This window comes from Schistocerca nitens, chromosome 2 (genome assembly GCF_023898315.1).
Source record: "Schistocerca nitens isolate TAMUIC-IGC-003100 chromosome 2, iqSchNite1.1, whole genome shotgun sequence".
Taxonomy (NCBI): Eukaryota; Metazoa; Arthropoda; class Insecta; order Orthoptera; family Acrididae; genus Schistocerca; species Schistocerca nitens.
In genome coordinates, this window is record NC_064615.1 from 793,426,013 (window position 1) to 793,570,191 (window position 144,179).

Here is a 144,179-nt window from a genome sequence, read left to right on the forward strand (position 1 = left end):
ACTTGTTAGAAATCTCAACGTGTGGACATCATCTAACTGTAAGTAGTGTTAGTGTTAGATAACAACGAAGAAGACGTGGCGAGGTCTTATTGTAGACAATAGATTCCATTTGTTCTAGTGGAAACGAGCTTTCCTTGTGTCTTTCTCTCTTTTAACTTCAGACTGTGTCCTGTTCTGTTTATGGCGGAGATAATATAAACCGTTTGGTAACTATTTGCAGTGCTAGTTTTCCAACCCTGTGGTCGGATGTGAAAGAACGAGACGTATTCGGAAAATAAGGTCCGATCTGTCGCGAAATGGAAACCACTGTGTAAATCAAAAATGTTTTATTTGCAACAGTTAGCTACAACTTCCAGCTACTTACCTACATAGTCGCCGATCCAACTGAGACGGTTGTAGTAGCGTTGTGCCAACCATACCCTCGTTATAGAAGACAGCCACCAGTGCTTTTCGCCATTTCTCTACGCTGGCCTACAGCTGATTGTCTGTGCCAAAATATTATCTTCAAAGCCAGCGGTTCATGTGAGCAGAGGTGAAACTCAGAGTGAGCAAATCACGCGCTGCATTGTGGGTAATCAAAATTTCCAATTTAATACGCTGCAGGAGCATCTTCATTGCCCTTGCAGAATGCGGCTGAGAATTGTCTTGAAGAAGAAAACGCATGACAGTTATGTGATGTGGGCTGCATGACATGAGGTGAAATTTCTCTCCAGGCCCTCATACTTGGCGGGAGACACTATTTTCTGGGCATTTTTATGTGTTCACTGTGCGCTCAAAACTGAAAAGAGCGACGTGATGCAATTGACGGGCGTCCTGTCCAACACATCTGTGCAAAGCTTCATCAGATTTTCACAGTGGTTTCCATTTTACGACCGATCGGACCTTACTTTCCGAATACGCCTCGTAGGTGAATTACTACTGGGCGTTAGTTACTAGTATAGAGGATGTGATTATTTTAACCTTGTCTCGCGCGTCGAAGCGAGACGGGCGACCCTTAGTTAGCATCGTAGTATATGTGTAGCAGTGCATAGGTATAACCCGGTCCGGCAACAAATGTTCCGGAGGAAGTCTGTGAGGGCAATACGTCGCAGTGCGTAGACTCTAGCCGCGCAAGCTCCGACGATGGACAAGAAAAAAATAAATTTAACATGCTACTTTCTAAAATTTAAGTACGTGCATTGTCTTAAAAACAATGCTGCACTTCTTACTCAGGTAAACTCTCCAAAATCTTAGACCAATTAAAATAACAATCGAAGTGATACAGATGTTTATCCAGCTGCGGAACCTGCGAGGATTCTGCCTTTGGCTCCCGGAGGAAGCCAGTAGCATGCTTAGTGTTGTCTTCGCCGAGCGGTAATCCTGTCTCACGAGGGAGACCAGCTGTTTCCACAGGCGCAGTTAATCAGGCGGCCGGCGTCTCGTAGAAACACTCGATCTGCCGGTGCCCCGCCCCGGCTGGGACTGAGAATAGAGGCAGCTCTGTGCTCGGCCCACGGCGCGCGCCGACTACGAGGCGTTAACTGCCCGCCACGGCGCACATGCGGGGACAAAAACCCTCACACCTCCACCTAACTAGCGTTAAAGTGGGCTGCGTGCTGTCTCTCCAATCTCTGCCGACGAGATTAACGGGGCCTACGTTGCCCTGGCTCAGAGTTTCTTTCCAAACCAAAGACTACAGTATATTCAGTAAACCAGACTGGATCCTGTGTCCTTAGGCGCGCCAGACTTGACTCTTCAGTTCTACGAGAGTATATACAATAAGCGCAGATTCCAAGTGAAATGAGAAATAGATGCCACGCGTACGGTATGTTTAGTGTATATGCAAGGTGATGTCTACTTTTTCTTTTTTAGGGTCCCGTATCTCAACATACATATGGAAAACACTGACAAGAAAAAGAGCCAGGACGATAGGACGTCTGTGAAGACATCAGGGAATAACTTGCATGGCACTAGAGGGAGCTGTAGAGGATAAAAACTAAAGACAAAGACAGAGGTTGGAATACGTCCAGCAAGTAGTTGAGGACATAGGTTGCAATTGCCACTCTGAGATCAAAAAAGCAGCCACAGGAGAGGAATTCGTGCCGTGGCGGGCTCCATCAAATTGTTGTCACTCTGTCCGCCTGTCCATGTGTTAAGACACCTTTTCTCAGGAAAGGCTATAGGTATCAAGTTGAAATTTATGTCAGGTTCTAAGTGCTACAGTCTCTCGGCGATGTAAAAATTTAAGCTTCTAAGTTAAAAGATATGTCAATGTATATCACACATTTTGATGCTCGAACACTTATTCATCAAAGCACATAGAGCAACTATCTTCGTACATGTCGGGCCTGATGATTTAGCGGTAAAGCACCTGCCTGGAAGCCGAGAGGTCTTGGGATCGAATCTCGGTCGGACCAGGGACTTCTTAATCTTCTGTTTAACCTAGCGTTCATCTTTCAACAATATGAGGGTTCACCAGAAACAACACGTGGTTCAGTTTCCATTTTTAATTGCAGGCGTCCAATAGAAAAGCCTGCAGCATGCCACAGAGCCACACAAAATTATTGTTAGCTGCATACATCACTAAGTATGAGCAGGACCCTCAGAGCGCGAGTTCTATTCGCAGTTGTCGGTTTAGTTGGGTGTTTGCTATCATGCAGTTAAACTTACAATACTGCTGAAATATGACAACTAAAATTGCTTGAAGCAGGAGCAATATCTCGGTCTATCGGACTTCAAATGGTTCAAATGGCTCTGAGCACAATGGGACTTAACATCTGAGGTCATCAATCCCTAGAACGTAATAAGAACTACTTAAACCTAACTAAGGACATCACACACATCCCTGCCCGAGACAGGATTCGAACCTGCAATCGTAGCGGTCACGCGTTTCCAGACTAAAGCGCCTAGAACCGCTCGGTCACATCGGTCGACTTTCGAGCTTCTCTGACATAGCCGATGCTGTTCAGATTGTACTTAATATGAAAAATTCGAAGTCTCAAGTTGTATCCAACGCCACTCCAAGCCAGCACTCTTCACGTTGGTCCACAGTGCTGCTCAACAATGCGTCTTTGTCCGCTTCACTAGCTCTGGAGTCACCGCAGCATGTTGCAAACCGGAGGGGTACAAGTTCGATTCCCAGTCGCGTCGGAGACTTTGTCCGGTCAGGGGCTGCGTGTTGTGTTGTCATTATATTCTATCGTCGATGCTGAAACGAAAGTCGCCTCACACTGACGTATCGTCTTTCCACTATTGATATGGCTGCCTGGGCACGGACCGAAAGCCAATAAACTGAAATAAAATAAACGAATAAGTAAAAACCATGCATCCTTGACGGACTGCGGTCAACATGCATGTGGCAAAGTCCACAGCACAGCAGTAGCTCGACTTGTTCCATGGCTTCACTAAATCGTAGTTTTCTACCTTTTATTGTGAATCGGCGATCGTTCATAATCATGTCTTCCACTTCTTCCACGATTTCATCGATTGGTGATGCACTGGGGCTTCCAGAGAGCTCTTCGTCTTCAGCTTCACGGTCTTCCTCGAAGCGCTTGACCACTCGTAAGCCCTTGTTTTAAGCATCTACATTCACATCATTCTCCGCAAGCCACCTAACGTTGCCTAACGGAGGGTACTTCTGGTACCACTAACTGACTCCCGCTTCCCTGTTCCACTCGTGGGAAGAAAGCAGAGTCACTAAATGCAGTATTTGTTATTTCTAAAACTTTGCTGCACTTAATTTGTTCTCATAGAAAAATTTAATAAAATTCTCTGCTCAATTCGTATATCAAATGAGTGCTACCGACACACATGTAACCTTTTTGACAGCTGACAACAGACTAGACATCCGATATTGTTAACACGGAACACATAATTTTCAGGCATGTTTACCAACACGACAACGAAGAATTGCGCGAATCGGAGTAATACAACACGTGAAATTACAAAATCCACATTACATTTTGACCTCATCTGCAATATTCACAGGAGTTGTGGAGTGGGGCCCAATTAATGAAGGTTCGACTGAATTCTAGAAAATAAACACAGGTAGGTTTCAGAGACTAGATTATTTTCACATTATGAGTACCCCATCTATCGTCTAACTGGTAAGGCTCTGACGCCATTAGTGAACAGTAACGGTGGCTTATAGCGTTGCTACCGCCGTGTTCCCTGGCGTTGGTATCTTTCGCCATTCGTGCTGCGTCACACCGAGTTCCTCGCTCTCTCGAGGAGGCCTTCGTTCGTTTTATGTTTTTCTTTTTCCAGAGGCCAGCCGGCGCCGTGTAAACAGTGATGATAAGTGGTTATCTCAGGGCGTCCGGGAAAACAGGTGTGACGACATGCAACGGCTGGAGGCACCACTTTGGTCGGTTGGCCAGGCACCGCATTCCAGTCGTCCAGACCACTGACGGCGTGTTACGTTACATGTGTTTATCTCTCCTCCTGTACAATTCGTCTCATTTTAGTTGGTTATAGGCAGTGTTTTGTAGCTAGATTTTAAAATAAAACTGCGCTGCATAGTTTTTCCTAATTCAACAACGATGCCTGAGCATATCATGAATCATGCTGGAAGGACTGTATTATGGATCCTTAGGTCCAAACCGACCTTACGCCGTTTTCAGAAAGGGGAATATCCTACGAAATTTTGTTGCGGCAGCTGTCAGTGTTGTGGATTGGCAAGAGGGCCAACCCACTAATGTAAGAGGAAACCGAAAGGCACGCGTTTTAGCTCACGCAGGCTGGCGTGAGGTCTGGAACAGGACAAGGAAGTTAGACTAGAAAAAAAGGATGTAGCTGGTGGAATACTTAACTTTAATCCATTAATGTTGAACGTAGCTCTTGTCTGTACATTCTTTACAATATCAATAACAACTGATAATGGCGCCTTGCTAGGTCGTAGCAAATGACGTAGCTGAAGGCTATGCTAACTATCGTCTCGGCAAATGAGAACGTATTTTGTCAGTGAACCATCGCTAGCAAAGTCGGCTGTACAACTGGGGCGAGTCCTAGGAAGTCTCTCTAGACCTGCCGTGTGGCAGCGCTCGGTCTGCAATCTCTGATAGTGGCGACACTCGGGTCCGACGTATACTAATGGACCGCGGCCGATTTAAAGGCTACCACCTAGCAAGTGTGGTGTCTGGCGGTGACACCACATTCCTCCCTCGCAAATCGGCGCACGGTGGTGTTATAAGGCTTCCGCTCGCCGTGGGGAGGACCCCATATTGACGTATGCGACGAAGTGGGGAGCCTAACAACAGGCGAGGCTGTGCCACCCGCACCCTGCCATTCGGTCCGAGGGGAGCTAGGAAACGCCTGAAAACTGGCTCCAGGGTGCACGCCAACATGCGGTGTATGCGGCCGCAGAGAGACAGGAGGGGCCGAAGGGTCGACCTCCATCAGGCCGGGGCACCCGACGTGCGAAGACGACATATGGTCCGGAGCGGGCAAGAGTTCCATGTCGGAGGACAACTGGTCACGGGAAGCGATCGGCGGCGCGTGACCCAGGGATGCGCCCGGTGGTTGCACCGAAGCGTCCACTGCGGGCGTCGCCGGCGGGAGAACAGGCGGCGGCGGCGGCGCGTCGCCATGGGGCAAAATGGAAGGCAGCGTCGGTAACACCTGGGACTGAGGCGAGCCAGTAGATGGGTCTCCAGGGCGCGGACCGGACGGCACCGTCGCTGAAAGCAGACGGGGAGCGGCAGAATCCGTGCGACGACAGAGGCGCAGCTGATTGAGATGCCGACGCACCTCACCAGAGGCCCCCAAAACCAGATACATAGCGCGGCCGAGGCAGCGAAGAATGCGCCCTTCGAGCCAACGCCGTGAACATCGATAGTTACGATAGTAGACAACATCGCCCGGAGCAAAAGCAGGTGTCTGCCGCTGCACAGGAACCTGATGCGGCGGATGTAGCAAAGACATCAAGGTTCGATGAGGACGACTATGGAGCAACTCAGCCGGCGAGCGACCATCTCGGGGATGAGAGCGATACGAGGACAAAAAGAGCAATAACGCGTCCTCCCGAGAATGCGACTCTTTTAACTTCAACATCTGTGACTTGAAAGTCCGGACCAATAGTTTAGCGGCACCGTTTGACTGAGGCGAAAACGGCGCGGATGTCAGATGTTGAATACCATTGGCCTTGCAGAATGACTGAAATTCTGCGGACATGAATTGTGGGCCATTGCTGGAAACAATAGTCTGTGGCAGACCTTCAATGCAAAAGATAGCAGATAACGCTTGGATGGTGGCAGATGACGTCGTGGAATACATCCGGACAACAAAAGGAAAATTACTGAATGAATCTACCACAACCAACCATCGAGCATTCCAGAATGGACCAGCAAAATCGATGTGTAAGCGTTGCCAAGGGGAAGTGGCTTTTGGCCATGCAAAGAATTTCCGCAGTGGTGCGGATTGTTGTTCGGCACACGCCATGCAAGAAGAGCACATATTCGTAATCGCAGCATCGATTCCGAACCAAGTACAGTGCTGACGAGCAAGTTGTTTCGTTCTCACTATACCCCAATGTCCTTGGTGGAGAAGCCGTAAGACAGAGGACTATAACGAGCGTGGGACCACGACCCTGGACTGATCATTATCAGAACGCAACAGCAAAACACCACGTCATACAAAAAGTCTCTCCTTGTGAGCAAAAAATCGGCGAAGGCAAGTCTTGTATGGCACGGAGGTGCTCGGGACTAGGATGTATGCCTTTGGCCTTGAGTACATGTCCCAGGTAGGGTAAGTCACGAGCAAAAAACACAGATTTGTCCTTCCGCAAGCGAAGACCATTTTGTCGCAATACCTGAAATAATGTTCTGAGATTGGCTAAATGTTCTTCTTCCGTCTGTCCGGAGATCACAATATCGTCCAGATAGTTTGCTACAGTAGGGACCGACGCACAAACAGTTTGTAGATATTGCTGAAACAATGCAGGGGCGGATGCACACCCGAATGGCAGTCATTTGAATCGATACAAACCAAGTTGCATGTTAACCACCAAGACGCGCTGGGATTCTTCGTCCACCAGTATTTGCAAGTACGCATCTGCTAGGTCCAACTTCGAAAAATATTTACCTGGGCACAGTTTGTCAAAAAGATCTTACGGGCGGGGTAAAGGAAAAGTTGCAATCACTAGTTGTGGATTCACTGTTGCCTTGAAGTCCACACAAAGTCTCAATTTTCCGGAAGGTTTGAGCAAAATTACTAAGGGTGATGCCCAGAGAGAAGCCTGCATACGTTCAATTACACCTTGTGATTGCAAATCGTGTAATGTTTGTGCGACCTCATCACGCAATGCGTGGGGAACATTGCGCGCTCTGAAAAATTTCGGTTGCGCGTTTACTTTCAGTTCCAAATGTGCTGTATAGTTCTTAGCGCAACCAAGGCCCGGCGCAAAAATGTCTGCAAACTCTTCACATAGACGAGAAACACTGTCTGAAGGCACATTCTGGTTCACTGATAGGACCTGATTTACTATAGACAAGTTAAACAACTGAAATAAATCTAAATCAAACAAGTTCACTGCAGAAGAAGAACAAAGGACGTACAGTGACACAAGTTTTGTTTGTCCTTTGTATGTTGCAAGAAGGCTGCACTGTCCTAACACAGGGATATGCTGTCCGGAATAGCTACTGAGCTTAACATTTGCGGCACGCAACAGAGGTGTGCCCAGCTGTTTGTACGTGTCGCGATTGATCAGTGAAACTGCAGCTCCTGTATCGAGCTGGAATGGTATCACTTTGCCGTTAATGTCCAATTCTACAAAAAGTTTATTGTCCTGCTGACGACAAGAGCGACTGTCTCGTGTAATGTGAACTGACTCTGGCACATAATCACATGCGACTTGACGGGATTTCCGGCGATGTCGACGCACACTATTTGTGGGACGAACACAGTCACTGGTAGAGAGAGTGGCACTGAGCGGAGCGGAATGAACTACATGAATTTCCATAGGCGTTTGTTCACGAGCCTGAGTATTCTTGGTGCGAGTCCAATTCCGGCGTGAAGCAAAGGGCCTGGAACGGTTGTGAGTGTCTGATCTGAGCTTTTTCTGGCAAATACTCTGAATGTGTCCTTTTTTATTACAGAAAAAGCAAATAGCTTGGCGTGAAGGGCAATTCTCACGCGAATGTCTAGTAGCACACCACGGGCATGATTTTAGCACTGCATTTGCTTGCCTGCGCGGCACACGTGGCTGAGAGCCAGGTGGCAGCCGCGCGGCCAGGCGCGAGGGCTGTTTACTGCTCCGTGCAGCTCGCCCGGCGGGCCGGTTAACGTGACACACGGCTGGTGAAGTTTCAAATGATTCCTGAGCAAAGTCAAGTGTGTCCTGACGATCCAATATGTCTATCACTTGTTGAAGGGAGGGATTGACTAGTTTCAAAATCTGCTCCCTTATACGAACATCAGAAACGTTCTGTGCAATTGCATCATGTACCATAGTATCTGAATAAGGGAGTCCACATTGACACTCAAAAGCACAATCCCTAGTAAGGCCTTGCAAGGTTGCAACCCACTCCTCATTAGTTTGACCGGCCATACGTTTTGTACGAAAGAAGGTATACCTTTTTGCAACTACATTGACTGATTCTTTGAAATATGCATCTAATGCAGACAAAATTTCGTCGTAGGACAGAGTTGCTACGTCGCGTCGGGAAAATAATTTGACTATCACACGGTACGTATTCATGCCTATGGAGGAAAGGAGAAAAGGCTACCGCTCATTACCTTGAATTCTGTAGGCGGTGAGATGGAATCCAAATTGGCGTGACCACTCCGTCCAGCTTTCCAGTGCAGCATCAAAAGGTCGAAAAGTTGGTGCAACTGCGTTTTGTGGCTGCGGTGGCGGTGGAGCGGCGGCTGCCGCATCGTTTTGCATTGCACATTGACCCTGGACGAGCTGTCCAAGGGCATCCAGTAAGGCCTGCGTCTGCTGATTCTGTAAGCGATAAAATTCGGACAGTACATCTGGAGATTGTGGCGAAGCCATTACACACGTAAATCAGGGCAATATCAATAAGAACGCGGAAAACCTCGTCGCCAAAATGTTGTGGATTGGCAAGAGGGCCAAGCCACTAATGTAAGAGGAAGCCGAAAGGCACGCGTTTTAGCTCACGCAGGCTAGCGTGAGGTCTGGAACAGGACAAGGAAGTTAGACTAGAAAAAAAGGATGTAGCTGGTGGAATACTTAACTTTAATCCATTAATGTTGAACGTAGCTCTTGTCTGTACATTCTTTACAATATCAATAGCAACTGATAATGGCGCCTTACTAGGTCGTAACAAATGACGTAGCTGAAGGCTATGCTAAACTATCGTCTCGGCAAATGAGAACGTATTTTGTCAGTGATCCATCGCTAGCAAAGTCGGCTGTACAACTGGGGCGAGTCCTAGGAAGTCTCTCTAGACCTGCCGTGTGGCGGCGCTCGGTCTGCAATCTCTGATAGTGGCGACACGCGGGTCCGACGTATACTAACGGACCGCGGCCGATTTAAAGGCTACCACCTAGCAAGTGTGGTGTCTGGTGGTGACACCACAGTCAGAAGGAAGCGTAAACACACGGTCGACATGGTATTTTACTGTGACATGGTATTCTGGTGACACATGTCTATTTGTTACTGCTTACTGCTTACGAATCCGTGTGTGAACTGCTCGATTGAAATGCATTGGAAGTATACTGCTTGTATTGTACGTTATTTTTGTTCACGACCGTTTCTCGTACTCTCGCATTTAATGGTGGCTGCCGAGATTTTCGATGACCTCTGCTAAAATGTACTGTTTGTAATAACTGTTAATGACGTTTGAAAGCATGTGTGTAACCATTGCCGCAATTTTATCATTTGCAAGGAATGCAAAGCTTAGGCCTACTCATCTACATCTACATCCATACTCTGCAAGCCACTATAAAATGCATGGCATTCTGTGGCAAGAAGTAACATCATTCAAATCAAAATTACACAATCATTCAGTGACAAGATGTAATAAAGTTGAATACCAATCCGCCAAAACCTGCTAACATGGAGTTCTCCACTATATGCGAGAAAGTACGGAAAACGAATGCAAACAAAAGTAAAGTGGAATAAAATGAATATACGTACAATACATTTAAATCGAGCAGTTCACACACAGGTTTGTAAGCAATAACAGTTACAGGTAAGTTCGGAGAACATAATGCAAGGAAAATGGCTCTGAGCACTATGGGACTCAAAATCTGTGCTCATAAGTCCCCTAGAACTTAGAACTACTTAAACCTAACTAACCTAAGGACACACACATCCATGCCCGAGGCAGGATTCGAACCTGCGACCGTAGCAGTCGCGCGGTTCCTGACTGAGCACCTAGAACCGCTAGACCACCGCGGCCGGCTAATGCAAGGAAAGCAGCTTCTGTTTTTTATAAAACAAAATCAAATATGCAATCATTTAGCTCACCCGATATTAAAGATGAGAGCAGACAGCAATCAGAATACTAGCAAAATGTGTATAATGCTATTCAAAGATTGCATTACACATGAGAAGTCGTAATCAGACACACAACGTGATGAAAGCACCTTCTATTAACTACTAAACGAAAACAAACGTGGAAGGCTAGAAATCAGCCAATAAGAAGGCGATATGATGGACTGATAAACCTGTAGCGCTACAAGTGGCCTGACACCTACCGTAAGTCCCTGTAGGAGTTTCACCCCCGTCTCACAACTGACCAATCTAATGCACATCTGTTGTTTAAAGCTGTTAGCTCAAGCTGCCACCGTAGTTACTGTGCTGACGTCGCTTATACGCCAGGTGTAAAACCAGTCTCGGAATTTTTTGGGCAATGAAGTTTGCAACAGTCGATAAAATGCAGCAGCCGCATGAAATATTAGTGTGCCCATACCAGTTCCGAGGTGTCAGTGATTTGCAGTAGTGAACGGAGAGAATTTTGGCCTAAGTCTGTGTCAAAATACGACGTGTGCCACGTATTTGTCAGACCACGGATAGCATGGTGACCCTCGCCGTATTTCCACGCAGCCTTAGGTCGAAACGGTTCTTATTCTCTTCTGACACCGAGAGACATTGAAGAGCCAAAGAAACTAGTACACCTGTCTAATTTCATGTAGAGTCTCCGAGAGCACGCAGAAGTGCCGCAACACGATGTGGAATGGACTCGACTAACGTCTGAAGTAATGCTGAAGGGAATTGACCCATGAATCCTGCAGGACGGTCCATAAATCCGTAAGAGTACGAGGGGGTGAAGATCTCTTCTGAACAGCACGTCGCAAGGTATCCCAGGGATATGCTCAATAAAGTTTATGTCCGGAGAATTGGTTGCCCAGCGAAAGTGTTTAGCCGGCCGGAATGGCCGAGCGGTTCTACGCGCTACAGTCTGGAACCGCGCGGCCAGTACGGTCGCAGGTCCGAATCCTGCCTCGGGCGTGGATGTGTGTGATGTCCTTAGGTTAGTTAGGTTTAAGTAGTTCTAAGTTCTAGGTGACTGATGACCTCTGATGTTAATTCCCATAGTGCTCAGAGCCATTTGAACCATTTGAAAGTGTTTAAACATAGAAGAGTGTTCCTGGAACCACTCTGTAGGTCTGTGCGGGGTGTCGCATTTTCCTGCTGGAATTGACCAAGTCCGTTGGTATGCGCATTCACACGAATGGACTCAGGTGATCGGACAGGATGCTTATGTACGTGTCACCTGTCATCTGTCGTTCTAGATGTTTCAGGGGTCCCATATCACTCCAACTGCACACGCCCCGCACCATTACAAAGCCTCTACCAGGTTGAAAAGTCCCCTGATTACATGTAGGGTCCATGGATTCATGACGTTGTCTCCATACTCATACACGTCGATCTGCTCGATAGAGTTTGAAACGAGACTCGTCCGATCAGGCAATATGTTTCTAGTCATCCAAAGTCCTACGTCGGTGTTGATGGGCACAGGCGAGGCGTAAAGCTTTGTGTGATGCAGTCATCAATGGTGCAAGGGGAGGGGGAGGGGTGTCTTCGGCTCCGAAAGACCATATCGATGACGTTTCGTTGAATGGTTCGCACGCTGATACTTGTTGATGCAGCAATTTGCGGAAAGGTTGCACTTCTGTTACGTTGAACGATACTGTTCAGTTGTCGTTGGTGCCGTTCTTGTAGTATCTTTTTCCGTTCGCAGCGATGTCGGAGATTTGATGTTTTGCCGGATTCCTAATGTTCACGTTACACTCGTAAAATAGTCGTACGGGAAAATCCCCACTTCATTGCTACCTCGGAGATGCCGTGTCCCATGGCTCGTGCGCCGACTATAACACTACCTTCAAATCCACTTAAAACTTGATAACCTGCCATTGTAGCAGCAGCAACCGATCTAAGAACTGCGCCAGACACTTGTTGTCCTATGTGGGCGTTGCCTACCGCAGCGCCATATCTCTGTATTTGAAAACGCATGCCTGGACCAGTTTCTTGGGAGCTTCAGTTCAAATGGTTCTAAGGCCTATGGGAGTTAACACCGGAGATCATCAGTCCCATAGACTTAGAAACTACTTAAACCTCACACATCCATGCCCGAGTCAGGATTTGAACCTGTGACCGTAGCAGGGCGCGGTTCCGGACTGAAGGGCCTAGAACCGCTCGGCCACAGCGGCCGGCGGCGCTTCAGTATATTTCACAGGAGTATTAGAATGCAATGGAATTCGTGAGCTCTATATGGGACGACTCTTCCTGGAACGTGAGCTCTGACCGTTATGCTAAGCCTTTGTCTTGTACCGCTTATCACTGCATTTGAGTGAGCCTTTCTGAGACGTTCTCGCGCTGATGAAACATACCCGTAAGGAAAGGTGTATCTCTTATTTACACTTATAATATCCCATATTTACGGACTGCATTCAGAAAATCAGGTGTCTGCTTCATGAATAAATTATGTCCCCACTCCTTGAATGGTCCGCATAATCTCGACGGGTGATTGCATCCAGCAGAATTTATGGACAACGCTAATATGTTTGTGTGCTGGTCAGACAGCAAGGCCATCGGTGAGAGTGATTTCTATGTACGTGTGTGCCGCCGCCCAGCCAGTGAGGCAGGGTGCTTGACCCGGAGCGTTTGATCGCCCGGAACAGACGGAAGCCCGCCGGGGCACGGACCACACGCGAGCCGGCGTGCCGGGCCCGCTGCCGGGGTCGCGAGATAAGCGCGCCGGGCCCGGCTGGTCCTGGCCGCGCCTCGTGTTAACGCCGACAACCGGCCGCGCCCGTCTTCTGTGGCCGGCGGCCGCAGCTCGCGTTACCACGGCACGCCGTAGCGCTCCGTACTCAGGCAGGTACAGCGCCGCGTCAGCCTGCTGTGTTCGCTACAGCAGTGTCTCGCGGCTGAGTGCAAGGCAGTAGACTGCAGAGGCACACGCAGTCTGAAATTATCAGAAAAGGCCGGGAACGATTTCTCGTGAAGCTACGATTTCGTTTCCAGAACGTATTGGTCTAACCATACCTGCATTTACAGCTCAGCAAGCCACCCCGGTGTGCCTCTTACCACTAGCTTTTCCCATTTCCCCTGATTATCGGTAAAATCCCGAAAGAGAATTTCTCTCATTTTCTCGTTGCCATCATTCTGCAAGAAGTACGTGAGAGGAAATATGCTCTAATAGGTCTACGTTGGCCGCAATTTCATTAGAAAACCTCACCGTGATCTACGACGGCTCTCCTGTAGTGCTTTCAACGATTCCATGGTGAACAGTACTGCTATTCGCAGAGATTTCTGTATCTCTGCTATTAATCCATTCTGGTTTTCTTGTGCCAGTAAATGCCGATATTAATCGCAATCTTCTACTTTGTTCTCCATCGTTGTACGTGGGGCGTTCAATAAGTAATGCAACACATTTTTTTCTCGGCCACCTGCATTTTGGAAAAACGCGGAATCTGTAGACATCGTAGAATATTCCTTTTTCAGCCCCTATAGTTTCACGAAGTTCCGATAGGTAGTGTCACTATATGTACCCTTCAAAATGGCGTCTGTAACAGAGGTGCGTTCCAAACAGAGAATTGCCATTCAGTCTCTTTTGACGTAAGACCAGAACACCAAAGATATTCGTAGGCACTTAAAAAATGTCTACGGAGACCTGAGAGTGAACAAAAGCACGGTGAGCCGTTGGGCGAGGCGTCTGTCACCATCGTCCCGCAAATGTGTCCGATATCCCGCGTGCCACCAGGCCGCAAACTGCTGTGAATCCTGCGATTTTGGAACTTGCGGTCACTCTCATTCGAGGTGACCACAGTCACCCACCTCGCAGCTCAACTGGACGTCTCTGTTGGTAGTGCTGACACATTCTTCCACCAGCTGGGGCACTCAAACGTGTCTGTCCGCTGGGTTCCTCGCTGCCTAATAGAACATAAAGAGCACCGCAGGACCATCTGTGCGGAATTGTTCGCGCCTTTGTCGAATTGTCGAAAATCATTACAGGCGATGAAACATGTGTTCTTCACTTCCAACCGGAAACAAAATGGCAATCCATGCGAGAGGTGCCATACCAGTACTCCTCCAAAGAAAACGTTCAGAGCCGGTAAAGTCATGGCGACGCTCTTCTGGGCTATTCTGTTTTGTGTCCTCCCTCATGGTGCAACGATCAAATCAGGAAATCGAAGAAACGACTTCAGTGCGTTCGTCGCCATAAAAATGCAAAAGAACTTCTCCTTTGATGACTGAGTGTTGTGTGACGTCCTTAGGTTAGTTAGGTTTAACTAGTTCTAAGTTCTAGGGGACTGATGACCATAGATGTTAAGTCCCATAGTGCTCAGAGCCATTTGAACCATTTGTACTTCTCCTTCTCCATGACAACATAAGGCACCATACATGTCTGCGCACCCAAGAGGAGCTCCCAAAACAACCCGGATCCCGCACCTCTCGGCTTCCATCTGTTTCGGCCAATGAAGGATGCACTTCACTGGAAGCAGTACATGCATGATGGAGACATTATTGATGCAGGAAGATGATGGCTCTGACGTCAAACAGTAAAGTGGTACCATGGGGGCATAGAGGCTCTCCCAGTAAGGCAGGATGATTTCGTCGCACTGAACGGAGATTATGTTGAGAAATAGGGTTTTGTAGCCAAAAGAGTGGGGAACAATGTGGTGTACTGGAATCCTGAATAAAAACAAACACGCTTTCAGAAAAAAAGTGTTGCATTACTGATTTGTGTGCTGTCCTAAAGAATCGACTGCACACCACCAGCGCAGCGCCGCGAAACGGATTGAGAAACCGTTGACCCGCGCGCCAATGGGAAGAGCGGGCAGCACCACACCTCCAGGAAGACAGAGTTCAGAGCTGGCTGCCAACGCTGATTTAACCAGCCGCCCATCGCTTATCGAGCCCAGTTCGGTCGCAGACTTCGACAGCATCAGTAGTGAGAAATTGAAAGACTAAATTTCCTTTACTATAAGTCTATAGTCACACCAAGGACATATAGCAAAGGAAATTTCTTCTATATTCTGTTTACCGTTCTGTTCGCGACCATGTGGCAACTTGTGATAATAGGAAGACGATTCTTAACTTGCTTCTGCGAGTACTGGTAGTGTGTAAAAGTTTTTGCATGTAGGGGGCACAGGAAGCATATCAAGCCACCTCATAACGAGAAGGTAAGTTGCGTTTCTATCCTTCTATTAAGTGTTGGATTCCTGCTACCGGCCACCGCGACTTCTCTCCTGCTTTGTTTCTAGCGGTGCTGACTCCCACAGTAGCCGACACAACAGACTGAACGACCCCGCAAAAAAGAGCAGACAAATGACTGTCAGAAACACATCTAGATGCTTGGGCAGTTTAAAACTTGGCAGAATGCACTATCATTACATAACGGAGATATCGGAAATTTACATACGATGTGACGAAGCTCACGTTGCTATTCCACCATCACTTCCTGTCTGCGTCGCGATGATAATGTTCACAACTAATCGACGGGGTCGACGACGAGATGAGGAAAGGTGGATTTCTAGCATAATGACCTAGAAAACGCCCTGTCCGTACCGAAGTTTAGTCGTTTTCTCGTTTCCTGGGCGATATAGTGAGCGAGCATGTCCACGGTAAAATCGGGCTTCGTATCGGAGCATAAAGCCATCGGCTAGCTGTAAGTGGCGTTTGAAGTATATGACGGATTGACGAGGTGTGAGTGAAGCCAATAAATTACATTTGTTTCTGCGGAAACTCAATATTTGTTTCCGTATGTTTTTGGATAGAGTCCGCCTTTAGCAAAAAACAGAGTTTTGTTTTTTAACCCGAACATGTTGCAGCATCTTCAGTGGTCTTTAATTTTTATCTGTTAAAGATAAAGAGTGTTCTTTGCTGTTTGTACAAATGCAGCTGTTAGTTTTTAAATCGTAATTACAGATATTTGAAAAACACCTAAATTATGAATTCATACTTTTTTACCACATGGTGTAGTTTTTCTGATGTGTATCTAAAAACACAACACATCAGAAACATTTTTGGGTTAAAAACAAAACTGTGTTTTGCTAAAGGAGGACCCTATCCAAAAACATACGTATTGTTAAAGCAAACACGGAGAAAAAAAAGAGCGTCAACCCCAAGGTCAGTATTAATTGTTTCTGTGTGATTATTTTTCCCGTTTCACTTGGAAGTGTTTCCTATTTTTGGAGCACAGTTGCTGCAACCTGGCTCTAGGCTTTATAGTGACTGTTTCTGGGAACTTTTCTGAATTAAATTTCTAGAGCAGATTTTTTTCCGGTACAGGAGTAGTGACAACTTTAACTCTGCCTCGCTGGTAAGAGTAACTAGGCGACCTTTAATAAGATTTATGTAATAGCGGGCCAGTACAAATGAATGATCCGCGTCCGGCATTAACGTTCCCAAGTACATCTGCTGAGCAATAAGGCGAATAAAATGTTTCGATCATCACACATCGCTGAGAGTGCATAGGCGCGTAATCCACGGCTGAGCGTCACAGATATGCCGAGAACATTGAGCTGGGAGTCGCTTGAAAATAGAGGCCAATAATCGCACAGATGTCTACTTCATGGGATTCAAGAACCATCACCGAGCGAGGTGGCGCAGTGGTTAGCACACTGGACTCGCGTTCGGGAGGACGACGGTTCAATCCCGTCTCCAGCCATCCTGATTTAGGTTTTCCGTGATTTCCCTAAATCGTTTCAGGCAAATACCGGGATGGTTCCTTCGAAAGGGCACGGCCGATTTCCTTCCCAATCCTTCCCTAACCCGAGCTTGCGCTCCGTCTCTAATGACCTCGTTGTCGACGGGACCTTAAACACTAACCACCACCACCACCATCAAGAACCATCATTGATGGATCAGGGAATATACAACATCCTGGTACGTATCACTCCCGTGGGAACTGTGATGGCAAGATAGCAGCGCACACATACGCATTTAAGCAAGCTTGCTTTCCGCTCTCCATACGTGACTGGAATAGTAAGAAACCCTAATAAGCGGGAGATGGGAAGTAAATTTTGGGTGTCCAAATCACAGTGATTTACAGATGTAGATTCTGGCCGCGGGACCGGTTCTTGCGATTACGACACGGTAGCTCGGGTAAGAGAGTTAGAGAATATTTTACAACTCTTTCCTGTGGACAGCATATTAATGAACATATTCTCGGCCAGTGACGATCGCCTCGTAATCTACCTTCGTAAAAATCTTCCAGAATGCACTGATGAGAAAAACCATTATGACCGACTGCTTAACAGCGTTTTAATATACCTCGGCATTGCAGTACACCATTGATTCTGCGTGTGATGGATTCGACAAATCCTTAGCAGATTTCCAGAGTTATGTAGCACCAAGCGTCTACGCACGGCTCACACGGTTTCCATAAATTGTGGGAGTGGTGCTGGTGCCCATAGCGTCCCTGATAAGTTTCATCGGGTTCAGATCAGGCGAAATTTGTGGCGAGGCATCAATGTGAGTTCCCTGTGATGCTTCTCAAACCACTGCAGCAATATTCTGGCATGTGACATTGACTGATATCCTGCAGGAAAATGTCATCGCCATCAGGGAAGACTAGAAGCATGAAGTAGTGGAGATGGTCCGCAATGAAGTTCACCTAGTCCAAAGATGTCATGGTGACTTCGGTGACTACAACACGTACACGTACCGTAGAAGGCCAAGTGAACGCCCCCGCCCCCCCCCCCCCCATAACAAAATATGCCCCCACCAGCCAGTGTCCGTGGTACCCTGTATTTTTCGAGTTGTTGTTCGCCTTGGTGACAGCATACATTTGGAGGTACGACCACCGAACTGGTGTAACAAGAAACGTGACTGAATCGAAACGTTCCAGTGATCGACGGTCCAATTGCAATGACCCCTTGCCTACTGCTATCGTAGTTGACCATGTTGTTTCATCACGATGAGAACACGTACGGGGCGTCTGCTACAAAGCCCCGTGTTCAACTATTTGCACTGAACAGCGTGCTCCGAAAGATTTGTTCGTACACCAGCAATGCACTCTGTCTCCAGACCTAGCACAGATCGCCGTCTATCTTGTTTTACAGAATGAGCAAGCCTCCGACCCCCAAGTTCTGTGATGAGGCATGGATGTCCAACATCTTCTGACCTACTCATTGTTTCACCGGCCTTCAGCCACTTTCCACAGATGCTCACGACAGCAGCATTCGGACAGCCGACCTGTTTCGCCCTTCCCACGTTGCTCGGTCCCAGGCGCCGGTTCATAACAACTACCTTATGGCAGTGGAATTTCCCATTTGTGGCCCGATTCGTCGCTGAAATGACTACCCACCGGTCTCTTCCCCGCTAAATGTTTCCCGCGTCACTTGTCCGCAACGCCATCGGCTGATGTATTCTGGATGGGCAGTGGTCGTAATTTAGAAATAAATCAAAAACAGTATTTGTAATGGTTACAAGTTTAGATCAGAATGTGAATATCTTCAGTCCATGCATACGACGATGGTTAGCGGTGGCGGTGAACGGAGCAGGTGTTTGACTCCACGAACATCAACTGCTCAACTTTCGCCAGTTGACGTTCGTCGGGTAACAAAATCTGCCGCACTTGCAGCCACCGCCCACCATCACGGTATAAACGGTCTAAAGACGGCCACATTCTGACCAAAACCGGTAACCATTGCAAATAAGAAATTTTATTGCGGTCAAGACTGTTGTCAAACCATTATAAAGTATTTCAGCCAGACTGAAGTGATAAGTCATGGGATAGCGATATGCACACACAGAGGTGGTACCAGTATCGCGTACAGAAGGTAAAAAAGGGCACTGCATTGGTGGAGGTGTGATTTGTACTCAGGTGATTCATGTGAAAAGGGTTCCAACGTGATTATGGCCGCACGACGGGAATTAAAGACTCTGATCGGGGATGGTAGTCGGAGCTAGAGGCATGGGACTTTGCATTTCGGAAGTCATTGGGAAAAACCAAGATCCACAGTGTCAGGAGTGTGCCGAGAATACCAGATCTGAGGCATTATCCCTCCCATGGCCGACGCAGTGAGCGACGGCCTTTACTTAACGACTGAGAGCAGCAGCCTTTGCGTAGGGATTGCAGTGCTAACAGGTAAGCAGCACTGAGTTAAATAAGCGCAGAAGTGAACATGGGTTGTACGGCGAACGTATTCGTTATGACTGTGCGGCGGAATTTGGCGTCCATGGGCTATGGCAGCAGACGACCGACGGGGTGCCTTTGCTAACAGCACGACATCGCCTGCAGCGCCTCTGCTGGGCTCGTGACCATGTCGGTTTTACCCTAGCCTAGTAGAAAACCGTGGCCTAGTCATATGAGTCCAGATTTCAGCCGTATTGGTGAGAGCTGAAGATAGAGTTCGAGTATGGCGCAGACCACACGAATCCATGTACCCAAATTGTCAACAAGACGGTGTGCAAGCTGGTGGTGGCTCGATAATGGTGTGGGCTGTGTTTACGTGGCATGAACTTGGTCCTTTGGTCCACTTGAACCGATCATTGACTGGAAAAGATTATATTCGACTACTTGGAGGCTGTTTGCAGCTATTTACGACATCCGTGTTCCCAAACAACTATGGAATTTATGTCGATGACAGTGCGCCTTGTCACTGGGCCACAATTGTTCGCGACTTGTTTGAAGAATATTCTGGACAGTTCGAGCGATGATCTGTGCCAGCCATATCTACCGATATGAATCCCATCGCCGATCTGTTCCAGCCATATCTACCGATATGAATCCCATCGAACATTTGTGGGACATAATAGAGAGGTAGTTCGTGCAAAAACTCCACCACCGGCAGCCCTTTCGCAGTTATGAATGGCTATAGTGGCAACATGGCTCAATATTTCTGCAGGGGACTTCCAACAACGACGAGTCCATGGCACATCGCCGGCCAGAGTGGCCGAGCGGTTCTAGGCGCTTCAGTCGGGAACCGCGCGACCGCTACGGTCGCAGGTTCGAATCTTGCCTCCGGCATGGATGTGTGTGATGTCCTTAGGTTAGTTAGGTATAAGTAGTTCTAAGTTCTAAGGGACTGATGACTTCAGAAGTTGAGTCCCATAGTGCTCAGAGACATTTGAACCATGTCACATCGAGATGCTGCACTACTCCGGGCAAAATGAGATCTGACACAATTTAATACCGGTACAATGGTATTTCATAAATACCAGATGAAGTGTTTAATGACAAGTTAACTAAAGCAGATAAAGCAGACGGTGTTTCCACGAACTGGCGAGTGGCGTCGGTCGCGTTGCAGTCGCCAGTAACTGATGTCGGATTGGATGCAGTAAGGACGCGTCGGCGGACATCGCAGGTACCAGGTGAGAAGCCATCCCCCGTGAGTTACTGCCGCGGCCGCTGCACGGCGCTGCACCTTGTCTGGCAGTGCGGCCATTGTCTGTCCTCCCCTGCAAACACCATTCAACTATTAATTGCCGTCCATAAACAACGCCGGGAGCGGGCAGGCCGGCCGGCGCAGATTGCGCGCGCTTTAAACGCGGCCCGCGGAATGCTAATGCTGTGAGGGGGAGGGGAGGGGGGTTGTGGTTGGCAAGTGATGGACACAAGCCTGTCTGGTTGGATTACCGCTAACAGCCCCCCCCCCCCCCCCCCCCCGTCGCTCACACTGCTCCGTTCACTGTGTCGCGTTTCGTTCTGAACACGGCTCTGTCACGTAACGCTTCCATTTCCGTCTCGCGCAGTTGTTGCAGGGTTCTATCGTGCATATGTAAAGTAAATCGCATGCAAGACGCAAGTGTGACCAATTCTAAAATTCTAGAAGAGAATAGAAGCATTTGAGATGTGGTGCGACAGAAGAAGTCTAGGTGGACTGATAAGGTAAGGAATGAACATGTTCTCCAGAGAATAGGCGAAAAAAGGAATGTACGGAAAAAGAGGGACAAAATGGCAGAACACCTGTTAAGACACAGAGATTGAGGTGTATCTAGCAAATAATTGAGGACATAGGCTGCAAGTGCTTGGCACAGAGGAGGAATTTATGTGGGGGCCTCTTCAAACTAGACTGATTACTCAACAAAAAAATTCTCGTTTATCGCCCTGACGCAAATATGACGCGTTGCTGACGGAAATGGACAGATATTAAGATGACACAAGGAGTTCGAAACAATTCATACTGTGTAAAAAATGTTTATCTGCGACTGAACATTAGCCTACAGTGCCCATTTACATAGAATCTGTCAGGGTGTTAGATAAAGAGATTATTTAAATGTCATCATCTACATAAATACTCCGAAAGTCACCATACAATGGATGTAGGGAGGTACATCGTTACAAATATTATCAGTTATCTTTCCTATTTCATTCGTATGCCGAGCGAGGGGAGAATGACGGTCCCTTGCCTCCATTCGGGCCCTAATTTCTCTCATCTTTTTCTCATGATGCCTTCGCGATTAAAAACAGTTACTACTTTAAAACAAATGGAATTCAAAGAACTAATACATTCAGTGCTACCCATCAACCGCGTATCCATTTATCCTAATATGCAGCAAATAGGCATTAACCTACTGAGTAGTGCCATTACTTTGTAACTGTATATCCAAAAACAGAATATTCATCATCACCATCACAAATTAGACACTTTTCCTCGTACATCATGCTACTTTGTCCATTTGCTCGATGTGTATCAGTACTTCGGCAAATGTTGAGGCCATTGTTGTCTGTGGCATTCTGTTTTGTCATTCACGGCGGATTTTTTGTTGTTATCGAATTGTGTCATATATGGCGCTTTCTAGAGATATATCCATGAACTCGATCTATTTCGTTTCAGTCTCCTGAATTCTGCCTTCTCCGTGGGTTTTCTAATTCAAATTTCGCGCATCTACAAAAGGTGAAATGTGGCCTGTAGTAAATTACACTGATCTGGGGATTGATATGCATATGGTCTTGCACTGGACGCCAAAATGTAGTAACTTAAATTAAAAAGTGATAAATACGTTGAAACAATTACATTTATTATTATTATTATTATTATCATTCACAAATACAAATACAGTCTCATGGCTGATATGACTGGTCATAGACACGACTAAGTAATTATGCAAGTAAGTGGGGGGAGGGGAGAGATGAGGATTAATTACTTCATTTCACCACTTGACGGTGTCGATGTTATTTGCAAGTGTGTGCGGCCGGCCGCGGTGGTCTCGCGGTTCTAGGCGCGCAGTCCGGAACCGTGGGACTGCTACGGTCGCAGGTTCGAATCCTGCCTCGGGCGTGGATGTGTGTGATGTCCTTAGGTTAGTTAGGTTTAAGTAGTTCTAAGTTCTAGGGGACTGATAACCACAGCAGTTGAGTCCCATAGTGCTCAGAGCCATTTGAACCATTTGAACCAAGTGTGTGCGGATGAGGTGATGCTGGTGCAACGTGTTGATCTCCTTTGGTGTCGTGCGGCTGCTGGGTGACAGCTGTCTTCGTCTTTCGTATCCCGTGGTTCTCAGACGGCGCTTTCTGCAGCTTAACTCCTTCCTTCACCCGCTGTTCGACAGCCAGCCAGTTAGAGGTCTGCGTTATTGCCTGTGCGCGCGGCGTTTATTCCTGCAGTGATCAGCTCGCCGGGACTGCATTCTGCCGAATGACATCCGTCTACAATTGCGACTCAGGCAGTCTATACTGGTCAACACACAACACTGCACCTGTATTTACATGTTCTTGTTAGCAAAAGCCAATATGTCATAGTATGATGTCAGGGTGATATCCGGATACATTACGCTATATTCATTGGTTTCAAGATTGTTCGCGAAACCCCTGCAAATTACATTGCAGAAACTGTCAGTGTGTTTGTCTGTTTTATGAAAGAGGATGCTCAGAATGTTAGTTTAATCCTGCTAGTAGATGTGAATCTATGTCAGAGTTGCAGCTACTGTTTGTGAGTCGTCGGCGATCGTTTTTCCGACGTGACAGATTTCTCTGTGAACCGACGCTCTATTGTCTGTGTAATACCTTTTCATCTACAGCATTATGTTAGGTTGACTAAGTAACAAGATAGTCTCTAAAACAAACAATTCAGATACAGCTGTGCCAATAAAACCGGTTTTTGAAACATTGAATACTTTCCGCTCCACCTATACCTGTTGCCCCTATGTTTTCTTTTTAATACACTCCATACTGCACCTTACTCGAACGATCTGCAGACACATAATGTATCTAGTGCAACGGATAGGTCAAACGTCGAACAGAGTGAAATTTGCATCAAAGTGAAAGGCTTACAGCTCATTGTACAGGTCGACGAGCCACGTCGAAAGATCAGTCCTCAAACTGGAATCATTCTACCATAGTGAGCAGGTCGTCTAAAAGCAACTGGGAAGTGTTTTGCGTTCGCTTCGGTTTAGTGTGCACAACAGCCAATAATTTTACGGTATCTGTCATCCGCCCATTATTTCTTTCGTTCTAGAGAGAGAGGGTTCCCCTGAAGGAGCCAAGATTTTGATGAGATATTATTTAAAAAAAATTGTGTTTTGCCAGACTTATGGCTCACGGTTTTCTATAATTTTTTCTCCTCCTTTCTCTACAACTGGTAAGTCTCTGTGAAAAACGAATAATTTCTCCAGCTGAGAGAACTAGTGTACGAAACGTAACGCCTCTCAATGCCTCGTTCACTACTATTGTAGGCACCTTCTCTGGGACCCGCAGACGTTCTCCCTCTAAATCATTCCACACCTCTACTGCGCCACGGCAAACAGTCTTCTTTAATAATGCAAATAATCTCGTTTATTTGTGTCAAAATAGTAATTTGTGGAAGTTGTGGTGTCACCGCTAGACACCACACTTGCTAGGTGGTAGCTTAAATCGGCCGCGGTCCATTAGTACATGTCGGACCCGCGTGTCGCCACTGTCAGGATCGCAGACCGAGCGCCACCACAAGGCAGGTCTCGAGAGACGTACTAGCACTCGCCCCAGTTGTACGACGACGTTGCTAGCGACTACACTGACGAAGCCTTTCTCTCATTTGCCGAGAGACAGTTAGAATAGCCTTCAGCTAAGTTAATGGCTACGACCTAGCAAGGCGCCATTTGTACCATTGCATGTATCTCAAGATAGTCTCACTTGTATCATCAAGAATGCTGTATACCAAAGGACGATATAAAAGTTAAGTGTTCTAGTAGCTACGTTCTTTTCTTTATCACATTCATTACGAATCCTGTTCCAGACTTCGCGGCAGTCGGCGTGTGTGTACGTGTGCCCTTTCGGCTACCCGTCTCTGTGGACTGGCTGCCTTGTCAGTCCACTACAGAAGTGATGACAAACTTCGTATGATGACAAAGTATGAAAAAAGTTTCTGCTTTGTTACACAATAGGTGTGCCATGCCTAAGGGAATGCCGTGCTGACGTGTAATGGCTGTTTGTATCGAGACTCCTTTTAAATGTCTCCATCGAAATCCGTCTATACACTATATAGATGGCAGGAGCTCAGGACACTGTCACTGGTGCCATTTAGCATTCGGATAGAATGAATTGTCTGATACCTTGACTAGACACGGCCGGAAACTTACATGGTCTTCACTTTTGATAATTATAACGGAACCAGTAGTATCTAGGAATATTTTTGGCGTTTGTGGAGCACATACTCATAGCTGCATGCTAATACATGCACATGCGGATTACAGGTGCATCTGCTTACTTCAAACTATTGACAGATGTTAGTACAAAGTGATTAGAAACGTTAAGGGTGTACCTCGGTCACCTCCACCAAATGCTCTACCCGTGAAACTCAGTCAACGAGACTCCCCTCAACCTCTGGAGACAATATATGTTTTGGAGGGAGACAATGTAAGTACTGGTTAAAAATACCTCCTAAGCTAGTCAGAATTCAAACACAACGTTCTAGTTTTGGGGATCTGTGGATAGAGGCTGAAATGTACCTACATATATTTATTTTCAAAGAAGTTTCCGTCTACATATTTTACGATATCATATCATAGTGCTCCAGAATTCCGGCATCCTCTCATCATCACTGCTTCACTACTGAACAACGAGATACAATAATGGATATGGACAGGCGAACACCTACGCCTTAAGTAGATTCTATCATGAATACAAAACTGTAAAAGGAATTTGTTACGGAGAAGCATCGACTTCTGTCTGAAGAAGTGAATGGTGCATAGTATGATGCAGTGCCACAGTAGGTTGGTTGATTCACAGCCACAGAAACGTAGCGTATTACCGTGCTAGAACGACTCAATAAGCTGAAAATGTAGATGTCTGAGTTGCGTTCATCGTCGATGCTGTTAAACACTCATTCCGTGAACACGAGCCATTACTAGGTGAGTCAAACAGAAAAACAAGTGGAAGAAGCATCATCGTAGTAGAAAGATTATTACGGTTTGAGTGATGTGCACTGCGGCGTAAGGAGAAACTGAAGAAGGAAATGTGACCAAGTTCCGCACATTGAACTATTTTATCATGTGCGCCTCAAACAATGTCTGTCCTGTCAAAATAAGGCAGGGTACTGTGAATAAATACTCATGAACATTCTATCGCTACTGTTCAAAAATATGGCTCAGAGCACTATGGGACTTAACATCTGAGGTCATCAGTCCCCTAGAACTTAGAACTACTTAAACCTAACTAACCTAAGGACATGACACACCTCCAAGCGCGAGGCAGGATTCGAACCTGCGACCGTAGCGGTCGCGCGGTTGCAGACTGGAGCGCCTAGAACCGCTCGGTCACACCGGCTGGCTATCGCTACTGTAGTGACAAAAAATCGCTTCAGTCGCAGATGGTGTAAACAGTACCTCCACCGACTACGAAGGTTTGAGTCACCACATTGCGAGTGTTGCACGTACGACAAGACTAACTATACCTACGTGGGTTGTCCTCTGCGTTCACAAAAAACATGTGCTACTGCATGTAGTGAAGTGTGGACAACAGTTACTTACTAGGTAATACACAAACATTATACTTCTCAGCCAGTAGGCAAATAATAATTATAACGGTTAAAATATTGTGCTCTAGAACTTACATTCTTAACCGTACGAATTATGTATGTGTGTGTGTGTGTGTGTGTGTGTGTGTGTGTGTGTGTGTGTGTGCGTGCGTGCGTGCGAGTGCGCGCGCATTTGTGAGCAGATGTAGTATTTACATTAGAAATTAAATACCGCATGAAAAAACTTCAACACCTGAAAAGATAGCAAATAACAAAATTATATTTATTGTGTGTATACGGTACAGCAGAAAGAATATATTCACAGACGCCAGGTAGCAGTACTAACAGTGGAGGGAATATAACCGTGTTGGGGGGACGCGGAAAGCAGTGCAGTCGTTATAGTAATGCAGAAACGGAGCGATTTATCAGACGTCCAAAAGGGCATGATCATTGGCTGCCGAGCAGAGGGTGGAAGCAATTCCGAAACGGCTAAGCTTGTGAACTGTTTCCGTAACACCACGGTTAAAATATATCTTGGGCGGCAAAACAGAGCTGTCCAAAATCGGCGCCGAGGCAACTGTGGTGCGCCACAGGCCATATAACGGCGCGGGGAGGGGGGGGGGGGGGGGACGACGGCTGCAGAAATTTGTACGGGCGAAGAATAGACGTGCAGTTGTTGAGCAACTGACCACCCAGGTGAACCGAAGGGACACCAACAATGTCTCCTCAAAGACCGTTCAGCAACGTTGCTGCGTCTGGGCCTTGGCAGCAGGCGCCTGGTTAGTGCGCCCATACTGACAACTGTCCATCGGCGACTGAAAATTACACGCCAGTACCACAACTTGATGTTCACTGACAGGTGACAGGTGGCCTTTTTAGAAGAATCTCGTTTTATACTCCATCGGACAGATGGCGGTTGGCGTGTATGCTGTGAAACATCTGGAAGCAAATGGCCGAAGCCGGAGGAGGAAGCGTTATGGTCTGGGAATTACGTTTTTGTGGCGTTCCCTGGGTGGTCTCGTCCTTCTGGAAGGCACACTGGATCAACACTGGTATGCAACTATCCTTGGGGCCACATTTTTTCCCCTCTTTACTATGGCAACTACCAACAGGGCAATGGAGCGCGTCAAACAGCTTGCAGTGTGCCTGTGTGGTTCGAACAGCACCAGGATGTGTTTACTGTACTACCCTAGCCACCAGACTCCCCGGATTTAAAGACGATCGAGAATCAGTGGGACAACCTCGATCAGGCTGTTCGCCCCATGGATATTCAACCGAGAAATCTAGTGCAGGTGGCCACAGGACTGGAGTCAGCATGGCTCCACATCCCTCTCGGTACCTCCCAGAGCCTCACTGATTCCCTCCCTGCACTTCTCGCAGCGGTGCGCGCTCTTTGTTGGGTTTTTTTGAAAGGTGGTCTCATTAATGTGACTGAACAGTGAATTTATTAAACTTGATCAATGACAATGCCTGGTGATTGGTGGCGTATCAGTCTCTCAGCAAACCATAACCAGATGTTTTCAATTGGTAAGACACCTGCAGGATATACAGGCGAGGGCATCAGACGAACACTCTTCGTAGCAAAGTGGCTCTGGACAGCACAGCTAACATGTCGTCTTACATCCCGGAGACCTCGAAGATAAAGCACAACCACCTACCTTAGAACGTCAGAAATGTATCGGCTGCTACCGAAATTACTGGCTCTGCGAACGAGAGTTGATCGTGTTGATTACCCAACTTCACCTGATACCGTCGAGCCGTTTGCTGTAACCATAATATGAAATGCAATCGTTCAAAATGGCTCTGAGCACTATGGGACTTAACTGCTGAGGTCAGCAGTCCCCTAGAACTTAGAACTAGTTAAACCTAACTAACCTAAGGACGACACACATATCCATGCCCGAGGCAGGATTCGAACCTGCGACCGTAGCGGTGGCGCGGTTCCAGACTGTAGCGCCTAGAACCGCTCGACCACTCTGGCCGGCGAAATGCAATCGTGATGCGGTACGCAGAACCGGGACGTATCCCAAAAGAGGACGTGGTGTCATTCCTGTATCCAGTGTTGTCATTGGACGCACTGCTGTCGGCACATCTCTCTCTGCTGCCACGTCAAGGGAGGCCGTAGTAGCGGTCATCGTGCTAACAGGCAGTGGTGCTGCAGACGGCGTTGAACTGTCCATTGCTTGACTCAACGTACGTGTCATGGCTGTACGACCAACCGAGTGCAGAAGATGTCAGTCCTCTCAGGTGCTAGTCGCGTGGGACCGTTGAGATCCAACATGGCGTTGAATACGGCTCTCCTGACTCATCGACAGACATTGGAGCCCTAGCAACACGAGCAGCAATACTGTAGAATCATAAACAGTACTCTCGACAGATTGAGATATGCAGCCATCGGAAACCAACACGTGCTGTATATATTTCTGCTTCTTATGTGAGGTACCACACGAGCTTCTCAGAAACAACCAACGTTCAGATCTGATTGAGATACCCGGTGTGTAGTCTTTCTTTACAAATAAAACGTAGATTATGTTCCTCCTGCCCGCTTTGTGTGGTTGAGCAGAAATGATAATCACTTTCATGTCCAAACACGTAGTACTCTTCGTGTCTAAAATGAGGGTTATGGCATCCTGCCTTCATGACGCAAATTTAGTGCTGGCATTGTACGTTGTTTAGATCTGCATTTCTTAAAGGCTGGCTGAATGGATGATATCCGACGGGAAGTAAAAGAAATTAAGAAATTTTTACACGGTGATTATAATTAAACTTTCGCTTCGTGAAGTAGTGTAGACGAAAAACTGTGTACTGTAGGGATACCAAAATTTAACGGAATGATGTTCAAACCGTGTGCTGCAGGACTTGCGCTTTGTTACTAGTGTTAGTGTCATGACCTGTCGTTAGGCGCCGGTACTGGTACGGCGTCGTTAGAGAGCCTATATAGGGAGAGAGTGGCCAACCGGACGATACGGCGGCCATTTTTCTGCCAAACTGCGGGCGGGACTTTTGAATGGCCAGTAGTGGAGTACACACTCACCGAATCAAAAGCACAAGACAATATGGCGAAATCATTCGTTAAATGCCTTTGTTTATAAGAATAATGTGTTATAATAATTTTCACACAGCCAATTTACAGGTCTGTTTTCAAATTTAACTATGTATATTGCAAGTTGTTTTATATGTAGTAAAAAGCAGAAACGACTTACTTCGCATAGATAAGAGTACTTGGTTGGTTTCCACAAGGCTCCTGTTTGATTTATGTCAGCCCTGTTGACTGCGACTGCCCACTGCTTTCGTCTTTCTTCATTGCGTGGAAATGCTAACATGCGAAATCCACCTTCGCCTGTATTGGAACAACCTAGCATTGTTTAGGAACGTCTGCAAATGGTTCAAATGGCTCTGAGCACTATGGGACTCAACTTCTGAGGTCATTAGTCCCCTAGAACTTAGTAGTTAAACCTAACTAACCTAAGGACATCACACACATCCATGCCCGAGACAGGATTCGAACCTGCGACCGTAGCGGTCTCGCGATTCCAGACTGCAGCGTCTAGAACCGCACGGCCACTTTCGGCCGGCGAACGTCTGCAGAACGAATTATAGATGTCAAAAACAATACCACACAATTACTAACGTGTTTACTTCAAACATATAGGCCTACCGACTTCATCACAAAACGCTTCATTATTTCAACTCGTATTTAAGATCGCAAACGCTAATTACGTACTAAAAACGATATACAACTAAATCGAACACCTATGCACAACGCATAACAAGTCTCTCAATAATTCAAGTACCATTTAATCGTTTCCAATAGTCCTCTGAACTTCAATTCAACTCAAAAGCACGGCGAACATAGGAAGCGCGAGAGACGTTTGGCAGAAAAATGGCGCCAAAGCTAATCAACCAATCACGGGCAACTTCACCTATGGCCACTCTCTCTGTATACAGGCTCTCTAGGCGTCGTAGGGTTGAAACAGAAGTATCAGTTCCAGTCAACATGGGTTTGGACAAGGTAAGCAGGGCTTTACTCGTAAAGCAGGTTTATCAAAACAACAGGAATAGTGCTGTTGCTCTTTGCAAGTATCCTCTTTCCGCACCAGGGTGAAGAGCATGATTTGAAAGTTCTAACTAACTGACGATTTGGAAATTATTCCTGGGAGAAGCCGACGGCCAGTTGCGCCAGAAATTACTGAGAATGCTGAACGCAGTGCACGAGGTGTCTCACGACAGCTGAACATTCCATGGAATGTTGGAGCAGTAGAGCAACATTCAGTGCCGTTAGAGACTGTTGTGAATGCAAGAGGATCGTCATATTGAGTGACGTTTGTAACCTGCAACGTAAACATGGTACTCAATTAACAAATGCTACGCTCTCTAGTGGAAATTAAAATGCGTTTCTTTCAGTTGTTTATTGGTTATTTCTCCTCCGCATGTCCTTAAAAATGTTTCCAGAAAGATTCATTGTCCTGTGATAACTCGTTTTTCATGGGATCTCTCTCAAGCAGCGAAAGTTTAATTAAAACCACACTGTACATCACATGAATTTGTTGAAGTCGTTCGCGTAGAAAATCTGCTGCACGGGAGTGAAATGCGACGCGCTCTAGACAGTGTATAGCCATCGCCGCGAGGAGACCGTAAACTGTTGTCACACCCGGCTCTGAGAGGCGTCCCGCGTTGGCAGATACGCGTCAGCCCGCCTCTGCCTTATTGATTCGGGATCTCACGAATATGTCGGCGCCGATCGCTGGGCATAAACCCGTATGAGGGATCGACCGCGTGACGGCGTACAGCTCGGGACAGGACGGGACACATATTGCTTCTGCTGCATCCGAGCGACGCGGCGGAGGAACTGCGTCGCAGCGTGCTGCCTGCCGCTAAGTCACGTCCCCCACAAACCACTGTGTGGCGCGTGCCTGACGTTGTCGCAAGCTCTTCCATCTTCTCTGAGTCTCGAGAGGTGTTCAGCAGCGGTAGTACACACCCTGCTGTTACCGTTTATTTGTTTCATCACTGTGCTTCTTATCGCCAACGTCTCACAACCACATAACACTACACACAGTTTCAGAGAAGACTTCCTTGGACATGTTATCACATTTTCATTTCCAGAAAAAACTTTTCTTGCTATTGCCTGCAAGACCTCTATAAACTCTTTACTTTTGTTGTCTTCGGATAACTCATAAACGCAAAACTCTAAAATCTGCATTGTCGTCTCATTTCCTTGTGTAATGGCACATCACCAAATTTAACTAAATATCCTTTTCCTTCGATATGCTTAAGGTGCTGAGACAATTACAATGACATCAGCAAACCTCAAAATTTTTATTTCTTTTCGCAGATGCACATAAATATAGACCTATATCGTTGACGTCAGTCTGTTATAGAATTATGACGGTTTTGTAAAACGAAAATCTGCTCCATAAAAATCAACATGAATTCCGCACGGGTCTCGTGAAACTCTGCTCGCCCTCTTCTTCCATGGGATCCACAGCGCTGTTGACATCGGCCCTCAGGTTGATGCACTCTTACTTGAAATTTGACACTGTCTCGTGCTGTCATTCAGTGAAAAACATTCGAGCTTCCCAAGTATCTGACCAGATTTGCGACTAGATTCAAGACTCCCCTGCTGGCAGAACTCAACGCGTCGCTCTTAACGGAACAAAATCTACAAATGTAAAGATAATTTCGGGGGGTATCCCAAGTACCGTTAGTGTTTACAACGTATATAAATGATCTAGTAGAATGCGTTGGAAGCTCTTTAAAATTGTTCGTAGATAATGGGGTTGTCGGTAGTAAAGTAGCAACAGCAGAAGACTGTAACGATTTACAGAAGGACCTACAGAGAACTGATTAAAGGAACAGGGATTGGCAGTTGACCCTGAACTCAAAAAAACGCAACATATTGCTCTACACAGGAAAGAAATCCACTACTGTACAAAGTACACCATTGCTGGTCCTCTTTTTTTTATTTTTTTTTTTTTATTTTGTTCGTCAGTCTTCTGACTGGTTTGATGCGGCCCGCCACGAATTCCTCTCCTGAGCCAACCCCCTCAATTATTAGCTAGATTTATTCCAATCTCTGTCTTCCTCTATAGTTTTTGCCCTCTACAGTTCCCTCTAGTACCATGGAAGTCATTCCATGTCTTTACAGATGTCCTGTCATCCTGTCCCTTCTCCTTATCAGTGTTTTCCAGACATTTCTTTCCTCTCCGATTCTGCGCAGAACCTCCTCATTCCTTGTCTTCTCAGTCCTCCTAATTTTCAACATTCGTCTGTAGCACCACGTCTCAAATTCGATTGTCTTCTGTTCCGTTTTTCCCACAGTCCATGATAGACTACCCTACAATGCTGTACTCCAGACGCACGTTCTCAGAAATTTCTTCCTCAAATTAAGGCCTATGTTTGATACCAGTACACTTCTCTTGGTCAAGAATGCCCTTTTTGCCACTGCTAGTCTGCTTTTGATGTCCTCCTTGCTCCGTCAGTCATTGGTTATTTTACTGTCTAGATAGCTGAATTCCTTCATCTACTTCGTAACCATCAATCCAATGTTGTTTCTCGCTCTTCTCATTTCCTCTATGAAGTATTGGCCGAAGTGCCAACACCGTGTTGCTAGAGGGGGCCGAAATGCACGCGTTTAATTACACGCAGACTGGCGTGAGGTCTGGAACAGGACAATGTCTTGAGAATTGCAAATAAAGTACGTAGATGATGTAATACTTAACTTTAATCCATAATTGGTGTACATTGCTCTTGACTGTACATGCTTAAATATAATAATATCAATTCAATACGGCGCCTTGCTAGGTCGTAGCAAATGACGTAGCTGAAGGCTATGCTAACTATCGTCTCGGCAAATGAGAGCGTGATTGTCAGTGAACCATTCCTATGAACGTCGGCTGTACAACTGGGGCGAGTGCTAGTAAGTCTCACTAGACCTGCCGTGTGGCGGCGCTCGGTCTGCGATCACTGACAGTGGCGACACGCGGGTCCGGCGTATACTAATGGACCGCGACCGATTTAAAGGCTACCACCTAGCAAGTGTGGTGTCTGGCGGTGACACCACACTCTACTTCTCATTACTTTCGTCTTTCTTCGATTTACTCTGTATCCATAATCTGTACTCATTAGATTATTCATTTTGTTCAGCAGATCATGTAATTCTTCTTCACTTTCACTCAGGATACCAATGTCATCGGCGAATAGTGTCATTGATATCATTTCACATTGAATTTTAATTCCACTCCTGAATCTTTCTTTTATTTCTACCATTGCTTCTTCGATGTACAGATTGAACAGTAGGGGGAGCACTTTGTTCTTGGTCGTCCACTCTTATTATTCTCTCTTGGCTCTTGTACATATTGTATGTTACCCGTCTCTCCCTATAATTTAACCGTATTTTTCTCATAATTTCGAACATCTTCCACCATTTTACATTGTCGAAGGCTTTTTCCAGGTCGACAGATCCTATCCTGAAAACTGTAACTGTCGTAAAATGTCTGGGAATCTCTCCGGTGAGACCTTAAGTGGAATGACCATATAACAAAATAGTAGCAAAAGCAGATGCAAGACTGAGATTCTCAGGAAGAATCTTAAGGAAATGTAATTCATCCAATAAGAAAGTGCCTTCAAGGCACTTGTTCGATCAATTCTTAAATATTGTTAATTAATCTGGGAATCTTACCAGAAAGGTCTGATAGAAGACATAGAAAAGATCCAACGGAGAGCGGCGCGTTTTTTCATGGGTTCGTTTACGCGATAGTGTTACAGAAATGCTCAATAACTCCAGTGGCAGACGCTGCTTCAAGAGAGGAGACCTGCATCAGGGAGAGGTTTACTACTGAAATCTCCAGAGAGTACTTTCCGGGAAGAGGCGGACAACATATTACTTCCTCTCACATACGTCTCGCGAACCACAACGAGAAAATTCCAGAAATTACAGTTAATAAAGAGGCTTACCGACAATCATTCGTCCCACGTGCCATTCGAGAATGAAACACAGAAGGCGGAATGAGTTATTCGTACCACAATTACCATCCACGCACACTGTCAGGTGGCTTGCGTAGTGTTGATGTAGATTGATATAGACGATGACTTTAATTAACTCTCTTTCCAAACTTCTCCCCAGTTCCCGTTACTGCTTCCTTAGTGTACAGAGTGAATAACCTGTATGATGAACAACAATCCTGTCTCACTTCCCTTTATGCCAATGCTTCCCTTTTATGTTCTTCGAATCTTACAGCTGCGACCTGGTTTCTGTAGAAGTTCTACACAACCTTTCGCTTCATGCATTTTATCCCCGAGAATTTCCGACCTCCAAAGAGGATATTCCAAGTGTACCGAATAAAACAAATTTGGAGTACAAGACAGCACTCTTGCACCCGAGAGGGATTGGGTTCATATATCCGACGACTTCCCTTATTCAACAGTCTGGATCATTTGAGATAAATTATTACTCGGATAAATCCATTTCTCGTTTCTTCCCCATCATCGTATCAACAACCTTATAGCGAAGGCCATAGACAAATATTAACTAAATAAATTGGAGAGCAAGGTTAAATTTTTTCGGCCTGGCAATGAAATACCGTGACTCTTTAGATTAGAAATGCACACTTTTTGACGTTGTTTTGTCTTAGGTCAATGCATTTTCTGTCCAACGTTTTTCCACTGAGTAGACTCCATCCCTGAAGCGCGACACCGAAAGATCCGCAAAAGATTCCCATCTACTTCTGCCACGACTTCTTTATTCGATTGAAGATTTGTTCCAAACATACGTTTCTTTAACTGCAGGAATATCAGAAACTAAACTAGTGAATACTGTGGACGTTCCACACATTCGGACTTCTAGTCGGTTTCGTTTACCAGTGCCAAAGGCATTGTCCTTATGATCGATGACTTTCTTTCTCAAACAAGGCCTCTTTTCACGTATTGTTTCATTCAGTTGGTCCAGAGATGTTCCGTAGTACCCGTTACTTATATGTTTATCCTATGCTAAATAATTTTAGGAACGACTTAGGAAACGTATACAGTCCCAACCATACTTCCTGGCATACGAAACAAACTGCACCATTCTTGCAAGCATTGCTTCTCTAGCAATTTTCTTTTCGGAGAGAATTCGTCTACTCACGTTACATCCCTCAGTAACAAACAGGTGCACTCCCCGTAACACTGATTTTCTTGTTTGTTTTCGATCAGCATTCATTTTTGCCCGCACAATACATTCTGTTACGTAATTCTTCATGTTAAACATCTATATATTTTTTCAGTAAACTTTTTCACGCGCCTTAAATCGTCTACCACACTGTACGAATGTGTGCAATTTTTTGTTGTTTTATCAGTGACTACAGTTTAAGGTCGCTCGCCACATGTGTATACTTCAAGGATTTCAGTTCTGGAGCCAGTCTAAGCGTTGAAAAGATAGGATCAGACTGCCTACAAGCCTTAACCAAAGTTGAATGAATATTTTTAAACCATCGAAAAGAAGGAGTATAGTGGCGGCAGTTTATCCATTTGAAAATATGCATAACAAGACGACCAGTGTAAACAAATATATATGCAGATAAACTTGACAGTTGACTCACGTTTAAGAATTAGAAATAAAATTTCATTGGTTTAAGTGCCACCTCTTTTGTAGGCAGAGATCTTTTCAGGTCATGAAATTCGCGTATACCCCTTACTGAGCGACGACAACGAAGATCTCACCCTCGATGTAACAACATGAAGAAAGAACGTAAAAGAAGTGCACTAGTAAAAAAAACGGGTATTTTCCGCTGTAGCTTTCCTGTTACGGTACTTATGTAAAAGAGCCATATGCGAAGTCACTGCAGTTGTCGTCAGTTGCAAGGTCATTTGATTATCGTGAGATGTTTGCGACGGATGGGGAATCCAGGATACTGATTTGATGATCCAGGGCTGCGAATATGCTAATTTTCGGAAAGTCAATAGTTTTCTCAAATTGTGAGAAATTGAGTATATCCACAGCTGGAAGTAGACAAAAAATAGGCAGGCGGTAACGTCAACTTGGCAGGCTCAATCAAAATGCGACAAAATGTCCCTACGCGAAAAAAAGCCTACTATTCACGACTCATTGACTGATACGTTGCTGTTAGATGGGTACATCTAGGTTGTGAGTCTCCGAGGAAATTTTCATGCTCTTGCCGTCTCATTCATTCAGTCCCCTAGTTGTCGAAGTAGAAGATGGTCACCAGAACGTCCCTGCGACCGGTAGCAAAATGCGATACCCTCTTGCGACAAGACGTCAGTCTCACGATTAGATTAATACTTGTTCCATAGATCATGAATACGACCTTCGTAATGTGTGTAACATGTCAGGTTAATAAAAGATGTCTGTATAAGTTATTACATTACACAAAATATTGCATGACAGTAATGTTTAATTTATATCTAAAAATTCAGCCAATGGGTAGAAGGAGTTGTCATCTAGAAATTCTTTTAATTTATTTTTAAATGTTGGTTGACTATCTGTCAGGCTTTTGATGCTGTTTGGTAGGTGACCAAAGACTTTTGTGGCACCATAATTTACCCCTTTCTGTGCCAAAGTCAGATTTAATCCTGCATAGTGAAGATCATCCTTTCTCCTGGTGTTATAGCTATGCACACTGCTATTACTTTTGAACTGGGTTGGATTATTAACAACAAATTACATAAGTGAATATATATACTGTGAGGTTACTGTGAGGATCCCTAGATCCTTAAATAGATGTCTGCAGGATGACTGTGGGTGGGCTCCAGCAGTTATTCTGATTAAACGTTTTTGAGCAATGAATACTTTTCTACTCAACGATGATTTACCCCAGAATATGATGCCATACGAAAGCAGTGAATGAAAGTAGGCATAGTAAGCTAATTTACTGAGATTCTTATCACTAAAATTTGCAATAACCCTAATAGCATACGTAGCTGAACTCAGCCGTTTCAGCAGACCATCAGTGTGTTGCTTCCAGTTTAACCTCTCATCAATGGACACACCTAAAAATTTTGAAAATTCTACCTTAGCTACAGACTTCTGTTCAAAGTCTATATTTATTACTGGAGTTGTGCCATTTACTGTACGGAACTGTATATACTGTGTTTTATCAAAATTTAAAGAGAGTCCGTTTGCTGAGAACCACTTAATAATTTTGTGAAAAACATCATTTACAATTACATCACTTAGTTCTTGGTTTTTGGATGTTATTACTATACTTGTATCATCAGCAAAAAGAACTAACTTTGCATCTTTACCAATGTGGAATGGTAAGTCATCAAGAACAGTAAAGGACCTAAGACCGAACCCTGTGGGACCCTGTACTTGATAGCCCTCCAGTTTGAGGAATCAGCTGTTGTTTTAACATTACATGAACCACTTATTTCAACTTTCTGCATTCTTCCAGTTAAGTATGAATTAAACAATTTGTGCACTGCCCCCCTGAAACCATAATGATTTAGCTTATCTAAAAGAATTCCATGAATTACACAATCAAAGGCCTTTGAGAGATCACAAAAAATACCAATGGGTGATGTCCGGTTATTCAGAGCATTTAATATTTGATCAGTGAAAGCGTATATAGCATTTTCTGTTGAAAAGCCTTTCTGAAAACCAAACTGACATTTTGTTAGTACTTTATTTTTACAAATATGGGAGGCTACTCTTGAACACATTACTTTCTCAAAAATTTTTGATAGAGCTGTCAGAAGAGAGATTGGGCGATAGTTGTTGACATCCGACGTATCCCCCTTTTTATGCATTCGTTTTACAATGGCATATTTCAGTCTATCGGGGAAAACACCCTGCTCCAAAGAGCTATTACATACGTGGCTGAGAATCCTACTTATCTGTGGGGAACAAGCTTTAAGTACCTTGCTGGCAATGCCATCAATTCCGTAAGAGCTTTTACTTTTCAGTGAGTTTATTATTTTACTGATTTCAGAGGGAGAGGTTGGTGGAAATACAGTTGTTTCAAACTGCACAGGTATGGCCTCTTCTATTAGTAGCCTTGCCTCTTCTAGTGAAGATCTAGATCCTATTTTCTCCACAACATTTAAAAAATGATTATTGAAAATATTTTCAATTTCTGATTGTTTGTTAGTACACTTGTCATTCAGTTTTATGGCACTAAAGTCTTTGTGCTCTTGGTTGCCCTGTTTCCCTTTCAATAATATTCCAAATTGCTTTAATTTTATTATCAGAGTTACTGATCTCAGACGTGATACACAAGCTTCTGGACTTTTTAATAACTTTGCTTAGTACCGCACAATAGTTTTTATAATATTGAACAATTTCGGGGTCAGTAGTCCCTCTTGCTGTTAGATACAGTTCTCTTTTACGGTTGCAAGATATTCTTATTCCTTTAGTTAGCCAAAGTTTTTTATATGTTTTCTTGGAATTATGCTTAACTATTTTCTTGGGAAAACAATTTTCAAATACCCTTAAAAATGTATCGTGAAATAAGTTATATTTCAAGTTTGCATCGGGTTCCTTATACACTTCATCCCAGTCTAGCTGCTGTAGGCTTTCCCTAAAGTTTGCAATATTTATATTGTTAATTGAACGCACTGCTTTGAAATTCTGATTTGACATATTGCATGGAGCTATGTCATGTACTGTAACTAGCTGTGCACCATGATCTGAAAGACCATTCTCGACAGGATAAGCATTTAAGTCCTTAAACTTATCTTGGTCTATAAAAAAGTTATCTATCAATGTCCTGCTGTTCTTTGTTACCCGAGTAGGAAAATCAATGACAGAGCTCAAACTGAAAGAACTGAGTAATACTACAAGGTCATTCTTCCTATTACACTCTTTCAGGGAATCAACATTGAAATCCCCACAAATGATAATTTGCTTCCCCCTGTCTGACAGATAGCACAACAAAGCATCCAAGTTTTCTAGAAATAGCTGGAAATTCCCTGAGGGGGACCTATACACTGTTACAATTATGAAAGTGCCATCATTTAGTTTTAGATCAGTGGCACATGCTTCCATATGTTGCTCTACACAAAATTTTTTAGTTTCTAAATTTTTTACACTGTGGAAGCTTTTGACATATATGGCAACTCCTCCTCTTATCATATTATCTCTACTTACATGTGCAGCTAATTTGTACCCATTGATGCTAACCTTTTGCATATCAGTGACAATGTGATGCTCAGACAGGCATAGTACATCTATTACATTCTCAGTTTCTACATATATCTTCTAAACAAAGCAGAAGCTCATCAATTTTATTCTTCAATCCCCCAATATTTTGATGAAATATACTGACATTATTTTTCACTTTACTTTTGTGAGTATCTTGAACTTTTTTAACATTTTTAGTACTTACTTGGCTGAGTTTCCCACTGGACACTGATCTTACACTAAAAAAGAGTTTCCACCATGAGATGTAGTTCCTCCCCCCCCTTTAAATTTCCTGCTATCAGCCCGGCCAGTTTACCCCTCCCTTTCTTGTTGAGGTGTAGGCCATGTCTAGCATATTCCCACCTACAGAGTGAATCAACAGGAACCACACCAATGTGTGACCCTGACCAGATCCAAGTAGCCGTTCCAACTCCAAATTAACTCTCCTGACAGAAGAGCTCAAATGAGGTCGGTCGTGGCGCTCCAGAACCGACACAAACCCAACACTGGTATGATTCGATATTGATGCAATCTTTGCCAGGTCACACTCTATGCCGTACCCCGGATCTCTGTCAATACTGTTGCCCGGCCCACCCACAATAACCACGGTATCTTCCTTAGTAAAACCTCTACATAGTGAACCTAAATCCTCTGTAACCTGCCCCAGTCCAGCACTAGGTTTGAAAAAACTTGTGACCTGGTATTCTGACCCTAATTCATCCTGCAGAAGTTGGCTCACACCCCTAGCATGCGAACTACCTAGCAACAAGACTTTCTTTCTCTTTGCAGACTTCCCTACATTCTTATTCAATTTGCTGCTGAAAGCTTGTTGAGCCCTGTCTACATCTACTTCTGTGAGAGGCTCATCAGTTTCTGACTGAGGCAACAGGTCAAACCTATTTTGTACATTAATAACAAAGCTGTCAGAAGAATTTCTTGGCCTGTTCCTTATGCCTGTTGCCACTTCCCACCCCTGTTTATCCTTCTCCCCCCTTAACCTGCCCAGTTCTCGCCTAGCCTCATCTAACTCAGCCTGAAGGGCAGCAATTTTCCCCTCCTGTTCCACAATCTTTGTATCTCTACTGCATAGCCTACAGAACCACTGATGAGTCTCGCTCATTTTCCCAATTCCCACGCCACTACAATCGCCCCAATGAAAAAAGTTACTACATCCATCACACCAGACCACGGAGCTAACGATTCTACGGCACGTCAGGCACTTTACACTCATGGTACAAACAGATTTTATTGACAGAAAGACAATTAAGTTACCGGAAAACAATGAAAATACGTGTGCGAAAAATTAGGCCTACTCGCGACAGTGTAAACAGAGGTTCAGAAGTTTATTATTGGAAATTACTTACGAGATGACGATACTCTACAGATATAAAGTGGCAGCAAACGTATTTAGCACACTAAACTATCAGTAAATGCATTTAAAATTGCGGTATGAAGTTTAATCTGAAAGCTCAAAAGTTCGGCCTGGCCGCGATATGTAAACAAAACGAACTTTACGTGATTACTGTGAAAATACGCGAGTAAGACAAAAACCTTTAATGGTACGCTTGAAGAGCACTGTAATTAACGTAATAAATTAGTTTAAAGTGTTAAAAACAGTTTATTACTACTTAAATTACTTATCTTGTACGAGGGCTGTGACTCAGACGTCCGTATAGCAGGCGCATGGCTACCAACATTATTTGCCAACGTCTTAAGAGCCAGAGAGAAAAAACGACCCGAAAGTTCGTTCTCGCCTGCTGTGACAGCGTCCGTCGAGATCTGTAAGTCGCACTTAAGACGTGAGGGATCTGAAGCAACAATAGGCCTATTAGCCGAAATAATTGTAGGGATATAGTCCACCTGGATAGCAGAACACAAATTCTTCTCGAATACTTCACCCAAACACACTTTCAGCGCATTAGCGTGCATTTTGTGTTACTGTACATAAAAAATGTGATAATTATCGGTTTACTTTCGGTAATGCTGGAATATTATGACTAAAATTTTCTACTGTTCCCATTCAGTCTATTTTGTTATTTTAATTGCTTTTTTATTAAATTTTTAGGTAGACATGTCGTTTGGTCAACTGAAACAAAATGTTGTTTTCGAAGTTTGGAGGAATAAATGAAAATCAGCCTCAGATACCTGTATTCCGCGAAAAATGTAGGGCAACTAATTACGAACTCCGCAAATGTCATTTTCTCCGTGCAGCTGTTGTTCACTACTAACAAAAGAAATATAAATGTCACGTACAAACAACATGCGAATCTGCTAAGCGCTAACTTCATAAAACAGTGTTTATGTTCGCATTACCGGTATGGCTGCGGTGCATGTTCGATTGTTTGCCTCCTGTGTCGGACTCGTTGTCGTATCTCTCTTCTCTCTCTCTCTCTCTCTCTCTCTCTCTCTCGCTCGCTCTCCCTCCCTCCCTCCTTCTTCCTCTCCCTCTCCTGTTTTGTAACAATGTGTGTGTGTGTGTGTGTGCGCGCGCGCGCGCGCGCCTGCGCGCATCCGTGCGGGCGCGCCCCCGTGCTTTTTCCCCTCTCTTTTATCAGTCACGTCATTTCAGATAACAATCTACCCAAGCTAAACTGTTTATTCTAAGAGAAAAAAAAAGTAATCAAATTAAGGAATGAATTTCGCTTGAAAGAATTCAAGAAAGGTTTGTGTATTGCTAACCAAGTGACCTCCATCCCTACAGGGGGCAGACGCACGTTTCACTATGGCCCTCGTGTAACTCGCCAAATAATGTACGCAATCTAAAATGGTGGCTCTTCTAGAGATCGTATCATACGACGTCCACTGTCTCCCAGCCCCCGAATCATCTGGCATGCACATTTCAGAGGGCCGTCCCTCCATGTTTTTAAAGTCGTTTTCCTCTTTTGGTGGCGCGATAGTTGGCTATTCCGCAGCCTTCCCGGTAAATACGGAGTTTGAATTGATTAATGAGCAGATACAGCGAACTGTCACTTTAAATTACATTTACGTATGCCCTTCCTGGCTACGAGCGGCGAAACTCATCACGAAACAGCGCGCATTCGTGTTGGACGACCTTCCTCACTCCAAACCGCTAATGGCATAAATGAATGTTATTTAAAATGACCCGGCTGCTGCTTGTATATCATTAATCACTTCATTTACTGCAGTCATGCATTTTCGTGTAACCCCCACTGTGGATAAATTATAATACTGAGTTTATGTTAATTTGCTCTCTACAGTTCTTTTTGCACCATGAAGAAATTAAACAGTCATTTGCATCTTTATTAGTAGTAAATGATGGTGAATAACTACTCAGTTTGGCAGAGATAAGGTAACGTTACGTTATACGTGATGGAGGAACGACTTTCTCACAATATGAGGGGGTTCTGTGGTGAATACACTGGACTCGCATTGAAGGTATCCAGTTAATCTTAGCCAAGAGGAAAATTATACCTTGTATCGTCTCGTTTTCACTTGTAACTCTGCTCACACTTTGACGAACTACTGATATAACTAAAATGAAATGATTGTTAATTGTACATCTAAAATGTCCTTGAAGAAAAGTGTATTTTAATAGCAGTACACTGGAAAAAAAGACTTACTCTCGATGGAGATTCTTGATAGATATTATCTTTTTTTTTCTTATGGCGGAAATTACAAAAACATTTCACAATACAACAACCGAGTTCATCCAGTCAGTGGTCATCATTAGATTGTCAATAGATAAAACGAGGAGACACAGAATCACTGTAGAGTCTGTAAAATCTGCCAAGTAAGTATCTACGTAGCGATAAAACAAGGGAAAAAATCTAAAAGCACATGCTGGAAGTCGTGACGTAACGTTATAATTTTATTCCTGTTCTATAATTTACCTGGCCAGATTTTACAGTTTTGCAGTTATTATTTGTTTCCTCTTTTTATATATATTGAAAGTCTGATGACCACTGGTTGGTCAAAACAGTTTACTGCACTGAGAGGTGTTTTGTGTTTGTTGTCATAAGAAAGTAAACTAGCAGTACATGCCCGCCTATATCAGCAGATGCTTTACTGTTGGTTGAAGGCGGATTGGTAAGGAGATAGCAGACAGCTGGTTCGATGCAGGCACTATCTTTGTCTTGCTAGGCTCTAGTGTAGCAACTACAGACAGAATGTTACTTTGGCAATTCTCCTCGTTCGCATTATGCAAAAGGAAATTTATAATTTAATGTCCGGCCGGAATCGGCGCCATTAGACACGTAAAACAAGTATATCTGGTTACAGGTCAAGAGATCCGAATTAAGAAAACCAAGGAAAGGGTAGGCGGATGGATTTGAAGCCCACTGGTTCCGAATAAGAATCGTGTGTCATCCAGTGCGCGCATATAGCTCATTTCATTCGAATGGACTGAACCTTATGGTCAGCTGAGTCAGTATAAAAGACGGTTTCGGTGTTCGATTTTCTCACTGAGTAGACCTTTGCGAAACAGCCCCAAAATCGATGACTATAATTAAAACGTCAGTGATACAAAGTGGCTGGTGTGGATAAGGGCTAACAAATAACTGATCTTATATGATGAGTGTTAGGAAACACTACATAGGAAACTTCTGAAGACTTCCGAGATTACTTATTTGCTAGTGAGGTTACTAATGTAATGTAATGTTACTAATGCAATCTAACATAACTTTATTTTTAGCGTAATACCTCCCTGTCAATGTGAGAAGTTTAAGTCTTATCGGCACTCATCTGTAAGCTGCAACCCGAATCCATACTACACAAGAAAGACCAATTACCATCCGCTTTCACAATCATCCAAGATTCTAGCATTTTCATCATGAATAGTATCATACCGAAGTCATTCAGACTCAAGCACTTGTCTCACGCACACACATCAAAACTGAAATTGATAAGATGAATCCTTTTTCATGTAAAACAGCTCCCCGAGATATACGTTCAGTATTTCCACCATCAACTAAAATTTACGTTTATGTTACTGGGAAATTTAAGTTCCTAATCAAATCCACGAAGGGTTTAAGACTTTAAGGATGGGAACCGTCATATGACGGACCAATGAGAGCACACCCTCAGTACTTTTTCAGCCATTCAGTATTATCAACGCAGAGTTTTGAAAATTCACCCAGCTAGTCAAACATTCAGTTTATTCCTTCTTTTATTTCTTTTTGAATGACGTATTCTCAGTGAAGTAGCACACAAACACACATTTATTGAAATGATAATTTCATTTCATTTTTCTGTTAATTTTTCTTCTGTTCTGGACTGTCGACTGTTAACAAAATAAAATAATAAAATTATACCTACAACAGATCGTAAGTAACGTAAAGCCACATATAAGAAATAAAACAATCTCAATAATAACGCAGAAAAAAATAGCAACTCAACTTCTCATCAATACAATTGTTGAGCAGAGCTGAATATTATTTTACAAAATGGAGTAGTAGTAACATGATACGTAAAATTAAGCCAATATTTCATGAGAAAAGCAATAATATGCAATAAGACATGATTGTTTTATTTATCCGAGTCCAAAGAACACTAAAACACTATATAATAAAAACTACGTCTAATGTCAATTAAAATACTTTATGAGCCCAAAGTTCAGCAGTCAGACAGCCACGGTTTTTTGCTTCAAACAAGTCTTCCATGTCACAGGTTTCACTCAGGTTACTGCGGAGGAGTCTTGCACCTTGTCACACTTGTTCTCGGCTGTTGAGGGTTCTCCAGGTCTCGTGTTGGAGATGTCAGCCTGGTGGTAGCTTCCCTTTTGCTGTCCATAATCCTTAAGCAGACTTAGTTCTCCATAGCTCAGTTCGACAGGCTTCTGCTGAACTCGGAATTGGTGCAGTTGCAAGTAGGAAGCTTCTTCTGGATTACAGTCGTGATGGATAGGTGTGAGCTCCGAACATTGGATGCCTTGAATCTGTTTCTTGCTTCTTTTTTTTCATTCTCTGCTGCCATCTCTCTTCTTATATCTGAAGGTGATACTCCCATGAGTTGAAAGACTTATTGACTGGGGTTGGTCTTCCCTTTGACTATGCCGCCTGTCTCACGAAGAGCCACATAAACTTGCTTAGCTCGTGCAGAGTACCTCCAGACTGGTGCGTCGTACTCCACAGCAGAAAAAGACAGAGTAAGTGCGGATGTGTGGAGGATTCTGGGCTGCGCTCCCCATGTAGAATTTGTCAGCTTGCGGGTAAGTTTGTTCCTGGTGCATAAATTAAGACATAACAATGAGAAATTCATACTTCTAGCTTGTCCAGGTCGGCCCAAAGTCCGGATCCAAAAGAAAGAGAATAAATGTCCCTTGTTTTCGTCATGCTTCCAAGGGGACCACATAGCAGTCGGAACTTTGTAATTTTTTGTAGCTGTGGTACGAGAAGTTCAGAACTCAAATATAAATCCCCGAAACCAGTTCGATGCAGCTCTCAAATATCCTCGAGAAAATCGATTTTGAAATTGTTTCAAGCGTCTAAATTCCATAGATGACGGCCTATTCTGTCGCCGGGCCACATGGCTGTGTGAAAGAATGCTTGCCTGTAATGTAGGCGGCACAGGATCGATTCCCAACCGATGCAAATGTTTTAACAGTGATACATGTTCTACGACCATTCCCGTAGAACATAAAATATGTTAAGATGGAAAAAATTGGTAAGGTTCGAGACTGATAATACCTGGTTCGATTGGCCGGCCGGAGTGGCTGTGCGGTTCTAGGCGCTACAGTCTGGGACCGAACGACCGCTACGGTCGCAGGTTCGAATCCTGCCTCGGGCGTGGATGTGTGTGATGTCCTTAGGTTAGTTAGGTTTAATTAGTTCTAAGTTCTAGGCGACTGATGACCTCAGAAGTTAAGTCGCATAATGCTCAGAGCCATTTGAACCATTTGAACCTGGTTCGATTATCGTCTCCATCATAATTTTGTTCATGTTTTTCGTTCAGATGTACGAGGCGTATTCCAAAACTAAACTCGGTTTGGTTATAAAAGAAATAAGCTCATGAGGTAGGTTTTATTGACAGTAACATTTTACTACGTATCTACTTTACTTTTCCACATAATCGCCGTTTACATCTATACACTTTCTGTAACGCTGCACCAGCTTCTTAACCCCTGGGCATAGAAGTCTGGCGCCTGGGCATTGAACCAGCTGGTAGTGACACATTTGGGTTCACTGTAATTTTGAAATCGTTGCCCACCTAGTCACTTTTTCCCATGCAAAAAGAGGAAACAGTCTCTTGGTGCAAGATCAAAACTGTATGGAAGGTGATCGATTTCGGGAGCGGTGTGAGGGCATGCTTTTTTGTGAAGGAGGATTATGCCAGACGACAGCTTCCCGCGGTGTTTATTTTGAATCGCACACCTCAGTTTGGTCAGCGTTTCTCAGTACGTCTACGTCAGCTGCAACTGTTGACCCACGGTCCATGAAATCAATCACACGGACACACTTTTCGTCCCAAAAAGAGGTAGCCATCATTTTCCGGTTCGAGAACCGAGACTGCTTAATCTTTTTTGGTTTAGGTGAACTTGAACGGCGCTACTGCATTGACTGTTGTTTCTATTCTGCGCTGTTGTTCGTTATCCACGTCTCATTGCCTATAACACCGTGGGAAAACAAATCATCTCCATATTGTCTATTGCGTTTTATTTGCACTATTTGTTCTTTGTGCTGATCAGAAGAATTTTTGGAACCCACCTCGCACACAGTTTGTGATATCCAAGCTGTTTAGTAACAGTCCTGTAAATTCAGGATCGAGCAACATTTTGAAATTCATTAGCCAGACAACTAATACTCACTGGCCGATCACTTCGAAATTTTTGGTTCACTTGATCAATGGTCCGAATACTGGGCTTGCCACTTCGCTGTTCATCGTGAACATTTGATCGGCCATGTCGAAATACTGCACACCATTTTCTAACTTGTTTGTCACTCATTATTTTAGTTCCATTCACTAGGCATGACTCACTATGGATCTCAGCAGCTGAAAATCCTTTTTCCAGCAAAAATCTAATCACACCGTTCACATCACAACTGGCGGGATCTACAATTGTCTTGGCTCTTGCGATCTGCTCTCACCGACTGGCAAACGACTACTGAATCAAGCCATCATTGCAGTAGTTTCCCAAAGAGTCGGTAGACAGCGCTGCTTGCGTGAAACTTCGTTCAGGCCTAACATTAATGGCCATCGGACCTTAGCTTTGGAATACGCCTCTTAATACCTACGTCAGTTAAATAAGAAATTAATGAGATATATACCAATTCATAAATAGTTAATTGTCTTTTTAATGAAAATTCCCATGTTCTTATTACTAATTACATATCACACACAAAATATAAATTGTTAATAACTAATCTCTTATTAAAGATTGTTAACAGAGATTGTTCGAATAAAAAAATACAAATAATTTTTTTTTCATCTTTATGTATTTTATGCTTCCTGGAAACGCTCGTAGAACATGCACCATTGTTTAAAAATTTCCTCCAGCCAGGTGCAGTACCTGCACTTCCTACGTACGTTGCAGGCGAGCATTCTAAAAGATAGCCATTTTTATATGATTTTTTTCAGCAGCAGGTATTATAAATTTTTACATTGACTTCAAACACAACATTTAAATAAGATGTATAAATGATGAGAACTTGTCTCTTTCCCCCCACCAACAAAACCGGCCGTGAATTAATGAATTACAGACGCTAGTAAAATGTGAAAGTTATTTTCTCGAGAATTTTTAGAGTTACATAGAAATGCTTTGGGGGACTCGTATTTGAATTCTGAACCACGTACCATAAATATAAAAGAATTCATAACTCCATTTGCCTTGCAGGCTACTTGTTGTTCCTCCCAACTCAGTAATTCAGCACAGTGTCTTGAATTGAATGACTAATCCCTTTTCTAAGGGTGTCGTGCGTGCGTTCGCCCACACATCGTGCGCGTCATTACGTACCACGCGAGGCCACACAGTACGGCTGTTGCCTGCGTTATACGTTTAGTACTTCATTCCTCTGCCGTAAACGTTTTACTGCATCGAAGGTTTCTTAGTTAGGTGGCGTTCCTCCCAACTTTCTAATTCAGCACATTTCTTGGATTGTACGACCAATCCTTTTTCTAAGGGTGTAATTTGCCGAACGAATCATCCTTCGCCACTTTGAACGTCCTGATTCCTGTGCGCTGATAGAATGGGTATTCCGAGGCTGCCTACATTCACCGACCTCGACGCAAGCTTCTCGACCGTTCGGTGCGGTGAGACCAGTGCTATTTTCCCTCCAGGTCAGCTGAGGCATTCTGTTTGGACAGCTCTTGGCAGACGAAGAAAGGGCTTCCAACGGCCGGCACTCCGGCGCCGATGCACCTGAGGCGCCACTCCGTCGTTACGAGTGCCACGCTATGACAAACTCGATCTCTATCCGCACAGTCCGTTACACGGCCGTTTCAAAGCGACTCGAGGAAGCAAGTAATGTATTGTTTGTGGGTTCTCGGGAGGCCTCTTTTCCCTTGCCAGAGTTGAAGAACAATTACTTAGCCGAGGGGAGAAGCCTTTGTACCGGTGGACGGGAATGAGGATGTGCAAGTGAGCGGAGGACAGACCGCTCGCCAAATTCCTACCGTAAATAAGCGGGACGGCCAGCGGACAGTGTTTATAGCGCGGAAGACGCTCCGGCGAGCGGCCAAACTGCGTCTCTAGCAGGCGGCCTCTCACGTGCGCCGTCAAGGACGCGTTAATTGATGACTTGGCCGCTGCTTTTGCTTCAGGTACCTGCGTTCAGTAATGGAAACGCCGTATTTTGAGAGTTACAACATGATCCAAGTAGGAGTATTCTTTTTATTATCCGTGAAACTGGCCAGTTTCAACCGTTTGTCACTTTCAGGCACAGTTCACAGTATCAAAGATGAAGTCCGCAGCTCGTGGTCGTGCGGTAGCGTTCTCGCTTCCCGCGCCCGGGTTCCCGGGTTCGATTCCCGGCGGGGTCAGGGATTTTCTCTGCCTCGTGATGACTGGGTGTTGTGTGATGTCCTTAGGTTAGGTTTAAGTAGTTCTAAGTTCTAGGGGACTGATGACCATATATGTTAAGTCCCATAGTTCTCAGAGCCATTTGAACCATTTTTAGCCATCAAAGATGAACAATTGCTCACAGTTCTTAAAGTATGCGATTTAGAGCCCATGTTTACGTGACATTTTCTTGTCTTGATGCATACTGCCTTCTCCCAAAGCATGGAAATTAAAGAGCTTGCAGTGAAAGAGGTCCACTGTCATAAGTATCAGAACTCAAAATGGTTCAAATGGCTCTGAGCACTATGGGACTTAACTTCTGAGGTCATCAGCCCCCTAGAACTTAGAACTACTTAAACCTAACTAACCTAAGGACATCACACACATCCATGCCCGGCCGGCCGGAGTGGCCGTGCGGTTCTAGGTGCTACAGTCTGCAGCCGAGCGACCGCTACGGTCGCAGGATCGAATCCTGCCTCGGGCATGGATGTGTGTGATGTCCTTAGGTTAGTTAGGTTTAATTAGTTCTAAGTTCTAGGCGACTGATGACCTCAGAAGTTAAGTCGCATAGTGCTCAGAGCCATTTGAACCATCCATGCCCGAGGCAGTATTCGAACCTGCTACCGTAGCGATCGCGCGTTTCCAGACTGTAGCGCCTAGAACCGTTCGGCCACTCCGGTCGGCTATCAGAACTATTTTCGCCTATAGCTTTCACTCCGTCGTTTCCGCACCAGCGTCTCTTACTTCAAATTCACACATTTACCCTTCATCATACCAGGAAGTTTGTAACATCATTACGGAACCATTCTGTGTAGTGAGCTCTTTCATTCTGGAAGCAGACTGTTTGTATCACACATTATTACATTTACAATCAGCTAGCATATGTTTAATTCCTGCCTCTAGACATTGCAAACAAAATAACAATACTTTTAAAAACCCCATCCGTGACTGCGGTGGAATTTTGTTTGATCAACTCGTTCGATAACACCTGTAAGAAATACCCAAGATGTAAGAAATCAACTTCTCCAAAACTGTTGCTCCTACTTCCTCGTGTTGGTCTTACGTTTAAAAGTGAACGTAGGCAATCTCTCTGTAGAATGGAGTTCGGAAATGTACACAAGGTACTGAGCGGGAGAGTAATTTAACTGCTCCTGTTCAGTCGTCCCGCTGCAGCCATTATTCAGATCCTATACATTGACGTTGGTGCAGGTCGCTTAATTGCGGCCTACTCGGTTCGCGCATGCAAATCCCGGCCTCTCCATAATGATGTGTAATTAACCAATGACAATAGTTCCATTGTACAGCAGCAACGGCAGCCAGTAAATGGCACTCGCGATGTTAAGGAAAGACACTACCTGCCAAAGGTTCATAGCAAATTCCAAACTGATTCCGTGGGCGCGTTTTACTCGTTTATTGTGTGAAACAACGACATTTAAACTGACAGTTATTGACAAAGAATGATATTATTTTAAAATGTTTCTCTTCTTGTAAGCTCGCTTATGATAGCAAGTTTCCGCCCACCAGAGCAAAATAGGGAACTCACAGATTAATGTCGACGTCGAGGTCGTTAGCGTCAATGCCGTGTTAAATGATCTGCTTGACGAGGTTTAAGGAAATTATGGAAGGCCTAAATACAGACTTTGAACTCCAACTCCTCGAGGAGGAAGGGTGTTTTGGTTACCCATTAGAATACATAAATATCAGGACTCAGCCTCCGAGCGACATAGAAATGATTAAAGAAGGAGGAAATAAATTCCATTTCTCTCAGTGAAAATTTGATTGTGTTATTTCTTGTGTAACTTTTCTCCTGTTGACTTAAAAGTGTTCTCTTGATTTGTTGTTGTGGAGATTATCGATGAAAGCTGCTTGGAGCCAGGCGTAGACGGTGTCCACTTTCTGGTCCAATGGTTGGATTTCGGATTTTTTCGGGGGAGTATATTGCTACAGTGATTTTAATTATTGAATTTGGTGTACTGAGTTTAACCCTCTCTGAAGATCAAAGCAAGGTTTCCGACCCTTATTTAAACGGATGTTATAAACGGAGCTGTGCAGGGAATTAATCCGGGTCCACGCAAAGCATTTCCATTCAAATCAGTGGTACAGTAAATCGCGTAGTTAGTCTTCACCGCAGCAGTGATTGGAAGTTCTCGTGACCTCACTTACAAACCGAAGGCGGATGAGAGTAACGTTTCAATACGCCCAGTGTGTGGCTGAACCCAGTCTCTCTTCTGATTTGATCCATTATAAATGGTTTGTGAAAGCCTGCGACTGTAGATACAATAGGTTTGTTTATAAATAAATAAATCTTTTGCTACCAGTCACGATTTTTCTTTATTTTACTATTCGCACGACGCGTTTCGAGAAATAATTCCCATTTTCAAGTGCGTTTTATTTTATGTGATGTATTAGTTTTTGGTGTAGTTTAATATAATATAAAGTGTAATCATGATCCATATTCAGACTCTGGAATATACAAGGTAACATAGCAGGAATGCTCCAAGATCTACGTAGGACAAACAGGCAGAAATATCAACACCAGGTACACAGAGCACATTAGAGCATACACACACAACAAACACACTACATCAGCAATAGCAACACATACATAATACAGGACACCCATTTGGAAAAATAGAGCAAAATGTCAAAGTACTCCACTGACTAAATAAAGGACATAAAATGGATTTGCTTGAAGAACTGGAGATATATTCACATTACAGAAAATATGAAGATAAAATATTAAATGAAAAACTTGAAAGTGAATCCGTGAATTTCTTCAGATGTTTCGATAATATACTTAAATAAAAATAGTAAAACATATAAATAAGCACAATTGTAAAATCAATATAAGTAATTCATGAGCCAAATTGTTAAGATAAATAACCTCTGTACAAAAGCATATCATAATCTGTGGAAGACCTATAATGTTATCTCTGTGAACTACCTGTAAGAAGTGATTCTTGAGTTTCTCCCGGCGTATTTGATAATCAAAATATCCACGGGTGTACTGCCGGTCTACAGTGTCCACCGGGCACAATATTTCGGCGATCATACATGTCGCCATCATCAGGTGAACTGACGGACTGAGCTCCTGTGAACGTGCCGGCACGGAGATCCGTACACTATGGCTGCTCAGGTGGAACTGGGTTCGGTCGCGGCGGCGGCAGATTTAAATACCCTCCGCCCGCGGCGCGCTCACTCCGCCGTCCGCGCCCCGCGCCACGGTCGCGCGGTGGAACAGATTGCGACGGCGTCTGAGATGACGTCGGTGTGATGGCTCCGTCCGCCGTGGTCGTCACAACTATACATTTGCTCGATTTACTCTTGATTAACCCAATCGCTGGTTCCCAAGCCTTGCTAAGATTATAGCCACAGTCACGATTTATGAGGTCGTCATTGGTGCGAATTTCGATGGCCTCTCTAACAACGCTGTCCCAGTATCTCGACGTCTGTACCAGAATCCTCGTGCGTTCATACTCCATAGCGTGATTTTCCGACAAACAATGTTCAGCGACCGCCGACTTGCTCGGATACATCAGTCGAGTGTGCCTCTGGTGTTCACGGCATCGATCCTCGACGGTACGCATCGTCTGACCAATATACGACTTGCCACATTGACACGGAATCTGGTACATGCCGGCCTTCCTCAAACCGAGGTCATCTTTGGCGCTCCCCACCAGTGCACGAGTTTTATTCGGAGGACAAAACACCGTTCCGACCCGGTGTTTCTTCAAAATGCGGGCGATCTTTCCCGAGAGTGCGCCTGTATATGGGATAAACGCAGTGCCTACCTCCTCCCTCGTGATTTCATCCATATCCACAGGTTGTGCTGTAGTGGTTGGGCGGAGAGCACGTTGAATCTGCCACTCTGAGTACCCATTTTTTCGAAATACAGTTCTCAGATGTTCCAATTCCTGGGGTAGACTCTCTGCGTCAGAAATAGTGCGCGCCCTTTGTACTAGAGTTTTAAGTACCCCATTCCTCTGTGAAGGGTGGTGGCAGCTGTCTGCGTGCAAATACAGATCAGTGTGCGTTGTCTTCCGAAAAAATGGGTACTCAGAGTGGCAGATTCAACGTGCTCTCCGCCCAACCACTACAGCACAACCTGTGGATATGGATGAAATCACGAGGGAGGAGGTAGGCACTGCGTTTATCCCATATACAGGCGCACTCTCGGGAAAGATCGCCCGCATTTTGAAGAAACACCGGGTCGGAACGGTGTTTTGTCCTCCGAATAAAACTCGTGCACTGGTGGGGAGCGCCAAAGATGACCTCGGTTTGAGGAAGGCCGGCGTGTACCAGATTCCGTGTCAATGTGGCAAGTCGTATATTGGTCAGACGATGCGTACCGTCGAGGATCGATGCCGTGAACACCAGAGGCACACTCGACTGATGTATCCGAGCAACTCGGCGGTCGCTGAACATTGTTTGTCGGAAAATCATGCTATGGAGTATGAACGCACGAGGATTCTGGTACAGACGTCGAGATACTGGGACAGCGTTGTTAGAGAGGCCATCGAAATTCGCACCAATGACGACCTCATAAATCGTGACTGTGGCTATAATCTTAGCAAGGCTTGGGAACCAGCGATTGGGTTAATCAAGAGTAAATCGAGCAAATGTATAGTTGTGACGACCACGGCGGACGGAGCCATCACACCGACGTCATCTCAGACGCCGTCGCAATCTGTTCCACCGCGCGACCGTGGCGCGGGGCGCGGACGGCGGAGTGAGCGCGCCGCGGGCGGAGGGTATTTAAATCTGCCGCCGCCGCGACCGAACCCAGTTCCACCTGAGCAGCCATAGTGTACGGATCTCCGTGCCGGCACGTTCACAGGAGCTCAGTCCGTCAGTTCACCTGATGATGGCGACATGTATGATCGCCGAAATATTGTGCCCGTTGGACACTGTAGACCGGCAGTACACCCGTGGATATTTTGATTACCTGTAAGAAGATCTTTGTAACTGTTTTGTTTATATAAGATATTTTCGATGTGTAAAGTGTACAAGTTGTGTGTGATGTTAAGTGTGTGTGAGACTCTACACAAATGGATCATTAGAAAACTGTAAGTACAAATTGTTCTCAAACTTTAGCCACTAACCTCACAGAAAGAATTGACACCCAACTAAAAATCGCGTTTCTTATGTATTACAGTAAAAGTCAACAAAATGAAGCAGACTCACACACACACTGACAACATCAAAAGAAATGGCTTAACACACATCAAAAAAACGCACTTGAAAATGGGAATTATTTCTCGAAACGCATCGTGCGAATAGTAAAATAAAGAAAAATCGTGACTGGTAGCAGAAGATTTATTTATTTATAAACAAACCAGACTCTCTTGCTAGCCCGTTACTGCTTCTGCGCATAAAAGAAATTAAGATAAACGTATAGTCACTCCATATCACAATAATAAACGGCAGGGAGTTGTTAATTTTTGTACAAGAGACGTTCAATAAGTAATCCAACATATATTTTTTTTCTGAAAGCAAGTTGGGACTGATGTCCACAGATTTTAAGTCCCATAGTGTTCAGAGCCATTTGAACCATTTTTTTTTTATCGACATAATCTCCGCTCAATGGGACGGCCTTACTGGGAGGGCCTGTATGCCCACATCGTACCACTCTACAAGTCGACGTCGGAGTCAACGTCTTTCTGCATCAATAACCTCCTCACCTTCCACGTACTACTTCCTGCGGATCGTTTCCTTCATTGGACCAAACTCGTTGCCCTTCATGGTCTTATATTAGGCGGCGAGGCAAATACCTTCGAGTACCCCAATTGGTGGACGAGGGTTTGACTCCATCGATCACATCGAATGGGAGCGCCCTTACGTTCCAACATTGCAGTATCACTCTACCTTTTTGGGGTTAATAATTGTGAAAGCTACAAATCACAATAAATTTCAATTTATACTGGCTAGGCACGCTTATGGTTCCTCTGGGCATAACATATGTAGGGGGAAAATATAAAGATGAATGTCCCGGCCGGCCGGTGTGGCCTGCGGTTCTAGGCGCTACAGTCTGGAACCGAGCAACCGCTACGGTCGCAGGTTCGAATCCTGCCTCGGGCATGGATGTGTGTGATGTCGTTAGGTTAGTTAGGTTTAATTAGTTCTAAGTTCTAGGCGACTGATGACCTCAGAAGTTAAGTCGCATAGTGCTCAGAGCCATTTGAACCATTTTTTGAATGTACCGTACGTAACATAAAGCCTTTACTTTTTTTTCTTACGTTATGATACGGGTGTTTATGACCTTAGCGGTTTTGCGCCCTAAGGCATCAACCAACTAACCTTGTCCTACACAAGCAACTTTCTAGTCGAAGTCGACTACTCGACATGCGTGCATCATTTGTGCCTACGTAGAAGTCAGCAGCCAACCACGTTGCGAGAGTGTCTATGATGTCAGTGATCTATGGACTGTGGTGAGTGTGAAGTTCAGAATTTCCGTAAATGATGAACACTGCATATGGGCAGAAATTAGGGTCAGCTAATATCGGAAGTTGATCTATTCTGGTCGAGATCAGTCCTATTATAGAAATGGATTCTGCACTATGGTATCTTATTAACCTTTTCTGTGCTGTTTGCACTGTTTCGTGAGGCACTGCGAAGCCTCAAAGGTCCTGGCATGTTTTCCCTATAGTGTTAATTTACTAGAGAGACGAAATATCTGAAAGCAAGTAGATAGGAAGATATTCACGTTTTACAGAGAAAAGCCAACACTATGAAAAAAAATGGCTCTGAGCACTATGGGACTTAACATCTGTGGTCATCAGTCCCCTAGAACTTAGAACTACTTAAACCTAACTAACCTAAGGACATCACACACATCCATGCCCGAGGCAGGATTCGAACCTGCGACCGTAGCAACACTATGAAAATAGAGAAAATTATTTCAATAGGGAGAAAGTACTTTTGCTTTTTATTCCTTTTTTTCAGTGGCTTCTGACTGGTTTGATGCGGCACGCCAGGAATTCCTCTCCTGCGCCAACCTTTTCATCTCAGAGTAGCAATTGCAACCTACGTCCTCCGTTACTTACTGGATATATTCCAATCTCTGTCTTCCCCTACGTTTTTATTCTCTACGGCTCCCTCTAGTACCACGGAAGTCTGCCCCTGATGTCTTAACACGTGTCCTGTCACCCTTTCCCTTCTTCGTATCAGTGTTTTCCGCATATTGGTTTCCTCGCCGATTCTGCGGAGAAGCAATCCTTACTTTATCAGCGCAACTAATTTTCAACATTTTTCTGTAACACCACATCTCAGATGCTTCGATTTTTTTCTATTCCGGTTTTCCCTTAGTGCATGTTCCACTACCATACAATACTGTGCTCCAAACGTACATTCTCATACTTGTCTCCGGTGTGGCCGTGCGGTTCTAGGCGCTTCAGTGTGGAACCGCGTGACAGCTACGGTCGCAGGTTCGAATCCTGCCTCGGGAATGGATGTGTGTGATGTCCTTAGGTTAGTTAGGTCTAAGTAGTTCTAAGTTCTAGGGGACTGATGACCACAGATGTTAAGTCCCATAGTGCTCAGAGCCATTTGAACAATTTTTCATACTTGTCAGGGCTGGGAATACATTTTTTACCGTTGCTAGCATGATTTTTATGTCCTCATCCTATGTCCATCATGGATTATTTTGCTGCCTAGGCCAAGGAATTTCTTCGTGATGCCCGATTCTAATGTTAAGTTTCTCGCTGTTCTCATTACTTTCGTCTTTTTTTTTTCAGTTTACTCTCAATTCATATTCTGTACACATTAGACGGTTCAGTCCATTTAACGGATCCTGTAATTCGTCTTCACTTTCACTGAGGTTATCAATGTCAGCAGCGAATCTCATCGCTAATACCCTTTCACCCTGATGTTTAATCCCATCCTTGAACCTTTCTTTTATTTCCATCATAGCTTCTTCGATGTATAGATTGAACAGTAGGGGCGAAAGACTACATTGGTGTGTTACACCCATTTTAATCCTAGCACTTCGTTCTTGGTCTCCCCGTCTTATTGTTTCCTCTTGGTTCTTGTACATGTTGTATATTATCCGTCTTTCCGCACAAGATACCCCTATTTTTCTCAGAATTTCGAACATACACCATTTTACGTCGTCGGTCACGTTTTCCAGGTCGATAAATCCTATGAACGTGTCTTGACTTTCGTCCAGTCTTGCTTCCATTATTTACCGCAACGACAGTATTGCTTCTCAGGTGCCTTTACCTTTCCTAAAGCCAAACTGATCGTCATCTTACAGGTCCCCAAATTTTTGTCCTTCCTTCTATATATTATTTTTTTAAATACCTCGGATGCATGAGCTTAAGCTGAATTTTCCGCTGTTGCTATCAAAATGGCTCTGAGCACTACGCGACTTAACTTCTGAGGCCATCAGTCGCCTAGAACTTAGAACTAATTAAACCTAACTAACCTAAGGACATCACACACAGCCATGCCCGAGGCAGGATTCGAACCTGCGACCGTAGCGGTCGCGCGGTTCCAGACTTTAGCGCCTAGAACCACACGGCCACTCCGGCCGGCTGTTGCTATCTTTGGAATTGTGTGGATGATGTTAGTCAGAAAGTCTGATGGTAGATCTCCAGTCTCATACATTGTACACATCAAAGTTAAGAGTCGTTTTGTTACCACTTCCCTCAATAATTGGAGGAGTTCTAATATTATCTATTCCTTCTGCCTTATTTGATCTTAAATCTTCCAAAGCCATTTTGAATTCTTACTGGATCCCCTACCTCTTCTATATTGACTGCTGTTTCTTCTTCTGTCACGTTGTCAGACAAGTCTTCTCCCTCACAGAGGCCTTCAATTTACTCTTACCCCCTATCCGCTCTCTCCTCTGCATTTAACAGTGGAATTCCCACTGCACTCTTAAGGGTACCACCTTTGCTTTTAATTTCGCCGAATGTTTTGTTGACTTTTCTACATGTTGAATCAGTCCTTCCGATAATCATTTCTTTTTCTGTTTCTTCACATTTTTATGCAGCCATTTTAGTCATTAATAACCTGTAAAAAGGATGTTGTTGTTGTTGTGGTCTTCAGTCCTGAGACTGGTTTGATGCAGCTCTCCATGCTACTCTATCCTGTGCAAGCTTCTTCATCTCCCAGTACCTACTGCAAGCTACATCATTCTGAATCTGCTTAGTGTATTGATCTCTTGGTCTCCCTCTACGATTTTTACCCTCCACGCTGCCCTCCAATGCTAAATTTGTGATCCCTTGATGCCTCAAAACATGTCCTACCAACCGATCCCTTCTTCTAGTCAAGTTGTGCCACAAACTTCTCTTCTCCCCAATCCTATTCAATACCTCCTCATTAGTTACGTGATCTACCCACCTTATCTTCAGCATTCTTCTGTAGCACCACATTTCGAAAGCTTCTATTCTCTTCTTGTCCAAACTGGTTATCGTCCATGTTTCACTTCCATACATGGCTACACTCCATACAAATACTTTCAGAAACGACTTCCTGACACTTAAATCTATACTCGATGTTAACAAATTTCTCTTCTTCAGAAACGATTTCCTTGCCATTGCCAGTCTACATTTTATATCCTCTCTACTTCGACCATCATCAGTTATTTTACTCCCTAAATAGCAAAACTCCTTTACTACTTTAAGTGTCTCATTTCCTAATCTAATTCCCTCAGCATCACCCGATTTAATTTGACTACATTCCATTATCCTCGTTTTGCTTTTGTTGATGTTCATCTTATATCCTCCTTTCAGGACACTGTCCATTCCGTTCAGCTGCTCTTCCAAGTCCTTTGCTGTCTCTGACAGAATTACAATGTCATCGGCGAACCTCAAAGTTTTTACTTCTTCTCCATGAATTTTAATACCTACTCCGAATTTTTCTTTTGTTTCCTTTACTGCTTGCTCAATATACAGATTGAATAACATCGGGGAGAGGCTACAGCCCTGTCTCACTCCTTTCCCAACCACTGCTTCCCTTTCATGCCCCTCGATTCTTATAACTGCCATCTGGTTTCTGTACAAATTGTAAATGGCCTTTCGCTCCCTGTATTTTACCCCTGCCACCTTCAGAATTTGAAAGAGAGTATTCCAGTTAACGTTGTCAAAAGCTTTCTCCAAGTCTACAAATGCTAGAAACGTAGGTTTGCCTTTTCTTAATCTTTCTTCTAAGATAAGTCGTAAGGTTAGTATTGCCTCACGTGTTCCAACATTTCTACGGAATCCAAACTGATCTTCCCCGAGGTCCGCTTCTACCAGTTTTTCCATTCGTCTGTAAAGAATTCGCGTTAGTATTTTGCAGCTGTGACTTATTAAACTGATAGTTCGGTAATTTTCACATCTGTCAACACCTGCTTTCTTTGGTATTGGAATTATTATATTCTTCTTGAAGTCTGTGGGTATTTCGCCTGTCTCATACATCTTGCTCACCAGATGGTAGAGTTTTGTCATGACTGGCTCTCCCAAGGCCATCAGTAGTTCTAATGGAATGTTGTCTACTCCCGGGGCCTTGTTTCGACTCAGGTCTTTCAGTGCTCTGTCAAACTCTTCACGCAGTATCGTATCTCCCATTTCATCTTCATCTACATCCTCTTCCATTTCCATAATATTGTCCTCAAGTACATCGCCCTTGTATAAACCCTCTATATACTCCTTCCACCTTTCTGCCTTCCCTTCTTTGCTTAGAACTGGGTTTCCATCTGAGCTCTTGATATTCATACAAGTGGTTCTCTTCTCTCCAAAGGTCTCTTTAATTTTCCTGTAGGCAGTATCTATCTTACCCCTAGTAAGACAAGCCTCTACATCCTTACATTTGTCCTCTAGCCATCCCTGCTTAGCCATTTTGCACTTTCTGTCGATCTCATTTTTGAGACGTTTGTATTCCCTTTTGCCTGCTTCATTTACTGCATTTTTATATTTTCTCCTTTCATCAATTAAATTCAATATTTCTTCTGTTACCCAAGGATTTCTATTAGCCCTCGTCTTTTTACCTACTTGATCCTCTGCTGCCTTCACTACTTCATCCCTCAGAGCTACCCATTCTTCTTCTACTGTATTTCTTTCCCCCATTCCTGTCAATTGTTCCCTTATGCTCTCCCTGAAACTCTCTACAACCTCTGGTTCTTTCAGTTTATCCAGGTCCCATCTCCTTAAATTCCCACCTTTTTGCAGTTTCTTCAGTTTCAATCTGCAGTTCATAACCAATAGATTGTGGTCAGATTCCACATCTGCCCCTGGAAATGTCTTACAATTTAAAACCTGGTTCCTAAATCTCTGTCTTACCATTATATAATCTATCTGATACCTATTAGTATCTCCAGGATTCTTCCAGGTATACAACCTTCTTTTATGATTCTTGAACCAAGTGTTAGCTATGATTAAGTTATGCTCTGTGCAAAATTCTACAAGGCGGCTTCCTCTTTCATTTCTTCCCCCCGATCCATATTCACCTACTATGTTTCCTTCTCTCCCTTTTCCTACTGACGAATTCCAGTCACCCATGACGATTAAATTTTCGTCTCCCTTCACTACCTCAATAATTTCTTTTATCTCGTCATACATTTCATCAATTTCTTCATCATCTGCAGAGCTAGTTGGCATATAAACTTGTACTACTGTAGTAGGCATGGGCTTTGTGTCTATCTTGGCCACAATAATGCGTTACTATGCTGTTTGTAGTAGCTAACCCGCACTCCTATTTTTTTATTCATTATTAAACCTACTCCTGCATTACCCCTATTTGATTTTGTATTTATAACCCTGTAATCACCTGACCAAAAGTCTTGTTCCTCCTGCCACCGAACTTCACTAATTCCCACTATATCTAACTTTAACCTATCCATTTCCCTTTTTAAATTTTCTAACCTAGTAAAAAGGATAGTCCCTGATAACCCACTTTCACTGTACAGCAGACAGTTCTCAACGTACAACTCTGGAGCTGATGTGTAAACGAAAACGACCACTCGAGACAGACAAGAATCCGTACAGCATAAAACACCTGGGGCGCTGCCTTATTTGTTTGTATAGTCGATCGTGCATAAGATTTCGCCCCCACATTACGCATTCAGGCTAGTATCAGAATAAACCGGTACCTGACGAGCAGCAGGACTGTTGCGCTGATCGCGGGTAGCTATGACGCTGGCTACGCCGTGCTGTCGGCCAGTAATCGTGTTGGGCGAGCAGCTGCCGTCCGCCGGCCGACTGCTGGGAAGCTGCTTTGCATACATTAGGCGGCGACTCGGGGGCGCCGCCTCATTGCGCACCGCTTATACTTACCACAGGCGGGCGGCCTGTTAAGCCGCGGATAAAACTCGCTATCGTCCGCATAATGAAGCGCTCTGTCGCCGTCCCGACGTCTGCCCGCAAAAATTCCCGCCGCCGTCCGGCCGGCGGGCAGCTCGCTTAAACGCAAATACCTCGTGAAGAGCGCCGCAAACGCCAAGCGAGCAAAGGCCGGGGCTTCATCCCGAAGCGAAAAATTCTCTAATTCCGTTTGCTTTCCAGCTGTACGCTAATCGCAGTCTGCCCGGTTTTGGGACTTCTTTGCTGCGTGTTTCAGTCACCAGCTCTAAAAAGGAAAATAACTAAATGTGTTACGAAACGTGTTCCGTAGCTGGTGCCCGACAACTGATCATGTTGCACCATCGTGAGATGCTATGAGCATAATTATTATTCCAGAATGAGATTTTCACTCTGCAGCGGAGTGTGCGCTGACATGAAACTTCCTGGCAGATCAAAACTGTGTGACGGACCGAGACTCGAACTCGGGATCTATTGCTATTGGTTTCAATTTTTACTGGTCATTATCAGGCACAAGAAGTTTTTCAATTACAGTATGTGTGTGCATCTATACATGACAATCCATCCTATTCTACATAATATCAAAATCACCAGCTGGGCAACAAAAATCAACATATTCAACTTAAACATTGCCCAGGAGGTCCAGTTGTAAACTGCTGGGATAATATAATCGCTCTATGCTTGAAACACACTAATGTTACGAGGAAGATTTAATATTAAAACCTCTATTTGTCTGCCAAGGGGAGAGTAAATGGTGGCGTACAGTTCCTGATCATCACACTGTACGCCGAGGTCCTATGTTAAATTTCATATAACTCTGCAGTTTTCTCATTGAGTGAATACATAACAAGAAGAAGACTGTAGTGGGACTTTGAATTTCGCCGCGCTACACTCGTTCCCTCAGATATAAATTATACTGTCGCAGCTGTATGAGCGCTCGACGGCAGAGAAAATAAGAAAATGAAGGTACAAAAAATTGTAACACTTTTTGTTTTCTACCCGCTTTTGTCTCTCGGGAGCGGAAGCTTAACTTACTTATCAGTTAGTCTTGGTCAGATGAAGACGAAGAAACTTATTGATGTGCAGATGTATTGTGGAAGTTTGTATGAAATTCGGAGAATGCAAGCAGCAACTTAAAATACATTGCATTCAATATCAAGATGTTTTTGATTTGTATACATTAGTAATTCCCGGACAAAGAAATTTATTGCAAAATTTCGGAGCAGCTACGACTTTTCACGCAGAAATGAAGCAGGAGTTTTTTGGAGAACAAGACCTGGACGCCGCACGAGAGAAGACATGTTAACATGGTAAAGGATGAACTCTTATCTACGCCATTTCCCCCTGTTAACCACATTTTGTTATTCTCTGTTCTCTTTCAAATAGTTTTTGTACTGGAAATTGGTTTGACTTTTGCTCAGAAACGCTACAAGGACCACCCCAACAACAGCTTTTCCGAATCACGAAGTCCGATAACATTTCTGTAATACGAAGTTCGATTTGCATTTCATTCTTTCCCTTTTTCACTGTAATTAACGATTTTAAAAACCCCTTTTTATTCACCATTTATTCCCACATTTTCAGCCTTTTCTTTTCTTCTCTTTTTCTTTTTTATTAATCGCTAAAAGGCAATTCTGCACTGCATCTGCCTTCATTGTGGTCACGCTCACGATACAGATACAGAACCGATGCACATAACAAGTCAGGAAAGGACAGCGGCAAAGTACCACAAAACTGCCAAGCAGAGGAATTCCGGATGCGCGGTACCCAAGCTATCGACGTGCATTGCACATTGGTTGCATTTTGGATTAGACGTTATAATGTTGTTACTAAAATGTTGTAGCAGGCTGTTGAGTTGTTTCGATAAGAGTATAAAACCACGTATTACAAAAGACACTCATCTGACACTACGAGGCATCAAAAATGTTTCACGCAGCGCGCCTGGAGGCAGATATCCTTTGAATAAACGAGGGCTGACGTCAGCAACGCATAGTTCTCGATACACCGTGTACACGCCTTAGGCGTTTTTTTTTTAACTTGTAACCGTTTGTTTGTCTTTCCATGTTCAAAATGGTTCAAATGGCTCTGAGCACTATGGGATTCAACTGCTGAGGTCATTAGTCCCCTAGAACTTAGAACTAATTAAACCTAACTAACCTAAGGACATCACAAACATCCATGCCCGAGGCAGGATTCGAACCTGCGGCCGTAGCGGTCTTGCGGTTCCAGACTGCAGCGCCTTTAACCGCACGGCCACTTCGGCCGGCCTGTCTTTCCATGTACATCACATCTACCGACTTTTGTCCTATCCGGACAAGTCCTTCGTGGTGTGCCGTTTCTTTGTACTAGGTGTATATATAAAACATATAAGGAAGATGGTAACTACTTGCCGAAAACAGATAATGGGAATATTTTATGAATATTAAAACGATCGTGACGTAATTAATTGTTATGGTCACCTTTAACTTTCTTGTAAACAGATCTGATGGTCGCTTGCTAATAAGCCAAAACCGATAATAATGATTTAATTTCTAGTGCAGCGTTTAGAACATGGCGATGCACATGTACGAACGTTAGATTAAATAACCACAGGAAAATGGCGTTTGTGGCCGACATCGGTCGTGTTGATCGAGAATAAAAGTGTATCTGGTGTTGTTGTTTGGGCCCAGATAATGATGTTATTTCTGAGTTGCTGTACTGAAAAACTGAGTAAAAGAATTCCGTTACAAGGAGGATATTGTGTTGGCCTTAGAGAGTATGCTTAATATTTGATTTTTTTCAACAAATGTGATTGGTGAAGATGTTATTTCATAGTCTAAATGATACATCGTGTTAATATGTGCTCATCTGTGTTTCGTCGCAAGTTCTGTCCTTATTTTAATACAAGAGGGCGGAACACCTTAAACGGCTCTCCAGCAAAACGCCTTGCCTGAGGCTGCGGTCACAGTAGGACCGACTGCGGTCGCCACACGCCGTCGCCAGAGGTCGCCGTCGCCGGATAACTTCGGCCGACATTTTGGTCACGGTGCATCCGATCTCCTTCTCCAATTTTTGGCAGGATCAAGGAGGTTAGAATCTATTCTCTCAATGCGGTTAGAATAAACTACTTGCCAACGTCTATCAGACAGAGACATTGTTGGACTGGAATAACCACAGGCACTGATGGACGAATGAAACACAGTACATACGTGTTATATTAATGAAAAAGTGTAGAGGTTTCACCACATGAGAAAGAGGATAACAGACACAAATAGCGTTCATTTTTTGCACACATCAGGCCATCAGTTTAACAGGTACGCTTTACCTTATTTTACCTGTACATTCCCAGTTTGTATGAGAGTATATCGTGATATGAGATACTGTATTGTTTTGAAAGATAGAATGCCCACTAGTTGTATATTTTTGTATTATAAATCTGAAGATGGTCATTACTGACTGAAACCGGTCATCGTCGAAGGACTTTATATTGTGATCAAAGACTGGAATAAAAAATATTTAACACCGTTCGATACCGAACTCTCAGAAAGGAATATGTCCTCCTCGTGCACCAATGCACATTTTGCACCTGTTATAGACGCTGGTTACCAAACTGTTGAGGAATCCCTGGGGGGATGTTGCCCCACTCCTCTCTCAAGGCGGTTTTTAGTTGTTCCAGCGTTCGAGGAGGGGTGTTCTTTGAGAAACACGCCTGCCAAGAGCATCTCAGGCACGCTCTATTGGGTTTCGTTCCGGGAAAAACGCAGGCCATTTATAGTTCAACATCTCACTTTCCAGTATGCCCGACACCTCAGCGGTCCTTTGTGGCCGGCATTGTTCGGCCATTGTGCACAATGCCTGCCCACACCATAAAGACTCTCTCTCTCTCTCTCTCTCTCTCTCTCTCTCTCTAACTAACTAACTGGTGGCCAGAATCACTTGCCACTATTGCTGACCCCAACTAACATGCTCCCTACACCAAAACGAACTCTTTTTCGACGGTGGTGTGGTGGAAGTGGGATGCATTTAACAGGCTACCAAGTACACAAACCAGCCTGATTTAATCGCCGTGAAATGGTTCAGGCAAAGACACGTGTACCGGAACCGGTTAAAAGGTCTGCAGCGATCTGCCTACGAGTGAGATGTCCGCTATTTTTGGACACTAGGACTACGCGACGGTCCTCTTGCGGTGTGTTGGCCCGACTACGACCACTGGCATGCTTCGTACAGCGTTTCCATTTTCAGTGGCGTCACTTTCGGACGCAGCCATCACACCAAGCAGTGACACTTCAACCGGCTTAGAACCCTCCAACTGCTCCACCGCAGTGGTAAGCACTCAAATCTTATCTTGCAGACATGTTGTCGTACCACAAGGAATGTCGCACTGATCATTTCCAAAATAACGTTAGTCAAACACCATACTACATGGACTGTCGAATGTATACAGTGCATTCGTGCACAGCCTTTGCTACCGCCCTCTATACTACTTTACACCATCACTGGTCAAGTGTCTCGTAGCAACTGTCGGCTATTCATAGCAATTGGTAGTTGTCCTTAACGAGTGTCAGTTGTTCTTTAGTAAGTATCGTGTATTTTCTAACTTCCTTGGGCTGGGTCAAATACTACGATAGCTTGGAGATAAGTGTTGCAAAGCGGATTTTGTTTAATTAAAACGACTCCAGATCCCTCTGTCTCGAAAAGAACGTTTTGGGTGTACACGCTTTCCTCGGTGACTGGAATAACCAGACAAGTTTTATAGATATGTCAGATGAAGAGAGAAACAGACGTCAGTTAAACTGCAATGACTGTCATACAGCACATGTGTGAGAGACGTAAATTTTAGAGTAAGACACTCTGAACACCTAAAGCACCGAAAAGTGGAGTCACATACGGTACACGACATTTGCAAACCACCTCATACATCAGCACCCTACTGACATTAAAACGCCGGTAATAAGTAATAATAATGTGTGGATAGCTAAACTACCACACCTCAAAAAAGATCAACTACAGTAACTTTAAATGTAAGATACGCCAACCCTCTCATCTGAACAAATAATTTTTTGACGTTATAATTTACACGTAAAATTTCCGATAGAGGTTTTGCCTACTTGTGGTTTCCAATTGAATTGCGATTTCAGTCCATAGATTCCGAACTAAATCCCGATTATGATATTTTTATCCTCAGGATGCCACAAACTCACTCTTTCTTGTATGTTGTATGTTAACCGGGGACCTAGAAACGACGGAGAGGCTCCGCCCCCGCCGCAGCCGCAGTGGTCCACAACCCTAGGACGACTAACGACTATCGCAGACCACGTCACCGCTCCGCCGCCCCACACCGAACCCAGGGTTATTGTGCGGTTCGGCCCCCGGTGGACCCCCCAGGGAAGGTCTCACACCAGACGGGTGTAACCCCTATGTTTGCGTGGTATAGTAATGGTGATGTACGCGTACGTGGAGAACTTGTTTGCGCAGCCATCGCCGACATAGTGTAGCTGAGGCGGAATAAGGGGAACCAGCCCGCATTCGCCGAGGCAGATGGAAAACCGCCTACAAACCATCCTTACCGGATTCGTGCCGGGGACCAGGCGCTCCTTCCTGCTCCGGAAAGCCGTGCGTTAGACCGTCGACTAACCGTGTGGGCCTCACCACCCATACTTCGTTTGTGAGAAAGTCAGTCGATCTGACGGAAGAAAACAATCTGACCTAAACCCTACCGATTGTCGCTCGAAGTCTAGATTTTCGGCTACGGTGTGATCTCGTTCACAGTGGCGTGCTGATTTGAAAAAAATGGGCCGTCTTCGGCCGTAGTCGGTCGTCGGCGGACTCCACCGATGTCGGTGCCACCGTGACCGCAGCCTAAAGCCGTCGGCACACGGACCGTGCATCCGAACGTTGAGCGCTGAGCGTGCCGAGTTTATGACGTCATAGCGTGGAATAGCACGCTCAGGAGTCTTTCCGAACGTGCAGAGCAATATCTGGTATATCAGATATTCTGAGCGTCCGTCTGAGCGTTGACCAGTGAGGTGGCACAACCCCACCTACGTTACAGGCAAGCCGTCTCCCTTCAGTACAGAGTTGTGAGGCGCCATATTGGCATTCATTTCAAACCTATATGTATATATGCCGTTTCTGAGCACCAGCAAATTGAGAATCACTGGAAAACCCGTTGTTAACAGTGTGATTCGTTCCAATAAAATAATGAGAAACATCATATTCGTGGCAAAAGAATGATTGTAACTTGCGTATTATGAGAGTAGGCTATTTTAAGGCAGCGACACACTGATGATCCACCCAAACGTATTGTTCTCGGTACAATTTGTTATAATTAAACTTCAATTAGTAACATATCTACGATTAAGGTTTTCAGCAAGCGCTAACATAATATGATTGCATATAAAGGGTGTGAAGTTTCGTTTATAGCCGGCACGGTAGTTCAGCGTGTTCGGTCAGAGGGCTTGCTGCCCTCCGTAATAAAAAAAAGTGAGTTACTAGATCAACAACGAACTGAAACGGGTGTCTTTCGACGTCCGCCCAGAGCAGATACAACGAACGAAAACGAACAAAATGAGATTTAAAAAAAAGCGTAATGAGTGGCGACACTGTCGTCCGATGTGTCGTCGGTTGGGGCGGAAGTTCGCATTTTGACACTTCTAAAATTTTTTTCCCAACATTCGCGTTTTTATTAGGTTCTGATCTTTATTATTAGTTTAATGTAAATATATACTGTAATATTTGATCTTATGTAAGTATAAGTTGACCTTTTTTTGAGGGATGACTTTGTTCGACTGGCTTAATCTACAGGACAGCTTGCAGTTCTTGTATAAAGATATTTTGCCCCTTTTTCTTTTACGCTTCGTAATTCACATGATGCACAGATTCTGCTACTGGGTAGGAACAGTGATCAAGTAAGACTGGCCTTGGGGTTTTACTAAAATTTGGGAATCATGAAATAATGTTTATCTTGTGCGGAGAAATATTCCAAATTTGTAACGCACTGTTTGTAATGGAACTTTTATAAGCCTTATTGATTGAACATGGTACTTTCGTTTTCGTGGACGATGGAGGAAATGTGCGTTTTAATAGAGCTAGCGTGGGAATTTTACGCGCACCCGTTGGGTAAACAGTGTGATTTACGAACTTGAAACATCCCTCAACTGCCGCTGGAGTGCGTTGCGACCGCGTATACCACGTTGGGGCCCACGTACCGTATGCACAAGTCGCATCGTTCCTGAGCGTTGTGCAGCGCGTTGAACTTAGCACGCTCAACGTTAACGTTCGACAGCACGGTCGGTGTGCCGACGGCTTAAGTAGCGGCAGCTTTCAGTGTTAAATGAGCCACACGTCGACCGGCTGGCAGCGAGCGGCGACTGGCGCACAGTATCTGGCGCCGGCATCCGCGGCATCTCTATTTCACAATGGAGCCGGCGCCGCGCGCGATTGTCTGCCACTGGCAGGGAGACGTGGAAGGCGAAAGCAGGCGGGCGCTGCGGCGATAATTCGTGTGCTGCGGCGGAGCCGAAATGAGGTGCGTGACGGCTGAGCGCGCCAGATGGCATCTGGAGGCTCTGCATAATTGATGAGGCCGAGGCGGCCGCCTCGTGTATCGGAAGGCCCCGCGCCCGGCCTGGCCCAGACACGCGCCCGCTTCCGACGCCGGCGATAAAAAGAAATCCCTGACTCTAATGACCCCGGCGCTAATGTGCTGTCGCCGGCAGGCGCCGCCGGCCGGCCGGCCGGCATGCCACGAAAATGCGGAAAGAGGGCCCAAATAAAAAAAAATGGAAATAAGTGTGTCTATTCTTATCTGAGGAGGCGCCAGGCGCCTTTCGGAACGCTAAGGCTGTGCTTCTATTTTCGCTGGGTCGAACGTGCGTGCTAACTGCTGTTCTTTTCACACTGGCGCGACGTAGCTTTATTAGTTTCCGTTATATGCCAAATGGCTGTAATATTTTTCGCAGGCGTTATTTTGAAGCAGTTTTGATTCTAAGCTCCGCTTCACGTACTACAATAAATAATACGAGAAAACTAAGTATATTAAAAAGATCAGACTGATAGAAATTTTTACTTGCCATTTATATTTACATCGATGACCTGTCGATGTTGCGTAAGAGGCAGCGCGCTAGCTTGCGAGAGACGTGAGGTAAACAAAGATCGGATGTACTCGTCGGATTAACGGCTATTGGTTTGGAACACCAGGCAGCCTGAAGGTGGTTTTTAGGCGGTTTTTCACGCACTTTTAGGCGAAGCCTTGGCTGATCCCCGGTCTCCGGCCAGAAAATTCGATACGCAAACAAAATATGATGATACAAAGAACAAAATTTACATGATTTACCTACAGATGGAGCATACGACTTGCCTTCCTTAGGTTAACTGTCAGCTGTGGCAATAGTATGGGCGTCTGGCCACAAAGTTGAATCCATACCACTTCAAGTACATAAAGGCTAGTCGTTGTTACCAAAATTCTCGTGAACTTCTTGACCGATATACTCCAGATTTTTATACCCTAATAAATCTTCGGTCGGACGTACGCTACAATTTTATACAATCTATATCACTATATAAATACGAGCCAATGTTTAACGTTGTTAAACTCGAAAATTTCTGGACCGATTTATTTAAAATTTGTGTACAATATGCTAATGAACTTTTGGACGGACATAGGCCACACTGTTTTAATACTATGCTATATAAATATATATTTACAATGATCAGCCAGAATATTATGACAACCGACCTACTATCAATATAAACCAGTCCTAGTAATAGTAGGCTCACCTGCCGAGAAATGACTGCTAATCAGACACACGCACGGTGGGTGTAGTATTAGTGAGCATGCTCTCCTAATGTAGAATGAAGAACGCACGCAATCCATCTGAATTTGATAGAGGGCAGATTGTGCTGGCCCAGAGGCTCGGAACGAGCATTTCGGAGACGGTGCGACTTGTCGGGCGTCCGAGGGGTGCTGTGATGAGTGTCTTCAACACGTGGCGAAACCAAGGTGAAACAACGTCCAGACGTCGTGGGTTGGGCGGCCACCCTTCATTACATATGTCGGACGCCGTAGGATGAGCAGATTGGTAAAACAGGTCAGACGGCGAACTCTGGCGGGACTACGTCAGATTTTAATGCTGGGCAGAGTACAGGTGCGTCTGAAAACACAGTGCACCGAACACTCCAAACGATGGGCGCCACAGCCGACGACCCATGTATGGGCCAATGTTAAACACATCAGAAGTAACGACTGTAATTGGCACGAGATCATCGGCACTGGACGTTGGCGTAGTGGCAGACCGTTGCGTGGTCTGATAAATCCCGATACCGTCTTCATCATGTCGATGGGCGGGCGCGAATCCGATGCCTTCCAGGGGAAAAGCTTCTTGACTCCTGTACTGCGGGACACAGAAAAGCTGGCAACGTCTCCATTATGCTCTGGGGAACATTCACGTGGGCATCCATGGGTCCAGTGGAGCTTGTGCAAGCCTCATGGCGGCCAAGAAGTATCGTACACTGATTGCAGACCACGTACACCCCTTAAGGGTCTCCGGAAAGGCTCAAAATCATGAAAAGTTCAATTTTTACTTTTTTGCGTTTTCTGAATCTGCAGACTATTACCTTTTAATAGATATATAATTTATTCAATTCCGAAGACTACAACTATTTTTAAATTTTTTTTGAAATGTGTTCTACATGGGCGTGACCCACTGTGGCGCTGTTAAACTGCTGTCAAATGGTGTTATTATTAACGTCCGTGTTCATCAGGTACATTTTAGTGATGTGAGATAAAGTATGTGTTGTAGCTAACCTGTGATGGTTCAATATATATCGCTGGTGTGATTGTCGATTGTTTCATGTTTATTTACTCTGTCGTTATCTCGAAAATATTCGTAATTAATTCTGTTTCTTGAGTCTCTGCTTTGTTGAAGTATAATAATGAGTAAAAGTAAAGTTATTAGAAACCCTCTGAAGGCTTTTAAGAAAAGGAGAAATGTTGGAAAGCCAAAGGTATGTGTTATTACTGTAAACAATAAAGATGATGAAAATCCCCAACATAGCTTGTGTCCCAAAGAAGAAGACAGTTGGTGTAAATATAACAAAGGATTGCTAACTGGTGAAGTGTACACTCATAAGCATAGTATGCCTCATGCAATAATGGAGGTGATAAAACCTATTTTCAGAGACTTAGCAGCACCTGAACTGTTGAAAAAGTGTATTCACGGAAAAACTCAAAACCCCAATGAAAGTTTAAATAGTGTTATATGGTCGAGAATCCCCAAGACTGTATTTGTTGGAATAGAAACACTTCACTTTGGTGTGTATGATGCTGTTGCGACTTTCAATGATGGCAACATTGTAAGGTGCAAGGTATTTAGGAATATGGGAATGAAGATAGGTTCTAACATGGTACGAGCGATGCTTGCTTTAGACAAGGAACGCCTTCGGGCTGCAGACAGGGCTGTAAGGAGTCTAGAAATACAAGCAAGAGTAAACAGGAGGAGGAACAAGAGGAAGCTGGAGGAGGAGTTTGCAGAGGATGAAGATAATCCATCCTATGGACCTGGAATGCACTAAAAAGTTAATCCAATCTTTGTCGCTCGATTCCCAAAACTTTTATTTTCTCATACTAATTACATGTTTTCTAAGGATCTTCCAAACATATTTGTTTCAAATTTTCAATAAATGTTACACAGTACCTTCTGCTTAATTTAACACAGCCTTTTTCCAAAAAACTGTATATTTTTGAATATATAAATAAAAAATTGCAAAAAAATGTTGTGAATTTTCATTACAATTGAAAAAAAATCATCTTTAATAACTGAACTAAGATTTTGTAAAATCCCTGTGTTAAGCTGTAGCCCATATTCCAATAAATAATCTGTAAAAATTTCAACTTCCTACCTCAAATACTTTGTGAGGAAAGATGTAATTTACAAGCGTTATTTTAACATTGCAAGTATAGGGCGTTCCGGAGCCCCTTAATGACGCTCATGTTTCCCGACGGCAGTGACATTTTTCAACAAAATATTGCGCCATGTCACAAGGCCAGATGTGAGATGGAATGGTTCGATGAACCCCCCAGCTCGCCAGATCTGGGATGTGATGTGATTTAATGTGGCGATGTGGCGTCAGGGCTCATCACCCCCCCCCCCCCCCCCCCACCGCCACCTTACCCGGGACTTACGGAAAATAGGTGACTTGTGTGTGCAGATGCGGTGCAAACTGCCTCCTGTGATCTACCATGGCCTCATTGCTTCCATGCCACGACGTGTCACCGCTGTTACCCGTGCCAATGGAGGACATACCGGCTATTAGATAGGTGGTCATAATGTTCTGGCTGATCAGAGTATGAGAAGTAAAGGAGGAACGTTGTTAGGAAAAATCTCGTAAAGTTCTTGAATGATTTATTTCAAATTTTTCGACTGTATGTTAATAAACGTTAGGATGGACATAGGTTACATATTTTCCCAATACATATGTACCGCTGTCTTATATACCACTGTGAGTGCACCAGCTACGCATTTCACCGGATCAGCTAGACATTTCACCGCATCAGCTAGACATTTCACCGCATCAGCTAGACATTTCACATTAGAAACTTCTCGTACCAAGTTATTACCATGTATTTTTACGTGAATACCTATGCGGATTTTCGGTGCGTTTACGTTATGATTTGTATAAAAATAACCATACATTACATGTTCTCTTGTAGTTCTCTCTGTTACGTAGGTCGACATGAAAATGGTGGTTTTTACCAAAAGTAGTCGTCAGGAAATCATTCAGCTTGTGGTGGTAACATGAAATTCTTCATTTCATTTTTTCGTAATAGCCCTATTGGACTCTCATACCCTTTGGATCACAACACTCATATTTGGGAAACTGCTCTTCTAGAAACACGAAGGTGTTGTGAAGAATTTATGGTGTCACGTTAGGCGAATTACTGCCCTATCGCAATGCGTTTCCTCGACACTGGTGTCTCAGGTCTTCAGTCACCAAGTACTTCCCTTTATCAACACAGATTTTTCTTACTTTTCAATACGTTGTGGGAGTGAACACTGATCAATGTGTTACAAATATTTACTATCAGAAACAGTCTTGATCACAATTTATTTACTACGGTGACCGGTTTCGACCACTACTGTGATCATCTTCAGACCAATAAATAAGAACCTTTTTTTTTTACCACCAGAAGGAGGTTCTTACTCATTGGTCTGAAGGTGACCACAGTAATGGTTGAAACCGGTCACCGTAATAAATAAATTGTGATCAAGACTGTTTTTGATAGTAAACAGATTTTTCTGCCGTATGAACAATACTGACGTGTTGCGAGAGGTGGATAAATAGAAACGTCTGAAGATTCCGATGTATTCTACTTTCACCGCGTAGTGTACTTCCTACTAAAACCGGATGTACAGGAATGCAGACATATCATAGACCAGTCGCAGAAAATTTATTGCGCAGCTCATCAGTAAACGATGACTTCTTACAAAGAATTTTTTCTTAATGCGGCTCCACAGTCATATTTCTTTAAAGTCAGTACCGCCATTAGACTCTTGTTTATTTACAGTGTTACATTTACACTTACATAATATGATTTCGGCTTCAAAGTGCCATTATCAAGTGTTTTAAGTCTTATAAATTGCCTAAGATGGCAATGTGCCTAATAGTGTATTTTAATACGACAGTATGCCATCTTAGGCAATTTATAAGACTTAAAACACTTGATAATGGCACTTTGAAGCCGAAATCATGATTGTGTAAGTGTAAACGTAACACTGTAAATAAACAACAGTCTAATGGCGGTACTGACTTTGAAGTTCTTACAAAGAGATTAGTAGTGTTATCGTCCTGCATTTTGAAAGTCCAAGTGCACTTTCCCCTTTACTCCCATTTCGTTTAGCACTGACCATACATTGCAGTCCATAAATAAAAAAACTTTTTGAACTAATTCCACAGAGTTCTTTACGAGGGCTGAGCAAATGGCAATAAAGTTCCCAGATTGCTTCCTTGAAACAGAAATTGTGTCTTTCAGTTACTTTGACGGAAATATACGCACACACTGCCTTTACACCAAAACTTCTGTTGTACAATTACACGTTAGGAAATCGGAGGTTGGTATTGACTGGGCTGATGAAGACAGCAAACTCTTTCGTTCCGCCGCAGGAATACTCCGTCTCCTGAGTTTGTGAATCCGATGGAACTGGAGGAGAAGAGGATTACCTGAACTTTGAGAGTTCCGAGAATCGTCTCGGATTCCGGAGATAATTCTGCAGAAGCGCCTCGTCTAAGGGTGACAGACTCTCGTGACCCGAGTCAAAGCTCGGCGCACTGCTGTGGCGAATGGCAAGCGAGGTGTTTCCAGGAAACAACGAGCCGCCTCAAGTTTCTATGTCATGGGAAAGCTCTCAGACGTATAGCCCTCTGAGCTACCTGATCCCTTATCTTTGATCTACTGTACACCAGTGCTATTTCTGTAAGTCGTAACTGTGGAACGGAGATGTTTACCAAGACAGACTCGAAAACTGACGCTCATAAATGATTTAAATTACTGCTTTACGAGGGCTGGTGAGAGTTTTATTAACTGCCTCAAAGAATTTCCATAATTAAATTTTATTTGATTTTAGGTACATGTTTGCAGTCCCAGTAGACAGTGAAAACCCATAGTCGCATAGTCCGGTCCAGTCATATTAACGTGACCGTCGCATATGGTCGTGCAATACCCACTCACAGACGACAGATGGCAGCACGAGCAAAGGGGGGTATATAAAACGTATCGGCGGGACCCGTAAAACCGTGCGTTCGTTTTCGTAAAGCGGAAATGAAGTGATTTATTTGACGTCCACAAGGGCATGCTCAATAGCTTTCGGGCCAAGGGTGGAAGCATTACCGAAACGGCTAAGTTTGTAAATTGTTCGCATGCCGCTGCGGCTGAAGTATACCAAGCGTCGCAAATTGGTCACTAATATAATCGCACACTCTAGAGAACAAATGAATTTATGTTGTGCAGAGGACGCAAAGGAAGAGCAGAGGGGAAAAAGGAATCCACTTTCTACTTAAAGTCATTTTTAAGTTCGATTCGTGTAGCTTAAATTCTGTATATGAAGTGCGCAAATACTTTAGGAAACTCTTGATGACTGGGTGTTGTGTGCTGTCCTTAGGTTAGTTAGATTTAAGTAGTTCTAAGTTCTAGGGGGCTGATGACCATAGATGTTAAGTCCCATAGTGCTCAGAGCCATTTGAACCATTTTTGAACTTTAGGAAAAAGTTGTCGGTCACATAAATAATGACTGTTTTAACACAAATGTGTAGAGAAAATAGGAGGCAAGAGCAGCGCATACTTGAAGGGAAATAGATTATCATCCATAAATGTAGCACCCTATCACCCTAACACTGGATCTTTTTTTTTTAGTTGGGCGACCAACCGCAGACGGCTGTTTTATCCTTCCTTTCAGTCCTAACATTAAACTGTGTGCTCATTTTCACTGTGCTTGTTATTGTTATAGGAGCATTTTGTTGTTACTGTGGTGTTGTTATTAGTTGATCTATCGGTTGTTTTCGTTTTATTTCTCTTTTCCTGCAAGATGCTGCTTGACGACAGTTTATCTCTGATCGACGAAAATGCCGACTTACACACGTCTACAAATCGTACTAAAAATGTGAGACACATGGAAGGTTGAAATATACAAACAAGAGGCTTAGGCTTCCAGTTCCATATTGACACGTTGTAGCAATATTCAGGCACCAGAAAGGTCAACGATAGTTCAGACCTTCCGAAGCCGAAAATTACTACTCGTCACTACCACGTGAGTGCGTTAATTGGTTCAAATGGTTCAAATGGCTCTGAGCACTATGGGACTTAACATCTGTGGTCATCAGTCCCCTAGAACTTAGAACTACTTAAACCTAACTAACCAAGGACATCACACACATCCATGCCCGAGGCAGGATTCGAACCTGCGACCGTAGCAGTCACGCGGCTCCGGACTGAGCGCCTAGAACCGCGAGACCACCGCGGCCGGCCAGTGCGTTAATTCCTTACTACCACATGAATGGTGTATTCTTTCTTTTAAGACATTAAGTGATGTTAAGCGATTTACAATAAACGAGAACATGAACTCTGCTCACGCAATAAAACCACAGAATAAACGAAAGGAAGTTACTTATAAGTTGGCATTACTTATTTCGTCCGTGAACATGTTCATGTTACACTGATTTCCATTGTGCCTGTTTTATTTATTGTGTAGGTTCATTCAGCTGCCGTTCCACTAGATTTTATCCAGCCTGCAACGCCTTCAAATACTACATGCAAGAGTTTCATATTCTCTCGCTCGCTACATGCAAACCCTTAGTTCTACCAAAAAAAAAAGTTATCTTTGCAGAAATTTTAATGTAGTTACATTCTTCACTGGGATACGTTTTCGTTGGAGACCACGGTTTTCCAGTTACACAAGAAAAATGCATTTGAAGGCCACTTTTGTACTTTTCTCTTGAATAATTCGAAAACTACTGCCTCTAGAGGACACGCAACCCAATACAAAATTTAACTACATTAATTTTCCTCCAAAAAGGTCCTGTTCATTTTTTCTGCAGACTAATAGTCTGTACATAGCGAGCGAGAGGATATGAAAATCTTGCATGTGGTATTTGAAGACATTGTGGACTGCATAAAACGCAGCAGTAGGGGCAGTCTAATCGCCCTGTATAAATGCTTTTTTAACAGCTGAAGTGTATACAATTGCTCCCATAAGGAATCATCGCGTTGCATTTGTTTTAACTTCTCGCCTGTAAAATTTATTCACATAGTTTATTCCATTTTTCCCCTGCTGTCATTAAGGATGATTTACGTGAAATGATCCAACAGAACAGAAAACCGCGAAATGTGCTAAATGATTCACATGCAGAGAATACATGCTGATCCTGCAGGCTGTTAGCTGCTAAAGCAGTGTCTGCTTGCAGTGGTAAGTGAATATGGTACGGCAACACGAAGCGTTCGAGGCGAGGACTCCCCTGCAGAGTTGGGGAGAACGTGCAGGATTAGCCACAACGGCGAACTGGCGTAACGGCGCAGCTGCGGCTGCTGGCGTGCAAACCGTGTGCACCCGACTCACCCTGCTCCTGTAGGCACGGCACATCCAAAACAAAGGGTTTCGAGAATAAAACCAGCAAACCAAGAGCTCTCTTAACGAATCCTTGGAAAGTGAGCTGCTGTAAACCCCAGGAAGAGTAACATTTCTCTTTATTCCACGGTAAAATGTAATATGTGTTATATTTGGCCCTGATTTATTTATGTCCTGGCAAACGATTGTAATGGGTCAAATGAAATTAAATGGAAACGTCCTTCCACCTAAGTACGGTATAAGCAAATTTATAAACATTTCAAATAAGAGCGTTTACCAGAAAACAGGTAGTTCGATGTTGGTTGCAATCTTTCGAAAGTATGTTTGAGCTTACGGGGCGAGGTGGTACAGTTTTTAAGGCGCTGGTCTTTCATTTCGAATCAGCGCCCAACCGGTTATCCCAATACAGAAGTTCCACTGTTGCTTGGCTCCATCTTTGTCCTATTCAAACTTGTCCTTGTCCTTGTCTCTAACGATGTCGTCAACTGAACTGAACCAACTTCCTTATATGTAGACGAGTGTTTATAATTAAGGGAAAAATCATGAGAACTTACTACATTAGTAGGATTTTAAGCTACTAATCAGCTAATCCTGCCCCAACTACCATATCACAGGTCTGATCATGGTAATGATTGTATTGGTGAAAATGTTACTGAATTGATAGTGTGTAGCCGAAGAGCGCGAGGCGAGGACGCAGAGTTTGGGTGGGGAGGGGGGGGGGACAGTTTTTCAATCTCACTCCCCTTCCCTATCCCTCCCTCCGCCACTTCCCCCTCCCACGCACATAAAACAAAATACAATTTGCTGCCACCTGCACATTTCGCATCCCTTAGATGCCTAGGATTTAATATTTTAATATGGGTAATCATAATAACTTCTTTACATTAATGGTTAGTACAATGCTTCTGCTATTATTGGAGGGGGAGGGGTTTTGGCGTGTCATCCTCCCATACGGATCCATACCTGAATTCCGGATTATGCCTGTCGCATCAGACGTGGACGCTAATCGATCGCTCTCGAGTGAAGCCAATCCATCGTCCATCAGTTTTGACTGGATCACAGCTTGATCGAAGATTTTTCCCCCACCTCTGGTTGCTTGATCGAAATTATTCCGTTCATTCCATGGGCAGACCAAACATCTTTTCCTTTTTCACGTGGATGTTACTTTTCTTCTTTCTTGTCGATTTACATTTCAAGTGGTGCAATTATATCACCAGTCTCCAGTGCTCCATCATTTCCTTTTTCGTTACCAATATTTTTATGGATTGATAGAGAAATCTCTTTCTCAGGCAACTGGCCATTTTCGTTTGTTATCGCTGAAAAACTGTGCTATAACTCATGACAAATTCCGTGTCTCATGTTATCTGTTAAGACATCCGGGAGTGACTTCTATGGTACTAGAGGAACCTGTAGAAGGCAAAAACTATAGAGGGAGACAGAGACTGCAATACATCCAGCAAATAATTGAGGCTGTAGGTTGCAAGTGCTCCTCTGGGATGAAGAGGTTGGCGTAGGAGAGGAATTCGTGGCGGGCCGACCTAAAAAAAATTCAGCCTGTAAGATATATAATTTTTTACCGTTATTTGGTCTAAATGGTAACACTGTGAAATTACGTAATGAATTACGCTGAATTTTTCCGTCTCTCCGAATAAAAATGTGTTTCAGAAATCAGAAAGTTCTATTTTTATTTCATACCATAGTTAACAAACACTCTGTACGGATGAGTTGCTTGTACAAGTAATTCATAAAAAAATCTGACTGCCTGCGCCATCGCCACGTTATTGGACTCTACCCTATGAATCATAGTAGCCACATACGTTCGACAAATCGCAGCAATTCCGTCGCCAGGTCGTGCGATATGTATCGCAGATCGCAGTGATCGATCGCTGATCTCATGTAATCAGCAAGTCATGTGATGAACCCATGCGAAGCGTGGCAATTTGGATGCGATTCGATTTTTAACTATTAAGTGTAATTTTTTAGTTTCGTTTCACTGAGCACTAACAAACTCTTTATGTTAGAATTTATAGTTACTCGGGGAATACGAAACAATCCGAAAAGTGAAATTGAAGGAGTTACCATTTCTACACTCTATAGAAGGAACATACACCTAAAAAAATGAATCTCTTTGATTTTGCAGTGGGTAGTACCCGTGGTCTAGGGATAGCGTCTTTGATTCATAATAAAAACGTCTTCGGTCCCGGTTTCGATCCCCACCACTGCCTAAATTTTGATAAATAATCAGCATTGGCGGCCGAAGACTTCCGGCATAAGAAGTCAGCCTCATTCTGCCAACGGCCTTGTCAAAGAGGGCGGAGGAGCGGATAGAGGTTCAGGGCACTCTCTCGTCCTAGGGGTGGGAAATTGCCCCTGAAGGCGGAAGAATCAGCAATGATCAACGACATGAGGATGCAGAAGGCAATGGAAACCACTGCATTAAAGACACGTAACGTGTATCCACAGGACATGTGGCCTGTAATTGAAGAAGTGTCATGATGATCTCTCCATTGGCAAAAGATTCCGGAATAGTCCCCATTCGGATCTCCGGGAGGGGACTGCCAAGGGGGATGTTACCATGAGAAAAAGATTGAATAATCAACGAAAGGATAACGTTCTACGAGTCGGGGCGTGGAATGTCAGAAGCTTGAACGTGGTAGGGAAACTAGAAAATCTGAAAAGGGAAATGCAAAGGCTCAGTCTAGATATAGTAGGGGTCAGTGAAGTGAAGTGGAAGGAAGACAAGGATTTCTGGTCAGATGAGTATCGGGTAATATCAACAGCAGCTTGGGACAAGGAATGAAAGAGGAGTAAGACTAATTTAGTTCTGTAACAAGTTTCAGCTAGTAATAGCGAATACCCTGTTCAAGAATCACAAGAGGAGGAGATATACTTGGAAAAGGCCGGGAGATACGGGAAGATTTCAATTAGATTACATCATGGTCAGATGGTATAACTGGTGTAGGATTCGTTATGAATAGGAAGGTAGGGCAGAGGGCGTGTTACTGTGAACAGTTCAGTGACCCGGTTGTTCTAATCAGAATCGACAGCAGACCAACACCGACAACGATAATTCAGGTATACAAACCCACGTCGCAAGCTGAAGATGAACAGATAGAGAAAGTGTATGAGGATATTGAAAGGGTAATGCAGTACGTAAAGGGGGACGAAAATCTAATAGTCATGGGCGACTGGAATGCAGTTGTAGGGGCAGGAGTAGAAGAAAAGGTTACAGGAGAATATGGGCTTGGGACAAGGAATGAAAGAGGAGTAAGACTAATTGAGTTCTGTAACAAGTTTCAGCTAGTAATAGCGAATACCCTGTTCAAGAATCACAAGAGGAGGAGGTATACTTGGAAAAGGCCGGGAGATACGGGAAGATTTCAATTAGATTACATCATGGTCAGACAGAGATTCCGAAATCAGATACTGGATTGTAAGGCGTATACAGGAGCAGATATAGACACAGATCACAATATAGTAGTGATGAAGAGTAGGCTGAAGTTCAAGACATTAGTCAGGAAGAATCAATACGCAAAGAAGTGGGATACGGAAGTACTAAGGAATGACGAGAAACGTTTGAAGTTCTCTAACGCTATAGATACAGCAATAAGGAATAGCGCAGTAGGCAGTACAGTTGAAGAGGAATGGACATCTCTAAAAAGGGCCATCACAGAAGTTGGGAAGGAAAACATAGGTACAAAGAAGGTAGCTGCGAAGAAACCATGGGTTACAGAAGAAATACTTCAGTTGATTGATGAAAGGAGGAAGTACACATGTTCCGGAGAAATCAGGAATACAGAAGTACAAGTCGCTGAGGAATGAAATAAATAGGAAGTGCAGGGAAGCTAAGAAGAAATGGCTGAAGGAAAAATGTGAAGACATCGAAAAAGATATGATTGTCGGAAGGACAGACTCAGCATACAGGAAAGTCAAAACAACCTTTGGTGACATTAAAAGCAACGGTGGTAACATTAAGAGTGCAACGGGAATTCCACTGTTAAATGCAGAGGAGAGAGCAGATAGGTGGAAAGAATACATTGAAAGCTTCTATGAGGGTGAAGATTTGTCTAATGTGATAGAAGAAGAAACAGGAGTCGATTTAGAAGAGATAGGGGACCCAGTATTAGAATCGGAATTTAAAAGAGCTTTGGAGGACTTACGGTCAAATAAGGCAGAAGGGATAGATAACATTCCACCAGAATTTCTAAAACCATTGGGGGAAGTGGCAACAAAACGACTATTCACGTTGGTGTGTAGAATATATGAGTCTGGCGACATACCATCTGACTTTCGGAAAAGCATCATCCACACAATTCCGAAGACGGCAAGAGCTGACAAGTGCGAGAATTATCGCACAATCAGCTTAACAGGTCATGCATCGAAGCTGCTTACAAGAATAATATACAGAAGAATGGAAAAGAAAATTGAGAATGCGCTAGGTGACGATCAGTTTGGCTTTAGGAAAAGTAAAGGGACGAGAGAGGCAATTCTGACGTTACGGCTAATAATGGAAGCAAGGCTAAAGAAAAATCAAGACACTTTCATAGGATTTGTCGACCTGGAAAAAGCGTTCGACAATATAAAATGGTGCAAGCTGTTCGAGATTCTGAAAAAAGTAGGGGTAAGCTATAGGGAGAGACGGGTCATATACAATATGTACAACAACCAAGAGGGAATAATAAGAGTGGACGATCAAGAACGAAGTGCTCGTATTAAGAAGGGTGTAAGACAAGGCTGTAGCCTTTCGCCCCTACTCTTCAATCTGTACATCGAAGAAGCAATGATGGAAATAAAAGAAAGGGTTAGGAGTGGAATTAAAATACAAGGTGAAAGGATATCAATGATACGATTCGCTGATGACATTGCTATCCTGAGTGAAAGTGAAGAAGAATTAAATGATCTGCTGAACGGAATGAACAGTCTAATGAGTACACAGTATGGTTTGAGAGTAAATCGGAGAAAGACGAAGGTAATGAGAAGTAGTAGAAATGAAAACAGCGAGAAACTTAACATCAGGATTGATGGTCACGAAGTCAATGAAGTTAAGGAATTCTGCTACCTAGGCAGTAAAATAACCAATGACGGACGGAGCAAGGAGGACATCAAAAGCAGACTCGCTATGGCAAAAAAGGCATTTCTGGCCAAGAGAAGTCTACTAATATCAAATACCGGCCTTAATTTGAGGAAGAAATTTCTTAGGATGTACGTCTGGAGTACAGCATTGTATGGTAGTGAAACATGGAATGTGGGAAAACCGGAACAGAAGAGAATCGAAGCATTTGAGATGTGGTGCTATAGACGAATGTTGAAAATAAGGTGGACTGATAAGGTAAGGAATGAGGAGGTTCTACGCAGAATCGGAGAGGAAAGGAATATGTGGAAAACACTGATAAAGAGAAGGGACAGGATGAAAGGACATCTGCTAAGACATGAGGGAATGACTTCCATGGTACTAGAGGGAGCTGTAGAGGGCAAAAACTGTAGAGGAAGACAGAGATTGGAATACGTCAAGCAAATAATTGAGGACGTAGGTTGCAAGTGCTACTCTGAGATGAAGAGGTTAGCACAGGAAAGGAACTCGTGGCGGGCCGCATCAAACCAGTCAGTAGACTGATGACCAAAAAAAAAAAAAAAGTATTTTGGTGCTTGTGATGGTGAAGCAGAAATTCATGGAAAGCTCATAGTATAGTCACAGTATACTGGACTCTAGCTGATGATTTTGAGTTATTTATGAAACAACTGGATGCATTATTAAAGTTTTTAACTTGTAAACAGTATGAGGTAATATTAAGTGGATATTTTAATACCTATTATACAACTTTGCTTAAGTCTTTACTTATTCCATGTATTTATCTCTCCGTCATAAAATTTACAAGAGTTATTGAAATCAGCAGTGTTGCTATTGATAAATTTCTGTAGTCACATAAAGACTGCAAAGCTGCAAATCTCAAACTAAAACTAATAACTGAAAAAATGAATTGAGGACTCTAAATTATATTTGCAGAATACATACTGGAAAGATGTACGCAGCATACGTGGCACCAGTGAAAAATGTGACATATTCTGTTATACGGCTTACTGTTCCCAAGAAAAGCGACCCAAAAGTAGTTAAATAAGTTTAATTCTCAGTATCTTTTTCCCCAGTATTATCGTACGGATATCAGCTGCCACTGCTGCTAAACTTAGCAGGTAATGTCTCTGGGCAGAACTTCACAGTACAATGAAGTACTGAATGAAATTTCTTGGTAAATCGTTGGTGTTTGGTGGGTTGCAGGCGAGCGACCGATTGCAGGCGATACTGCCCGCGATCCGTCGCTAGAGTGTGGGGCCCTTTAAGACAGGCAAAGGCAGAGGTATTAAACAAGGTACAGCTATTACCAGACTTATTGCGAAAACTTCGTAAGTGTGCCCAAGGTCAGTGAGCCAGCTTGGCATTTCTAAGCGGGTAGCCCGTTCGGCGGGAATACCGCTCTTGTTAGTTTGTTGTTGAAGTGGGCGCGCTTAGTTGCAACCAGTAGCCGCGGCCTTAAATGAGCTGCTATTGGAGAATTAACAGTGGAATCCCTCGCGTTCCTGGGAGTTCCGTAACTGCAGGTCCCTAATTCCGTCAGATCCACGAACTCAATAAACAGGGCGCAGTCCGTTTGAACTGAGAGTTTGCCAACCGCACGATCTTCGCCACTACCATACCTATTTGACTGTCTAACATTTAACTCAACTACGTGTTTTGGTTTGAAGGTAGTTTCTCCCACTACGTAATGTTTGCAAGTGTACCATCTATTAGCTTGTAAATCTGGGCCGTAAACGACAACTGCTATCGATTACTCCGTGTAGATTCGCTAAAAATAATTAAAGTTATATAGTTCACTTGCTCCTGGTATGAAATACAGTGCTACATCACCATTTAGCGTTTGAATCAAAACCGAATAGTTAATGAAAAAATGAACTAATGGTAACAGCAGGTTTATTTAAAACGTTTAATTAGTATTTGGGGAAATTCAGACATCTATTACATTATTTAGCAACGTTGTTAAGCTGGTTTTTCACTTCCGCTGAATCGATTTCGGCTTTATACATATATCATAAGAAGGAATTACTTACAGATAAGATAACTAATCGATCCCAGCGTTTTAGTTACCTAAAACTCTGTCAATACAAGAAACTGACGCAGCGTATTGTTATTCTGTTTCAGGTAAGGCGAAGTACAGCTGAAGAACTTCGCTTCTTTACTACGTAAGTACATGATGTTCCTCCACGTACCAACACCGTGGACCTATAACATTATGAGACAGAGCTTCAGATGTTGTTATGAAGTACAGGAGGGACTAGATAACTAGGCTGCACAAACTGACAGGTAACGGAACAGGAAAGTCAGTTTCGTACAACGGGTACTTATCCACGGTGTATCTTCATTAGGGAGGCGAAATATTTTGCGATTACTGAGAAAAAAATAGGAGCAATGATGAAGATAGAGTAAATCACTAAAAATAACGTGTAATAACAACGATACATCAGTCTGTTATTCTAGTTCGCGCTGAAAACAGTTGTATTGTACTTTTTTCTGACAGTAAACCGTTGTTGTATTCTAGTCCAGTTTATAACTTTCAACTTCTGAACTTTATCACTTAAAGTAAATGATCAGTCTGCTATCCTCATCGTCAATAAACTCTCCAACCTTATTACTAAGGTCCTATTCATTTCTAAAGGTATTAGTTATTTCATTCTTGAGTATTTTACGGTCTCCATGAATATTTATGAGACAAATGATTGACCTTGTTAGCTGAAAATAAGAACAGTGAACGTGTGATCCAGTTACATGGCTATTTATCAGTTACGCTATCAAGCGTATACAGCTGATGACAGCAAGCTATAACAATCATTTCCGAGTTACTGCTCCTTAGACCTCCAGATTACACAGCTATGCAATTAGCAAAGGGCCCTATACAGTGCTACATTAGCTGGGGAAAGGGTTGGAGATCGGAGTTTCATACTTACAACGGCTTAGTAGCAGATCTCCTGCACCTTGCTTCCCACTGTGCCAACAGGTCAATGTGTGAAGGTAATGAGACATTTGTTTAGAAAATTTCATAAATAAATGGTTCAAATGGCTCTGAGCACTATGGGACTTAACTTCTGAGGTCATCAGTCCCCTAGAGCTTAGAACTACTTAAACCTAACTAACCTAAGGACACACACACATCCATGCCCGAGGCACGATTCGAACCTGCGACCGTAGCGGTCGCGCGGTTCCAGACTGTAGCGCCTAGATCCGCTCGGCCACCCTGGCCGGCTATACATAAATCTTTATTAGTGAAACATTACTGTTGCTTGTAAAGAGGTAGTACCGTTGTTTTTACCATTTTGCTTTTTTATCACTCGCAACAAATATCCATTTTCGCCACTTTTCATTGGGCCTCACTTTGCCAGATTGTGTCTTACACATTCGGTGCCTTCGGAAACGTAGGTATGGTGTTTTCTGTCACTGTTCATACTGAGATTAATGTCTATTGAACAAATAATAAAAAAGCAATAGAAATCAGGTTACCATTATGCGTTTGAGATACATACCTCGTCAGTACACAATGGTTGGAGACAGGATTAATAAAAAACAGAGAAAAATTAAGAAAGTTGTTTTGATTCTTCAGGTGTCCTACATAGTCCCTCTCACTTGAGTACAACGTACAGAACGTTTGTACAACCATACGAAACTGCCAGAAAAGTCCTTCTCTGGGATATTGTTTACCTCGAGCGTCACATTCGCACCTTCTGCGGTGTTGGCGAACCATCAGAGACCCATTCTGCACTTTGTCGTTTTGTGGTAGATTAGTTGGATAATAGAAAGTCTCATCAATCGTGATGGTTTTTTTTTTTTTTTTTTTTTTTTTTTTTTTTTTTTTTTTTTTTTTTTTTTTTTGCTGCAGAAAAGGACTGTCTGCGTTTATTATTTCAGGCAAGTCGCGGTGGGTGTACACGAGTCGTTGTTTTGGCTCGAGAGTCAAGGTGTGAAGCACAAACTTTGCACACTCTTTCCTCTTCTTCCAAACATACTGAGATTTTCTTGAATATTTCATTTAGAAATGTTCAGTACGTGGCTCCCTTCCCATTTGCGACACAGCAACGTTGACACTCTGCAACGGAACGTCCAAAAAAATGACTCTGAGCACTATGGGACTTAACTTCTAAGGTCATCACTCCCCTAGAACTTAGAACTACTTAAACCTAACTAACCCAAGGACATCACACACATCCATGCCTGAGGCATGATTCGAACCTGCGACCGTATCGGTCGCGCGGTTGCAGACTGTAGCGCCTAGAACCGCTCGGCCACTCCGGCCGGCGCAACCGAACGTCCACTGCTCAACACTGCCAGCTATCAACTGACTGATCGAATGCACATCTCTTGTTTACAGTTCTAGTTCGAGCTCCGAGCGTAGTTACTGCGCTGACGTCGCTCATGCGCCAGGAACAAAATCCGTCTCGGAACTTTTGAGACGGACAGTAGCCGAGAGTTGTAATCTAGGGTGACGCTGTGGCATATGATTCAGAAGTAGATGATTTGAATCTTAGGGTGTGAAAGAATTTCTGTTAACAGAACACGATTAACGGGAAGTTCTGTTGGCGCAGGTCTGCAGCCATCTTCAGCCTCCCCTTCCCTCATCACCAATGTCAACTCTATGAACACCCTTCATACACATCCTAACCCTCCTCGTCAGCTCTGGAGAATTAAGAGGGGGTGCTGAAAAATGATGACTCCGAATTTTTTACGCCAAAATTCTTAAGGTTTTTCAAATAAAACAAACGTTACTAACATTCTAAGTCTTTATTATTCGTGTCTACATATCTATTTCTCGACATAGTCGCCCTGCCAAAGAATGTATTTCTCCCAACGAGAGACCAGTTCTCCACTTCAGCTTTATCACTATCAAAGTGAAGTCCTCGAAGGTGTTCTTTAAGTTTTGAAACAAATGAAAATCGAATAGGGCCACGTCAGGACCATATGAAGGATGATCAATGACAGAAAACCCAAGACGTCAGATTGTTGCGTATGTCGTAGCGCTCGTGTATAATGTGGCACTGTCATGTGTGGTCGACCTCTTCGAACTCGAAACTCGATTACAACACGCTGTTTCTCATGCACCAACATAGTTACGTTACACACTGCCTTGTTACACTCTACAGATCCGAGCCGTCTAGAGGACTCGTCACCGCTCGCGCAGATTCCTCTCAGAGACATTTAAGACACAACACACTAACGTCGCGTGGCATTTGCGTGGTTTGGGAAATAATTTCTTTGACTAGTTGGGAAATAATTTCCGCGACTAGGCTGTATGCCAGCAAACAAAGCCATACGGATCCATCTGCACATTGGCGATCATACTCAAAAGATATCATGCGGCTGATAATCTATAATTGGAGAACTGCTTTCTTATCACGCTATAACGAAATGGTATGCCATATCAGCTCTGCACTTACACAAGATTATCTCTAGTTACTGCGTCACATATTTCCACTCACTAACGTCTTACCGTACATCACGTATCATGTATATCTGCAAACTGGCTCATTCCACGTCATATCGATAAAAGAATTGTTCAAATGATGTATGGAACATGTAATTAACTAACTAACACCACATATGTGTTCTCCAGCAACAACGGAGTTTAGACATCTTCCTCTACTCCAATATGCACCCAGCTAGGTGGTGCAGTGGTTACCACACTGGACTCGCATTCGGAAGGACGACGGTTCAAACCCGCGTCCGGCCACCCTGATTTAATTTTTCCTTGGTTTCCCTAAATCGCTTCAAGCAAATGCTGGGATGGTTCCTCTGGAAGGTCAAGGCTGATTTCCTCCCCGTCCTTCCCCAATCCGATGGGACAGATGACGTCACTATTTGATCCCTTCCACCAAATCAACTAACCAACCAAGCAACCCATTCATAATTTTCACTTCCGAGTTTTGGGATCTGGATGTGATGTACCCTAGGTGCAGAATCAGGGAAACAGGTCAGGTGTTGAAGTGTGGATGCGTGGACGCAAAATGGTAGTCCACTTAGTGGTGCAGATAGGGCCGTCCAGAAAACATCAGGTAGTAAAATATGTGATGTGTTTGTGGGAAGACCGGTGAACACAGCGAGAAGACAACCGGCACACTGATGTGTGCACTGATACCTGCATCCCGTACACACACAGTGCCCCAGGAACGTTGCGACAAACTTCAAGCGGTTGCAGACCTTGAGGAACAAATCGAGGACAGAAAATGGTATCCAGAGATATCATCCAATTCTCTAAAATCTCCAATGTTTTCAGTATAAAGGAGAAAAACAAACTGCAAATGGAAACGAAGGCAACGGGGTGTAGCATTCACAGGAAACGAGGCCTGTCTACGCAGCAGCTAGCTCCATCTTCTCCTCTGGCGATCATGGAAATCAGTTGCTATCAATGAATAACAAACAGTATTGTGCGATTTTCCGCCTGCAGTCCTTCAGCGTACAATGTCAGATCTTCTGCCGAATGGGTGGTAGAGCGGCAGCGCTGGTGCCTTAACGTCAACGCTGGATGACATTTCCAGGCACTGCTCCCTGTGCTTGATTTGTCCCTCAACCCTACAGCCCCTTGAAGCTTATAGCAACATTTCTGGGCCACCCTATATACAGTATGTGTCCCAGCTCTCTCTCTCTCTCTCTCTCTCTCTCAGTGTGTGTGTGTGTGTGTGTGTGTGTGAGAGAGAGAGAGAGAGAGAGAGAGACTGAGGGAGTAGTTTCCGATAGATTTTTCGAGTCATTTGCGCCAAATTCAGAAGTGATGTAGCTGTAGAGACCTTCCATAATCGTGGTAAATTGTTCCTCTTCTGAATTAAACATCACTTGTTCTCCAGACTTGAAAGGACGACTGTTGAAAATCCCAAGAGCGGCTCTCCGTGTCTACGTCACAGTCCAGAGGAGGCTGTCAGTGAACTCTGAAACAGGTCGCAACCTCCGCATCCATAATTCATGGCGTGCATTGTCGTTCAGCCGCGCCGTGGCCCGTAATAACGGCAAGGACGCACGCGCTACAAAGCAAAGGCGTGATTTTCACACTGCGCTCATTCAGATCGCCTTTGTACATCTGGCAGCGCGCCCCCTAATGCTGCCTAATCTGCACGTTTAGGTGCGGACAATGGCGGCCCGGATCGGGGCAGGTGGCCACAAAAGAAACCGACGCCCTGTCTGAATTTCTGTTCAAATATTCATCAGACGCGGCGTCTCATCATGCAGTTACGTACGCTCCCGCCACCCATTCATTTAGCCTCGCGCTGTCTTCCGCCCAGCTCGCAAAACAGCCGGCTGGCTGGCACTGCCAAACTCACATCTGAAAACTGCCAATCATGCAAACGTGCCTTTGAAAGAGTCCTGTAATAAAATGGTTATACAGGCTGTTTGATTTTTCCTTCTAGCATCTACTACTTAAAAAATGTACAGAAGGTCATCTAGTTTAGCGGCTCATCAACGTATAGACCTTCACGGATGAAGCACAGGTGTTGAAAGCAAGCCTAGCATTGTTGAAAGAGAGCTCAGTGCAAAGGTGTAATTTGAAATATGCCCTGAATTAAAATTCTCTCTCAGTTTACACTAATGAATTCATACAAGATGATTCAGCAGCCCCTATCAGTAGGTTTTATGCAAGCTGCAACGCCACAGTTGCTACACGCAAACTATTAGTCCCGTAGAAAAAATAAATAGGACCTTTCTATAGGAAATTCGCTGTAGTTAAATTTCGTACTGGGATACGTTTTCGCTGTAGACCACATTTTTTGAATTATTCCGTCAAAGTGCGTTTGAAGATCACTTTTGTACATTTTTCTCGAAAAATTGTAAAACTGCAGCCTCTGTCGTGAACGGTGTCCCAATACAAAATTTAACTACGTTAGATTTCCTACAAAAAAGCCCGGTTCATTTTTTCTGTAGGGCTAATAGCTTTTGTGAGAATATGAAACTCTTGCATGTGGTATTTGAATGCGTTGTGGGTTGCGTAAAACCCACGGGTAGGAACAGCTGGATCCCCCAATATTATGATGCGATTTGACCGCGCCTTTAAGGAAGTATGTTGCAGATAAGTGAAATTTAATTTGTGCAATTTATTTATAATGGGCATACATACGAAGGTAATCCCAAAAGTAAGGTCTCCTATTTTTTTATAAGTGCATAACTCTGTTTGTGTGGCAGTTTGTCACACTGTTATGAAGAGTGCTTCACGCGCTGTGAGTAAACATGCGCATGCCGCGCTCATGCGCTCAGCCTTGGCTTGGCAGCCGTTGAGAATGGAGCTCCCGTTGGATGCTACCGCCAAGTGCGAATTGCGCGCAGTTTTTGAACGGAAAGGGCACTGCGTCGATTGAAATCCATCGCCAATTGACGGAAGTGTATGGTGAGTCGTGCATGGATGTCAAAAATGTTCATAAGTGGCACAGAGAGTTTGCAGCTGGTCGGACCGAAATTCACGACGAACAAAGTTCCTGAGGTTTCCCGAAGAACCGCTCACAGAATTTTAACGGAAACATTGAACTACCGGAAGGTGTGCACAAGATAGGCACCACGCATGCTTACTGAATACCACATGCGGCAACGAGTTGATGCTACCCGCGCATTTCTTCACCGCCTTGCAGCCGAACAGGACAGCTTTCTGGGCTGCTTAAAAGAACATTTGGCCGGAAAGCGATTCGGCTCCGCTGACGAGGCGAAATAAGAGGTTCATAACTTTCTGAACAACGTTGCGGGGAGCTGGTATGACATGGACATGCAAAAACTGCCACAGCGTCTACAAAAATGCATCGACAGAAATGGTGATTATGTCGAAAAATAGCTAAATGTTCAAGCTGTAAACTGATGTAAACCATTGTAGAAATAAACAGGTCTATGTGCTTATAAAAAATAGGAGACCTTACTTTTGCGATTACCCTCGTAAATAGGCAATTGAATGTGGTTAACCTTCGCTCGAAGTGTCCAGAATGTTGTGACATGGTGCATTGCCATCCATAAAAATTCAATCGTTTTTTGGGAACATTAAGTCTGGTTGCAAATAATCTACAAGTAGCTGAACGTATCTATTTCCAGTCAATGATCGGTTAAGTCGGACCAGAGGACACAGGCCATTCTGTGTAACACTGCCTGCACCATTATGTAGCCTGCGCAATGCCTTGTTGACAACCTGAGTCCATGGCTTTGTGAGGTTGCACCACACTCAAACCTTACCACCAGCTCTTACCAACTGAAATCGGAACTCATCTGACCAGACCAAGGCTTTCCAGTCGTCTAGAGTCCAATCTATTTGGTCACGAGCCCATGAGAAGCGCTACAGACGATTTCATGATATTAGCAAAGACAGTCGCGTCCATCGTCTACTGCGATAGCCCATTAACGCCAAATTTCGCCTAACGGATACGTTCGTCATACATCTCACATTGATTTCCACGGTTATTTCACGCAGTGTTGCTTGTCTGTTAGCACTGACAACTCTACGCAAAAGCCGCTGCTCTCGGTCGTTACGTGAGGGCCGTCGGTTACTAAATGGCTCTGAGCACTATGCGACTCAACTGCTGAGGTCATCAGTCGCCTAGAACGTAGAACTAATTAAACCTAATTAACCTAAGGACATCACACACATCCATGCCAGATGCAGGATTCGAACCTGAGACCGTAGCGTCGCTCGGTTCCAGACTGTAGCGCCTAGAACCGCAGGGCCACTCCGGCCGGCGCGTCGGTTACTGCTTTGTCCGTGGTGAGAGGTTACGCCTGGCATTTGGTATTCTCCGCACACTCTCAACACCGCGGACCTCGGAATATTAAATTCCCTATCAATTTCGGAAATGGAATGTCCCATGCATCTAGCTCCAAATACCATTCCGCGTTCAGTGTCTGTCAATTCGTGTCGTGCGGCCATAATAACGTCGGAAACCTTTTCACATGAATCACCTGAGAAAAAATAACAGCTCCGCCAATGCATTGCCTTTCTATAGGTTGTGTACCGATACTATCGCCATCAGTATATGTGCATTTTGCTATCCCATGACTTTTGTCACCTCACTTTATTACGAACTTGTACTTCGTGTCTGATGTGTCGGCAGAAGTGCCAACACCGTGTTGTTTGCGGAAGCCGAAATGCACGCTATAAGCTCACGCAGGATGGCGTGAGGTCTGAAACAGGATACTTAATGAATGCTATAAAGAAAAGTACGTAGCTGCTGGAATACTTAACTTTAATCCAGAATTGGTGAACATTGGTCTTGTTACTGTACATGCTTCATTAGATACATAGCAAAAGATAAATGGCGCCTTGCTAGGTCGTAGCAATTGACTAAGCTGAAGGCTATGCTAACTATCGTCTCGGCTAATGAGAGCGTAATTCTCAGTGAACCTTTCCTAGCAACGTCAGCTGTACAACTGGGGCGAGTGCTAGTAAGTCTCTCTAGACCTGCCGTGTGGCGGCGCTCGGTCTGCAATTACTGACAGTGGCGACACGCGGGTCCGACATGTACTAATGGACCGCGGCCGATTTAAAGCTACCACCTAGCAAGTGTGGTGTCTGGCGGTGACACCACAGTGTCTCCTTGTGTTGTCATCGACTGGAAGTTTAAATTCTAATCGCTATTTCACTTCGTTTTTTAAATATACGAACAACAGTCTTCAAATACACAACCTCTTTATTTGTAGATGTGACAAAAAGAAACAGAAGACGTAACTATGATATGATTCGTCAATTTCCTACTAAACCAGCCATTGGAGAATTGTTTGGAGCACGCACTGTTGCCTACCAAACTCGACCAAACGGCAACAGGTTGTCCAAGACCTCTAGCGAAGTGGGCTAAGCAAAGAGAGACTACCCAAAAAATACAACAATAATTGAGCAAATCTGAGATTCCCAACAAGGTGATTAAAATTCTGGTTAAGAATTGCGTCGCCTTACCACCAACAAATCTGATCCCGCGTGTGCCACGCCGCAGGGACTGGAGTTCAGAAAAGTTAATCATCTGGATCGGCGCCAGCGAAAGGGACACCCGCCTGCAAAGGAGCGAACAATGGGTGTCCTTGATGGGCGGGCTGGCAAGCGGGCAGGCAGTACGCATCCAGCGAGCGGCCCGGCTTATTACTCGCCTGCGGTGAAATCAGATACAGCACGCCGTGAGTCAGGCGGCCGCGGCAGCGCGCAACCCGACCCGCTATGGGGTGGGGCCGACTCCTCAGCCTGAGCGACCGGCAACCCGCCCAACGGCGTGCTCGCCAGACTGGCCTAGGCTAAAGGCGGCCGCTGCAGCCGCCTTCCCGTACGTTGTACAACGCGCAACAGAATTTAAGTATCTTTTTCTTTCGAAATCCTGTAACTGCCTCCCATTGCAACGCAGAAGATTGCAATTTGCCTCAAAGGTGCCTACATCTTCTCTGTAATAATGAGAAAGTGTGGAGCCCTGCGACGTCACCTGTCGGGCTCGGCGATGTTTGAAATAGCAAAGTGTCAATACATGCGAAAAACGCCACAGCTCAGAAGTTAATATGATAATAAGATGGGTGAATGTCAGACTGGATAAATAAAATCTTCTCAGTTTGCAAGCGACGTCATTTCGGATAAAACACTTGAGGTTTAGACAGCTGTCTCCACTATCGTCATCAGGAGTTGAAATCACTGACCGCCGGGGCTGGACCGGTGTTTTGTTGATGTAGATTTAATGAAGCGTCTGGAACCTTCCAGAGAGTATCGGTGTGGCGCATGCACGGAAGGCAAGTTGGGCAGCCCCTAGCACTGGCGTTCCATCGAGAGACCGCGGCCTACGAAAAAGACAGGACATGCCACATGCGTCACAGCACGTGACACTGCAGGTCTTACAAGTGCCAGCAGCCGTATCCGGAGGAGAGCGAGTAACTATTTCAGACGAGTATAATAATTCTCGATTGTGTGCTTAAATGCATGCAGATTCTCGATACCACACGACAAAATTAAAACCTTTAGTGGGTACCTTTTCAATTAAATATTGATTTCCCGTGGGCCCTGCACGGAGCTGCGCGTTCGCGAAGGGTGGCGGACAAGATTAATAGTGTCCCGTCACAAGTTCGCTGCAGGGCCTTTATGTCTCTTTGGACCCGCTGCGGCACCAAGTGACGTCACATGACGCGAGCAGCCCTCGCCATGTTTGAAACTGCCGCTCCCGCGTCCATACAAGAATAAAGCGTACGTATTTGCTTCTGCTCAATGTCCAAAGCCCGCCTCGACGCGCTACTAAGTGTGTAACCCTGGTCTCTGTTAAAATTGTTGCTGTTTGTTCTAATTTCGGCCGCTTTTTTGATAAAAGACACCCAGTATGATGCGGTTTGAGCCAAAACTCTCGTTCTTTTTCAAACGGTATTTCATGCCAGTTTTCTAGGCAACGTCCAGCCAGGGCCGACTTCTCAAGCTCCCTTTGTTTGATGTGACGTAAATGCTCTGCACAACGCTCGGCAACAGTGCGAATGTTTGATCTATGTACATACTACAACATTGGTCTATGTACATACTACCACGTTCATAGGGGACACCATACACACGTACCTGGAACTCGAAGACCTGTGTTGTCTTTAACGCGACGTAACATAGTTCTTATCTTGGAGATAAAATGAAACAGAAATTCTGACATCGCTCACTGAAATGAAACCAATGGCGACTAGAGAAAATTTATGTTAAACTCGAAACCGGATCTCAGCGTTACCCGAGAGGTCGCCTTAACGGCTTCGGCTATCGGAACACGTCTCCCGTCCAACGCAGATTCCCAGTCTGTCATACACAACTTACGGAGCGCGCCTTGTCCACCATACTAATCGCTAGCAGCTGTTTCCTGCAAGAGTTCTGGATCAGAGTGTATCCTCATGGATATGATCTTTATGGCCATCGAGGAGTATATACACTCCTGGCCATTAAAATTGCTACGCCAAGAAGAAATGCAGATGATAAACGGGTATTCATTGGACAAGTATATTATACTAGAACTGACATGTGATTACATTTTCACGCAATTTGGATGCATAGATCCTGAAAAATCAGTACCCAGAACAACCACCTCTGGCCGTAATAACGGCCTTGATAAGCCTGGGCATTGAGTCAAACAGACCTTGGATGGCGTGTACAGGTACAGCTGCCCATGGAGCTTCAACACGATACCACAGTTTATCAACAATAGTGACTGGCGTTTTGTGACGAGCCAGTTGCTCGGCAACCATTCACCAGACGTTTTCAATTGGTGAGACATCTGGAGAATGTGCTGGCCGGGGCAGCAGTCGAACATTTTCTGTATCCAGAAAGGCCCGTACAGAACCTGCAACATGCGGTCGTGCATTATCCTGCTGAAATGTAGGGTTTCGCAGGGTACGAATGAAGGGTAGAGCCACGGGTCGTAACACATCTGAAATGTAATGTCCACTGTTCAAAGTGCCGTCAATGCGAACAAGAGGTGACCGAGACGTGTAACCAATGGCACCCCATACCATCACGCCGGGTGATACGCCAGTATGGCGATGACGAATACACGCTTACAATGTGCGTTCACCGCGATGTCGCCAAACACGGATGCGACCATCATGATGCTGTAAAGAGAACCTGGATTCATCCGAAAAAATGACGTTTTGCCATTCGTGCACCCAGGTTCGTCGTTGGGTACACCGTCACAGGCGCTCCTGTCTGTGATGCAGCGTCGAGGGTAACCGCAGCCATGGTCTCCGAGCTGACAGTCCATGCTGCTGCAAACGTCGTCGAACTATTCGTGCAGATGGTTGTTGTCTTGCAAACGTCCCCATCTGTTGACTCATGGATCGAGACTTGGCTGCACTATCCGTTACAGCCATGCGGATAAGATGCCTGTAATCTCGACTGCTAGTGATACAAAGCCATTGGGATCCAGCACGGCGTTCCGTATTACCCTCCAGAACCCACCGATTCCATATTCTGCTAACAGTCATTGAATCTCGACCAACGCGAGCAGCAATATCGCGATACGATAAACCGCAATCGCGATAGGCTACAATCCGACCTTTATCAAAGGCGGAAAAGTGATGGTACGCATTTCTCCTCCTAACACGAGGCATCACAACAACGTTTCACCAGGCAACGCCTGTCAACTGCTGTTTGCGTACGAGAAAAAGGTTGGAAAATTTCCTCATGTCAGCACGTTGAAGGTGTCGCCACCGGCGCCAACCTTGTGTGAATGCTCTGAAAAGCTAATCATTTGCATATCACAGCATCTTCTTCCCGTCGGTTAAATTTCGCGTCTGTAGCACGTCATCTTCGTGGTGTAGCAATTTTAATGGCCAGTAGTGTATTTATATACAGGGTGTTTCAAAAATGACCGGTATATTTGAAACGGCAATAAAAACTAAACGAGAAGCGATAGAAATACACCGTTTGTTGCAATATGCTTGGGACAGCAGTACATTTTCAGGCGGACAGACTTTCGAAATTACAGTAGTTACAATTTTCAACAACAGATGGCGCTGCAAGTGATGTGAAGGATATACACTCCTGGAAATGGTAAAAAGAACACATTGACACCGGTGTGTCAGACCCACCATACTTGCTCCAGACACTGCGAGAGGGCTGTACAAGCAATGATCACACGCACGGCACAGCGGACACACCAGGAACCGCGGTGTTGGCCGTCGAATGGCGCTAGCTGCGCAGCATTTGTGCACCGCCGCCGTCAGTGTCAGCCAGTTTGCCGTGGCATACGGAGCTCCATCGCAGTCTTTAACACTGGTAGCATGCCGCGACAGCGTAGACGTGAACCGTATGTGCAGTTGACGGACTTTGAGCGAGGGCGTGTAGTGGGCATGCGGGAGGCCGGGTGGACGTACCGCCGAATTGCTCAACACGTGGGGCGTGAGGTCTCCACAGTACATCGATGTTGTCGCCAGTGGTCGGCGGAAGGTGCACGTGCCCGTCGACCTGGGACCGGACCGCAGCGACGCACGGATGCACGCCAAGACCGTAGGATCCTACGCAGTGCCGTAGGGGACCGCACCGCCACTTCCCAGCAAATTAGGGACACTGTTGCTCCTGGGGTATCGGCGAGGACCATTCGCAACCGTCTCCATGAAGCTGGGCTACGGTCCCGCACACCGTTAGGCCGTCTTCCGCTCACGCCCCAACATCGTGCAGCCCGCCTCCAGTGGTGTCGCGACAGGCGTGAATGGAGGGACGAATGGAGACGTGTCGTCTTCAGCGATGAGAGTCGCTTCTGCCTTGGTGCCAATGATGGTCGTATGCGTGTTTGGCGCCGTGCAGGTGAGCGCCACAATCAGGACTGCATACGACCGAGGCACACAGGGCCAACACCCGGCATCATGGTGTGGGGAGCGATCTCCTACACTGGCCGTACACCACTGGAGATCGTCGAGGGGACACTGAATAGTGCACGGTACATCCAAACCGTCATCGAACCCATCGTTCTACCATTCCTAGACCGGCAAGGGAACTTGCTGTTCCAACAGGACAATGCACGTCCGCATGTATCCCGTGCCACCCAACGTGCTCTAGAAGGTGTAAGTCAACTACCCTGGCCAGCAAGATCTCCGGATCTGTCCCCCATTGAGCATGTTTGGGACTGGATGAAGCGTCGTCTCACGCGGTCTGCACGTCCAGCACGAACGCTGGTCCAACTGAGGCGCCAGGTGGAAATGGCATGGCAAGCCGTTCCACAGGACTACATCCAGCATCTCTACGATCGTCTCCATGGGAGAATAGCAGCCTGCATTGCTGCGAAAGGTGGATATACACTGTACTAGTGCCGACATTGTGCATGCTCTGTTGCCTGTGTCTATGTGCCTGTGGTTCTGTCAGTGTGATCATGTGATGTATCTGACCCCAGGAATGTGTCAATAAAGTTTCCCCTTCCTGGGACAATGAATTCACGGTGTTCTTATTTCAATTTCCAGGAGTGTAGAAGACAACGCAGTCTGTGGGTGCGCCATTCTGTACGTCGTCTTTCTGCTGTAAGCGTATGCTGTTCACAACGTGCAAGTGTGCTGTAGACAACATGGTTTATTCCTTAGAACAGAGGATTTTTCTGGTGTTGGAATTCCACCGCCTAGAACACAGTGTTGTTGCAACAAGACGAAGTTTTCAACGGAGGTTTAATGTAACCAAAGGACCGAAAAGCGATACAATAAAGGATCTGTTTGAAAAATTTCAACGGCCTGGGAACGTGACGGATGAACGTGCTGGAAAGGTAGGGCGACCGCGTACGGCAACCACAGAGGGCAACGCGCAGCTAGTGCAGCAGGTGATCCAACAGCGGCCTCGGGTTTCCGTTCGCCGTGTTGCAGCTGCGGTCCAAATGACGCCAACGTCCACGTATCGTCTCATGCGCCAGAGTTTACACCTCTATCCATACAAAATTCAAACGCGGCAACCCCTCAGCGCCGCTACCATTGCTGCACGAGAGACATTCGCTAACGATATAGTGCACAGGATTGATGACGGCGATATGCATGTGGGCAGCACTTGGTTTACTGACGAAGCTTATTTTTACCTGGACGGCTTCGTCAATAAACAGAACTGGCGCATATGGGGAACCGAAAAGCCCCATGTTGCAGTCCCATCGTCCCTGCATCCTCAAAAAGTACTGGTCTGGGCCGCCATTTCTTCCAAAGGAATCATTGGCCCATTTTTCAGATCCGAAACGATTACTGCATCACGCTATCTGGACATTCTTCGTGAATTTGTGGCGGTACAAACTGCCTTAGACGACACTGCGAACACCTCGTGGTTTATGCAAGTTGGTGCCCGGCCACATCGCACGGCCGACGTCTTTAATTTCCTGAATGAATATTTCGATGATCGTGTGATTGCTTTGGGCTATCCGAAACATACAGGAGGCGGCGTGGATTGGCCTCCCTATTCGCCAGACATGAACCCCTGTGACTTCTTTCTGTGGGGACACTTGAAAGACCAGGTGTACCGCCAGAATCCAGAAACAATTGAACAGCTGAAGCAGTACATCTCATCTGCATGTGAAGCCATTCCGCCAGACACGTTGTCAAAGGTTTCGGGTAATTTCATTCAGAGACTACGCCATATTATTGCTACGCATGGTGGATATGTGGAAAATATCGTACTATAGAGTTTCCCAGACCGCAGCGCCATCTGTTGTTGAAAATTGTAACTACTGTAATTTCGAAAGTTTGTCCGCCTGAAAATGTACTGTTGTCCCAAGCATATTGCAACAAACGGTGTATTTCTATCGCTGCTCGTTTAGTTTTTATTGCCGTTTCAAATATACCGGTCATTTTTGAAACACCCTGTATGTGTGGTGTCAGTTCTTTCAGATACATCCGAAGGAACAGACACCACACATACAGTGCTCAGCTAGAACGTTATGACCTCCTACCTAATAGCCGGTATATTCACCTTTGGCACGGATTAACAGTCGCGACGCGACATGTCACGGTGTCAGTGAGGCCTTGGAAGGTCGCTGGAGGGAGCTGGTACCAAAAGTCACCTAATTCCCGTGAATTACGATGAGGGGGACGATGTGCTCTGAGCGTCCCAGATGGGTTCGATCGGGTTAAGATCTGGCAAGTTCCTCGAACCAGTCCATCACACTTCTGGCCTAGTGACATGTATTATCTTGCTGAAAAATGCCACTGCCGTCGGGAAACATGATCGTCATGAAGGGGTGTAGGTGGTCTGCAACAAATGTACGATACTCCTTGGTCGACATCATGCCTTGCACTAGCTCCACTGGACCCTTGGATGCCCGCATGAATGTTCCCCAGAGCAAAAAGGAGCCACCCTTCTCTCTGTCCCTCAATACAGGTGTCAAGGAGCTGTTCCCCTGCCCTCCCGATGATGATGAAGAAGGTATAAGGATTCATCAGACTACGGAACGCCAACGTCTACGTCTAGTGCCGATGGTTTCGTGCCATTTCAGTCGTAGTTGCCGATGTCGGTGTGTTTTTTGTGTTGGCAGAAGAGCCAACACTGTGTTACGAGTGGAGGCCGAAATGCACGCGTTTTAGCTCATGCAGGCTGGCGTGAGGAGGGAAGAACTGTACTGACGTGAGGTCTGGAACATGTCAAGGAATTAGAATTCAGAAAGCGGACGTAATTAGTTTCATACTTAACTTTAATCCATTAATGATGAACGTCGCTCTTGACGGTTCATGATTCACAATATTATCTGTTCAGCATATATTCTAGTAACTGAAGATGGTGCCTTGCTAGGTCGTAGCAAATGACGTAGCTGAAGGCTATGCTAAACTGTCGTCTCTGCAAATGAGAGCGTATATAGTCAGTGAACGATCGCTAGCAAAGTCGGCTGTACAACTGGGACGAGTGCTAGGGAGTCTCTCTAGACTAGACCTGCCGTGTGGCGGCGCTCGGTCTGCAATCACTGATAGTGGCGACACGCGGGTCCGACGTGTACTAACGGACCGCGGCCGATTTAAAGGCTACCACCTAACAAGTGTGGTGTCTGGCGGTGCCACCACAGTGTTAACGTTGAAACATGCATGGGTCGTCGGCTGCGGAGGCCAATCGTTAGGAGTGTTCGATGCACTGTGTGTCCAGACACACTTGTGCTCTCCTCAGCATTATAGTCTGATATTATTTCCTCCACAGTTTGCCGCCTGTCCCTTTTTACCAGCCTCGCTCGCCTACGACATCCGACATCTGTAATGAAGGGCGAGAAAAAATGTATTGCATTATTTATCGAACGCCCCTACTACGAATGTTCCACATTAGCTGTGTAGCATCAAACTTACGTCTTGCTGCATCGATAACCTCCACACATCATCCACCGCTTCCCGCGGAGCGCACCCTTCATGGAAGTCGGAAGGTGCGAGATCCGGGCAGTAGGGCTGAAGAGGAAGAACAGCACAGTGAAGACTTGTGTGAGGCCTAGCCTTGTCATTGAGAAGGAGAAGTTCGTTTGCATTTTTGTTGTCATAAACTTGTTGAAGTGAGTTCTTCAATTTTCTGAGAGTAGCACAATACACTTCAGAGACGATCGTTGCAGAATAATCCAGTAGGCTTGATCCTGTTTTAGTGGATTTCGACGGTGCCGTATACCTAAGAGGGACATCTCGCGAGGCCTTAAAAAAAAAAAAAAAAAAACTAAAAAAAAAACTAAAAAAAAAATCTATCTGCTGTGGCTTCTTAGGCGTGGTTTACCGTGCATTTAGTATCTACTACGTCACACACCGCTCATTGTTCACCTATGAGCCAAAACATTATGATCACCTGTTTAATTGCATCTTGTTCTACTTTTCAAATTCTGCTTAGCGTGGGTTCTACAAGCCCTTGACAGGATTCCAGAAGTATGTAACGCCAGATGTCTAAGACAGGTCAAGCAATTCCCGCAGGTTACGGGATGGTAGTTTACGGACACGCGCGCTGACACCCAATATGTGTTCGAATGGATACAGATTATGCGCCTTTGGTGGGGGAGACAGTTCACTGTAATGCCCCTCAGACCATTGTAGCATGATTTTGACCGTGCAACGTGGACAGTCACCCTACCGGGAGTTGTCATCGCCGTAGAGGGAGATTCAAGCATGAAGCGATGTAGATGGTCCGCAATAATTTTCATGAAATTCGATTACCGTCACAGATGGCACGGAAGCCCAATTCAATGCACCTCACACATAATTCTGCTCTCACAGGCCTGCATCTGTAGCGCGGAGCGTGATTCGTGCAGAAATTCTCCTGGATGACGACATGTAAAGATCCAACCATCGACCTGGTGTAGCAAGATATGCGATTCATTCGACAGCCGATGCTGTGCCCACTGCAATCATAATTGACGATGTGGTTGGGTCAACACAGGAACACGAAAGGGTCGTGTGAGGTGGAGCTCCATGTTCACCAATGGCCTTTGAACGGTGTGATCCGAAACACTTGTGGCTGCTTCAGCATCGTACTCTGACCTCAGCTCTGTCATAGGTCGCTGGCTATTCTGGACCCTACGACGTTTTGTGATGAGACGTGGTCGCCCAATACCATAAGGCCTATTCGTTATTTCACCACCCTACAACCTATTTCCGTAGGTGCTCACGACAATAGTACGCCATCAGGCGACCAGCTTCGCCGTTTCAGAGATTCTCGTTTCCACCCGCAGCGGCAAAACAGTGTGCCCTTTGTCAAAATCGCTTATATCAGTAGATTTCCGCTTTTGCGGCCCGTATCTTCGTTATAATGTTTACCATTCGTCTCTCTTCCGCTTATTTTCTTTCCTCACTGCGTTTCGTGCCAACAACACCACCAAGAGGCTTTCTGCCTCGCGGTGGGCAGTGGTCATAAGGTTTTGGCTGATCAGCGTATTTTAAAAATCTGACCATGACGGTTTCCTACGGGAACATTTGTATGCACGGCATCCTATGTGCTTAATGCCATATTTTTCCAGCTAATCTGAAGATGCCTCGTATAAGGCGAAACGCGTCATTGAAGGATAAATTAAATAGAAAACCCAGTTTTGCAACGGAGATTTTTGCTCTCTCATATTGTTACCACTGGTTGCTGTATCATACCGCTATGGATTGGAAAAAGCTCTAACCCCTACAAGTAACCGTAACGGTATAGAAGTCTGTAAATAACCTAACAAAGTATAATACGTGCGATAACAGTATTATGTTGCTAGGCAATACGTATGACGGCCGTATGGCAGTACAGTGCATCTGTAGCAACAGCAGCAGCAGGTAGGGTCGCAGTGAGAGACGCTCTGATTTGCGACGCTCGAGAGAGCAGCGAGCTGCGCGAAGACTCAATTAAGCGGCGGCAGTCGCGACACGCGCCACGTGCCCGGCATGGAGAGCAGGCCAGAGACCGGCAGCCAAGTCGCAGACGTCTGCCGTACCGGAAAACTTGCCACCGGCCGCCGGCGACTGCTCAGCTCGCAGCTGCGCGTACCGCCACTGTGCGATACTTAGTCTTGTTCTCTGATTTAAAATTCCTCTGTTGCCGAGTATTTCTCGCTAAAGTAAGTAGCACTTGCTGCTTACTGCAGAATATCATCTCATTGTAGGCGACTATAAAATATTTACTATCAAAAATAGTCTTGATCACAATTTATTTATTCCGATGACCGCATTCGACGACTATTCTGATCATCTTCAGACCAATGAGGCTCTTACTCCTTGTTCTGAAGATGACCACAGTAGTGGTCGAAACCGGTCACCAGAATAAATAAATAGTGATCAAGACTGATTTCGATACTAGATATTTTAACAACGTTGATCACTGTTCACTACCACAATGTATTCAAAAGTAATTGGCCATAAAATACCTGAACGGTTTCTGCTGTGCATTTCTCCATGATATTTCTTATTTAGACTGTAGTTGTGAATTTGAGAAAGAAGCATTTTCATTTCATATGTACGGAAATAAAGAACAAAATACGCTGAAGCTCCAAACAGGCAGAATACGGCGCTACTGACGGCAACGCTTATATAAGACAAGTGGCTTTTGCAGTTGTTAGATCGGTTACTGCTGCTACAATTGCAAGTTATCAAGACTAAAGTGAGTCTGAACATGGAGTTATAGTCGGCGCACGAGCGATGGAACACAGCATCTCTGAGGCAGCGATGAAGTGGGGATTTTCCCGTACCACCATTTCACGAGTGTACCGCGAATATCAGGACTCCGGTAAAACATCAAATCTACGACATTGCTGCAGCCGGAAAAAGATCCTGCAAGAACGGGAGCAACGACGACTGAAGATAATTGTTCAACTTGACAGAAATGCAACCCTTCCGCAAATTGCTGCAGATTTCAATGCTGGGCCATCAACAAGTGTCAGCGTGCGAACCATTCAGCGAAACATCATCGGTATGGGCTTTCGGAGCCGAAGGCCCACTCGTGTACCCTTGATGACTGAACGACACAAAGCTTTAGGCCTCGCTTGGGCCCGTCAACATCGACATTGGACTGCTGATGATTGGAAACATATTGCCTCGTCGGATTAGCCTCGTTTCAAATTGTATCGAGAGGATGGACGTGTATGGGTATGGAGACAACCTCATGAATCCTTGGATCCTGCATATCAACAAGTGGTGTGGGGCGTGTGCAGTTGGAGTGATATAGGATCCTGACACGTGGGTAAGCATCCTGTCTGATCTATTCATGGCCGTTGTACATTCCAGCAGGATAATGGGACAACCCACACGTCCAGAATTGCTACAGAGTGGCTCCAGGAAGACTGTTCTGAGTTTAAACACTTCCGCTGGCCACCAAACTCCCCAGACATGAACATTATTGAGCATATATGGGATGCCTTGCAACGTGCTGTTCAGAAGAGATCTAAACCCCCTAATACTCTAACGGATATATGGACATCCCTGCAAGATTCATGGTGTTAATTCCCTCCAGCACTACTTCAGACATTGGTCGAATCCATGCCACATTGTGTTACGGCAATTCTGCGTGCTCGCGGGGACCGTACACGATATTAAGCAGGTGTACCAGTTCCTTTGGCTCTTCAGTGTATATGTTTCTGATCGAATCTATGCAAGCTTAAAATGGATTGTCTCATTTACAGGTATTTGTGAATAATCTAACGGTGTGTGGTGCAGGGTACTTGTGGTACCACTAATTGACCCCCCTTTGCCTGTTCCACTCGCGAATGGCACGTGGGCAGAATGATTGTCGGTCAGCCTCTTTACTTCGTCTAGTTTCTCGAATTTTCTCGCCGTGGTGATTTCGTGAGTTGTATGTGTGAGGAAGTAACATGTTTTCTGACTGTTCTTGGAAAGTGTTCTCTCAAAATTTCAGTAGTAAACCTCTCCGTGATGAAGAACGCCTCCCTTATAGCATCTGTCATTGGAGTCTGTTCAGTATCTCTGTAAGGCTCTTGTGGCGACTAAACGATCGCGATCTTCTTTGTGTCTTCTATCGGTCCTACTTTCTTCCTATGAACATCAGTCTGTCACCTGCTTTCCCTATTATTTGTTTTATGTGGTCATTCCACTTAAGGTCGCTATGGATAGTTATCCCTAAATATTTTGCGGTAGACACTGTTTCCAGCAATTTGTCGTCAATAATGTTGTTGTAGAGCAGTGGATTTCTTTTCCTATGTGTGTAAGTACGTTACGTTCAGGGTCAACTGCCAGAGCCTGCACCATTCATCAACCCTAAGCAGATCGTTCTGCAAATCGGTAGTGTCTGCTTGCGTTCCTACTTTCTTGTAGACAACCGTAACATTTGCTAACAGTCTTAAGAGCCTCTGACCCTTTCTACTACATCATCTATATGCAATTTAAACAGTAACGGTCGGTCCAACACACTTCCTTGGCGTACTCCGTAAGTTACCTTTACATCTGTCGATTTCGTTCCGTTAAGAGCGACGTGTTGAGTTCTGTCCGAAAGGAAGTCTTGAATCCAGTACAATCTACAGTTACGTAAATATTACGGAAAATTACTTTCACCAAACTAGCCTCGGAAATCAGTAGAAAATGCAATCAGGATTTCCTATGTAGGCAATGCGCATTCGTCTTCTCTGTTTACACATTATTTTTATAATGAACCTCTTATCAATGTGTGATATGCAGAATGCTAAGATCTGTAGGTTTAAGATGTACTCTATCTGATCAAAAGTATCCGGACACTCGTACGTAACAAGGAATGTACCACTACATACGTAAGAGACGGATCTGCCGCATAAATGGAGACTGGGGTATTGTGTTGGCAGTAACAATAGAACGTGTCGGTCAGAAGTTATCAGGCACTCCCAATGTGGACTGGTCACTGGATGTTACCTGAATGACAGGTCCATCACAGATATTTCAGCCTTTCTAAAAATGCCCAAGTCCACTGTTCTGGATGCGATTTTGATGTGGAAGCCCGAAGGAAGAACCACAGGTAAACGAAGAACAGGTAGATCTCATGCACAGACGGATGGAGACCATTGAGTACTGAGGAGGCTGGTTGTAAAAATCGCATGAACTCATCGGAAGACATCACGTGTGATTTCCAAAATGCTACCAGCAGTCCAGTTGTCACCTACCCTGCGTGCAGGGAGTTACAAAGAATGGGGGCGCACCGGTCGAGGAGAGCTAAGCGACTCCCGAGTTGGCGTGAAGGGTAAAGTCACTGGACAGTTGATGACTGGGAACGAGTGATTTTGAGCGATGAGTCACGCTCTGCCCTGAGGCAACCTAAGGGAAGGCTTTGGGTTTGGTAAATGCCTGGAGATCGTTACCTGCCATCATGTTAGCACCAAAAGTGAAGTTACGTTATGGGAGTGTTTTTATTGGTGAAGTGTGTGGTCCCCTATTCCGCTTAAGAAAACGCTAAATGCGAAAGGATATGATACCATTTTATAGTATTGTGGATTGTTTAGTGGTTTCCATAGAAACAGGCCTCTGTTGGTTTGTTAGATTGAATATGATAGATGATACAGTAAACAATATATGAAATCGGAACACGGGTGGAGAATACCGAAACCCTGAAAATAGACCACATGTAGACGACAGATGACGTCCAAGTATGTTTTCATCGCCTTCCTGCAAAACGAGCTAATAATTTGTGATTCATCTTCGTATTCTTCACAAATTTGCCCCGAATCGTAGGCAGAGAGTTATCCGCACACCCATCATTCATCAACAAAAAACCACCAGCTTATGACTTCTTGTTATTCGCAGTGCTGCAAATGTTCGTTGAGAACGCCTCATACATTTTCAGTGGGCGACGTACATGGCGATGTTGTGGGCCAAGACCGAATCGGTACGTTGTAACTGCTAAACATGGCACATGTCCTCGTCGCAGCTTAATGCTGCTACCACCATGTTTTTCCGTATCTGGTCAGTGGAACTACCGCCGCTACAGGCTTCAGAAGGCCGTTTCCACAGAATCATTAATATCTGGCCAAGTGAGGTAACGTAAAGTGAAGTACGAGTTCGTAATTTGGAGAAACTGATGGCAAACCTTGATCCTTCCGCCTTGATTTCCACTTTTCCCTGCTTCTCGATCTCCATATCTGAAACCGTCGTTTCTAATGCCTTGACTCTTAAACAGGAAAGGGTGGGCGACGAGTTACACGGCTTCTGCTTATCCAAACTCTACACAGGCTTTCTGGGATTCCTTACTCATGTAGAAACCACAGGAAAGAAGGACATGGGTTGGAGACAGTTTTTGATTTCAGAATGAATTCTTCACTCTGCAGCGATGCGTAACGTACTGATTTCTTGAAATAGGACAGTCTCGGTTGCCAAATCTTTTTTCCATTTCAGATTGGCGTAAAAATTAACGTGAAAAACCAACATTCGTCCATTAGTACCCACATACGGCATTAAGATAAAATTTTGTAAGGAACCATCGTCATGAACTGCATAGAAGCGTTACGGAATGTAAAAATTAATATGGAAAACCAACATTCATCCATTAAAGTCCACATATGGCATTAAGATGTGGGCATTAAAGGACGAATGTTGGTTTTCCACATTAATTTTTACGCCAATCTGATGATGCCCCGAAAGGGCGAAATACGTCATTTCTTGTAAATAAAAAAGATTTTGCAACTGAGACTGTCTTATTTCAAGAAATTCATAACCTAATTCTGTACCAGTTGCCCAGTGTGGAATGGATTCAATTTTACCTGTACTGATTCTTTGTACTGGTTTGGGACTCGGTCTTCGCCTTTGACGTCCAAATGCAGAAAAGGGAACGAGTACGTGCAGCTCGAAGCTTTAGCTCAGGCCAACGGAATTTTGTCGGTTGCTTCAGACGGTGGAATGTTGCTCCCAAAGTCTTTAAGTCGAGCACGTAGTTTCAATTTGTAAGCAAACTTATGTACGAAAAATAAGTGAAAACGGTGAGCGCATCCAAAACACTTTGCTTTTAGCGTACACTACCAGCACAGAGGTCTGTAGTTCGTGGTATAAGTGTGCTTTCACAGGCCGGCCGCTGTGGCCGAGCGGTTCTAGGTGCTTCAGTCCGGAACCAAGCAGCAGGTTCGAATCCTGCCTCGGGCATGGATGTGTGTGATGTCCTTAGGTTAGTTAGGTTTAAGTAGCTCTAAGTCTAGTGGACTGATGACCTCAGATGTTAAGTCCCATAGTGCTTAGAGCCATTTGAACCATTTGTGCTTACACATCTGACAAACCGCCTCTTTTGAGTATGGCTACCTGTTTGATCTGTTGATGTTTAGCAATTCTGGCGAGGCTGCACTAATAATGATGCGATATTGATATGACACGATATGTAAATAATATATGAAGCTCTGTAGTGTGATGATGGCTGTTAACCAAACCAGTAGTAATAATAGCAGACATTAGGCAACTGCGTGTCACGCATCTCATAAAATATTTAATAACTGTCTCCAAACACCTCTAAAAATATTAGGTCACAGATTTCTTCGACCCATGGCAGAGTGTCTCAGCGATGCTGAAAGAAATGTATTGGCTAACACTTTAAGTCAGATGCCAACTTTCCTGTGACCTCATACAAAGTTTCAAGTACCAGTATTAAGTGAGGAATCTAGAAATGCCTTAAAACCTTCCACGTGTTGCTCCTGTAGGGACGGTGAAGATATACGATCCACTCACTTAAATGTGAGCACCGCCTATGATCGACATCGGTGGGCAATAGCAACACCCAGACGGCAGGTGGCAACACTAGCAGTGGAAAATATACAAGCGTGCCGGGAAGGGTGTGATCTTCGGCAGCAGGGCCAAGGATGGAATCATTTCCGAAACATCTAAGTTTGTAAACTTTTCGCGTGCCGCTACGGTTAAACAATACTGTGCAAGGTAAAAGGGCGTTATCAAAAACCGACGCCGTAGCAACTGCAGTGCACCACGAGCCATAGATGACTGGGGTGAACAACGGCTGCAGAGATGCGCACGAGCGAAAAGACGTTGATCAACTGACAGCCGCGGGTCGATGTGGCCGAGCAGTTCTAGGCGCTACAGTCTGGAACCGCGAGACCGCTGCTATCGCAGGTTCGAATCTTGCCTCGGGCATCGTTATGTGTGGTGTCCTTAGGTTAGTTAGGTTTAAGTAGTTCGAAATTCTAGGGGACTGATGACCTCAGAAGTTAAGTCCCATAGTGCTCAGAGCCATTTGAACCATTTTTTGAACTGACAGCCCAGATGAACCAAGGGCTACCAACCGGTCTCCTCAACGACCGTTCTTCAGCAGGCGCCTGGTCCACTGAGAGGCGACAAGTGGCTTTTCAGGTGAATCACGTTTTAAATACAGCCGATGACGTGTACGGCCCTGCAACAATCGTTGGGAGGGCCTAGGCCGAAGAGAGAGCGTCACAGTCCGTGAAATGTTTTCGCGACGTTCGTCGGGTGACCTCGTCATAGGGGACCATGTCCACCCCTACATGCAGTTTGTGTTCTCCTCGGCATGTTGGTATCTACCACCACGACAATGTATCTGTCACACAGCTCGCAGTCTAAGTGTTTGGTTCATTAAGCATTAGGAGCAGTTTACCGTACTCCACGTATTCAAACCCAGCTGAGAATGTATGGGACCACATCGACAGGGCTGTTCGCGCCATGAATCCTTAAATATGAAACCCAGGGCAGCTGGCCACGACACTGGTGTCGGCGTGGCTCCACATCCCTGTCAGCGTCTTCCAGAACCTCATCGACTCTTTTCCTGCACGACTCGCGGCGGCCTGCGCTGCAAAAGGTGATTATTCAGGCTTTCGGAAAGTGACTGGCAGTGTAACATTAGGCTAATTACAACGCGCACATTCATTCTTGCGAGATCTATATGGGAATGGAAAAAGAAGACACCCTAATAAGTTGTACAAATCATTCTATCTCGCACTCAGTGGTTTCCAGAGTGTGAGTGTAAATGTCGATGTAGTAGCGCTGATCTGGTCTTCCTACTTGTAACATTTTTGTAATGAGGTCAGCCTGAGACAACTGCAAATGTAGTGCATATTGCTAGTATATAAAATTTCGAGAAAGCAGCTGCGTAAAATTTATTTCTTCTGTTTATAGTATTTCGGCCGCGTATCTTCCGGCCCACTCTTTCATAAACTCGCAAAGGCGTCGCTACAGTGCAACTAATAATGACATCGATATCCCAGCATGGAGCGACTGCGTAGCCACAGATACCGTCAACTTACCGCCAATCAATGGCACTGTCGCTTATGTTTCCTGTAAACAACACAACACATCCTATAACATACCGTAACTTCGGCCAGCTCACTCTGAAGATGGCTGGAAGACGCAGGGCCGAAACATCAGAAAAAGAAGATGTGAAGTTTGTGCGGCTATGCTCCCTCAATTTTATGGATGAACGACAATTGTTGACTGTTTTCTAAAAGTAGCGATCAAGGAGTTTACATTTGAGGGCGTTGCTGAAGCGTATATGAAATGTAGCGCGACTACGATGCGTGTATGTAAGCACCGATATGTAGGCAAGGAAACAGTGTAGCATTCGTGTCTTTCCGACGTTCGTGCGGTAATTCAGACAATGAGAACTATGGCGTTATTACCAAATGGCCAACGGCCTTTCCGCAGTGGTAACAGCGGTTCCCGTCAGATCACCGAAGTTAGGCGCTGTCGGGCTGGGCTAGCACTTGCATCCGGTCTGCCGAGCGCTGTTGGCAAGCCGGGTGCACTCAGCCTTTTTGTGAGGCAAACTGAGGAGCTACTTGATCGGGAAGTAGCGGCTCCGGTCTCGGCAACTGACATACGGCCGGGAGAGCCGTATGCTGACCACATGCTCCTCCATGTCCGCATCCAGTGACGCCTACGGGCCGAGGATGACACAGCGGTCGGTCGGTACCGTTGGGCCTTCATGGCCTGTTCGGGAGGAGTTTTTATTACCAAATGCGTCCAAACAGGACCAGTGTCTGTTATTCTTTTCTTACTGCAGAAGGACAAACATCAGTAGACATCCAGTGCAGAATGAAGAGTGTATGTGGGGCAACATGTCTGTCGAAAACCACCGTTTTGGACAGCGGGTACTGCTGCTTCATGATATTCCACGTCCCTATATCGCAAATGTCGTAACGCAGAAGTTACCCCACCTCAAGTGGAAGACACTCGAGCACCAACCCTACAGCCCTCGTCTCTCCCCGTGCGGTTATCACGCCTTCGGTCCCTTAAAAATGTCCTTGAACGGTCGACGATTCCTGTCCGATGAGGATGCGCAGCAGGCAGTTACGGACTTCTTCATGCAGCAGGACAAGATGTTTCACCAAACGGGTATCGCCAACCTTGTGCGTCAGTGGACTGCCTCAGAGCATACGGTGATTCTGGACTGTACGGCGTTCGAACGGAAACTTTTTGATCACCCCGTATATAAAGTCTTCAGACAAATTGTATTGCCTCTTTCGACATTCAGTAATAAAATATTTAGTTCGACGGGCAACGGTGTGAAACTTTTCGAACGCTGGGAAACAAGTTTGTAAGCACGTTTCGTGTACAGACTACCAAACTTCGATCAGTCATTGTCCATCTCCCTGCCGTGCCAATCCACTTGTCCGGGAACTCGAGCAGAAAAACTGCCGTAGCATCTGCTCAGAAGAATTTTTTTTTCCAAGTCCAACAGTTAAATCCGATGTTCTACGAAACATTCTTGCAGTATACTCAGCAGAAGTTTTGTAGAAATTTAGTTGACACGAGGGGTGTTATTCGTGATGTGTAGCACCATACATCCTACAAAACAGCCTGTTTTCTTTTCTATTTGAATCACATGTGAATATATAAACCTGCCGTAGAAACGAAGGATGATGTTCTTTTCCAAGTAAGAGACTTGCCCTAAGAGATTTGTAGAGTATGTATGAGGTAGGGAGACCGCAGTGTTTGAAGTACAAACACTAATTACTCAACGCATTCAATCTAGGTAGCGGGGGATAATGTAGCCCGCTCTGGCGGCGTGACAGAGGCTTCACTTTGCTGAACGCCGAACGCGTCGTGGAGGTCGTAATCACTAGCCCTTAACCGTACAACAAAGGCAAATTACCGATTCCGTAATTTAATTTGACGTGAAGTTATTATGTTAATAGGGCTCCATAGTCTGGCGCATAACGTTAGGAGCGCAGAAATTTAATCAAGTATCGATCATGCCGACAGCTAAAGGACCGCGGTGCGCAGATAATTAGCGCTGGTTTTGTGAGGCATAAAAAAAGATGCTTAAGTCGAAAAGCACGTAGTGTAAGTATGTAAGTACATCAACGCCGATCAAGTAGGACCTACGCACTAATACGCCGGACAAATCTAACATTCTTTGTAAATTTGTGTCAAAATAAGTTGCTGACGATATAAATCCCTGCTATAGATCCGCTACACCGGCAGACTTAGTCTTCACATTTAGCACATTTCTCAGCTCTTTCTGCAAAAAGTTTTGCTGCTAAAATTGATACTTGCTCTCTTACTGTACTCCTATTTCCACACGTATCGGATAACTTTCATGACAATAATTTCGTCTAGCTCAGTGGCCATGTACAAGTCTTTGAATTGGGCGACGCGTCGGCGACATGTGTGTCTCGAATGTATTCCAGTTACACAAGCGGGGAAAGAGGACCTACAGTTTAATGTAGAATCCGAACCACGTGTCGTTCTCCGCAACTTTTCATGTCGTTGAGAGCTGAAAGCTAGATTAAAGACCCACTGAAAATTTCCTTGGTCCGACAGGGAATCGATCTTGCGACTTCTTGGTTTTCGGGCAGGCGCTTCACCACTATCCTACCAGGCCGACATCGAGTTACTTTATTTATTACTACTATAGAAAGCTGTTATTCCATACAACGAAGCATTTAAGAAATATTAGATGTGTCCAAGTTAGCTGTGGCACGCTGAAGGATGGTTTAGTTATGGCATCAGTCTGACTGGCAATTTGGTTAAGATATAGGACTCGAATTTCGATATGAGTAAGATGATAGTTCACTGTCTGATGCTGTTCGTAGCAAGGCATACGTGACAAAGGCTTGAACGTGTTTAATTTTACTTTTTGACTTGAGCATATCTGCTCGAAACTTTGACCGTTGCTTTCAAGCAGTGTAACTTTATTGTTTCTTAAAATTTCATTCTGATGAAGACATCCTTAGAGGTGTCGAAACCTAGGTCAATGAACCATACAGTTATTTGCAAACAGTTAGCTGTGTGATTGCTATGCTGAAACTTATATAAGGTTGCTGAGAAACAGCCATGTTTAAAACTGTTAGTTGAAACATCTTGATTTGTATTTTTCCTACATAAAGGTACTACCCAACCACGATATTATTGCACTTGGCCGTGGTCGTTATCGGAAACACGCGCTGACGTAACAGTAAACAAAAATTATACCCATATTTTGGACCGCCATATGCACTGTGAAAGTCCGAATAGCTTCACGAGCAAATTGCCTGTTTGTTAGAAAAGCAGAGCACATTTTGATGATTTCAAGCACAAAACTACACACACAGGCCGGTCGACCCACGTATAAAAATCTTGTGGTCGACCAATGGGCTGAAATGATACCTTCAGCAAGGTCATTCTTCTTTGTCAAATCAGGGATTGTCTCTAATGATCACAAGGCCGACAACGTGAAAATCTATTTCCTGCATCTAAGACACTCGAGGTCAATATAGCACATTACTGTGTCGTCTCGTGAAGCAAGCATCGCGTAGCGAAACTTGTTGCACAAGGCTGTTCCGCGACAGGGCAAACCCCAGTCAGTTTTCGAGCACCAACCAAAGAGCATCGCTTCTCTCTTGGACGTATAAAAGTCATTAACTGTTGCACGCGATAGAATTAACGAGTTGAAAAGTGCTCACCTCGTCGAGCAGTACAGAAAAGTTGTTTGGGATCCTAAAGGAAAAGCTCATCGCAATCGGGCAGCAATTGCAGGATGTGTGGAAAGATCTGAACGTGGCAACTCAGCCGCCATGCTTTTATCCAATCCTGAACACACTGCCGGGTGGTAGAGCAGCGAAACTACACTGCGATCCATTTAAACCTGAACTATTTTAATGAGTCATATCATTTGAACCAATAATGGAACAAATTTGTAATATTGGGAGATGACAATACACAATTGGGAGATTACAAATAAATTCACGTAGAAAGTACTCACAGCAAATGTTGGAAGTGCCCTCCACCAGCATTGATGCGCAACTGTACTCATTTCATCACATTTCTCGGCGATCTGTAAAGTGCATCCTTGAAGTATATCCTCACCAGCGTTGCTTATTTCCTCTATAATGGCCTCACGGACTTCTGCAGTTGTCCGTGGTGTCTTCTTGTACACTCGGCTTTTAAGATACCTCCACAAGAAAAAACGTCCTGGGGGGTTATGTCAGGTGATCGGGGAGATTATTCAGTCAGCAAAGAAACTGGTCACAAGTTGCAGGGAAGCTTTAGACGTGTGACACGTTGCCCATCCATTTGGAAGTAACCTTTGTAAGATCGACTTCATCCCGCTGTTTCACAAAGATATTGAAGATGCCCGTATGGAAATGGGGCCAACAGTTCTCGAAGCTGACACCGCGCACCACACTCCAATCTTTTCATCGGCATGTGCACTCTGTACGGTCGTATTGCCGATTTCTTCGCAGCTCTCTGAAATGCCTGCCTCCTTACTCAGTCGACGCAACGATTTCCTTGGAGAGTTCTCCAAGCGTCTTTGAACTTTATCAGATGATTTTCTATGTTTACCACAGTCACTCTTTAGTACATCAGTTGTCTGCAGCTTCCTTAAAGTCCATAAAATTGTTACCTCTGTTGGAACATCGCGCACATTGAATTCTCTCCAGTATGCCAGTTGTGTTGTAACCAATGAGTCTGTCTTTCAATACTTTTTCATAATAAAAATCCGCTCGAGAGAGAGACAGAGAGAGTTCACAAACCGCGACCGACCCTAGCAAACGCGGCATTATACCGGACAAAGGACCTTATCCGCAGAAACAACGGTCAACTTGCCAACAACGGGCAGTACTTCTGATTCTCCCAGCGCTACTGAGATCGTTAAAACAACTTTCCCGTTTACAAGAGCTTTCAGAGGGAAATTATGGCCCTTCGAAGTAGTTCAGGTTTATATAGATCGCCCTGTGTTTTCTTCCTAAGATCATTCTCATTGTGGGATCACCAATGAAGAAATTCCTTCCTACACCGGCGGCACACAAGTTCCTCTTTCACTTTCTTTTTTCAAAAGGAGAAACGCAGATGCAGCAGCCAGAGCACGCCTTCATAGTTGCCTCTGCCAGAATGACGGCTCACCCTTTTCGTACCTATTTTGAGTACGGTCTACGTAAATGAAAGGGCGTGTCGTCAGTCTCACGAAAGTCTCAAAGAAGGGAGGAAGATTAAGAGTTTAACATCCTGTCTACAGCGCCATCATTAGAGGCGGGGCACATCTCGGATTGCGAAAGAATGGGGAAGGAAATCGCCTTGCCCTCTTAAGGAAACCATAGCGGCATTTGCCTAGAGCGGTGGGAAATCACGGAAAACCTAAATCTGGATGGCTGGACGGGGATGTGAACCGTCGCCCTGACGAATGTGTGTCCAGTGTGTTAATGAATGAGCAACCTCACTCAGTGTAACAGTCTCGCGCAATTGTGTTGCAAGGCACCTAGAGTAAACGCATCTGCCAGCTCATTCGTTTCAATGAACAAACGATACTATAGGCTCTTTGCCGGCTGGGGTGGCCGAGCGGTTCTAGGCACTTCAGTCTGGAACCGCGCGACTGCTACGGTCGCAGGTTCGAATCCTGCCTCGGGCATGGATGTGTGTGATGTCCTTAGGTTAGTTAGGTTTAACTAGTTCTAAGTTCTAGGGGACTAATGACCTCAGAAGTTAAGTCCCTTAGTTGTCAGAGCCATTTTTTATAGGCTCTTATTTTTAATTATGTATATCTCGTGTCTCGTCGTTTGAGTAAGTGTTATAGTGCATTTCCCATAAGGAGGCGGGAGTGTTGTGCAGAGTTTACACAGTAGATATCTCTGTCCACATCTCCACAACAGCCATACGCATACGTTATTACAGTTTCTATCTGGATGCGAGCACTCGATCTCTGCGAATGGCCCACACGAGGGTATAACACTCATTTACTGACAAACGTGCTGCTACGTGTAGGCATGCATTAACCATTCAACCTAAATATAGTTCCCCTCAGGCAACTCGTAATAAAACGTGGATATTCTTCGAAATTCTCACCGATATTCCGCACAATGAAGACGAAGTACTGCGACGGCAGCCAGCGCCGCCATTCGTCTCTATCTACTTGCGGAGAACAACGCGTTTATGGCCAGACTTAGGGGCAGCCACGAAGCTCGTGAAATACTTCGACGGCCACCCGTTCCACGTGAACGGCGCGTTTCCCAAAGAGGCAGTGAGCGGCGGGCAGCGGCTCGGTTTGACAAACAGCGCCGTGAGCAACGAAGGCGCGCCCTCCATCACCGGCTATCTGTAGCCGTACGTTACTGCTTTGAATATCGGTCGCGCGAGTTACGTCAGGCCGTTCTGAAAGCAGCGGCAGATGGCGGCTAGGCGCAGCGAGGCTGGAGAACACGATCAGCCGGTCCAGGTGCAGGTCGATCCGGGACTACCTCCACGCTGCAGCAGACGACGCACCGAGATTACAGTACTTCCATCCGCGGTTTAAACGTTAACTGTACGGTGGTACGCATCACTGATGGAAGCCGTCAGCGGGTAAACGACCACCAACTCTGTCCACTGTCAGATGTTTGCGATCTAAATTCCAGGTCTACTTACGTCCACCAACACACAGGGAACAGGCGAGTGATAATTGAAAATCTGGATAAATACGAGTAGAACTCGCGCAATGAGAGTTCCATACAAACTTAATTACGTATATAGACAGTTCGTCCAAACCGGTAGTCGAGAATTTCGACAACTTTTGCCTGTTATCGATATGATGCCGGCAATATAAGAAATTACGTGACGTAAATGGCCATGTTGTGATTGCTTTGTCGGAGAAGCTTACATTTTCTGCAGTGGCAAGGGGCTGTAGACTTTAATATGAGACGCAAATTTCAACTCGACACGTCTACCTGTCCCTGAGAAAAAATTGTCTTTAAAGACGACCGGACAGACAGACGGAATGTCAGATAAAAAGCGTCAAAAATATTTTTTCGTGTGATATAATCACAAATTAACAAATTATTAGATTTTATCTTTTGTTGTGTTGTGAAGCTTTGCTTCTTGCCAAATTTCATGTATCTAGCTCAACGGGAGGTTTCGATAAGTGAGTTTGCGGCTATCAAAATATAAGACGTAAATGGATGTATCTCTTCATTGCGTTGACTTAGAAACTTACGTTCACTACGCCAGGAAGGGACTACGTGTACCCGTTCCTGAGAAAAGGAGATCTTAACCGACGGACAGACAGTCCAGTAACAATTGAGAAAAAAGTTTTTTCGTCTGAGATAATTGCAAATCAACAATTTTCGAAATTTTAGTTCACTTTTACCGTGAAACCTTCCTTCTTGCTAAATTTCATGATTCTAGGCCAAAGGGGGCTTTGATGAGTGAGTTTTACATACACTGAAGCATCAAAGAAACTGGTATAAGAAACTGCAGGCATGCGTATTCAAATACAGAGATATTTAAACAGGTAGAATACGGCGCTGCGGTCGGCAACGCCTATGTAAGACAACAAGTGTCTGGCGCAGTTGTTAGATCTGTTACTGCTGCTCCAATGGCAGGTTATCAAGATTTAACTGAGTTTGAACGTGGTGTTACAGTCGGCGCACGAGCGATGGCACACATCATCTCCGAGCTAGCGATGAAGTGGGGATTTTCTCGTACGACCATTTGACAAGTGTACCGTGAATATCAGGAATCCGGTGAAACATTAAATCTCCGACATCGCTGCGGCCGGAAAAAGATCCTGCAAGAAGGGGGACCAACGACGACTGGAAAGAATCGTTCAACGTGACAGAAGTGCAAGATCTCCACCCCCTGGTACTCTTACTGATTTATGGACAGCCTTGCAGGATTAATGGTGTCAATTCCCTCCAGCACTACTTCAGACCTTAGTCGAGTCCATGCCATGTCGTGTTGCGGCAATTGTACGAGCTCGCGGGGGCCCTACACGATATGAGGCAGGTGTACCAGTTTCTTTGGCTCTTCAGTGTATGTAGCCGTAATTTTTCATTGACATAGGACCTTATGTGTATCACACCGCCAAGAGACAAAAGGACCATGTGACAAAGCTCAGCTACCGGTTCCTGAGAAAAAGGGTTTTAACAGCCGGACAGACAGATGGAAAACAAAGTGATCCTAAAATGGTTCCGTTTTTACCGATTGATGTACGGAACCCTAAAAATAAACGCCTGGTTTTTAACAATACAGACCTTAACTATACAGTACAGACTTTCATGACCGTTATTAGCGTCGTTGGTGATATTTTGTTTGGCCACTACGAAGTGGTCCAAGGAATATTTCTCACTCTGACGTTTCGTCCTCCACAGCTCCAGACATCATTAGAGCGTACAACGACTCAGAAAGCAGTCTATTGTGTCACAGACATATATTCTTCACAGAAATTCCAGTCACCATACCAAGCAGAAAAGAATGGTGGGCATGGGATAAGAGAATCTGCGAAACCCACCGCTTGAGGGACGAGCTCCATCATTTAATAACTGCCTTCAAATGAAACAGCTACGCTAACAAAGAGACAAAGAGGACACTAAAACGTAAAATATCTCAAGATTCTAGTTTATAAAAAACTAAAGGAAAAGTTTTCTTCCCAATCGTAAAAACAGTCACAGAAAGCACCAGCAGAGTACTCGGAAGGCATGGTATTGACTCAACGTCTAAATCAACAAGAAAGCTGTGCGAATACTTGAGCACTACAGAACATCAGCAAGACCAATTGGCGTAACAGTTTGTACACGATGGCATCCTGAAAGTAATGCCTCCGAACCTTTTATGTGAAAACTCTTTAAGCTTTATTTATAAATAAAATAAGCGTTTCCAACATATCACATGTTTATTCTTCATTTCCAAATATTTGCAGCCCTCTGCCGCTAGAAAGCTCCGAATTGTAGCGTGTAGTTTCGAATTCGAAGAGTTCGTCCACATATGGAGCGCCCTCTCCTTCAGCACGATAATGCCAGACCACACACGAGCGCTGCGACATCTGCAGCAACACTACGGCTGGGGTTTACTTACTGTCATCGCTCATCCTCCATGTGATCTTCACGCGTTGCCAAAACTTAAAAAACACCTTCGAGAACTTCACTCTAGTGTCAACTAAGTCAAGTTAAGTGTGCTCCCTGCCGCCGTTGAATAAGCAGCTGCAGCAGCAAGTCGTATACTCTTAGCTCACTTATTTGTTACGTAGTTTAATTCTTAATTTCTTTGCGTGTTTTTGGTATTTGCATTGTTTAATTCATAAATTTCGGGCGTATTAAAGGATTTGAGAGTTGTAGCATCGCGTTTTAGTACCTGAATAGTGTATAATCGCGTAGCCTCCTTCCGCCGCAGAGCAGTGTGTCAGCAGTGCGCAAGTAGCAGCATTACTGCATTTACTAGGCAATCTTGTATTTTAATAACAGTTTAAATTTTGTGTCGAATTGTTTGTGCTCTCTGTAGATTAGTTCAGACGTTCTTTGCACAACAGTTTTTAGCATGGATAGAAATGCAACTGCTGTGTTCGGATGCAGGCTGAGTTGGCATCCCTTCGCTCCCAGCTTCAGGCAGTGTTGGCTTCGGTCACACAGCTTGAGGCTGTTGCCAGTGGGCATCACTGTGGGGGTTCGGATGGGGGTTTGTCGGGGACGGCCAGCTCGTCCCACGCATCCCCCGATCGTACTACGACTGTGACTCCCCGGGGTACTGCCCACATTGAGGCTGATCCGTCACCTGTGGTAGAGTGGAGGTCGTCTCGAGGTGTGGCAGGGGGCGGAAGACATTCCGGAGGGCTGAACGGAAGGCCTCTCCAGTTTGTCTGACGAACCGGTTTCAGGCTCTGTCTCAGGCTGATACTGATCTTCGGCCGGACATGGCTGCTTGCCCTGTTCCAGAGGTTGCCCCTCAGTCTGCAAGATCCGATAGGTCGCAGAGGGTGGGCTTACTGGTAGTTGGGAGCTCCAACGTCAGGCGCGTAATGGGGCCCCTTAAGGATATGGCAGCAAGAGAGGGGAAGAAAACCAATGTGCACTCCGTGTGCATACCGGGGGAGTCATTCCAGATGTGGAAAGGGTCCTTCCGGATGCCACGAAGGGTACAGGGTGCACCCATCTGCAGGTGGTCGCTCATGTCGACACCAATGATGTGTGTCGCTATGGATCGGAGGAAATCCTCTCTGGCTTCCGGCCGCTATCTGATTTGGTGAAGACTGCCAGTCTCTATTAGCGGGATGAAAGCAGAGCTCATCATCTGCAGCATCGTCGACAGGACTGACTGCGGACCTTGTTACAGAGCCCAGTGGAGGGTCTGAATCAGAGGCTGAGACGGTTCTGTGACCGTGTGGGCTGCAGATTCCTCGACTTGCGCCATAGGGTGGTGGGGTTTCGGGTTCCGCTGGATACGTCAGGAGTCCACTACACGCAGCAAGCGGCTACACGGGTAGCAGTGGTTGTGTGGCGTGGACTGGGCTTTTTTTTCTTTTTTTTTAAAAAAAAAAAAGTTTAGATGGCCTCGGGCAAGTACAGAAAGGGCAGCAGCCTCAAAGGGTGTGGGACAAAGTCAGGACAGGCGGGGGCCAAGCAGCAATCGGTATTGTAATTGTAAACTGTCGAAGCTGCATTGGTAAAGTAGCCGAACTTCAAGCGCTGATAGAATGCACCGAAGCTGAAATCGTTATAGGTACAGAAAGCTGGCTGAAGCCAGAGATAAATTCTGCCGAAATTTTTACAAAGGCACAGACGGTGTTCAGAAAGGACAGATTGCATGCAACCGGTGGTGGCGTGTTTGTCGCTGTTAGTAGTAGTTTATCCTGTAGTGAAGTAGAAGTGGATAGTTCCTGTGAATTATTATGGGTGGAGGTTACACTCAAAAACCGAGCTAGGTTAATAGTTGGCTCCTTTTACCGACCTCCCGACTCAGCAGCATTAGTGGCAGAACAACTGAGAGAAAATTTGGAATACATTTCACATAAATTTTCTCAGCATATTATAGTCTTAGGTGGAGATTTCAATTTACCAGATATAGACTGGGACACTCAGATGTTTAGGACAGGTTGTAGGAACAGAGCATCGAGTGACATTATACTGAGTGCACTATCCGAAAATTACCTCGAGCAATTAAACAGAGAACCGACTCGTGGAGATAACATCTTGGACCTACTGATAACAAACAGACCCGAACTTTTCGACTCTGTAAGTGCAGAACAGTGATCATAAGGCCGTTTCAGCATCCCTGAATATGGAAGTTAATAGGAATATAAAAAAAGGGAGGAAAGTTTATCTGTTTAGCAACAGTAATAGAAGGCAGATTTCAGACTACCTAACAGATCAAAACGAAAATTTCTTTTCCGACACTGACAATGTTGAGTGTTTATGGAAAAAGTTCAAGGCAATCGTAAAATGCGTTTTAGACAGGCACGTGCCGAGTAAAACTGTGAGGGACGGGAAAAAACCCACCGTGGTTCAACAACAAAGTTAGGAAACTACCGCGAAAGCAAAGAGAGCTTCACTCCAAGTGTAAACGCAGCCAAAACCTCTCAGACAAACAGAAGCTAAACGATGTCAAAGTTAGCGTAAGGAGGGCTATGCGTGAAGCGTTCAGTGAATTCGAAAGTAAAATTCTATGTACCGACTTGACAGAAAATCCTAGGAAGTTCTGGTCTTACGTTAAATCAGTAAGTGGCTCGAAACAGCATATCCAGACACTCCGGGATTATTATGGCATTGAAACAGAGGATGACACGCGTAAAGCTGAAATGCTAAACACCTTTTACCAAAGCTGTTTCACAGAGGAAGACCGCACTGCAGTTCCTTCTCTAAATCCTCGCACAAACGAAAAAATGGCTGACATCGAAATAAGTGTCCAAGGAATAGAAAAGCAACTGGAATCACTCAACAGAGGAAAGTCCACTGGAACTGACGGGATACCAATTCGATTCTACACAGAGTACGCGAAAGAACTTGCCCCCCTTCTAACAGCCGTGTACCGCAAGTCTCTAGAGGAACGGAAGGTTCCAAACGATTGGAAAAGAGCACAGGTAGTCCCAGTCTTCAAGAAGGGTCGTCGAGCAGACCTATATCTCTGACGTCGATCTGTTGTTGAATTTTAGAACATGTTTTTTGCTCGCGTATCATGTCGTTTTTGGAAACCCAGAATCTATTCTGTAGGAATCAACATCGACTCCGGAAACAGCGATCGTGTGAGACCCAACTCGCTTTATTTGTTCATGAGACCCATAAAATATTAGATACAGGCTCCCAGGTAGATGCTATTTTCCTTGACTTCCGGAAGGCGGTCGATACAGTTCCGCACTGTCGCCTGATAAACAAAGTAAGAGCCTACGGAATATCAGACCAGCCGTGTGGCTGGATTGAAGAGTTTTTAGCAAACAGAACACAGCATGTTGTTATCAATGGAGAGACGTCTACATACGTTAAGGTAACCTCTGGCGTGCCACAGGGGAGTGTTATGGGACCATTGCTTTTCACAATATATATAAATGACCTAGTAGATAGTGTCGGAAGTTCCATGCTGCTTTTCGCGGATGATGCTGCAGTATACAGAGAAGTTGCAGCATTAGAAAATTGTAGCGAAATGCAGGAAGATCTTCAGCGGATAGGCACTTGGTGCAGGGAGTGGCAACTGACCCTTAACATAGACAAATATAATGTATTGCGAATACATAGAAAGAAGGATCCTTTATTGTATGATTATATGATAGCGGAACAAACCCTGGTAGCAGTTACTTCTGTAAAATATCTGGGAGTATGCGTGCGGAACGATTTGAAGTGGAATGATCATATAAAATTAATTGCTGGTAAGGCGGGTACCAGGTTGAGATTCATTGTGAGAGTCCTTAGAAAATGTAGTCCATCAACAAAGGAGGTGGCTTACAAAACACTCGTTCGACCTATACTTGAGTATTGCTCATCAGTGTGGGATCCGTACCAGATCGGGTTGACAGAGGAGATAGAGAAGATCCAAAGAAGAGTGGCTCGTTTCGTCACAGGGTTATTTGGTAACCGTGATAGCGTTACGGAGATGTTTAGCAAACTCAAGTGGCAGAGTCTGCCAGAGAGGCGCTCTGCATCGCGGTGTAGCTTGCTCGCCAGGTTTCGAGAGGGTGCGTTTCTGGATGAGGTATCGAATATATTGCTTCCCCCTACTTATACCTCCCGAGGAGATCACGAATGTAAAATTAGAGAGATTCGAGCGCGCACGGAGGCTTTCTGACAGTCGTTCTTCCCGCGAACCATACGCGACTGGAACAGGAAAGGGAGGTAATGACAGTGGCACGTAAAATGCCCTCAGCCACACACCGTTGGGTGGCTTGCGGAGTATAAATGTAGATGTAGATGTAGAAAGATTCTACAGTGACGGTATCAACAAACTGGTCTCTCTTTGGGATCAATGTGTTCATTGCTAGGGCGACTATGCTGAGAAATAAATATGCAGACAGGAAGAATAAATATGGATAATATTAATGATGTTTGTTTTATTTGAAAATCTTTAAGATTTTTCACGAAAAAGGAAAAAAAGAAAATCGGGGGCATTACCTTTCAGCTTCCACTCTTATAAAAACCCTTGCACATGCGGATAGTTGTACGTAGGAACTACAGAATGAAACATGGGTAACATTCATCTCAGAAGACTTCTGCAAATATGACGTCATTCTGACGTCACACGCAATATCGACAAGCGATGCGGCTGGTGCCGTATTCATTTTGACATATTTAGATATTTTGCTTTATAACTTGAAGTATGCCGTTTCAAGGCAACGGCGCATTGAAAATATATCATAAACACGTCAGTCGTACCATTAAACGTCAGTTACTAACCCATCAGCAATATAAAAAATAGTATGAGAACGAGGCATGATACAAAAAACACTTGATGCAGCCGAAGCGTAACGGATAACGTCATCGGGTTTACGGAGTCTAATGATGTAGGTCCGGAACCTGCTGCAAACCATTTTTTTCTTCATCTTAGCATTGTTAACACGTTCTGGGACTTTCTTATGAATGTAATACAAGTACGTTCTGCAATATTCGACGTTATTTAACGTTTCCTTCTGATTAGAGAACGAAGGATGAAATAAATATCTGGATATTTATTTGCGAATATGTGGTGATTTCCGAACGTGTGGTTTGGAAGGAACCTAAAAGAACAACGTAAATTGCTGCGAGTGAGACGAGGAGCAATAATATTCATGCTCTTCCTTGTCACAAATATTTCGCGGGTCACACTCATCTCACAAGACTTCGTGCAAACCAAACGCTAACGAAAGTCGTTAGCAGTGCCTGCGGTATTCGATATTGCGTATGACGTCAAACAGACGTCACGTTTGCAGGAAGTCTTGTGAAATGATTACTGTCCCGGCGGCATCTGCAAACATCAGAAGTTAACCTATTGTGGCAGAGCTCACTCCGACTACAGTCATGAATTTTGTGCTTTCGAGTCTTCTTAATCTTCGAGGTGTTTTTTGCTTTGTTTCCGTGGTTAATTAAAAGGTTACACGAGGTCCTGGGACTTTTTCCTACTAGTTGTCTCCTACAGGCGAGTCGAAATAGCTGAAAGAAAAAAGGCATTTACATTTTACTGTGAAAAAGCCTACTCCGTGCATAAATAAGAATGTAAACAGATAAACATGTTTAATGAATATTATTTCAATAGTGAAAAAGTCAGAATTATTTGACGAGAAAAACAGCTCTAGATTTTATTTGCACTCCGTCTTCATGCCACAAGTGACCCATCAGGATCATCTGACCGCCGTGTCATCCTCAGCTGAGGATGCGGATAGGAGGGGCGTGTGGTCAGCTCACCGCTCTCCGAGTCGTTATGATGGTTTTCTGTGACCGGAGCCGCTACTATTAGGTCAAGTAGCTCCTCAATTGGCGTTACAAGGCTGAGTGCACCCCGAAAAATGGCAACAGTGCATGGCGGCCCGGATGGTCAGCCATCCAAGTGCCGACCACGCCCGACAGCGCTTAACTTCGGTGATGTAGCGGGAACTGGTGTATCCACTGCGGCAAGGCCGTTGCCCTAGATTTTATTTGGCACTTAGCAAAAAAAAAAAAAATTACAAAGCAAAAACGTATCTATTTAGTGCTTTTTAGATATTTTTTGCTGTGTTCGCATGTATATATTTTATCGAACAAATTAATAAATATGTTCTGTAATGTTTGGATCACATATTTCACATTCCTCTAGTTCTCAGGAGTTTGCACTATAAAACCTGCTTTGATGATTAATAAACTCTATTATCATTGCTTTTTGCTATATTTTGTACTATATGTCGCTATTTTCGTAAAAAAGATAGCCTCCATAACGCCACTTTCACTGTTCAGATGCCAAACTACACAGCAGAAGCTCTGACAGCATATGCAGTTTTGCGTTGACATGCAAACGAAAATGGCCGCTCGAAACAGATGAGACTCACAAGGGGAGGCCGCCAATTGTGAAATTCAGATTCGATTCATACTGCGCATAATAAAAGCTCATGGCCAGAGGTGTAATGTGGCAAAGCACCAAGATGCACCTCTCAGTCGTTGTCGAGAAAATCGACAGTTAAAAGAAACCGTTGCGGTGAAATACTCTCTACGATTAATAATTTTCTACAGCGTCGTGGCGCAGCGGTAAGCGCTCGGGTTCGTAATCCGAAGGTTGCCGGATCGAATATTGCGCCATGCAATTTTTTTTATTATTAGTTTTTTGTAATTCAAATATATATATATATATATATATATATATATAATGAATTGCTTATGCATGTTGGTGAAGGCGGATCGCTCTCCAATTGTACCGCCTCCATTTTTCCGTTTGTTTAACAGGGTGTACCAAAGCTCTCCCGTCCGCACTGACTTTCGACGATGTTATAAGGGAGACCGCATCTACCTTCTTTCGAAGTTAGCAGGCAACTACGCTGTTATGCGGCGGCTCGTTTCGGCCCATTCAACATCTGTCCTTCAAGTGTAACGAGCGAGTAACGGAGTTTATATTTCATACCTGCCACAGCAAATTTGTGTTCGTGGGGTCTCTATTGTAATTCGAACGTTTGACTTACGCTATACGTATTCGTTTCGGAATATCGTTTCTACGTCTTCCGTTAACTATACGTGGTTAACATTATGAAGAAAATTAATAACATTTGTGAAATACAACTTTGTTCGCGGAAAACATAATGATGTTCGAAGTCGCCAGTTTTTCCACGACAAACGACTTTCAACAACTTATTATATGCATAATTGTTGCAACTGATTGCCGGGAATTATATATATATATATATATATATATATATATATATATATATATATATATATATATATATATTTGAATTACAAAATACAAATACTAAAAAAAAGAAAAGGTTGCATCCGGCGACCTTCGGATTACAAACCCGAGCGCTTACCGCTACACCACGACGCTGTAGAAAATTATTAATCGTAGAGAGTATTTCACCGCAACGGTTTCTCTTAACTGTCGATTTTCTCGACAACGGCTGAGAAGTGCATCTTGGTGCTTTGCCACATTACACCTCTGGCCATGAGCTTTTATTATGCGCAGTATGAATCGAATCTGAATTTCACAATTGGCGGCCTCCCCTTGTCAGTATAGGAACAAAACGCCAGCGGCGCTGCGGTAGAGTCACTTGTCTCGAGTAGTCAGCTGAGGTAAGAAAGTCTATAGTCTAAAAGAAGCTCTAGGTGGCGGTCGGATGACGACATGAACCGATCGTTGTGTGGATACGTATAAACAGGGTTGCTCAGTTTGATTGAAGTTGTAGGTGCTTTCTGAGCCTCTGACGATGTCTCCAGTATATATGAAGACCAAACTGTAGGCAGAGAACTATGCCTTGGACCAAGGCCTAATCAAACAACATAAAAATCGCAGAAAGCACGAACTTTGTTCGTGTTTTGGGGTGTGTATTGCAGATGCGTACTGAAAACGCAGAAGCGTTCACCTCTCCTCGCGGTGTACACAGTTCCATTAAAACCAAAGTATTTGTATGCATACTGGCGCGATTGTCTCTTGTCATCTCTGGTATGGCAAAGTCTAGTTTCAGCATTTAATGGCAGTCTGAAATTAAAACCATTCATGAAAAATTAAATATTTTGAGGAAGTCGTATTTCAGAACCACAAAGAGGTGCTATTCAAGAAAACCTTTATCCACTACCAGGCCAAGTCAACAACACACCATCAGGTTACATAAAATTATTTACATCAGCCTCTGCGGTACCGTTCTTATTGTGGCGTCAAATTCAAAATAAAAAAAATTTAGTGTCATTGAAACAGCCATCAATAGTAAAATGCTAATACAATTAACGGTAACATTCATTGATGTAGCCTACTTAAATGATTTGATATGAAGACTGATTGATTGAAATTTGATTAACAAATGTTTATTTCATCAGTTAATCTCGGTGGTTTTGAAGCATGACTTATTCAAAATCTCAAAATTTTGTGCATCACCTACTAAACAAAATATGTTAAAATTTTAAATCATTGCTTTCTTACTACATAGGATAGGACGTCCTTATAGTAGTCGGCGATCATTCTTAACACTTACAGCCAAAATTTGTCGATGTCGTATTGTGTCTATTTTTTATTATTAGGATAATCGTACGACGATTTGAACTACAGTCCCCCAAAATACAAGCCGTTTCTCACTATGAAATAAACATGCAAGCAGGTAGACACCCCAACGTGTTATTATTTTACTTTGCATATGACATTCGTACAAGAATTCCGGTTGGTTAATTAAACTCGTAAGAATGCAGTGAAATGTACGATGAGAAATAGATTCCACAGTTCCAGGACTACAAAACAGTTTTTGGAACAGTGTTTTCCGCCTGTTGGTGCAGTAGCTCCTTCGTTTCTTCATAAATATGCACAAGACAGGGTTTAACGTAAAAAAACTGCTTTGTTTCGATATGAATATTTCAATTTTCCTGACGTTCGTAGAAGATTAATTTCGGCAATGTATTATTTGAGGCAACATAGGCAAAAAAAGTGACCCAAAATACTGATAGGGCCACCACTTGCCGTAATTTGCTCCTCTAGCTGTCCTTCTCTAAGTGAATGCGTGAATGCCCATTTTTCTGCCTTGCCCTCGAGGATAACGGCGGCTGCCACTTGTGTAATAACTCTCCGCCTGACCCACGGGTCCTCTGGCACTATTATTCATCGACGCCGGCTCCCAGTGACACGAGTCAACTTTTTTATATATAGGTTTCTTCTACTTCCCTAAGCATTTCCGTCAACCTCTCTGTCGGCGATAATTGTTTTTAATACATTATATGGCCTTGCTTTTCTGCAAGTGACCAAGACGTTATCGATGATATTGATTAATGTAAATTGAAATGTCACACTTTCGTATCAACTAAATGTCAATCATTATGAAATAACAGCAAACAGAAACTGCACACACAACGTACTTCTGCTGTTACAAACTTCATGGCAACCACATGACGCAATGTTCTTGTGCGTTCAGATGTCTACAGGACTGTGCTCCTACTGTTACACTGTGTTTTGTGAATTCACTAAAAATGTTCGCAACTGACTCCGAACTAGTCTTTAATCCATATATCGTGTGCATCAAGAGGTACCTTACGTCACGTAGCTGTAGGGGAGAAAAATTGAATAAACTTATCTCCAGATCACCGAAAAAAGTATGCTGGAAATTTCGGATAGATGTTAAGAAAAAGAAATCATTTCCACCACTCTTTTGATGATATAAATATGCAACATACTTACGGTACTACGAAGATATGTTCACATCTATTTGTGCACTTTAAAATAACGTATGAGTCCGAAGCTTGCCAGCAATTCTAAATAAACTACGCATTTTAACCAAACGGTCTTGTAGAAACGCCTTTCTTGGAGTTTGTGGAGGCTGTGACGTCCACCCAAAAGAAATCCATTACATATTGAAACATGCTCTTTCTGTAGCTCCAGAAAGCTTGGTAGGACATTGGTCTGCCAATCGAATACTGTGTAACGGTCGCAGACGTTATTTGATTGCAGTATAGTCGTGCTAGTAAATCGCTGTCCCAACCATTAATGTCGACTTTCGCAACATGAACATCTCACTTTTTGACAAAATCGGGGGTCATATCATTGTCCTACGGGTGAATGAGCATCTAACTATCGAGGTGAACATCACACCACAATGTTAATCGAAACATGTCTCGATATTCCTTGCTCCCTGTCCATTGAATTGTTGAATTGTTCAGCTTTAATGCCCTTTTTGCATTAGGGAAACCCCACGGACCTCCTGGCCATCTACCTCAGGAACTTGGTGCAACTAATTTAGAACCTGTTCCCTATGCTCGGACATTTGTTAAGAGTCTGCAGTGGGCACCGTATCAAACGCTTTCCGGAAATCAAGAAATATGGACTCTGTCTGTTGTCCTTCATCCATGGTTCGCAGGGTATCGTGCGAGGAAAGGGCAATCTGAGTTTCGTACGGGCAAAGCTTCCTAAATCCACGCTGATTTATAAATAGAAGCTTTTCTATCTAAAGAAAATTTATTATTTTCCTATTTAGAATATGCTCAAGCACTCTGAAGCAAACCAAGTTAATTTCATAATGAGAGCAATATCAAGGGTAGACAGATTTTGACTGTTCACACAGTCCCACCAGTGTGATAAACACTACCATACTCCGTTCAAGCTCCAGAAGTTCACATCAATTTCTCAACGACAGCGCTCACGTCACTGGCTGTCAACACACTATCCAGACCATTCGCAAGCACAATTAACACGAATACGTTCGCTACACATTGTACTTGTAAATGAGGACAGATATGTCTCGCATGGCGCTTCAGGAGGAAACACGTGGAACTGGTTGAATACTCTGGGCTAATTGAAAATCCAGAACCAAGATTGACTATGCTGCTTACAGTCGCTCTTCTTCTTCTCTATGAATAACAAATAAGATTTCCTTGAATTTTAGAGGGAAGTTTCATGGTTGTGTGGAAGAGTTTCGAAGTCAGAAACAGCATTGCTCCGTGTCTGCTTGCAGTGTGCAAATATGCGGCTCTAAATGTTCAGCAGAGCCGAATTAGCTGACCGTATAATTCGCTCTAGGTCTACTGAAACTGTTTTGAAACTTGCCGTTATCAGATGAAAGGAAAGAAGAACTGCTCTACTCCGGTTGTGTTGGTTCAAGATAAAATTTAGTGCTGAAGGCTTGGGAAACGACGAGACTGAAGTGACGGGCTTTATGCAGACGCTGTCCACGAAGCGAACCTCAGTGATATGCAAGATAGCTCTATTTGGTTTTACCACTACCTTCGTGTACTCAAAGGAGAGGAAGTCAATATGGTTGTTAATGAATTAGTTACACTTAAGTAACTACAATAGTGTGGAAAACTTGAGCACGAAAGTAACTTTCGCATATGTCACTGCCAAGTAACATAGCTTCACGAAACTTGGACCATACACAGCAAAAAAAAAAAAAAAAAAAAAAAACCTGCTGCAGTGTAACAGAGAAGGTCACAGAGAGAAATGCGCAGTGAGACTAACAGAAATGAGACTTTTATTCAGAAACAATAATTACACTGAAGTCACCACGATTCATGATGGTTCCCTGGACATTACACAAGGCGGGACTTGGTTCATCACCGTGGACGGCAGTGCATGCTCTGTAACGTGCTCACAAGGTGGCCTCAAGGTTGGTAAAGAGTTCTTGTCGTGGGTCGTTCAATTCCTTCACCACCGCTGTTGCTGGATTCTCGTTGGAGCATGTGGACGTGTTGTAATACGTCTGCCCAATGCACCTAGCACGTACTTTATGGGTTTTATGTCGGGGGAACGGGCAGGGCCGTCCATTAGCCGAATATCTTCTCGTTACAAGAGCTCCACCACCTGCGCAGTTCGAAGCTGTCGCGCAATATCATTCATAAAAATGAAGTCAGGGCCGAGTGCAGCACCATTGAAGAGACACACATGGTAAATGACTATATGTTTACCGGTGAGTGTACTGTGTTCAGAGATCTGAAGGTCAGTTCGACGACGAAACTTTATGCCTCACCACACCCTAACACCAGGCCCACCTAAACCATGATCGTAGACAACGATGAACGTACCCTCATATGGTGAGAGGGAGGAAGACGTAATGCACCCAGGAACATTCTCCAACATGATCGTTTTGGTTGTCGAAGCGTTACGGTGTGGGGAGGCATACGTAATGTTACATGGGAGTACTAGCCTACAAATCTTTGAACAAGGTACACTCACCAGTCAACTTTATTCTGACACTGTACTCCTCCCCCACACGTGTTTTTTCAGGGGTGCAATCCGCCCAGAAGTCATTTTTATGACAGACAATGCACAACCGCACCGAACAGAGCAGGTGGAGAAACTCTTGCAACGAGAGGACGTTTGGGATATTCGGCGTATGGCCTGGCATGCTCGTTCTCCCGACTTAAATTCCATCGCGCACTTGTGAGACGTATTGCAGCATGTCCACATGCCCAGTAGCAGTCAACCGCGCTGGTGGAGGAATGCAACAGCTTACCACAAGAACACCTCACCAACCGTTTGGCCAGCATGGGAGCACATTGCAGAGCATGCATTGACGTCCGTGGTGATCACACATCCTGTTAAGAATAATGACCTTCCTTTCGTAATGTAGTTCTTTCAGTTACCTTCTGTACTACAACGTAGCAGATTTTTTTTTAAACCTGGTAATTAAGGATGGCAGGATTGGCTTACAATTGTGGACGGGGCCCGAATCAATTACTATTGGTCTGCAGCAATCAGTCGTCCTTTTTAGATTTTATTATGCGAAGCCAGATTTCGGCTAGTAGCTAGCCATTCTCAATGCGCTATTTTTTATTCTCAATGCATGTGAGTCCCTGTTGTTGGGGCGTCAGTCACAGTTCTTTGAATACTACTATACTGTAACTAACGCCCTTACAACAGGGACTTACATGCATTTAGAATAAAAAATAGCGCATTGAGAATGGCTAGCTACTAGCCGAAATCTGGATTTGCATGATAAAATCTAAAATGAACGCCTGATTGATGCACTCTATAATTTATAACTAAATAAGTCACGATTGCGTGGCATCCTGAGAGCAAACGTCTGTGAAATTGTCTGCCTCTGTCCATATGCCGATAGTATGTAACAGGTAAAAATTATATCAGCAAGCCAAAAATTATTAAATGATACTGATAATTTATTTTGTTTCTGGCCTATGTTACTGAGGAATATGAATTAGAAAACCAAGCCGTATTCAGTGGGACTACGCTGTCTTTTAAACGTAGCACGTTTGCAGTTCCCCCTCTCCCCCCTCCTCGCGCTAACACCCAAACCTCCAGATGTCAGACACTCAGATCGATACCAAACGTTGAATGTCCGCAGAGTATCAACCAAAAACGCCGATTTAGTTCGTACTAAGTGTTGTCGTCTAGCAGAACGGGAGTAAACGTTAGTTAAATGTAACACCAGAGTTACGGAGTACAGAAAAATCATAACTATGAGAAGCTAACTTGCATAGCTTCCGTGGGGAAGTTGGTGGAGCGTTAGACCGTCGTACCGCGGGTCCTGAGTTCATATCCCAATGATGACAACTTTTTTACTGTATTATGCATGAAAGTGTTATATGGGACTATTAATACTTCCTCACTGTCTCTTTATTCTACTGTTCCGATTGTTTATGCTTATCCTGTGAAAGTACAAATGCACTAGTTCCTTCATCACAAGTGGTGTCTGTTCCGTCGCACATGTACGACAGAACACCGCACCTAACCATATAAATGTTCGCTATAGGTTCGCCACTTACCACTACCGAAGCGAAAGCATACTGCGTACATGCCAGGAAAACGTTCTCCCGTATAACAGTTTCACGCGTCAACAGTTAAAACACATTGTCATCAGCGGAATTTGAACGTGGGATCTGCTTCTCGACGACCTCACTCTCTACCAACTCATCGACACGAGACCTACAAAGCTATTACTCACACATACCCATTTCTTGTGCTCCGTAGTTTTGGTGTTACTTTTAATTACCGTTCAAGCATGTTCTACTGGACGACAGCACATAGCACGAACTAAACCGGTGTTTTGGATGAAACTGTCTACGTACAACGTTTGGTACCGAACTGAGTGCCTGACATCTGGAGGTTTGGGTGTCTGACACCGTTGCGTGGCACTGAGGCCAGTATTACATTATCAAATTTCTTTGTCCAATGTCTTTGTCAAAGAAATTTGATGGTGTAATAGGAAACTTTGTCAAATGTCGTCAAATATTTGATAAAATCTAGGGCCTCGCTGTAGATTTGATCAAAGAAGTCGCTTGTCTTCTGTTCACTGCAGTGTGACATGTTACCACGTTAAGCGCTAGCATCGCTGCAGCGATCTGTCATCTGTAGTGTTTTGATAAACATTGCCCGGAAATACAATTGGTGTGTAGCGACAACTACAATATTAATAGAGACGTATGAAGCTGATGAGGTGCTTTACAACGTGAAGCACCCTGAATACAAAAATAGATTAAGAAGATTGGAGACCTGACCTAACCTAACCTAACCTAACTCTCTCCTGTACCAAGGAATCAGAGTGTTACAGTGAGACTGTCTTCTGCAGATAGAGCAGTTCTTGAGTGAGTATTGTGCTTTGTAATATGAGGATACACTTGACTGAGCACATACAGAAATGTATGCTCATCCATTCTTAAGTAATTGATGTACGACTTGACGTCCTCCAGTACAAGCTCATGTAACAAGTTTTGTTGAATGTTTTTATCGTGTCGTCGTAACACCCAGGTACGTTTCCTTTTTTTCCCCGCTTCTCTTCCGTATGTGCACACAGTGCAATTGTGGTACATGCAACTGCTGCAGTTAATAACAAGTTGTTGTTCTCAGCCATCTTGAACTTTGACGAAAATTATGATGACCCCTTTTTAGCGCCACGTCAAAGATCTTTGTCAAATATATTTGACGAATATTTGATCACATCTTTGATCAAATCTTTGACAAAGAAATTTGATAGTGTAATACCGGCCTGAGGAAAGTGTGCCAGCCAGGCTGAGGGCTATGGCACTCGTGCCGGAACACGGACAACGAGCCGAATTCTTGGCCACCCCTGGTGTAGATGGCAGTTAGGGACATCAGAGAGAAAGTTATTATACGCGGAAACAAAGTAGACACTCGGCGCGGTGGCTGATGGAAGCGTATGTAAAGGCATTTCCCATTTATGGTCGCTCCCACTAGACATTGTGCCGAGTGTCAACTTTGTTTGCGCGAGTGATACATATGTCGTCCTACGCCAAGACTTATTGGCAACGAAAGTCTGTGCATTCCTGAGAAAAAAGGGATCTTAACAAACGGACGGACGGTCAGTGGCTAATAACAAATGACAAAACATTTTGTTCCGTGTGATATAATTATAAATTAACAAATTTCGGATTGTTTCCTTTGGTTATAGTGAGAAACCTTGCTTCTTCACAAACTCCATCATTCTAGTTCAACAGGAAGTACCCTGTAGGTTCTGATGAGTGAGTTTGTGGAAGTCAAAATAAGCGACATAAATAGTCGTTCCTTTTGATTGCGTTGACTTAGAAGCTTTACTTGTTTTCATCGCCAAAGGACACTGGATCTTAATATGTAAAATAAATTTCAGTTTAATACGTCTACCCGTTCCTGAGAAATAGTTGGGCAGACAGGCAGATAGACAGACAGACGGGCAACAGTGTGTCCTATATAGGTTCCGTTTTCACCGTCGGAGGTGACTACAACTTGCTGGAACAGATGCACCACAATAACGTCATACGTCAAGTACAATAAAAAGATAAATTTGTCAAACACCAGAGTTACTGATAAAATTTCGTTATTTTCTGTCCTTCCTGGTATTGCACTGTATATGTGTAGACTGTCCCAGGAGGAATGGTAAATATTCAGGGATATGACAGGAATGCGCATCTGAAGCAAGAGACTTCATTTCGACAAATGCCCTATTTCGAATGGTTTTCGAGTTAGATCATTTAATATACATTGTTACTTATTGGTTCAAATGGCTCTGAGCACTATGGGACTCAACTGCTGTGGTCATCAGTCCCCTAGAACTTAGAACTACTTAAACCTAACTAACCTAAGGGCATCACACACATTCATGCCCGAGGCAGGATTCGAACCTGCGACCGTAGCGATCGCGCGGTTCCAGACTGTAGCGCCTAGAACCGCTCGGCCACTCCGGCCGGCTGTTACTTATGGAACTGGTGGCTTTACATCATAATTGACAAACACAATGCGAAAAGTTGTGCTGGATAATTGAGTCAGTTTTTTAGACTTTCCCATGGTTCGGTTTCATTGGGAAGACGCAGACCATCAGCAGTACAGCCGATTCCACGAAATGACGATTCAGACAATGTTGAGAAAGAAAATTTTCGTGGCTGAGGAGAAATCAAAAAGAGCGTCCCACAGGGTTCAATTTCGGGTCTTTCCTGTCTCTAAAGCAGAAAAACATCCCGAGCATAGAGACTGAAAGCAACGAGGAAGGCTGTGGTAGAATAAAAGTCAAAGAGGTTTGTTGAGTAAGACACATACGTGTGCGCCACTAGCACAAAAACAAATGTATATTAAATGTATGCTACCTCGTAAACCAGTATATACAACGTAAGAAGGCTTTTGCTTCCAGTGAGCGTTCCTGTCGTATCCCTGAACGCTGACCTCGCCTCCTGAGACAGCCTGTAGGAGAGCTATGCGGGTCAAAACAACTAAAAGCTGCACCTGAAGCCGGTTCTGGAATTTCCGTGGCGGCCTGTACTGCAAGACGAGCCGAACTCAGATTCATGTAGCAGGGCTCCGCCCGCACAGGTGGCGCGCGACCAAGGACGAGGCCGGCCGTTAAACTCCAGAACTGCTGGAATTGCCGCTGCCCCTGCCCCGGCGGCGCGGTGGCCACCTGTAGGCGGAAAAAGCTGCGCGTTCCGCTGCCGCAAAAACCTGCCGGGCCGCTCCGCTCCTTAATTAAACCACCGCCACGCTCTCATTTTCATCCTATCAACTATTATCACAACTTGTTTTCAACTTTTAATGCTTCTTGCGGTTTCCTTTAATGAGTTTGCTTGCCTTTTGTTACACATTAATTACGCCACAGGATGGGAATCACAAAAGAAACACGATTGCCCCTGTGTTGAGTATATATTAGGCTTTAGTGGTGGTAACCACGTTTTCTTTTTTTTATCGTCTGCCACCTTTTTTCGCTCTGGTGGCCGTAAATCAGCGAGAGTAAACAGGAAAGTGGTATCAATTACTTCTTCTGCACCAAAACAGGTTATCAAAGTCATAGAAAATGGATATATCTTAATTTAAAAAAGTCTCCATACCAAATGTCTGGCTAGTAATTTTTTTCCTTTTCGTTTTCTCCTCTTAATCATACTAACGGTTATATTTCTCCTGAGTTCCACCAAATGAAAAACATCTTGATTCTTTTCTATATAGGAGAAAAATCTGTGAGCTATTTTTTCAAACTTCTACCAAATAAATGGTTCTTTTGCTTGTAAAATAATACGTTCCCTGTTTATTCAATCCCCCTTCCGCCTAACGAAGTTAATTATCGTATTTGTTAAGCTAATAATACTTTCTGAGGTAAGTCATTTACGTGTGTAAAACTCTGAACAGACACTGTACGCGATCACTGTGCTCCTAGTTACACGAAAAAGATAATTGTGAATGGTTGTGAGGTGATTATTTTTCCACTGTCAACATCAGTTCACAAATAAAGACTACGGACAGACATTAAAGAAGGTTTATAACTAATAGCGATATGAGAAGCTGCTTTACCGAAATTAGGTAGTTGCCTTCAGGCGATCACACAATCAGCACAACATGGTAATGCGTGGCGCATGTTTCATTTCAACTTGTACAGATATTCTTAGCTGTGGAAGACATTCATCAAGTTGGGCTCGTAAATCCAAACCACAGTACAGTGTCCTATAAAGGCTATAGTCTTCACATCACTGTAATATCCCTAAAAAAACAGTTTTAGAAGGTTTTGGTTTATATTTTTTGCCTTTGTATTAACGATTCGTATAGCTTTAAATTTTTAGTGACAGAGAATGAGCTTACTCTTAGCATCTGAATAGTCTCTACCCGATGTAAGTGATAGTTTTTCAAGAGCTCATCTTGCCCGTTCCATTCGAGAGCTTATATAACTTTTCTGCCATTAAATGTTGTAGTATCATTGGTAACAGATTTAATGATGATCCAGTTGATTGCTGAAATTAATAATTATGCTACTTTATGCTAATCTAGCAACAAAAGGAACAACATTCAAATTCTCGACAGAGCAGCGGGTCCCGATGCTGTTCCTCTTTCAATCACCAGTATTTCAGCGGATAAGGGAGGAGGACAAATAATCTAGGTTAAATCATGCCGTATCGTTGACGGTATTGTCATTAGCTCGACAAGGATGAGAATTAAGTCAAACTTGTTCCAGTACATCGGCGCAAGGTCGGGCATGGTCATTTACAGATTTGGTATGCTTAATTTAAGGAGTTGCCAAATGCCCCTCCTGCCACCATTCCATTACCCACCCCTTCTCTAACCCCCGGGATGGAATATGTGCACCACAACTTTCTGCGTGTAGTGCTAAACATGTGAAAGTGAGCGAAAGTTTTCAGAATGTTGCGAATCGTGTAGCCGAGGTGGGACTGGGGTACCAGTCCGGTATTCATTAGTGGGATGTAAAAAAGCAGCCTAAAAGCCACATCCAGGCTGGCCCGCAGGGTCAGTGAGTCTAATTCCGACCAAAGCGGCCAGAGAGAGCCGTCGAGAGGGGCTGCCACCGAGAGAAGCAGTGCACTTCTGAAGTCACAGCCGTGGCCTATTAGGCTGCTGAGTGTACACGGGCCTTCAGGTCAGCATTTCCGGGCGCCGACACAGCATCTGGGCAATTGCATCTGCCCATACGTCACTGTCAGCTGGAGTCAACGAGAAAAAGCACGTTGCCCAGCTGTAGTATAAAACAATATGTACCAAAGCTAATAAAGACGTTGTTTGTTGTCAACAGTGTTTGTACTTCGACCCCAGTACTCACCCACCGTGTCCTTCACTTTATTCAGAGGAGCAGACTGTGTTCCAAATCCTTGTTTCGTCTTTTCCTAGCTTTTCAGCAGTACACAGAAGAATCATACACATGTACACTGCCTGACAAAAACAAGTGAAGCGCCCAGAAGGAGAGGAGGAAACGAAGTGAAACTTCACAGTTTCAAAGGGAATGTGATGTTATTTCAGTGATTATAGCACCGAGTGAAATTTACAATGAATTTGCCTTGGTAATACGAGACACTTATCAGTATGACGTTGCAACTCCCCCCCGCCTTGCTTGGATGTATGCGCTGACTCGACTGGAAAGGATGTCATAAAAGCTGTTGTATCCTGCTCTGAGGAAAACTAGCCTGCAATTGTACTTACTGGTCCTTGAATGGATCCCACACAATGACTATCGAGGGCAGAACTGGGGATATCTTCTGTCACGGGAGTACCTCAACATGACGCCGACAGTTCACAGACACACGTGCCCTGTGTGGTCAAGCATTGTCCTGTTGAAAACTGAAGCCACGATACTGTCGCATGAGAGGTAACACTTGAGGACGCAGGTCTCCATGATGTACTGTTGTGCTGTCAGTGTTCCCTCAGTGACTACCAGCTGCACCATGATGCCAAGAGCTAACACCACTGTGCCTCTCCAAAAGATTCGAAGAACTGGACCTCGCCCCAGGTCAACACCATGCTCGCCAACAATGGTCATCCTGGATAGTGCAGAACTGTGATTTTCCGCTGAACAAATGGTTCAAATGGCTCTGAGCACTATGGGACTCAACTGCTGAGGTCATTAGTCCCCTAGAACTTAGAACTACTTAAACCTAACTAACCTAAGGACATCACAAACATCCATGCCCTAGGCAGGATTCGAACCTACGACCGTAGCGGTCTTGCGGTTCCAGACTGCAGCGCCTTTAACCGCACGGCCACTTCGGCCGGCTCCGCTGAACAAACATGAGGCCATTTATGAGCAATCCGTCCTTCCCGGTCCTGATACCGCACCACACGAAGCCGTTTGTTTTGTGGTACTAACGGCAGCCTACGCATGGGGAAGAAACTACCTGGATCGGGTGCAGCTGGTCTACGACCATTGCTGCGGAACGACACAAAATACTACAGCGAATCTTTTACTTGTTCTCGGATGGCAGCCGTCTCTAATGACCTCGTTGTTGACGGGACGTTAAAATCTAATCTTCCTTCCGAAGGCAGGTGCAGGTGTGGAATGGTTACGATGTGCTTGGAGCACAATGCGGCGATCCTCCCTCGTGTTGGGCAGACGTGGTCGACAGTAACCTTCACGATGAATAAGCCTGCCCTCACCTTTCCATCCAGTCCAACGTCGGGCCATTGTCATTATCGAATGAACCACAAATGTGGATAGCGCACGGTTCCACAAATCGGCGAATGGAGATCCTAATGAGGCAGCTTTCAAACTTTGTCAGGTGCGAATAACGCTGTCTCATATCAATACACGGCATCTCTGTGTCTTGAGCACTGATCATTCAACCTCTGACGCTGCTCACGCCCCTTACATATCCTACTATGCCTGATAACAACACTGAACTCGAGCACCACTAAGGCAATCGGGTGCCTGTTCTACAGGCCACAGAGAATTGCAACTTTAATTATTTATATACCCACCAATGGTTACGTTGATATTCTACCATGTCTGCTGGGTGCTTCACTTTCTGTAGGCAGTGAGTAGGCTTCCGCGGTCACATTACTGTGACTACCTATCAAAAGTCTAAGTAACCATCTTTTAGAACATAGACCGCTGCGAGACGTGCAGGAAGAGAGTGAGGTTCTGGAAGCTACTGACAGGGATCCTACTTCAGTGCCGTGGTCAGTTGCGCCAGGTTTCTTGGCTGATGATCCAACAGCCCGATCGAGGTGGTCGTAAATAAATGAGTTTAAATCCGGGAACTTTGGTGGCCAGGAGGGTACGGCAAACTCAGTCTAGTACCAGTGTTTCATACACTATATAGTTTGACAGCGGTGGCACACGAACATTTTACAGACTTAGCTGTTTCGGAAATGCTTCCACCCTTGGTCCGAAAGCGAATGACCATGCTGATTTGGACGGAAGACAAATCTCTTCGTTTCTGCATAACGACAACGACTCCATTGTTTTCTGCGTCCCCCTGACACGCTTTGTATACCCACCCACTGCTAGTGCTGCCACCTCCAGTCTGTGAGTGTTCATTGCTCGTTGACGTCGAACACAGGCGTTGGTCACATTATTGTGACTGGACCGTGTACCTAGTAGGTTATAGTTGCCCCGTGACTGTTACTAAAGAAAGATAATTTGTATCAAATGGCTGAGCGCTTAGACTTCCAAGTCAACTATGTCGTAAAATATTTATATTCATTTTTGTATTCAAGACCTGAGAAATATAAAGCAAACGCCGAGCTTGTTCGGAGAGAGTTATTACAGTTCGTTGGTCCCACATGTGTTTATAACGCCTGTGTAAGCACATGTACACAACTAGCCATTAAAATTGCTACACCAAGAAGAAATGCAAACGATAAACGGGTATTCATTGGACAAATATGTTATACTAGAAATGACATGTGATTACATTTTCACGCAATTTCGGTGCATAGATCCTGAGAAACCAGTGCCCAGAACAACCACCTCTGGCCGTAATAACGGTCTTGATACGCCTGGGCATTGAGTCAAACAGACCTTGGATGGCGTGTACAGGTACAGCTGCCCATGGACCTTCAACACGATACCACAGTTCATCAAGAGTAGTGACTAGCGTATTGTGACGAGCCCGTTGCTCGGCCACCGTAAACCAGACGTTTTCAATTGGTGAGAGATCTGGAGAATGTGGTGGCCAGGGCAGCAGTCGAACATTTTCTGTATCCAGAAAGGTCCGCACAGAACCTGCAACATGCGGTCGTGCATTATTCTGCTGAAATGTAGCGTTTCGCAGGGATCGAATGAAGGGTAGCGCCACGGGTCGTAAAACATCTGAAATGTAACGTCCACTGTTAAAAGTGCCGTCAATGCGAACAAGAGGTGACCGAGACGTTTAACCAATGGCACCCCATACCATCACGCCAGATGATACGCCAGTATGGCGATGACGAATACACGCTTCCAATGAGAGTTCACCGCGATGTCGCCAAACGCGGACACGACCATCATGATGCTGTAAACAGAACCTGGATTCATCGGAAAAAATGACGTTTTGCCATTCGTGCACCCAGGTTCGTCGTTGAGTATACCATCGCAGGCGCTCCTGTCTGTGATGCAGTGTCAAGGGTAACCGTAGCCATGGTCTCCGAGCTGATAGTCCATGCTGCTGCAAACGTCGTCGAACTGCTCGTGCAGATGATTGCAAACGTCCACATCTCCTGAGTCAGGGATCGAGACGTGGCTGCACGATCCGTTACAGCCATGCGGATAAGATGCCTGGTATCTCGACCATAATAATCTCGATAATCTTCAAAGAATACTTAATGATAAAACAAAGAATAAATGATTGTCTCGGTTCCACGCAACAATTAATAAAAAGAACTGCTCACTGCAATAAATTACTTAGAATAAAATTAGAATATTTTCAGTTAGGCCCGTTTGTAAAGGAAACGACTGACTACTGGACTGTCAGCAAATTACAGATTCTTCCAATAACATTACAATGCGCTTCGTAGTAAAATAATTCCTAACAGTCTTTTAACACGTTAATGTTAACAGCAATAATCCTTTCCTGGTGCATATATAGACACGTCACTTCAAAATGAATACAATGCAAAGACTAACAATTACGTTCTTCAGTTAGCCTTATTTTTGTGACAGTAGAGGGTTGTGCATCCTGTGCCCCTTAAGAATCCCTCCACAAAAAAAAAATGGCTCAAATGGCTAAAAAAAGAAAAAAGTAGCTCGGTACGGGCTTTTGTTAAAGTTTCAAGAACATACCTTCACCGAAGAGTCAAGCAGTATATTGCTCCCTCCTACGTATATCTCTCGAAGAGACCGTGAGGATAAAATCAGTGAGATTAGAGCCCACACAGAAGCATACCGACAATCCTTCTTTCCACGAACAATACGAAACTGGAATAGAAGGGAGAACCGATAGAGGTACTCAGGGTACCCTCCGCCACACACCGTCAGGTGGCTTGCGGAGTATGGATGTAGATGTAGATGCAGATCTCGACTGCTAGTGATACGAGGCCGTTGGGATCCAGCACGGCGTTCCGTATTACCCTGCTGAACCCACCAATTCCATATTCTGCTAAGTCATTGGATCTCGACCAACGCGAGCAGCAATGTCGCGATACGATAAACCACAATCGCGATAGGCTACAATCCGACCTTTATCAAAGTCGGCAACGTGATGGTACGCATTTCTCCTCCTCACACGAGGCATCACAACAACGTTTCACCAGGCAACGCCGGTCAACTGCTGTTTGTGTATGAGAAATCGGTTGGAAACTTTCCTCATGCCAGCACGTTGTAGGTGTCGCTCTGAAAAGCTAATGATTTGCATATCACAGCATCTTCTTCCTGTCGGTTCAGGTGAGAAAGACCAACTGGTTTTAGATGAGTCGAATCCACTGAACCTTGCGTCCCAGCGAAGCAGTTGCTGCAACTCGGGTAAAGTTCGTGTCCAAAGTGTGCTAAAAACCTACAAGTGCGTTTCAGTGACGAGGGAGTTGAACTGTTGATTTACATAGTGTCAAAATTATATAGCTAACAGTTTTTCACTTTTTTGCCCTTCGCTTAAGTCTGGAGCAAATAATCTTCTTCGTGTCCATCTTATATTTCGCTATTAGCTAACCCAGGAGTTTCTTTTTCTGCCACGCGATCCATCAGTACTGTACACAATGCACATCTACATCATACTCCGCAAGCCACCTAACAGTGTGTGTTGCGGAGTGTAGTTCTGGTACCAGTAACTGATCCCCCCTCCTCCCCCCCCCCTCTTTCATTCTCGAATGGAGCATGGATACAATGACTTTTGGTAACAGCCTATATTTGCACTATTTTCTTGAATTTTTCCGTCATGGTCATTTCGCGAAATGTATGTGTGAGGAAGTACTATCTTGTCCGACTCTTCCCGGAAAGTGCTCACACGAAATTTCAATCGTAAACATCTCCGTGACGCACAACGCCTCTCGTAACGTCTGACACAGGAGTTAAGGCCGGTTCCCACTAGGGCTGCCGCGCGTCAAAACCGCGCGTCAGCGGCGTTGTTGCCATGGAAACGGCGTCAGCGGCACGGCGCTGCGGGCTCTGCGTCGCGGTTTGACCATGTCGAACCGCTTCCGCTGCCGCGTGCCGCGCTCCAGGTGCGCGCCGCCAATCACAGAACGCGCTGAGCGTGACGTCAGGTACGGTACCCCGGGCCACACGAACTTTCGCCGAACCGCTGGC